Source organism: Oncorhynchus keta, chromosome 28 (genome assembly GCF_023373465.1).
Source record: "Oncorhynchus keta strain PuntledgeMale-10-30-2019 chromosome 28, Oket_V2, whole genome shotgun sequence".
Taxonomy (NCBI): Eukaryota; Metazoa; Chordata; class Actinopteri; order Salmoniformes; family Salmonidae; genus Oncorhynchus; species Oncorhynchus keta.
Window position 1 is genome coordinate 14,102,222 of NC_068448.1, and position 144,179 is coordinate 14,246,400.

The window sequence follows — 144,179 nt, forward strand, 5'->3', positions numbered from 1 at the left end:
CCATCATGACATTGTTTATTCATCGGAAACAGCTGCAAAGTTAGTCCTCTTCGCAACTGAGATGAGCTAAACAGCCTTGTGTCCACTTGGCCGTCTATGCCACGGAGCTAATAGCTCAATTATGGGTTTTTACACCTCCACTTTTTACATAATCCATTGGATTGTTTGTCAATTTTCACTTTTTTTTGTAGTTGGTCTGTTTAAAAAAATATATATGTATGACCATTTTAGAAACAGTATAATTATACATATGATAGCATTTTGGTAGACCTGCTTAGCTTTGATATTTGTTACCGACTATCAAGGTGCAATTATGAGATAGTTATTGAGAGATCTCTTAAGAACTAAAAAGATTCATGGTTGCTATCAAAGTCATTCAAAAGGGTAAGTTTATTAACATAGCCAATCAAAAGTTAGATTAAGTCAGTGGCACAAAATATCTCCCTCTAAAGTGGTTGCATTTGAACTTTGTTCTTGTAACGAGTTTCCTCCTCTTCTTCCGAAGAGGAGAGGCGACTCAGAGGACCAATACGCGAATTTTCCATGGTACTTTTTAATGCTATAAGGTACACATGAACAAAACTAACAAAACAAAAAATGTGAAACTCAAAACAGTCCTATCTGGTGCACACTGAGACAGGAAACAATCACCCACAAACACACAGTGAAACCCAGGCCACCTAAGTATGATTCTCAATCAGAGACAACTAATGACACCTGCCTCTGATTGAGAACCATACTAGGCCGAAAACATCGAAATAACCAAAACATAGAAAAACAAACATAGACTACCCACCCAACTCACGCCCTGACCATACTAACTAAACACAAAACACAGAAAATAAAGGTCAGAACGTGACAGTACCCCCCAAGGTGCGGACTCCGAAAACCTTGACCTGGGGAGGGTCTGGGTGGGCGTGCTGTCCGCGGTGGCGGTTCTGGCGCGGGACGCGGACCCCACTTCACGATTGTCTTTGTCCGCCTTATTAACAGAACCACATCCTCCATCTCCACTATCTTACTTCCCACCAGGAACATGATGCCGAACACGTACCACATGATCCAGGACACCAGCACCATGGTGGCTTCATTGAAAGCGTTGAAGAAGCGTATGAGCTCCTCCCCTCTTCTCCCAGCTTCCTCAGTGCCAACCGAACACCATGGCAAAGAGAACCAGGCCCAAGATGTTCATACCATCTGGTTCTGTGCCCACAGGAACCATGGCAACCCCTCTCAATGACCCCACTGGACAGAGGGGCAGCTCGGGACAGAGGGGCAGAAGCTCTGGACAGAGGGGCAGGGGCTCTGGACAGAGGGGCAGGGGCTCTGGACAGAGGGACAGGGCTCTGGACAGAGGGACAGGGGCTCTGGCGCCTCTGGGCTGAGGGGCTCTGGCGCCTCTGGGCTGAGGGGCTCTGGCGCCTCTGGGCTGAGGGGCTCTGGCGCCTCTGGGCTGAGGGGCTCCGGCAGCGAGACAGGCGGGACGCTCCGGCAGCGGCGCCGGACAGGCGGGAGGCTCCGGCAGCGGCGCCGGACAGGAGGGACGCTCCGGCAGCGGCGCCAGACAGGCGGGACGCTCCGGCAGCAGCGCCGGACAGGCGGGAGGCTCCGGCAACGCCGGACAGGCGGGAGGCTCCGGCAGCGGCGCCGGACAGGCGAGAGGCTCCGGCAGCGGCGCCGGACAGGCGGGAGGCTCCGGACAGGAGGGAAGGCTCCGGCAGCGGCGCCGGACAGGCGGGAGCACCTGCAGAGAGGAGACAGAGAGACAGCCTGGTGCGTGGAGCTGCTACAGGAGGCAGCGGCGCCGGACAGGCGGGACGCTCCAGCAGCGGCGCCGGACAGGAGGGACGCTCCGGCAGCGGCGCCAGACAGGCGGGACGCTCCGGCAGCGGCGCCAGACAGGCGGGACGCTCCAGCAGCGGCGCCGGACAGGCGGGAGGCTCCGGCAGCAGCGCCGGACAGGCGGGAGGCTCCGGCAGCAGCGCCGGACAGGCGGGAGGCTCCGGCAGCGGCGCCGGACAGGCGGGAGGCTCCGGCAGCGAGGCGGGAGGCTAGGCGGGAGGCTCCGGCAAGTTGGAATCTCGGGAGGCTCCGGCAGCGGCGCCGGACAGGCGGGAGGCTCCGGCAGCGGGCGCCCGGACAGGCGGGAGGCTCCGGCAGCAGCGCCGGACAGGCGGGAGCACCTGCAGGGAGGAGACTGAGAGACAGCCTGGTGCGTGGGGCTGCCACAGGAACTACCAGGCTGGGGAGACTTTCAGGAGGCTTGGTGTTAGGAGGAGCCTGAAAGACCGAGCTGTGGGGAGCACTGGAGCTCTGGTGCGCAACCTTGGCACCACTTCCCCAGGCTGGACAACTAAGCCCGGACCCTCAGAGTGCAGGCACAGGTTGAACCGGGCTGTGGGTAAGCACGGGAGATCTAGTGCTTACTACACGCACCTCTCCCCTCTCCACTCCCACAGTTGCCCGGTATCGGAGCGCAGGCAGAGGACGCACTGCACCCTCCCAGCGCCCCGGAGACACAGCACGCAGAGCCGGCGCAGGATAACCTGGACCAAGACTGTGTACCGGCGACCAGACCCGCTGAGCAGGCACCATACGCCCTGGCTCAATGCCCACACTCGCATGGCACTCTCGGGGGGCTGCCCTATAGCGCACCGGGCTATGGACACGCACTGGCGACACCGTGCGCTCAACCGCATAACACAGGTGCCTGACCAGTAATGCGCTGCTCATAATAAGCACGAGGAGTGAGCTCAGGTCTGCTACCTGGCTTAGTACCACCCCTCGTGTGCCCCCCAAAAAAAATTTGGGGCTGCCTCTCGTACCTGTCGCACTGCCGTGCTGGCTCCTCATATTGCCGCATCAGCTTTCGCTGCCTCCAGCTCTGCTTTGGGGCTGCAGCCCGTCCCAGGGTCCCTCTCCGTTCAGTATCTGCTCCCATGTCCAGGAGTCCTGTGATGGTGGCCTCTGTTGTTGATGCTGCTGCTGCTGTCGTCTGTCCTTTACCACGCCGCTTGGTCCGATTGTGGTGGGTGATTCTGTACGAGTTTCCTCCTCTTCTTCCGAAGAGGAGAGGCGAAACGGATCAGAGGACCAATACGCTGGTAATTTTCCATGGTACTTTTTAATGCTATAAGGTACACATGAACAAAACTAACAAAACAAAAAATGTGAAACTCAAAACAGTCCTATCTGGTGCACACACTGAGACAGGAAACAATCACCCACAAACACACAGTGAAACCCAGGCCACCTAAGTATGATTCTCAATCAGAGACAACTAATGACACCTGCCTCTGATTGAGAACCATACTCTAACCAAAACATAGAAAAACAAACATAGACTACCCACCCAACTCACGCCCTGACCATACTAACTAAACACAAAACACAGAAAATAAAGGTCAGAACGTGACAGTTCTGCTTTTAAAATGGTTGAAAGTGCAGTGATAACACATTTAGATGACAACTATACCAGAAATCAGACATGGTTTTTCCATTGGAATTTGATTGTGCGTTTAGATGGTTGAAGCATAACACACTGGGAATTCAACACACTTCTGTTTGTCTTTTTGAGTGGGTGAATAAAAGTTGGAATCTCAACCAGTGGGCCCAGTGGGTATGATGTTGTCAAATGTACTTTTAACAGATGGCAATGTTGCCATTAGGTAGAAAAGTCTGTTAAAGTTAGTCTCCCTCTAGTCTTCTACTCATCTAACTGCAAGCCCAGCTCCCCTCCTCTCATCCTTTCCTCTCCTCTGCATGTGTCCCTTCTCCCTCTAGTCTTCTACTCATCTAACTGCAAGCCCAGCTCCCCTCCTCTCATCCTTTCCTCTCCTCTGCAGGTGTCCCTTCTCCCTCTAGTCTTCTACTCATCTAACTGCAAGCCCAGCTCCCCTCCTCTCATCCTTTCCTCTCCTCTGCAGGTGTCCCTTCTCCCTCTAGTCTTCTACCCATCTACCTGCAGGCCATCCTATCTCTTCATTTTGTTTATCTTAGTGCTAGCTGGTCCATCAGGTGTTGTGAAATGTTAAATTACCCAACCAACGTGTCTAAGACCCCTGCGCCCTGGGCATAATGCCGTAACGACTCAGGAAGGCACGCACCTGAAGTCTGTGTCCACTTGAAATGCAGGAAATTGTGGCTGCTCTCGTTAATTGATGCTTCGCAGCTAATGGGACTGTGACAGGTTTTGAGACGTTCGCTGTTGTTTCGGGCTCTGGGTCTGTGACTGTGCTAGCTGTATTCTTTACTGCGGTAAGAGTTAAGAGCTGGTGATATAATATTACTCAGCTCAGCTCCCATGCATCAAGCAACCCTCTGTGTGTGTCTTGTGGACTGGTGCCCCACCCCAACCAGACCCCTCTTCCACATACTCATCACGAAGATGGGTTTTCAGTGGAAATTGATGGGCATGACAGGGATCATGGTGGTTCAGGCAATAACAGAGACAGAGATTGTAAAACACTAAACCCTTCCAGATTGCATTATGCACCTACTGATTGCATGGGAGCGGTCTGGAAGAAAACAAACAAATTCATGTTTTTGTGTAATTCCCATTTAATTGTGCATCTGGCCCTTTAATTGCGAGTCCAGCGAGTGAGGAAAGTGCCTTCTAATGTGCCGGTCAAGCGATGACTCTCTACTGCTGCTGCTCATTTCATGGCAAAGTTTGCAAATAACAAATAATAGATACAAATTATATACTTACTCATGATATACTTCTGACAGTTAAGCCTACTTTGCAGTTAACATTTAACTGAGAAGGTTTTGGGGAAAGTAGTTCTGTCAACCCACAAGATGGTTATCACATCAACTGGCTACTCACGGAGTGATAGACAAACAAGCTCACCACATAGACCGAAAGGGGCAATATTGGGGTGAGATAATGTCAATGTTGCGTTGGTTGGATAGTAGCAGGGAGCTTGTGGTGTGTAACACTTGTGAGATTTGTTAATGACAGTTTGCGATGGAACACATGAAAAATGTAATGTACTTTCGGAATTGTTTGGTGAGCTAGTCATAAGTGGGATGCAAGCTACTGATAGCTCCGATCAACTTGTTAGAGACCCCTGCTGTAGACTGTAGGCAGAGCAACACAGAGTTCAGTGGGCTCCTCTACCAGCTGGCTCCTCTACCAACTGTTGGCAGGGTACCTGGCAGAGCAACACAGAGCTCAGTGGGCTCCTCTACCAGCTGGCTCCTCTACCAACTGTAGGCAGGGTACCTGGCAGAGCAACACAGAGCTCAGTGTGCTCCTCTACCAGCTGGCTCCTCTACCAACTGTAGACAGGGTACCTGGCAGAGCAACACAGAGCTCAGTGGGCTCCTCTACCAGCTGGCTCCTCTACCAACTGTAGACAGGGTACCTGGCAGAGCAACACAGAGCTCAGTGGGCTCCTCTACCAGCTGGCTCCTCTACCAACTGTAGGCAGGGTACCTGGCAGAGCAACACAGAGCTCAGTGGGCTCCTCTACCAGCTGGCTCCTCTACCAACTGTAGGCAGGGTACCTGGCAGAGCAACACAGAGCTCAGTGTGCTCCTCTACCAGCTGGCTCCTCTACCAACTGTAGACAGGGTACCTGGCAGAGCAACACAGAGCTCAGTGGGCTCCTCTACCAGCTGGCTCCTCCTCCAGTTGTCTCCTCTACCAGCTGGCTCCTCTACTAGCTGGCTCCTCTAACAGTGTGTTTCTCATGGAGTGTAGGCCTAAAAAACTTCACTGGAGAGAGATGAGCAACACATGGAGAAGTCTCTGATCACACTCGTGCACTCATCATGTACGGCATGTCGACCATCACCTACTCACTGAAAGGTTGCCTGAAATGTGCCTTGACCCGGCGTCTTGCAAGTGGTTTGGGAGCTATCTGTCAAACAGGACACGTGTGCTTTCTGATGGTGTCAAGTCAAGTTACCACGCTATTACTAAAGGTGTCCTGCAAGGGTCGATTTTGGGACCTGTCCTCTGTACTATTTAGATAAATAATATTGGTCTATCTGCATAAACCTGGAACATTCATGCAGATGACACCGTTGTGTGAGATCTGTTGGATCTGCAATCTGATTTTGTTGCTTTGCAAATCAAGAAACCCAGCCTAAAACCCCAATCAGCCAGCAATGCAGGTGTAGAAGCACGGTGGCTAGGAAAAACTCCCTAGAAAGGCCAAAACTTGTGCCGGGTGGAGATAATAACAGAACATGGCCAAGATGTTCAAATGTCCATAAATGACCAGCATGGACAAATAATAGTAATCACAGTGAATATCCGCAGGCAGAACAGTTGAAACTGGAGCAGCAGCATGGCCAGGTGGACTGGGGACAACAAGGAGTCATCATGCCAGGTAGTCCTGGTCCTAGGGCTCAGGTCCACCGAGAGAGAGAGAGAAAGAAAGAGAGAATTAGAGAGAGCATACTTAAATTCACATAGGACACCGGATAAGACAGGAGAAATACTCCAGATATAACAGACTGACCCTAGCCCCTCGACACAAACTACTCCAGCATAAATACTGCACGCTGAGACAGGAGGGGTCAGGAGACACTGTGGCCCCATCCTATGATACCCCTGGACAGGGCCAAACAGGCAGGATATAACCCCACCCACTTTGCCAAAGCACAGCCCCCACACCACTAGAGGGATATCTTCAACCACCAACTTACCATCCTGAGACAAGGCCGAGTATAGCCCACAAAGATCTCTGCCACGGCACAACCCAAGGGGGGGTACCAACCCAGACAGGAAGACCACGTCAGTGACTCAACCCACTCATGTGACACACCCCTCCTAGGGACGGCATGGAAGAGCACCAGTAAGCCGGTGACTCAGCCAGTGCAATAGGGTTAGAGGCAGAGAATCCCAGTGGAGAGAGGGGAACCTTCCAGGCAGAGACAGCAAGGGCGGTTCGTTGCTCCAGTGACCTTTCCGTTCACCTTCACACTCCTGGGCCAGACTACACTCAATCATAGGACCTACTGAAGAGATTAGTCTTCAATAAAGACTTAAAGGTTGAGACAGAGTCTGCGTCTCTCACATGGGTAGGCAGACCATTCCATAAAAATGGGGCTCTATAGGAGAAAGCCCTGCCTCCAGCTGTTTGCTTAGAAATTCTAGGGACAATTAGGAGGCCTGCGTCTTGTGACCATAGCGTACGTGTAGGTATGTGTGGCAGGACTAAATCGGAAAGAAAGGTAGGAGCAAGCCCATGTAATGCTTTGTAGGTTAGCAGTAAAACCTTGAAATCAGCCCTTGCCTTAACATGAAGCCAGTGTAGGGAGCCTAGCACTGGAGTTATATGAGCAAATTTTTTGGTTCTTGTCAGGATTCTAGCAGACGTATTTAGCACTAACTGAAGTTTATTTAGTGCTTTATCTGGGTAGCCGGAAAGTAGAGCATTACAGTAGTCTAACCTAGTAGTAACAAAAGCATGGATTAATTTTTCTGCATCATTTTTGGACAGAACATTTCTGATTTTTAAGTGTTACGTAAATGGAAAAAAAACTGTCCTCGAAACCGTCTTGATATGTTCATCAAAAGAGAGGTCAGGGTCCAAAGTAATGCAGAGGTCCTTCATAGTTGAATTTGAGACGACTGTACAACCATCAAGATTAATTGTCCGATTCAACAGAAGATCTCTTTGTTTCTTGGGACCTAGAATAAGCATCTCTTTGCAGAAAGTCCTTGTTGATTTAAAATTGGTACTAAATATATGCTATTTTCTAATTCTCATTGTAATGGTTTTCTTCATCTGAACGAGAGGCGGACCAAAGCGCAGCGTGGTTGTTTTGATTCATGGCGGACCAAAGCGCAGCGTGGTTGTTTTGATTCATGCTTTAATAAATCACTTCACATGAACAAACTAACAAAAAACAAGAAATGTGAAAACTCAAAACAGTCCTGAAAGACAGAGACAGGAACAATTTAAATGATTCTCAATCAAAGACAACTAATGACACCTGCCTCTGATTGAGAACCATAAATAGAAATACCCAAAACATAGAAAAACAAACTATTTTCCATAAACTAAATACAAAACACAGGAAATAAAGGTCAGAACGTGACACTCATAGACATATTTCAGGTGGTTTACACATTTCTGCATTGGAGGGTTCTTTCATCAAGCAGGTTCTCGCTTATAAATATCTGGTTTTTGGATTGACAATAATTTGACGTTTAAAAATATGCAGATGAGCTAGTCAAGAAGCCGAGATTTAAATAAGGCTTATTTTTTAGAAATAGATTGTGCCTCTACCTAAACAGCAGGAAGCAGATTGTATAGTCAACTTTCTTGCCAGTTCTTGACTATGGTTACACATTTTTTATTGGTTGTATTGTTGTCCTAAGGCCACCATTGTTTTTTTTTGTTAAAAAATAATAATAATTTAACCTTTAAAAAAGGAAAGTCACCGGCCAATTGGGCGCCGCCCTATGGGACTCCCAATCACAGCCGGTTGTGTTACAGCCTGGATTGTAAATTAGATCCTGGTCTCAATGGGTTCCCCTGAATAAATAACATTTTAATAAATCAAAATTAAGACTGTCTACAACATTCCACTATCCCTCCCTGACTGACATTATCTTTTTTTTTATTGTGCTTATAAGTGCTGCACTTCAGCTGTCAACATCCCTCCTTGTCCTTCTTCCAGGGAGAGAGCTCATTCTCATCCACCAAACTGATGCCGTCTAAGTGGTGTGTCAGTCAGACAGCAACACATGCTAGGCAGTCACACAACAAAGCCATCCCCTGTGGTACTCAGACTGTTAAATAGACTAATTCAGTGGGAAGACACCTGAAACAGAAAAGCAAGACAGGGAAGAGAGTAACCACCAACCAAAGGTAACAGTATTGGCCAAAGACAGCAATGGGCTTCACATGATTCTGCTTCCACATTCTCAAGTAATGACATCCTGTATTGGTCTGCAGAAGTAGAACACACAGGTTGTCATGAGACGGAAAAGTCCGGACAGATGTCCACCAGCTTACACTTACGCACACACACATGCCTGCACACACGCACACACACCAGCAGACCAATACCTAAATATATCAACCACTACCTAAATATATGAAGACCACTACCTAAATATATCAAGACCACTACCTAAATATATCAAGACCACTACCTAAATATATCAAGACCACTACCTAAATATATCAAGACCACTACCGAAATATATCAAGACCACTACCTAAATATATCAAGAACACTACCTAAATATATCAAGACCACTACCTAAATATATCAAGACCACTACCTAAATACATCAAGACCACTACCTAAATATATCAAGACCACTACCTAAATATATCAAGAACACTACCTAAATATTTCAAGATCACTAAATTCATATATTAAGATCATTATCTAAATATATCAAGATCATTACCTAAATATATCAAGATCACGACATTCATATATTAAGACCATTACCTAAATATATCAAGACCACCACTTGAATAAGAATTCATAGAATAGCATGTCTAAAGTATGCTTTGAAGTCCATTCACATCTGCAATGAATCAAACTAAAGTTTCATCTGATTCATGATTCATGATTCACTTGTGAAAATGTAGTACTTTGAAAAGTTTGACGCATCATGTTCCTGTTGTTCTCTTTTGCTTAGAATGTCATTGAGATTTTTTCGGTACCAATTTCTATGGTTGAAAACCCATCTCAAGACTGTCAAGAGGGCAGATTGCTACAGATGTAGAGACAAGAATACAAACAAATAGAGACAGTGACAAATACTAATGTCTTCATCTTCGCTATCACTGAACTACTTTTCTTTCTCCTCCAACTGGATGGCGAGCAGTAAAGGGCATCAACGCTAACAGAAGCACCAGAGCTGTCCCCTGATGAGATGTTTGAGGCTAAACAACATTGAAGTGTCTTATTTTTCTCCAGTTTCTCTCGTAGTCACCTGTTGTCATAAAAGATAGTTTAGAAACAGATTTTTGAGCGGAATACAAAAACACTTTCAGGACCTAAACTAAAGAACTTTGAAACCAGACACACACACACACCACAATGGAAGTATTGTTTCAAATGAAATCCCATTACGTACAGTACGTACATATCCCAACCAGAACCCACGGATTACAGGCAACATCCGCACTGAGCTAAAGGCTAGAGCTGCCGCTTTCAAGGAGCGGGACACTAATCCGGACGCTTATAAGAAATCCTGCTATAGCCTCAAACGAGCTGTCAAGCAGGCAAAGCGTCAATACAGAACTAAGATTTAATCCTACTACACCGGCTCTGATGCTAGTCGGATGTGGCAGGGCTTGCAAACTATTACGGACTACAAAGGTAAACCCAGCTGCGAGCTGCCCAGTGACGTCAGCCTACCAGAAGAGTTAAATGTATTTTATGCTCGCATCGAGGCAAGGAACAGTGAAGCATGCATGAGAGGACCAGCTGTTCCAGAGCTGTTCCAGAAAACACTTTCAGGACCAAACTGGAGATTACTGAAACCAGACACACACGCACCACGGGAGGTTGGTGGCACCTTAATTGGGGAGGTCGTGCTTGTGGTCCATGTCTGAAGCATAATAGGTGGAATGATAACAAATATATCAAACATATGGTTTCCAGGTGTTTAATGCCATTCCATCTGTTCCATTACAGTTATTATTATGAGCTGTCCTCCTTTCAGCAGCCTCCCATGGCGCACACGACAATGGAAGTGTATTTCAGTGCAAATGGTATTTCACATCAAATCCCATTAACATCCCTGCCCGACAGTCTTATAGCCTTCGAGGAATATACCACCAGCCTAGCAATCAAATGATCATTTAGATGAAAGTGACATCTTGAGGTGTCAGAGTTCAGACAGAAACAATCATGTACCCTACAGAGTCCAGGGTCCATAGGAGCCTAGACACACAGGAAATATCCTCAGTTTCATTACAGACCAATAATTCAATTACTGACATGTGCCTCTCAACTCTTATCTTGTGGGGAGGAGCCGGGTGTCTGGGGAAGATCTCCACCAATACGCTCCTGGATTTCCTCTGAGGTTTTGAGAAGGAAGCCAGAAGAGAGGGAGCAACGAATTTTGAGCTCCACATCAGACATCCACTGATTGTATTTATTTCTGGCTTCCATGTGTCGCTGTTGGCTGAAGAGAACAGCGGGGGTACAGAGAGCGTGGGACTGTGTTTCCCTAAGTTTGGGTGGTGTGAGCTCACACGTAGTAGTCTGACACCTCCTTCAGACTAACACACACACAGGCATACAAAAAAATCTAATAAATTGTTATTTGTCACATGCTTCTATCATGACATTGCCCTCTTTGGGTACAGCAAGCACCATCCCCCTCTCCCTGCTCCTTTAACCATATTGTGTCCTCAGTAACGATAACGTGGCTATATATACAGAGTACCAGTACCGAGTTGATGTGCAGTGGTACGAGATAGTTGAGGTAGATACTTGTATGTACATATAACTATGAAGAGACTAGGCAACAGGATAGATAACAAACAGTACCAGCAGCATATGTGGTGTGTGTGTGTGTGTGTGTGTGTGTGTGTGTGTGTGTGTGTGTGTGTGTGTGTGTGTGTGTGTGTGTGTGTGTGTGTGTGTGTGTGTGTGTGTGTGTATATACACACATTATTTAGCAGTCTTGTTTAGCAGTCTTATGGCTTGTGGGTGAAAGACTTGGTGTACTGGTACTGCTTGCCATGCGGTAGCAGAGAGAACAGTCTATGGCTTGGGTGTTTTTTGGGACTTTCTCTGACACCTCCTGGTAAAGAGATCCTGGATGGCAGGGAGCTAGGCCCCAGTGTTGTACTTACGGTCTGCTGCCATGCTGTAACGATCGTCGTAGGTGGAAGAAGAGAGGACCAAGGTGCAGCGTGGTACGTGTTCATGATCTTTTAATTACACTGAACACTAGAACAAAAATAACAAAACGGAACAAACGAAACAGTCCTGTCTGGTACAGAGACAGAAAACAACTACCCACAACTCAAGGGCGAAACCGGGCTGCCTAAGTATGGTTCTCAATCAGAGACAACAATTGACAGCTGCCTCTGTTTGGGAACCATACCAGGCCAAACACATAGAAATACAAACATAGAACAAAACATAGAATACCCACTCACATCACACCGTGACCAAACTACAAATAGAAACATACAAAGCAATCTACGGTCAGGGCGTGACACATGCAGTTGCCGTACCAAGCAGTGATGAAGCCAGACATTGTAAATAAGAATTTGTTCTTAACTGACTAGTTAAATAAAGGCAAAATAAAAAAGGTATAAAAAAGTGAAGATCTTGACCCTCTCCACTACAGCCCCATTGATGTGGATGGGGGGACGCTCACACCTCCGTTTCCTGTAGTCCAAGATCAGCTCCTTTGACTTGCAAAAGCAGATATACTCACAACATCTGCCCCTGGGACTCATTGACAATGGATTATCAGCTGTCTCCTGTCCTAGCCTGTTTACAGACATATTTGTTTTTACACCCACAAGCTCTACTCAGCAACTTCATCCTCTCTCTCTCTCGCGCTCTCTTTATTTCTCTTTCCCTTCTCTTGTCCTTCCATACCTGCGAAATCATATTACAGCTCTCTAATGACGTCAACCCTCTATTCAACTCCTCTCAACTCTTTTGACGACATGAAAGTTAAAAGCCTGTCCAAATGGAAGATGAGAAAGGCAGGCTACCAGGGTATTATATCCTGTCCTTGTCTGTGGTTTCTTCACCATTCAAGGGTCATATTAATATGTTGCAGCTCCTCTGCTGTCTTTCATTGGTGTTCTACAGTACATCTACTCAACTTATTTCACCTACCGGGAGATGGACGTAATAGATTTCATTTCCTGAGTCACAGTAAACACTCTTCATGAACTAGCCTACTTGAGACATGTTCTTCTCCTACTGTATAACAAGAGTGTAAACTGCCAACTCCACGGTGAAATAGACTTCTTTTGACAAATGGGTAGTGGATCATCTGTCAGTAGAGTATGCGGTCATCCCAATAAACAAACAAAAATACATCTGTTACTTAGGGTAGAGGAGGTGAACAAAAGTGCAGACTCAGATGAGGAGACAGGGATAAGGTAACCAAGGTATTTACTGAAAAGCAGGGGAGATGGGGTGCAGGCCAGGGGGAGCTGGGGAATGTAGCAGGGAACCAGGAACTGAGGCTGGGGCAAGGGGAGTATGGGCAGGGTAAGCAGGTCCGGAGCAGAATCCAAGGAAGCAGTAGAGCAGGGGTCCAGGGCAAACGGCTTGAAATGCAGATGGACTGAGCAGAGGCTATGATCTGGCAGCATGGAAGTGGCAGGGCTGAGTACTTGTAGAGGTCTTGATTATGGAACAGATTGCAGCTGGTGGGGATCTGCTCTGACTCCAGCACACCTGTCTCCACTCACACAATCAGATACACCCACACAGAGAGAGGGAGAGAGCACTGGGGGAGTGGCGGTACGTTAGGGAGACACAGGAGGAGAAGTAGAGGGCGTGGCAGGGGCAGATGTAACACCCAGTTTAAACCACCCATTTTTAAACCACCCAGCTTTTTTTAAAGCTAAGGGCTGTATCCAGGCACTCTGTGTTGCGTCATGCATAAGAACAGCCCTTATCCATGGTATACTGGCCATATACCACACCCCCTTGGTCCTTATTGCTTAATAAATCAACTTGGTGGTTCGAGCCCTGATTGCTCCATGGCTGAAAGGTATATCAGACCGGGTTTGACAAAACATTTATTTTTACTGTTCTAATTACAGTTTATAATAACAAAAAGGCACCTTGGGGGTTTGTGGCTGTGTCCAGAGACTCTGCGTTGTGTCGTGCCTAAGAACAGCCCTTAGCAGTGGTATATCGGCCATATACCACACCCCCTTGGGCCTTACTGCTTAAATATACCATGCTTAAGGGCTGTTCCTATGCACGACACAAAGCGGAGCGCCTGGATACAGCCCTTGGAAGTGGTATGTTGGCCATATACTGTACCAAAGTCCTTAGTGCCTTACTGATATTTAAAACGGTTACCAACATAAATACAGTGCCTTCGGAAAGTAAAGACCCCTTGACTTTTTCCACATTTTGTTACGTTACAGCCTTATTCTAAAATGTTTTCAATTGTTTTTTCCCCTTATTAATCTACCAACAATACCCCATAATGAGAAAAACAGGTTTTTAGAAATATCACATTTACGTAAGTATTCAGACACTTAGTACTTTGTTGAAGCAGCTTTGGCAGCGATTACAGCATCAAGTATTCTTGGGTATGATGCTACAAGCTTGTCACATCTGTATTTGGGGTGTTTCTCCCATTATGCTCTGCAGATCCTCTCAAGCTCTGGCAGGTTGTATGGGGAATGTTGCTGCACAGCTATTTTCAGGTCTCGCCAGAGATGTTCAATTGAGTTCAAGTCTGGGCTCTGGCAGGGCCACTCAACAACATTCAAAGACCTGTCCCGAAGCCACTCCTGCATTGTCTTGGCTGTGTGCTTAGTGTCATTGTCCTGTTGGAGGTTAACCTTCATCCCAGTCTGATGTCCTGAGCGCTCTGTAGCAGGATTTCATCAAGGATCTCTCTGTACTTTGCTCCCCTTTATCCTTCCCTCGATCCTGACTAGTCTCCCAGTCCATGCCGCTGAAAAACATCCCCACTGCATGATGCTGCCACAACCATGCTTCACCGTAGGGGTGGTGCCAGGTTTCCTCCAGACGTGACAGTTGGCATTTTAGCCAAAGAGTTCAAGCTTGAATTCATCAGAGAGTCTTTAGGTGGGCTGTCATGTGCATTTTACTGAGGAGTGGCTTCTGTCTGGTCACTCTACCATAAACACCTGATTGGTGGAGTGCTGCAGAGATAGTTGTCCATCTGGAAGGTTCTCCCATCTCCACAGAGAAACTCTAGAGACCTGTCAGAGTCACCTCCCTAACCAAGGCCCATCTCCCCCGATTGCTCAGTTTGGCTGGGCGACCAGCTATAGGAAGAGTCTTGATGATTCCAAATTTCTTCCATTTAAGAATGATGGAGGCAAACTGTGTTCTTGGGGACCTTTAATGCTGCAGACATGTTTTGGTACCCTTCCCCAGATCTGTGCTTCGACACAATCCTGTCTCGGAGGTCTACGGACAATTCCTTCGACCTCATGGCTTGTTTTATTTTATTTTCTGACATCACTGTCAACTGTGGGACCTTATATAGACAGGTGTGTGCCTTTCCAAATCATATCCAATCAATTTAATTTACCACAGGTGGACTCCAATCAAGTTGTAGAAACATCTCAAGAATGATCAATTGGAAACAGGATGCATGCAACGGCCATTGGTGGAAGAAGGTGAGGACAAAGGTGCTGCGTGGTAGGTGTTCATATTATTTATTCCAAACTGAACACTAAAATAGCAAAACAATAACGAGAACAACCGAAACAGTTCTGTCTGGTGCAGACACAAAAACAGAAAGCAACTACCCACAAAACTCAGGTGAGAAAAGGCTACTTAAGTATGGTTCTCAATCAGAGGCAGCTGTCTATCGTTGTCTCTGATTGAGAACCATACTTAAGTAACCACACCCGGCCAAACAATAAAGAAATCCAAAACATAGAAAATTAACATAGAATACCCACCCTAGACACACCCTGGCCTAACCAAAATAGAGAATAAAAGCCTCTCTATGGCCAGGGCGTGACAATGCACTTGAGCTCAATTTCAGCCAATCAGCATTAAGGTCCTAAACTATCCGGTTTCTAAATAACAATAATTGTCAAGAGACTGGATGTGGTTGAGGATGGAACAAACTGAATCAGAGACTCTGATCCCCAGTGACACCTCATGACCAGACTCAAGGAAGTCCAACTTACTTTGATCTCAACTTCACAAAAAGACACACACAAAAAGACAAACAATACAATACAACGCCCACACAGATGCCAATACAACGCCCAGACAGACGCCAATACAACAAAAATGTGTCCATTTCAATCTCTGAATTGGCACGTTTTCACCAAGTCAATTTAAATGTATTGCCAAGAAGCACTTGCATGAGTTGCTTCCATCAACTTTGAAAATAATAAACTGTGAAACATTGTTCACGATTCACTATAACTGGACTATAATGACACAGGCTCACTTCATTGATGGAGATGTAGTGGTGCAGGTTGAGAGTCTCAAGTTCCTTGTTGTCCACATCACCAACAAACTATCATGGTCCAAACACACAAAGACAGTCGTGAAGAGGGCACGACAAAGCCTATTCCCCCTCATGAGACTGAAAATATTTGGCATGGTTAATAATGTTAATAATGACCAGAGAGATATACCTGCTGGAGCGCGTGCTACCGGTGGGTGCTGCTATGGTGACCAGCGAGCTGAGATAAGGGGGAACTTTACCTAGCAGGGTCTTGTAGATGACCTGGAGCCAGTAGGTTTGGCGACGAGTATGAAGCGAGGGCCAGCCAACGAGAGAGTACAGGTCGCAGTGGTGGGTAGTATATGGGGCTTTGGTGACAAAACGGATGGCACTGTGATAGACTACATCCAATTTATTGAGTAGGGTATTGGAGGCTATTTTGTAAATGACATCGCCAAAGTCGAGGATTGGTAGGATGGTCAGTTTTACAAGGGTATGTTTGGCAGCATGAGTGAAGGATGCTTTGTTGCGAAATAGGAAGCCAATTCTAGATTTAACTTTGGATTGGAGATGTTTGATGTGAGTCTGGAAGGAGAGTTTACAGTCTAACCAGACATCTAGGTATTTGTTGATGTCAACATATTCTAAGTCAGAGCCGTCCAGAGTAGTGATGTTGGACAGGCGGGCAGGTGCTGGCAGCGATCAGTTGAAGAGCATGCATTTAGTTTTACTTGTATTTAAGAGCAATTAGAGGCCATGGAAGGAGAGTATGGCATTGAAGCTCGCCTGGAGGGTTGTCAACACAGTGTCCATGTCACGTTCTGACCTTAGTTCCTTTGTTTTTGTCTTTGTTTTAGTATGGTCAGGGTGTGAGTTGGGGTGGGCAGTCTATGTTTGTTTTTCTATGTTGGTTTTTGAGTTCGGCCTAGTATGGTTCTCAATCAGAGGCAGCTGTCAATTGTTGTCCCTGATTGAGAATCATACTTAGGTAGCCTGGGTTTCACTTTTGGTTTGTGGGTGTTTGTTTCCGTGTGAGTGTTTGGGCCACACGGTACTGTTTCGGATTTCTAAATTCACGTTGTCATTTATTGTTTAGTGTTCTGAGTTTTAATTAAACATCATCATGAACACTTACCACGCTGCGCTTTGGTCCTCCTCTCTTTCTCCCGAAGACGATCGTTACAGTCCAAAGAAGGGCCAGAAGTATCCAGAATGGTGTTGTCTGTGTAGAGGTGGATCAGAGACTCACCAGCAGCCAGAGCGACATCATTGATGTATACAGAGAAGAGAGTAGGTCCAAGAATTGAACCCTGTGGCACCCCCATAGAGACTGCCAGAGGCCCAGACAACAGACCCTCCGATTTGACACACTGAACTCTATCAGAGAAGTAGTTAGTGAACCAGGCTAGGCAATCATTTGAGAAACCAAGACTGTCGAATCTGCCGATGAGGATGTGGTGATTGACCGAGTCGAAAGCCTTGGCCAGGTCAATGAATACGGCTGCACAGTATTGTTTCTTATCGATGATGGTTAAGATATCGTTTAGGACCTTGAGCGTGGCTGAGGTGCACCCATGACCAGCTTGGAAACCAGATTGCATAGCGGAGAAGGTATGGTGGGATTCGAAATGGTCTGTAATCTGTTTGTTGACTTGGCTTTCGAAGACCTTAGAAAGGCAGGGTAAAATAGATATAGGTCTGTAGCAGTTTGGGGCAAGAGTGTCCCCCCCTTTGAAGAGGGGGATGAATGCAGCTGCTTTCCAATCTTTGGGAATCTCAGACGACACGAAAGAGAGGTTGAACAGGCTAGTAATAGGGGTGGCAACAATTTCGGCAGATCATTTTAGAAAGAAAGCGTCAAGATTGTCTAGCCCAGGTGATTTGTAGGGGTCCAGATTTTGTAGCACTTTCAGAACATCAGCTGACTGGATTTGGGAGAAGGAGGAATGGGGAAGGCTTGGGCGAGTTGCGGTGGGGGGTGCAGTGCTGTTGACCGGGGTAGGGGAAGCCAGGTGGAAAGCATGGCCAGCCGTAGAAAAATGCTTATTGAAATTCTCAATTATAGTGGATTTATCGGTGGTGACAGTGTTTCCTATCTTCAGTGCAGTGGGAAGCTGGGAGGAGGTGTTATTATTCTCCATGGACTTTACAGTGTCCCAGAACTTTTTTGAGTTTGTGTTGCAGGAACCAAATTTCTGTTTGAAAAAGCTAACCTTGGCTTTTCTAACTGCCTGTGTATATTGGTTTCTAGCTTCCCTGAAAAGTTGCATGCCACGGGGCTGTTCGATGCTAATGCAGAACGCCACAGGTTGTGTTGGCTAAGGGCAGTCAGGTCTGGAGAGAACCAAGGGCTATATCTGTTCCTGGTTCTAAATTTCTTGAATGGGGCATGCTTATTTAAGATGGTGAGGAAGGCATTTAAAAAAATGGCTGGTTATTTAAAAAAAAAACAGGCATCCTCTACTGACGGGGTGAGATCAATATCCTTCCAGGATATCCCGGCCAGGTCGATTAGAAAGGCCTGCTCGCTGAAGTGTTTCAGGGAGCGTTTGACAGTGATGAGTGAAGGTGGTTTGACCGCTGATCCATTACGGATGCAGGCAATGAGGCAGTGATCGCTGAGATCTTGGTTGACAACAGCGGAGGTGTATTGAGGAGGGCAAGTTGGTTAGTTTGATATCTATGAGGGTGCCCATGTTTACGGCTTTGGGGTGGTACCTGGTAGGTTCATTGGTAATTTGTGTGAGATTGAGGGCATCAAGCTTAGACTGTAGGATGGCTGGGGTGTTAAGCATGTTCCAGTTTAAGTCGCCTAGCAGCACGAGCTCTGAAGATAGATGGGGGGCAATCAGTTCACATGTGGTGTCCAGAGCACAGCTGGGGGCAGAGGGTGGTCTATAGCAAGCGGCAATGGTGAGAGACTTGTTTTTAGAGAGGTGGATTTTTAAAAGTAGAAGTTCAAATTGTTTGGGTACAGACCTGGATAGTAGGACAGAACTCTGCAGGCTATCTTTGCAGTAGATTGCAACACCACCCCCTTTGGCCGTTCTATCTTGTCGGAAAATGTTGTAGTTAGGGATGAAAATGTCAGAATTTTTGGTGGTCTTCCTAAGCCAGGATTCAGACACGGCTAGAACATCCGAGTTGGCAGAGTGTGCTAAAGCAGTGAATAAAACAAACTTAGGGAGGAGGCTTCTAATGTTAACCTGCATGAAACCAAGGCTATTACGGTTACAGAAGTCATCATAAGAGAGCGCCTGGGGAATAGGAGTGGAGCTAGGCACTGCAGGGGCTGGATTCATCTCTACATCACCAGAGGAACAGAGGAGGAGTAGGATAAGGGTATGGCTAAAACCTATGAGAATTGGTCGTCTAGAACGTCTGGGACAGAGAGTAAAAGGAGGTTAATGGGGTCCATAAAATAGCTTCAAGGTATAATGTACAGACAAAGGTATGGTAGGATGGGAATACAGTGGAGGTAAACCTAGGTATTGAGTGATGATGAGAGAGATATTGTCTCTAGAAACATAATTTAAACCAGGTGATGTCATTGCATGTGTGGCTGGTGGAACTGAAAGGTTGGATAAGGTATAATGAGCAGGGCTAGAGGCTCTACAGTGAAATAAGCCAATAAACACTAAACAGAACAGCAATGGACAAGCCATATTGACATTAAGGAGAGGCATTCTTAGTCGAGTGATCCTAAGGGTCCAGTAAGTAGTGAGGTTGGTTGGGGTCACGGCGATTCAGACAGCTAGCCGGGCCATCGGCAGCAAGCTAGCATGGGATGGAGGTCTGTTTTTAGCCACCTCGTGCGTTTCAGTCGGTAGATTAGTGGGGTTCCGTGTGGTAGAGGGGATCAATCCAATTGGCAAAATAGATATAGTTATAGTGACCCAAGAAAAATTGTCCAATAGACCTATTCAGATAGCAGCCGATAAGACAGCTAACGATTACCACTCCTCCACCCTACCCCACAACCCCACACCCCCACCCTACCATACCTCACCCCCCGTCCCTGAGGAAGAGGGGAATGGGGAGAGGAAGAGGAGAGAGGAAAGAGGGGAGTGAGATGTGGAAGAGGGAGATGGGAGTGGGTTCAGGGCCATATACCAGCAGGTAAACATCCCATCTGGCACCATGCAGCGCCATGCAGCACCATGCAACACCATGCAGCCTGCTGCAGCACCATGCAACACCATGCAGCGCCATGCAACACCATGCAGCCTGCTGCAGCACCATGCAACACCATGTAGCCTGCTGCAGCACCATGCAACACCATGCAGCCTGCTGCAGCACCATGCAACACCATGCAGCCTGCTGCAGCACCATGCAACACCATGCAGCCTGCTGCAGCACCATGCAACACCATGCAACCCCATGCAGCCCGCTGCAACCCGCTGCAGCCCAATGCTGAACCATGCAACTCTATGCTGAACCATGCAACTCTATGCTGAACCATGCAACTCTATGCTGAACCATGCAACTCTATGCTGAACAATGCAACTCTATGCTGAACCATGCAACTCTATGCAGAACCATGCAACTCTATGCTGAACCATGCAACTCTATGCAGAACCATGCAACTCTATGCAGAACCATGCAACTCTATGCTGAACCATGCAACTCTATGCAGAACCATGCAACTCTATGCAGAACCATGCAACTCTATGCAGAACCATGCAGCCCCATGCAGCCCGCTGCAGCCCAATGCAGAACAATGCAACTCTGTGCTGAACCATGCAACTCTATGCAGAACCATGCAGCCCCATGCAGCCCGCTGCATTCCCTACTTCTGTCAGATCTCTCCACCCCCAACCTTACCCTCCAACACACCAGCCTGGTCAACTCATACACCAATAACCACATACACCAATAACCACACACCCTCCATCCCCAACCTCGACCCCTGCCCTCAAAACCCCCACTCTCTGCCTTATTTGTGGATCTACAAAACACAAGAACTAAGAAATATGGCCTGGAGTTCCTTATTAAAACCTGACACTTTTAACCATTTGTAATATGCAACATTTGAACATTTGGATCACTACTGGTCCTTTGTTGTTCCATGCATGTATTCCATCGTTTATCTAATCACAGTCCCCAGGGACTGAAGTCGTTGCATCTATTATATCCCCCACGGCCATAGTCCCTAGGCTGCTATGATCTGAAAGTGTATATAAATGAAAAATGCATGGCTCGTACAGATGCGTTATGTATGGTATGATTCATAAAACGTCCATTGAAGTTTAATCTGATTGCCAGAGTAGGATTTAATTGTGACACAAAAATAATTGTTGATTTATTTGCTTACTGCTGATAAAAACTGTTTTGAGTTGCTTTCAAGTTTTGGTTAATTAAATTGTATTTTCATTGTTTGATAATAATGTTTTATTTCAGAATAATAATTCAGTTGCATATGAAGTAAATAATAAACTACCAAAACTCAATGTATTATATCACCATTGTCCAGAAAACCAATGCTTCAACACAGTAGCAGATTTAGTTATGGGCAACATATGCAGCCGCCCAGGGCTGCATTTTGCTGGGGGCGGCACGGGGTGCCCACACAAAAAAATGAGAATGGTGACATTTTGCGCGATCGGTTTTCTATTGCTCATTTGCATGTCAAGTCAATGATATCATGTCACCGTGTGGGACTGTGGTTCAATTAACCTTGTCAGAGTGGGCGCCCTGATTCTAATTTGTGAGCTAGGCAGACTACTGCCTGGGAATGTCTCCCACTCAGAAGTATGAGATGGGGAGGGGGGCAGGTGTAGGTTGACCTCAGGTCTCCCCACTGGAAGCCCATGGTAGGGGAAGCGGTGGAATCTATCAACTAGCACACCTCTAACTTTGTACAGTACTAATGCAATTAATAAAATCAGTCACACAATGAAATGCTACCAAATAAACCAGAATTCCTTCATAATACTGTGAATATATAGTTTCACAGGCATATGTTGCAATTTTTTCTGGTTTGTGTGAAAACCAGTCTGCACACCACCAAGGTGAATTGGTTTAGTCTTGACTCTTGGTTGACAGTGTTGGGGGATGGGTAATGTATTGATGCTCGAGTGCCAAATCAACACAAATGGATAAGAAAAGGTCTAAGCCATCAGGTGCCCAGTTTAGGAAAAAGAGGAAAGAAGAAGAGGAGAAACGCACAAAAGATCAAGGTATGCAGTTATGTCATCTCTTTATGAGTATAATATTATGCATGTAATGAAATAGGTTAGTATAACACTTGCAAAAGTATTCACCCCCCTTGGCATTTCTCTTATTTTGTTGCATTACAGCCTGTAATTGAAATGGATTCTTATTTGGATTTCATGTAATGGACATACACAAAATAGTCCAAATTGGTGAAGTCAAATGAAAAAAATAACTTGTTTCAAAAGATTCTAAAAAATAAAAAAAACGGTAAAGTGGAGAGTGCATATGTATTCACCCCCTTTGTTATGAAGCCCTTAAATAAGGGGCCATCCATATGTATTCACCCCCTTTGTTATGAAGCCCTTAAATAAGGGGCCATCCATATGTATTCACCCCCTTTGTTATGAAGCCCTTAAATAAGGGGCCATCCATATGTATTCACCCCCTTTGTTATGAAGCCCCTAAATAAGGGGCCATCCATATGTATTCACCCCCTTTGTTATGAAGCCCCTAAATAAGGGGCCATCCATATGTATTCACCCCCTTTGTTATGAAGCCCCTAAATAAGGGGCCATCCATATGTATTCACCCCCTTTGTTATGAAGCCCCTAAATAAGGGGCCTTCCATATGTATTCACCCCCTTTGTTATGAAGACCCTAAATAAGGGGCCATCCATATGTATTCACCACCTTTGTTATGAAGACCCTAAATAAGGGGCCATCCATATGTATTCACCACCTTTGTTATGAAGACCCTAAATAAGGGGCCATCCATATGTATTCACCCCCTTTGTTATGAAGACCCTAAATAAGGGGCCATCCATATGTATTCACCACCTTTGTTATGAAGACCCTAAATAAGGGGCCTTCCATATGTATTCACCCCCTTTGTTATGAAGACCCTAAATAAGGGGCCATCCATATGTATTCACCACCTTTGTTATGAAGACCCTAAATAAGGGGCCATCCATATGTATTCACCACCTTTGTTATGAAGACCCTAAATAAGGGGCCATCCATATGTATTCACCCCCTTTGTTATGAAGACCCTAAATAAGGGGCCATCCATATGTATTCACCCCCTTTGTTATGAAGCCCCTAAATAAGGGGCCATCCATATGTATTCACCCCCTTTGTTATGAAGCCCCTAAATAAGGGGCCTTCCATATGTATTCACCCCCTTTGTTATGAAGACCCTAAATAAGGGGCCATCCATATGTATTCACCCCCTTTGTTATGAAGCCCCTAAATAAGGGGCCATCCATATGTATTCACCCCCTTTGTTATGAAGCCCTTAAATAAGGGGCCATCCATATGTATTCACCCCCTTTGTTATGAAGCCCTTAAATAAGGGGCCATCCATATGTATTCACCCCCTTTGTTATGAAGCCCCTAAATAAGGGGCCATCCATATGTATTCACCCCCTTTGTTATGAAGCCCCTAAATAAGGGGCCATCCATATGTATTCACCCCCTTTGTTATGAAGCCCTTAAATAAGGGGCCATCCATATGTATTCACCCCCTTTGTTATGAAGCCCCTAAATAAGGGGCCATCCATATGTATTCACCCCCTTTGTTATGAAGCCCTTAAATAAGGGGCCATCCATATGTATTCACCCCCTTTGTTATGAAGCCCCTAAATAAGGGGCCATCCATATGTATTCACCCCCTTTGTTATGAAGCCCCTAAATAAGGGGCCATCCATATGTATTCACCCCCTTTGTTATGAAGCCCTTAAATAAGGGGCCATCCATATGTATTCACCCCCTTTGTTATGAAGCCCCTAAATAAGGGGCCATCCATATGTATTCACCCCCTTTGTTATGAAGCCCTTAAATAAGGGGCCATCCATATGTATTCACCCCCTTTGTTATGAAGCCCCTAAATAAGGGGCCATCCATATGTATTCACCCCCTTTGTTATGAAGCCCTTAAATAAGGGGCCATCCATATGTATTCACCCCCTTTGTTATGAAGCCCCTAAATAAGGGGCCATCCATATGTATTCACCCCCTTTGTTATGAAGCCCTAAATAAGGGGCCATCCATATGTATTCACCCCTTTGTTATGAAGCCCTAAATAAGGGGCCATCCATATGTATTCACCCCTTTGTTATGAAGCCCCTAAATAAGGGGCCATCCATATGTATTCACCCCTTTGTTATGAAGCCCCTAAATAAGGGGCCATCCATATGTATTCACCCCCTTTGTTATGAAGCCCTTAAATAAGGGGCCATCCATATGTATTCACCCCCTTTGTTATGAAGCCCTTAAATAAGGGGCCATCCATATGTATTCACCCCCTTTGTTATGAAGCCCCTAAATAAGGGGCCATCCATATGTATTCACCCCCTTTGTTATGAAGCCCTTAAATAAGCGGCCATCCATATGTATTCACCCCCTTTGTTATGAAGCCCCTAAATAAGGGGCCATCCATATGTATTCACCCCCTTTGTTATGAAGCCCCTAAATAAGGGGCCTTCCATATGTATTCACCCCCTTTGTTATGAAGACCCTAAATAAGGGGCCATCCATATGTATTCACCCCCTTTGTTATGAAGCCCCTAAATAAGGGGCCATCCATATGTATTCACCCCCTTTGTTATGAAGCCCTTAAATAAGGGGCCATCCATATGTATTCACCCCCTTTGTTATGAAGCCCCTAAATAAGGGGCCATCCATATGTATTCACCCCCTTTGTTATGAAGCCCCTAAATAAGGGGCCTTCCATATGTATTCACCCCCTTTGTTATGAAGACCCTAAATAAGGGGCCTTCCATATGTATTCACCCCCTTTGTTATGAAGACCCTAAATAAGGGGCCATCCATATGTATTCACCCCCTTTGTTATGAAGCCCCTAAATAAGGGGCCATCCATATGTATTCACCCCCTTTGTTATGAAGCCCCTAAATAAGGGGCTATCCATATGTATTCACCCCCTTTGTTATGAAGCCCCTAAATAAGGGGCCATCCATATGTATTCACCCCCTTTGTTATGAAGCCCCTAAATAAGGGGCCATCCATATGTATTCACCCCCTTTGTAATGAAGCCCCTAAATAAGGGGCCATCCATATGTATTCACCCCCTTTGTTATGAAGCCCCTAAATAAGGGGCCATCCATATGTATTCACCCCCTTTGTTATGAAGCCCCTAAATAAGGGGCCATCCATATGTATTCACCCCCTTTGTTATGAAGCCCCTAAATAAGGGGCCATCCATATGTATTCACCCCCTTTGTTATGAAGCCCCTAAATAAGGGGCCATCCAAATGTATTCACCACCTTTGTTATGAAGACCCTAAATAAGGGGCCATCCATATGTATTCACCCCCTTTGTTATGAAGGCCCTAAATAAGGGGCCATCCATATGTATTCACCCCCTTTGTTATGAAGCCCCTAAATAAGGGGCTATCCATATGTATTCACCCCCTTTGTTATGAAGCCCCTAAATAAGGGGCCATCCATTTGTATTCACCACCTTTGTTATGAAGCCCCTAAATAAGGGGCTATCCATATGTATTCACCCCCTTTGTTATGAAGCCCCTAAATAAGGGGCTATCCATATGTATTCACCCCCTTTGTTATGAAGCCCCTAAATAAGGGGCCATCCATATGTATTCACCCCCTTTGTTATGAAGCCCCTACATAAGGGGCCATCCATATGTACTCACCCCTTTACTATGAAGCCCCTAAATAAGGAGCCATCCATATGTATTCACCCCTTTACTATGAAGCCCCTAAATAAGGGGCCATCCATATTTATTCAACCCCTTTACTAGGAAGCCCCTAAATAAGATCTGGTGCAACCTATTACCTTCAGAAGTCACATAATTAGTTAAATAAAGTCCACCTGTGTGCAATCTAAGTGTCACATGATCTCAGTATATATGCACCTGTTCTGAAAGGCCCCAGAGTCTGCAACACCACTAAGAAAGGGGCACCACCAAGCAAGCGGCACCATGAAGACCAAGGAGCTCTCCAAACAGGTCAGGGACAAAGTTGTGGAGAAGCACAGATCAGGGTTGGTTATAAAAAAATATCCGAAACTTTGAACATCCCACGGAGCACCATTAAAGAATATGGCACCACAACAAACTTGCCAAGAGAGGGCCGCCCACCAAAACTCACAGACCAGGTGAGAAGGGCATTAATCAGAGAGTCAACAATGTGACCAAAGATAACACTGAAGGAGCTGCAAAGCTCCACAGCGGAGATTGGAGTATTTGTCCATAGGACCACTTTAAGCCGTAGACTCCACAGAGCTGGGCGTTACGGAAGAGTGGCCAGAAAAAAGCCATTGCTTAAAGAAAAAATAAGCAAACAAGTTTGGTGTTCACCAAAAGGCATGTGAGAGACCCCCCAAACATATGGAAGAAGGTACTCTGGTCAGATGAGACTAAAATGTAGCTTTTGGCCAAGGAAAACGCTATGTCTGGCACAAACCCAACACCTCTCATCACCCCCCGAACAAGGAGAGACAATGACTTCGGCAGAAGTCGTGACAATAGCATGGTATTATTTCACTGTAATAGCTCCTGTAAATTGGACAGTGCAGTTAGATTAACAAGAATGTCAGCTTTCTGCCAATATCAGATATGTCTAAGTCCTGAGTAATGTTCTTCTTACTTACAACCTCATGCATTAGCCTACATTAGCTCAACCATCCCGCAGGGGAACCACAAATCCTGAAAAAGCTTTTAATCAATTTTCTTATTCCTTGTGAAGAAAGGAATCGTACTCTTTGGGTCAAATGTCATGCTTGGGATAAGTTGCAGAATCAATGTTTGTTCGCAACGGCTGTCAAAAGCGTTTAAGTATGAATTTAGCAGCAGAGGAAGCAATTTAAAAAGACCTTTGGAAACACACACACACACACACACACACACACACACACTGACTGACTGACTGACTGCCAATCACTTTGACATCTTTACAGGATCTCTTTCTGCTAATCAACCCGGCAAGCAGGCAGCAGCTCAATTAGCTGTCTCCAAGACGTCCATCCATCCATGTAGTCTCACGGTGCAGTGGCAGCTCCTATCTCTATAGTCTATAATGACTTCCTAGACGGATTGGGCTCTTGTCAATGACCACTACAATTAAGCGATCAAGAGCACAGGCCACCACGATGAGAGCAGCTATTTAGCAGTTAACTAAGGCAGAGCAAAAACCAAAATGAACCATAATCAACTTATCTTCAGTACCAATTAGATTTGTGTCATGTATCAAAGAATAGGACTATGGAACGTTTGAGGCCATTGAATGGATCATGGTGTTCGTTTTTCCGATGACAGCTAGGCGCCACGGGCTCCATTTGAACAGTATGGTCATCATCACGAGTAGTATGAATATGAGTGTACACGAGAATGTGCTATGACGTCGAGAACCCACCTACGTTTCTGCAGCCGATTGGACTCGCACAGATACCCAGCTATCATTTAATAAACAGAGGTGGACTGGACCTCTCACTTTCTTCGCGGATCTCGTCGCTGCACTGCAGGAGTTTATTCACGCCTTTCCTCACTCCAGAACGCACCTGGGCACACGCTTGGTGTAACAGAATATTACCACTTCGATCGGAAAACAGGTAAATAAGTATTTATTTTAGAGAAATATGCCCTGTATTATATGATATATTATATATCTAGATGTTTTTAAATGATTGCTATGCTTGTCAAATGGCGTGCATATTTCAGCGACATTTGGAGACGCGGATAACCCAACCTTGAACGCAGCGGGGGAAAAAACATAAATATTGGACATGTTGTTGTTGAAACATGATTTAATGTCCTTGAAAACATCCGAACAAAGCCAAAATAACTGCCATTGTTTATTAATACAGACTTTAAATTAAACATGCATGGCAACATTTCAGTGCACATTATGCGTATTTTCAAACAAGCCATTTCCTTTTGGGTCTTTTTTTTATTTTCATTTTTTTTAAGATTGTATTGTAGAGGCAGATCTGTCAGCTATATTATATTTATTGAGGGACAATATTAATTCGCGTAAAACCAGGCTCAAATGTGATGCGAGTTTGGTTTCCGCGGAGCTCTTATCCAAACTTTTCAAGTTGTTTGGCTATATTGTTGCTAATCCATCGTCACTCACCTTACAGGTGGTGGTAAAAAGATGAGAAGCGGCATTTTGCTGGTGGCTTTGTTTGTCGCCATGAAACTCCACTCAAGCCAGTCCAGCTGCGAGGAACCTGCGGCTGGGGCACACAGATCAATCGACTCCGAGGTATGGAAGTTTCTCAGCCTAACGTTTCAATTTAAATCTCAGGTTAGCGCGTACATTATCTGTTTTTCCTTCATACAATAAATATGATTTATGAATTCAAATTACTGATAAAATACACTATAGCCAATTAATAGGTTAAATCAAAGCCGGACTGTGGAGAGAACATTGTTTCATGACATGAAAACTTTAAATGAGTTAGAATGAATGAATTCCTTCATATTTCACCAGACCTTGCCCACTGGGAACAGACGTTAGTTCAAAGTCTAGTTTTGATTTACATTTGGTTGAGTTGTCGCCTAATTCAACGTGAAATCAACAAAACTATGTACCATGTAATTGGATGTAGGTTAAAAGTTGGGTGAAAAAGAGACGCAATGCCATTCATTGATTACTTTTTGAAAATCCAAATCTTTTTCCAAGCTGATTCAACGTCATCACATTGATATTTGGGGGGTGGAATGACCATGGGTGCTTACATTTTTTTTTCTCCAATCACTTTGGTGCAATTTTCACAAGTACAGTATGTGTTACATTTTCACAACTCTAAGCACACGAATCTAAACAGATCATCATTGGCTGGTGTTTCAAAACTCCCAAGTACATTTTCAATTGACTGAGTACAACAAGCTAATTCAAAGTCTGTTGTCCACTGCACCAAATCACTCTTCCAATTTGGATACATATTCAATCTAAGTATCTGCTTTTCAAAATGCAATATCCTCTTTACTTTTTTAAATGTCATTTGTTAACAATACAATTAACTATACAATGAACTATCACTTAATCAAACTGCTCAACACTAACTACTGAAACAAATGTATGTAGTGCCTAGTTAACATTATAGTTTGATTACTGCTGAACACTGTACATTTCTATATATTTACCTCATAAATGTGTCAATTTGACAAATTTATGCTGGAAGGTAAAACCGAATCATATATGGATGTGGCTGTAAATACTACATCATCATTCTCCATTAGCCAGTGTTCTTCAAAAGGACAAAGTAGAAATAGTTGTCACGCCTTGGTCATTGTATTTTGTGTTTCCGTTATATATTTGTGCAGGCCAGGGTGTGACATGGGTTTATTGTGTTGTCGTATTGGGTTTTTTGTAGGCATTGGGATTGTGGTTGATTAGGGGTGTGTCTAGTTTAGGCTTGGCTGCCTGAGGCGGTTCTCAATCAGAGTCAGGTGATTCTTGTTGTCTCTGATGGGGAACCGTATTTAGGTAGCCTGGGTTTCACTGTGTATTTCGTGGGTGATTGTTCCTATCTCTGTGTAGTGTTCACCAGATAGGCTGTATTAGGTTTTCACGTTCCGTTTGTTGTTTTTGTATTTATAAGTTATTTCATGTATCGTCATTTGTTTCATTAAAGACATGAGTAACCACCACGCTGCATTTCGGTCCGACTCTCTTTCGACAAACGAAGAACGTCGTTACAATAGTCACTATGTGCTACCATTTGGAATTATAGTGTAGTGTACAACGCACTGCTGAAATACCTAAATATATCATATTATTCTATTATATTCCACTCGTTATCTGAATTGCATTGATACTGTAAGCAGAGAAAAAAAAGTACAAAATGTGGGTAAAAAGGTAAAAAAAAAAAAAAATTTTAAGTGATCTTGAAAAATGTTGCATGAGTCACAAATGACACACAACACAGTGCTATGTTTTTACAGTGGCCAACTGCTTTACAATACCACTATTTTTGATGATTTGTCCTACATATGTCATTTATAAGGATAATTAAACTAAGCTTTCCATGTTTCTCAATATTCTCACAATCTGCCACTGGATACAAATATACTGTATGAGAAATTATACTTACCATCTACTATTCTTTCTATTCAACACTATAAAAACTAAAGTTGTTTTTTTGCTATTGGATTAAATGGTAGTTAAAATGATTAAATGGTTAGCCTATTGTTATCTGATTTATTGGTGACCAAACAACATGTTCTCATGGTATTTCACAGAAAAGATTTTGGCATGGATGAACCCAAATGTATGCAAGGTTTTGACTGTAAAATAGGGGGATTACAAGTGTTATCAGTTCAGAGTTTTGTACCCGGGAGTATACCACTTACATCTAAAAACTTGCACAAGTGATTGAACATAAAATAAAAAACACTGAATACAATCATGTGTCATCATTACAGGAGGGTCCAGGTTTGGGAAACATCCAGCGGACCGTTCTGAAGAGATATAACGGTCTGGATTATGACAGCTTCGTCGGGCTGATGGGGAGAAGGAGCGCTGGTAAGTGTCTGCTCCACATCCTAGATCAAACTAAAGTTTTTTAGAAATACCTTTTTGCATCAGCAGACAACAGTTGTCACAAAGAGCTTGCCCTGGCTTAAAGAGATGATGATGTGTTGACTCAGGCCTTTCATGATGGATAGAAGTGTTTATACCAATGATACATCTTTCATTTCATAACATGTTCAATGCTGATGCTGGTGTTCACTGCTGGTAAAGGACATTCTTCATAGGACTAATTCACTTTTTATTGGGATTTATGATTTTTTGACATTTGACTTGTTTTTCCCCAGATATAAATGATCTACCACCATCTCCCCATAAAAGTTAGTAATAACCATTAATTTGCTCTTTCTTTTACATATCAATAGAAATGTTATTATCTCTAATTGAAAATGATGCGGCATTTTGTGTCATATAATACTAATTCATAAAGTGCTTTTTTTCATACCCAAGGTCCTAAAAAATGTAAACATACTGTGAACACCTGCATTTGATAATGACCTAAGCCTTTTTTGTAACAGGGGAGATGGACGACGTCTTTGTTGGGCTTATGGGCAGAAGAAACTCTGAACTTGGTGAGTGTAGGTGGATGGGTATATGTTATTAGCCTCAGGATGGAGATCTGAGAGCAGTAAGGAGGTAACATGAAATGCGGTGTAAAAAAAGGAAGCACATGAGAATGTTTCAATTGTATCAAGTGACTTTGTTTTCATAATCAATCAAAAGTTAAATAAATGAATATTCATATCAAATAAGTTTACATAAAGATGAAATGATTCTTAGATTGAATTTCAAGAAATAACAAAAATAGAATTGACATTACCCAATGAAACAAAACACCATTCAGTATTTCAGTCTCCTCCATGAACACACTAACATTCAGTCTCCCAGTCTTGTATAGCAAACGGCTCCATTTTATGATGACTACATCAGCAAGAGACATGGAACCACGACAGAGTATTACTGTAATAACAGCCCAAATACGTTCTGCATCCCCCTGAACCATGAGATGACATTACTCTCCTGTTGAACAAATAAACCATCCAATACAATCACTGTAATATACATTAGAAAATAGTTACTTGGATATGGACACGCATCCCCCAGGGAACGAGCAGGCACCCTTTGAAGCTAGCTAGCAGCCCCTCTCGATAGCTAGCTGGCAGCCCCTCTCGATAGCTAGCTGGCAGCCCCTCTCGATAGCTAGCTGGCAGCCCCTCTCGATAGCTAGCTGGAAGCCCCTCTCGATAGCTAGCTGGCAGCCCATCTCGATAGCTAGCTGGCAGCCCATCTCGATAGCTAGCTGGCAGCCCATCTCGATAGCTAGCTGGCAGCCCATCTCGATAGCTAGCTAGCCTCGCTCACTAGCCTGTTTGCTACATTGAATTTTCATCAAAAATATAACCCCATGACCTATAAACATTACAAAGAATGTCAGACCATGTTGCTAAACACCCTGTATCTCATCAATAACAAAGTACAAATAAAGGAATATTTACATGAAATGAGGTGGAAAAAAGGAAGCACATGAGAATGTTTCAACTTTATCAAGTAACTCCGTTTTAATAATGAAGCCAGCCAAGGTTGCCAGGTCGAGCTAAAATGTATAAGCCAATCACCTCTGAAAACCCACCCACAAGGCCTGACAACTAGCCCATAAAAAATGTTGCAAGAGTTGCCACATTTATCCAATAACCCCTTTTCCATAAAGTTAGCAACCGAATTAAGAAGGAATATCAATGTCATTTTTAACGACTTAGACTAAGAAGCTAAATTTGTTTTTTCATCAAAATAATAATTCTTACGAGTTTAAGAATAAGTCGCAAGAGAAAAGATAAAACACCCTTATTAAACTCTCCAGATCATTGTCCATCAATGGATGTCGATTTAACTTGTTTTGACTGCTTTGATTATGCAGTAAGGCTGGAGGAGGTGTGGTAAGAACAGCTCTTAGCCGTGGTATATTGGCCATTTACCACAAATCCCTAAATTGCCTTACTGCTATTATAAACTGGTTAACAATGTAATTAGAATGGTAAAAAGTATGTTTTTGTCATTCCCTTGGTACACATCTAATATACCATGGCTTTCAACCAATCAGCATTCAGCACTAAATTATAATTATAAACTGGGTGGTTTGAGCCCTGAATGCTGATTGGCTGACATAAGTGGCATATCAGATCTTATACCACAGGTATGACACAACATTTATTTGTACTACTCTAACTAATTATGTTGGTGACCAGTTTATAATAGCAATAAGGCACCTCTGGTGTTTATGGTATATGACCAATATACCACGACTAAGGGCTGTGACCAGGCACTCCGCGATGCATCATGCATAAGATCAGCATGACACAACATTTATTTGTACTGCTCTAATTACGTTGGTGACCAGTTTATAATAGCAATAAGGCACCTCTGGTGTTTATGGTATATGACCAATATACCACGACTAAGGGCTGTGTCCAGGCACTCCGCGATGCATCATGCATAAGAACAGGCCTTAGCCGTAGTGTATTGGCCATATACCACACCCCCTCGTGCTTTATTGCTTAAATGAACCCTGTTTGTGCACGTGCATAACTATAGATACATCGACCTGAAAGTTTGAGTGATGAACGTTGGACAGAGGGTCTCGAAATCTCTGCAAGAATCACTTTTTAAAAAACGAATGTTAGTCTATTTTCTCGCAATTGTGCCGTCATTATCTGCCAAATGTTAAGACTACAAACATAAATCGTCTATTTGCGAGATTGACTTGTTATTTCAATAGGCAATATAATTCAATATAATTGCAATTCAACTGTGCCAGATGCAGGTGGCCTATAGGCCAACATCTCATTTCAGGAGAAAATCCACAATGGAGAATGATACATTTGTGATAGAGCTGTGAACATGATCACAATTGATAACTTCCAATTTAATTTAACTAAACATGTCCATTAATAATTGCATAATTACACAAGGATACAACAACAAACTGAATTATATTCTATTAAATCCGTTTGCCAGCTCCAGGTAGGCTACACAAGTGGCACAAATTGATTTGCATCGACTCCAGTGATATAATAATTTCAACATACTGTATTTACTGTATCAAATGGCAGGCTACAGTAGCCGAGAATGGCATATAAATGAATAGCTTACTTGATGGCCATCAGATACAAATGTCGCCTATCAGTCCCCAAATGTAATGTGATTTTCATTGTGGACATTTCCCCATAACACAAGCACGCGAGGGAGTTCCATAACTTCCATTTCAAATTTCCCTAGAACTGAGCATGAGTAAAACCCTTCGCCTGATACGGTTATCCATAAGAAAATTCACCTTCAAAAATGCAGTTCACTTTAAACCACCTCTGAGCGAATTTATCTAAAGTGCTCTAGTGCGCCTAGTGTCGATTTCAAATGCATTCTCGCCGTTATCAGTTCTAGCTTGTTAATGTTTTATGGAAAAAAGGGTGTCTCCATAATGACCCATCTAAATAGCCTACCTACAAACGGTAAAAAGTTATCACGATGTACGCACGTGCTGCTCTGTCTCCCTGACTCAGTGAAATATATATATATATATATATTAAGAAGAAATACGATTGCGGTGCAATTGAAAGTAGCCCAAATACCCGCGACCAATGCATTTTCACCCGCGACATCGTTTTCAAAGTAGCCCAATTTCGCTGGAAAACTGCGAATATGTCAACACTGAAGCCAGCTCAGTACTTACTCCTTTGATTCCTAGTCCAACACAAGTTAGAGCGCCCTCTTGTGTCCTGACTGTAATTGCATCTACTGCTGCATAATAAATACCTGACTGCATAGGAATGGATAGACTTAGTCCAGCAAAATAGAAAATGTATCCCTTGAATCCCATGTACTTTAAGTTCTAACTCAATTATTTGCAACCTGACACGCTCACCCTCTTTAAATAGTCCCTCCTGTTATTACTCAGCAAGTCTGTAACTGAGCAGTATGTCTGGTGTTCTGTATAGGTTTCGGCACTGGTATTGATATTGGTCACACTGCTGACATTGGTAAGTAGACATGCATATTGGTGGAGTGGGTGGTAGAGTTTGCTATAAGGCATGAATATTAGGTCTCCACACCTGGTATGTTGGCAGTCCAAGTGTGTCATAAGTTAGCTTGCTCCTTGGTTTTAGGCAGTGGTGTAAAGTACTTAAGTAAAAAATACTTTTTAAAGTACCTCAAGTTTTTTTTTGTGCTATCTGTAGTTTACTTTGCTATTTATATTTTTGACAACTGCTAGTTTTACTTCACTACATTCCTGGAGAAAATAATGTACTTTTCACTCTATACATTTTCCCTGACACCCAAAAGTACTCGTTTTGAATGGACAGGAAAATGGTCCAGTTCACGCACTTATCAAGAGAACATCCCTGTTCATCCCCACTGCCTCTGATCTGGCGGACTCACTAAACACAAATGTTTTGTTTGTAAATTAATGTCAGTGTTGTAGTGTGCCTCTGGCTATCCGTAAATATATATTTAAAAAAAAATGAAATGATGCTATCGGTTTGCATGATATAAGGAATTTGAAATGATTCATACTTTTCCTTTTGATACTTAAGTACATTTTAGCAATTCCATGTACTTTTGATACTTAAGTATATTTAAAACCAAATACTGGGTGACTTTCACATTTACTTGAGTCATATTCTATTAAGGTATCTTTATTTTTACTCAAGTATGACTTTTGAGTACTTTTTCCACCACGGGGTTTTGGATACATTGGGATCTTCTGATATCCATCCCTTCCTCTACGCACTGCTGATCTGAATCCATGACGTCATTCATACATGAACAACCATTGTCTGGATTGGACCCAACTACAGTTTCGGGAGTATCATCTCTCCTTTCAACATGGTCCTCTCTCCTTTCGGCATTGTCCCAATCCTCATTGTTTGGTTCTTCTAGGACCTCTGATTCCTGCTTCATGTTCTCATACTAACTACTTCCTGTATCCTGAATACAGGGATGAAACATATAGGCCTCTTCTGTCAGTGATTTTATCTGAGGTCTTGGGTGTTCTGCGCTCGCAACTGGGTGAACTCCATGAGAACAGAAGTCTTCCTCCTCATTAGATTCTTCTGAAGTTTCATCCCCATCTCCTCCATGTTTGATGTCCTTTTACTAGCATGCTGTTTCCTCTCTTCCAAGGTCTCATGTTTCACACAGGTATGTCGTTCACTAACAGCATGTTGCTATGGAGCACTCTGATGCCCTTAGCACCATTCTCCCTTTCCACCTTGTAGACTGGTCCTTCCCCAATCTTTATTACCACCCTGTGTATGGCAGTGTCCCAGTAGGCCTGCAACTTGCCTGGTTCTCCTCTCTCTAAAATCTTCTTCACCAAGACTCTATCTCCAGTTTGGAGGGCCTCTGCACCATGGTCGTAGTGTCTTTTGCCTTTAGCAGAGGACTCTCTACTGTTTTCAGATGCAACTTGGTAAGCTTCCTGCATTTTGGTGGCCTAGTTCTGAGTGTAGACTGGTTGTGACACCTGTTTATCACACTGATTGAGGCCAAGCAACTGGTCAATGAGCAGGTGGGGTAGTTGGCCAAAGAGAAGGAACTGTGGTGAGTAAGTGTTGCTCCGTGACGAGTAGAGTCTATGAATGTACAATATGAGCAAGCGTTTGGTTCTCACACGCAGTTGCCTTTTCTCTGTGTCTGTTGGTTGTCGCCCTTTTAACCTCTTCGGCAGCTTGGATGTCCCCAACGGTTAACGGTATCATGTCTTCCCAGACATTAGTGTTGTCAGGAACTGGAAGACTGATTGACAGAGCAGCTGCCCACATAGCCTCCTTTTCTTTGACAGCTTTACTTTCCTTCCAGATGGCAGTAATTACATCTTGAGTCATGTTGTTGGTGAACTCGCATTCACCCTTATTGGAGGTCAAGTGGGTTTCTGGATAGAGTGTCTGCGTCAATATTGACTTTCCCTGGGCGGTACTAAATGTAAAAACTTAAGTATGCTAGTTCACGCACCCATCTGTGCCCTACAGCGTTAAACCTGACAGTACTCATCACAAATATAAGGGGATTGTTATCTGTGTATATTGTAAAAGATGAGGCATAGTAGAGATTATCACGGAACTTGTCACAGTCCATTTTAGAGCCAGGAATTCGAGCTTTCCGGAGTGTAGGTGATAGTTATTTTCAGCTGGAGACAAGGTCTTCGACCTATAACCTATCATTCATATCTTTTCCTGCTGCCTTTGGTAGTTTACTGGTAGTTAACTGCATTCACAAATCTATCTACAATGGCCTGGTGGGCTGCTGTCCATTCTACTGGCATCTTTGATGGCAATTGACGTGAACATTTGGTTTTGAGCTTTCCTTTCGATGTTCTTTGGGACATTTTGCTCTCCACTGTATTTTCTCCGTCGGGCTGGAGCAGTTCATTCAACGGTTTTGCGAGTCTCAAGAAATCTTCTATAGGAACCTAGAAATCAGAGAATAGGCCTCACCTCTCCCACTGTTCTCACACAACAGGTAATGAGTAGGACCACTGACTTTCTTACCCCCCTTTCAAGCAGTGTGTGCACATGCTCCTTCACTTCCTTCTACAATGGTTTTGGAATGGAGTTGTAGGATTTCTGTACAGGTGTGTCATCACGTAGGTTCACACAACCTAGATCTCCCCGAATTCTCAGCAAACACATCTGATTCGTCGAACTACATTTGTCTCACTACTTATTCCTGCCTTGAATCTAGATCAGTGGCTCCCAAACATTTTATCGTCCCATACCCCTTCAAATATTCAACCTCCAGCTGTGTACCCTCTAGCACCAGGGTCAGCGCACTCTCAAATGTTGTTTTATGCCATCATTGTAAGCCTGCCACACGCACACACACTATACGATACATTTATTAAATATAAGAATGACTGTGAATTTGTCACAACCCGGCTCATGGGGAGTGACAAAGAGCTGTTATAGGACCAGGGCACAAATAATAATAATCAATATTTTTGCTCTTTATTTAGCCATCTTACATATAAAATGTGATTTGTTCATCGAAAATGGTGAATAACTCACCACAGGTTAAGGAGAAGGGTGTGTTTGAAAGGATGCACATAACTCTGCAATGTTGGGTTGTATTGGACAGAGTCTGTCTTGAATCATTTCCCACACACAGTCTGTGCCTGTATTTCGTTTTCATGCTAGTGTGGGTGAGGAATCCACTCTCACATAGGTGCGTGGCTGCAAAGGGCATCAGTGTCTTAACAATGAAATTTGCCAAGCCAGGATACTCTGAGCACAGCCAAATCCAGAAATCTAGTAGTGGCTTCTGAATCAATTATATAAGGGCACAGGGCGAGACCCAGATGCAGACACAGGAGGCAGATGGTTTGAGGCTCTGATATTTATTATAATCCAAGGGGCAGGCAAAAGATCAGAGTCCAGGAGTACAGGGTGGCAGGCAGGCTCGGGGTCAGGACAGGCAAGGGTCAAAATCGGGCAGACTAGCAAACAACAGGTGACTCCTGGAGGGGGTGGAGACAATCACAAAGACAGGTGAAACAGATCAGAGCGTGACAAAAATGTAATTTTCACAGAACCACTTCTTGCAATTTTGATGAGGCTCTCTTGTTCAGAAATCAGTAAGTGAACTGGAGGCAGGGGCATGAAAGGGATAACGAATCCAGTTGTTTGTGTCATCCGTTTCAGGAAAGTACCTGCGTAATTACGCACCCAACTCACTCAGGTTCTTCTCTATATCATATTTGACATTGTCCATAAGCTTGCGTTAATTATCACACAAAGTCATACAATGATGGAAAGACCTGTGTGTTGTCCTCGTTAATGCAGAAAGAGAAGAGCTCCAAGTTCTTAATCATTGCCTCAATTTTGTCCGGCACATTGAATATAGTTGCAGAGAGTCCCTGTATTCCTAGATTCAGATCATTCAGGTGAGAGAAAACATCAGACAGGCCAGTCGTGTGAGAAACTTGTCATCATGCAAGCGGTCAGACAAAATAAATGTGTGTTCGGTAAAGAACTTTAAGCTCGTCTATCAATTTTTAAAAAGCGTCTCAATTACTTTGCACCTTGATAACCAGCACACTTCTGTATGTTGTAAGAGCGTTACATGATCGCTGCCCGTATCATTGCATAGTGCAGAAAATGCATGAGGGTTCAGGGACCTTGCTTTAACAAAGTCAACCATTTTCACTCGTGGTGTCCAAAACGTCTTTCAAGCTGTCAGGCATTCCTTAGGAAGCAAGAGCCTGTCGGATGCTGCAGTGCACCCAAGTTGGGTCGGGAGCAACTGCTTGCATGAGCGTTACAACTCCACTATGTCTCCCTGTCATGGCTTTTGCGCCATCAGTACAGATACCAACACGTCTTGACCACCAAAGTCCATTTGATGTCACAAAGCTGTCCAGTACCTTAAATATCCTCTCCTGTTGTCCTGAAATACAGTGTAGACATTGAAAAGGATGTCTTCCGTAATTGACCCCCATTAACATAATGGACATATACCAGGAGCTGTGCCAGGCCCGCCACGTCTGTTGACTCATCCAGCTGTAACAGACATATACCAGGAACTGTGCCAGGCCCGCCACGTCTGTTGACTCATCCAGCTGTAACAGACATATACCAGGAGCTGTGCCAGGCCCACCACGTCTGTTGACTCACCCAGCTGTAACAGACATATACCAGGAGCTGTGCCAGGCCCGCCACATCTGTTGACTCATCCAGCTGTAACAGAAAAATATACCAGGAGCTGTGCCAGGCCCACCACGTCTGTTGACTCATCCAGCTGTAAAATACATATACCAGGAGCTGTGCCAGGCCCGCCACGTCTGTTGACTCATCCAGCTGTAACAGACATATACCAGGAGCTGTGCCAGGCCCACCACGTCTGTTGACTCACCCAGCTGTAACAGACATATACCAGGAGCTGTGCCAGTCCCGCCACGTCTGTTGACTCATCCAGCTGTAACAGACATATACCAGGAGCTGTGCCAGGCCCACCACGTCTGTTGACTCACCCAGCTGTAACAGACATATACCAGGAGCTGTGCCAGGCCCGCCACATCTGTTGACTCATCCAGCTGTAACAGAAAAATATACCAGGAGCTGTGCCAGGCCCACCACGTCTGTTGACTCATCCAGCTGTAACAGACATATACCAGGAGCTGTGCCAGGCCCGCCACATCTGTTGACTCATCCAGCTGTAACAGAAAAATATACCAGGAGCTGTGCCAGGCCCACCACGTCTGTTGACTCATCCAGCTGTAAAATACATATACCAGGAGCTGTGCCAGGCCCACCACGTCTGTTGACTCATCCAGCTGTAACAGACATATACCAGGAGCTGTGCCAGGCCCACCACGTCTGTTGACTCATCCAGCTGTAACAGACATATACCAGGAGCTGTGCCAGGCCCGTCACATCTGTTGACTCATCCAGCTGTAACAGACATACCAGGAGCTGTGCCAGGCCCACCACGTCTGTTGACTCATCCAGCTGTAACAGACATATACCAGGAGCTGTGCCAGGCCCACCACGTCTGTTGACTCATCCAGCTGTAACAGACATATACCAGGAGCTGTGCCAGGCCCACCACGTCTGTTGACTCATCCAGCTGTAACAGACATACCAGGAGCTGTGCCAGGCCCACCACGTCTGTTGACTCATCCAGCTGTAACAGACATATACCAGGAGCTGTGCCAGGCCCACCACGTCTGTTGACTCATCCAGCTGTAACAGACATATACCAGGAGCTGTGCCAGGCCCACCACGTCTGTTGACTCATCCAGCTGTAACAGACATATACCAGGAGCTGTGCCAGGCCCCCCACGTCTGTTGACTCATCCAGCTGTAACAGACATACCAGGAGCTGTGCCAGGCCCACCACGTCTGTTGACTCATCCAGCTGTAACAGACATATACCAGAGCTGTGCCAGGCCCTCCACGTCTGTTGACTCATCCAGCTGTAACAGACATATACCAGGAGCTGTGCCAGGCCCGCCACGTCTGTTGACTCATCCAGCTGTAACAGATATATACCAGGAGCTGTGCCAGGCCCACCACGTCTGTTGACTCATCCAGCTGTAACAGACATATACCAGGAGCTGTGCCAGGCCCTCCACGTCTGTTGACTCATCCAGCTGTAACAGACATATACCAGGAGCTGTGCCAGGCCCGCCACGTCTGTTGACTCATCCAGCTGTAACAGATATATACCAGGAGCTGTGCCAGGCCCGCCACGTCTGTTGACTCATCCAGCTGTAACAGACATATACCAGGAGCTGTGCCAGGCCCGCCACGTCTGTTGACTCATCCAGCTGTAACAGACATATACCAGGAGCTGTGCCAGGCCCTCCACGTCTGTTGACTCATCCAGCTGTAACAGACATATACCAGGAGCTGTGCCAGGCCCGCCACGTCTGTTGACTCATCCAGCTGTAACAGACATATACCAGGAGCTGTGCCAGGCCCGCCACGTCTGTTGACTCATCCAGCTGTAACAGACATATACCAGGAGCTGTGCCAGGCCCGCCACGTCTGTTGACTCATCCAGCTGTAACGCATAGAATTCACTGGCTTGTACGCAAAGCAGTAATTGTTTCAAAACATCTGCCATGTTACTGATGTGTCATGAAACAGGGTTGTTTGATGAAGACATTGTCTGTATAGTCTTTTGGTGTTTTCCCCAGCATTGTCCCAGCCATATGCACGGCAACAGGAAGAATGAAGTCCTCCACAATAGTATGGGACTTGCCTGTCCTAGCCACTCAGTAGGTCACCATATAAGACGCTTCTAGCCACTTCTTATTAATGGTATCTGTTGCTTTTATACATGTCTTACTACTTGAAGGTAGTCTTAATTCTTGCTCAAACTCCCCTTTTTTGTTTCTAAATGTCTGCGCAAGAGTGAAGGGTTCATTTAGTTCATTTAGTTGTGAGATAGTACTTTTGCACATATACTCAGCAAAAAAAGAAATGTCCTCTCTCTGTCAACTGCATTTATTTTCAGCAAACTTAACATGTATAATATTTGTATGAACATAACAAGATTCAACAACTGAGACATAAACTGAACAAGTTCCACAACATGTGACTAACATAAATTGAATAATGTGTCATTGAACGAAGGGGGTCAATGTAAAAAAAATAACAATCAGTATCTGGTGTGGCCACCAGCTGCATTAAGTATTGCAGTGCATCTCCTCCTCATGGACTGCACCAGATTTACCAGTTCTTGCTGTGAGATGTTACCCCACTCTTCCACCAAGGCACCTGCAAGTTTCCGGACATTTCTGGGGGAATGGCCCTAGCCCTCACTCTCCGTTCCAACAGGTTCCAGACGTGCTCAATGGGATTGAGTTCCGTGCTCTTTGCTGGCCATGGTAGAACACTGACATTCCTGTCTTGCTGGAAATCACGCACAGAACGAGCAGTATGGCTGGTGGCATTGTCATGCTGGAGGGTCATGTCAGAATGAGCCTGCAGGAAGGGTATCACATTAGGGAGGAGGATGTCTTCCTTGTAACGCACAGCATTGAGATTGCCTGCAATGACAACAACCTCAGTCCGATGATGCTGTGATACACCGCCCCAGACCATGACGGACCCTGCACCTCCAAAGCGATCCCGCTGCAGAGTACAGGCCTCGGTGTAACGCTCATTCGTTCGACGATAAACGCAAATCCGACCATCACCCCTGGTGAGACAAAACCGTGACTCATCAGTGAAGAGCACTTTTTGCCAGCCCTGTCTGGTCCAGCAACGGTGGGTTTGTGCCCATAGGTGACGTTGTCTGGTGAGGACCTGCCTTACAAAAGGCCTACAAGCCCTCAGTCCGGCCTCTCTCAGCCTATTGCGGACAGTCTGATCATTGATAGAGGGATTGTGCATTCCTGGTGTAACTCGGGCAGTTGCTGTTGCCATCCTGTACCTGTCCCGTAGTTGTGATGTACCGATCCTGTGCAGGTGTTTTTACGCATGGTCTGCCACTGCGAGGACGATCAGCTGTCCATCCTGTCTCCCTGTAGCGTTATCTCAGGCGTCTCGCAGTACGGACATTGCAATTTATTGCCCTGGCCACATCTGCAGTCCTCATGCCTCCTTGCAGCATGCCTAAGGCACATTCACACAGATGAGCAGGGACCCTGGGCATCTATCTTTTCGTGTTTTTCAGAGTCAGTAGAAAGGCCTCTTTAGTGTCCTAAGTTTTCATAACTGTGACCTTTAATTGTATACCGTCTGTAAGTGTCTTAACAACAGTTCCATAGGTGCATGCTCATTAATTGTTTATGGTTCATTGAACAAGCATGGGAAACAGTGTTTAAACCCTTTACAATGAAGATCTGTGAAGTTATTTGGATATCCACAAATTATCTTTGGACAGGGTCCTGAAAAGGGGATGTTTCTTTTTTTAATATCATATACACTATCGTTCAAAAGTTTGGGGTCACTAAGAAATGTCCTTGTTTTTGAAAGAAAAGCACATTTCATGTCCATTAACCTCTTCAACCTATGGGGGCGCTGTGTCATTATTGGATAAAAAGACGTGCCCGTTTTAAGCGCAATATTTTGTCACGAAAAGATGCTCGACTATGCATGGAATTGACAGCCTTGGAAAGACAACTCTGACTTCTCCAAAACTGCAAAGATATTATCTGTGAGTGCCCCATAACTAATGCAACAGGCGAAACCAAGATGAAGTTTCATACAGGAAATGCCCCAGATTCTGAAGGCGCTGTGTTCCAATGTCTCCTTATATGGCTGTGAATGCGCCAGGAATGAGCCTGCGCTTTCTGTCTATTCCCCGAGGTGTCTGCAGCATTGTGACGTGTTTGTAGGCATATCATTGGAAGATTGACCATAAGAGACTCCATTTACCTGGTGTCCCACCCGGTGTCCTGTGTGCGTAATCTGTAGGTCCATGCGCGTTCCATTTCTTCAGAAGAGAAAGTAAACTGCCACGATGGATTTTATCGTCGATAGATATGTGAAAAACACCTTGAGGATTGATCCTAAACATTGGTTTGCCATGTTTCTGTCGATATTATGGAGTTAATTTGGAAGAAAGTTTGCGTTTAATGACGTATTAATTTTTTTCCTTACCCAAACGTGATGAACAAAACGGAGTGATTAGTTGACACAAATAATATTTTTGTAAAAACGGAACATTTGCTATCTAACAGTCTCCTCATTGAAAACATCTGAAGTTCTTCAAAGGTAAATTATTTTATTTGAATTATTTTCTGGTTTTTGTGGAAAATGTTGCATGCTGAAATAGAGGCATAATCCTATGCTAGGCTAATACTAATACTAATACTGTTACACAAATGCTTGTTTAGCTATGGTTCAAAAGCTAATTTTGAAAATCTGAAACGACAGTGTTGTTAACAAAAGGCTAAGCTTGAGAGCAAATAGGTTAATTTCATTTAATTTGCGATTTTCATGAATAGTTAACGTTGCGTTATGGTAATAGCTTGAGGCTGTAGTCACGATACCGGATCCGGGATGGCTCAACGCAAGAAGTTAAAATAACATCAAATTGATCAGAAATACAGTTTAGACATTGTTAATGTTGTAAATTACTTTTGTAGCTGGAAACGGCAGATTTTTTTAATGGAATATCTACATAGGTGTACAGAGGCCCGTTATCAGCAACCATCACTCCTTTGTTCCAAAGGCACGTTGTGTTAGCAACAAAACAATAGCAATAAAAGCAAAAGAACTGGCCTTCTTCAGACTAGTTGAGTATCTGGAGCATCAGCATTTGTGGGTTCGATTACAGGCTGAAAATGGCCAGAAACAAAGACCTTTCTTCTGAAACTCATCAGTCTATTCTTGTTCTGAGAATTGAAGGCTATTCCATGTGAGAAATTGCCAAGAAACTGAAGACCTCGTACAACGCTGTGTACAGAACAGCGTAAACTGGCCCTAACCAGAATCGAAAGAGGAGTAGGAGGCCCCGGTGCACAACTGAGCAAGAGGACAAGTACATTAGTGTCTAGTTTGAGAAACAGACACCTCACAAGTCCTCAACTGGCAGCTTCATTAAATAGTACCAGCAAAACACCAGTCTCAACGTCAACAATGAAGAGGCGACTCCGGGATGCTGGCCTTGAAGCTGTTTCCTGCTTCAAAAGTCATTTACAACATTAACAATGTCTACACTGTATTTCTTATCAACTTGATGTTGTTTTAATGGCCAGAAAAAGTGATTTTCTTTCCAAAACAAGGACATTTCTAAGTGATGCCAAAATATTGAACGGTAGTGTATGTTATATTATATAAACTTATATAAGCTGGTGTGCCTTACTTTTTTAAAACCATTTATCAATTTTCGAGCAAACTGAATGAGCAGCAGCTACGTTTGGCTACATTCTGACCGTTAGTGGAATTCCCGCGAGAGAGTAATGGTTAATGTGATTGGATGTTAATTATTTCACTAGGCTACCTGTATTTGTGTGTGACAAATTGTATTTGTCACATACACATGGTTAGCATTGTGTTGTTATTTCGCTGAACACTAGATGGTTTAATTCGATTTTTAGCAGTGAAATGAGGCTACTCAGGTAAGAAAACCTTCACCCAAATGTATAGCCCTGTTGGAAAATATAAACAGACTGTTTGAAAATGTGAAGAAAAGAAACAAGAAAACAATTATATATATATTTATATAATATATATATAATATATATATATATATATGGATCACATTTTATTTGGCGTACCCCGACGGCATCGTGCGTCCACCCCAGGTTGGGAATACCTGATCTAGATGACTTAAGTTTACTGGGGGATACCATTTCTCACATTGCATTTGGAGTTTGTACGATTTGTCATTGGTGCCATCACCTGCTGCTGTGTCTGTCTGCATGGTAAAGAGTGCATCCTTCTTGTCTCCCTGAGGGGTAAGTTAAATGGGCACAGGAAAATAGCAACTACTGACTCTGTACTGCCTAGACATGTTCTAGGTGCAAGCCAGATATCGTGTGATTAATTTTGCACTTAGATTTTCACAAATGTTGACTTCCCTGCTGTGGTAGAGAGAAAGTCCTTCTGGTTCATGAGACATAATACATGGTTGAAACATTACACCCACCTTTTGCCAGCCTCTGACTCTATATTTCACATCCCTAGCTTGCCCGCCTGGTATTGTGAATCCTGATTTCCCTGACTTAACTGTGTAGCTAAAGTCTGTCTCGTCTGTGCAGTTGGTGGCCATAGAGTTCATTGTGTTAACCACTGTGTCAGCGGGGTTCTTTCTCACATTCATAGCTTCTCGAAGAAAACTAAAAAAAAAGATGGCGCCGGAGCAGAAGGCAGACGTTTTACGTGCCCCCAACAGATTGAGTTTTCTTCTTTGTTTTATCTGCGATGTTTGTAACTTATTTTTTGAAACTATTTTTGTACATAATATTGCCGCTAGTCTCTTATGACCAAAAATAACTTCTCGACATCAGGACTACGATTACTCACCACGGGCTAGGATAATCTTTTTTCTTCTTTCACGACTGTGCGAGCCCGAGGTGGAGGATATATGGCTCCCTCGGGAACAGGACCCGACCCCAGTGATCTGCGTGAAGAGGAAGCGGCGAAAAGAGAGGCCGGAGGGCGAGCTGCCTTCTGAGGAGTCGGAGGCGATCGAATAAAGAACCACGCCCTCAATTCTGCTAGCAAACATGCAGTCTTTGTACAATAAAATGGACGAGTTATTGGGAAGATTAAACTACCAACGAGACATTAAAAGCAGTAACATCTTATGCTTCACGGAGTCATGGCTGAATGACGACAACATCAACATACAGCTGGCTGGTTATACGATGTACTGGCAGGATAGAACAGCGGTGCCTGGTAAGACGAGGTACGGCGGTCTATGTATTTTTGTAAACAACAGCTGGTGCACGATATCTAAGGAAGTCTCGAGCTATTGCTCGCCTGAGGTAGAGTAGCTGTAAACCACACTATCTACCTAGAGAGTTTTCATCTATATTCTTTGTAGCTGTTTTACATACCACCACAGTCAGATAGCATTGAATGAGCTGTATTGCGTCATATGCAAACAAGAAAACGCTCACCCAGAGGCGGTGCTCCTAGTAGCCGGGGACTTTAATGCAGGGAAACTTAAATCAGTTTTACCACATTTCTATCAGCATGTTAAATGTGCAACCAGAGGGGAAAGACCTGGACCACCTATACTCTACACACAGATGAATACAAAGCTCTCCCTCGCCCTCCATTTGGCAAATCTGACCATAATTCCATTCTCCTGATTCCTGCTTATAAAAATTAAAGCAGGACGCACCAGTGACTAGATCAATAAAAAAAGTGGTCAGATGAAGCAGATGCTAAGCTACAGGACTGTTTTGCTATCACAGACTGGAATATGTTCCGGAATTCCTCAATTGGCATTGAGGAGTACACCACATCTGTCACTGGCTTCATCAATAAGTGCATCGATGACGTCGTCCCCACAGTGACCGTACGTACATATCCCAACCAGAAGCCATGGATTACAGGCAGCATCTGCACTGAGCAAAAGGCTAGAGCTGCTGATTTCAGGGATCGGGACTCTAACCGGGTAGCTTATAAGAAATCCTGTTTATGCCCTCCGACAAACCATCAAACAGGCAAAGCGTCAATACAAGGCTAAGATCGAATCGTACTACACCAGCTCTGACGCTCATCGGATGTGGCAGGGCCTGCAAACCATCAGACTACAAAGGGAAGCACAGCCGAGAGCTGCCCAGTAACACGAGCCTACCGGATGAGCTAAACCACTTCTATGCTCGCTTCGAGGCAAATAACACTGAAACATGCATGAGAGCACCAGCTGTACCAGAAGACTGTGTGATCACGCTCTCTCCAGCCGATGTGAGGAAGACCTTTAGACAGGTCAACATTCACAAGGCTGGATTACCAGAACATGTACTGCGAGCATGCGCTGACCAACTAGCAAGTGTCTTCACTGACATTTTCAACCTCTCCCTGTCCGAATCTGTAATACCAACATGTTTTAAGCAGACCACCATGCCTGTGCCCAAGAACACTAAGGTAACCTGCCTAAATGACAACCGACCCATAGCACACACATCTGCAGCCATGAAGTGCTTTGAAAGGCTGGTCATGGCTCACAACACCATCATCCCAGAAACCATAGACCCACTCCAATTTGCATATCGCCCCAACAGATCCACAGATGATGCAGTCTCTACTGCACTCCCTACTGCCCTTTCCCACCTGGACAAAAGGAACACCTATGTGAGAATGCTATTCATTGACTACAGCTCAGCGTTCAACACCATAGTGCCATGAAAGCTCATCAATAAGCTAAGGACCGTGGGACTAAACACCTCCCTCTGCAACTGGATCCTGGACTTGGACCTGACGGGCCGCCCGCAGGTGGTAAGGGTAGGTAACAACACATCTGCCACGCTTATCCTCAACACAGGGGCCCCTCAGGAGTGCGTACTCAGTCCCCTCCTGTACTCCCTGTTCACTCATGACTGCACGGCCAGGCACACTCCAACACCATCATTAAATTTGCTGATGACACAACTGTGGTAGGCCTGATCACCGACAACAACAAGACAGCCTATAGGGAGGAGGTCAGAGACAACAACCTCTCCTCAACGTGATCAAGACAAAGGAGATGATTCTGGACTACAGGAAAAGAGGACTGAGCACGCCCCCATCCTCATCAATGGGGCTGCAGTGGAGCAGGTTAAGAGCTTCAAGTTCCTTGGCCTCCACATCACCAACAAACTAACGTGGTCCAAGCACACCATGACAGTCGTGAAGAAGGCTCCACAAAACCTAATCTCCTCAGGAGACTAAAAAGATTTGGCATGGGTCCTCAGATCCTCAAAAGGTTCTACGGCTGCACCATCGAGAGCATCCTGATTGGATACATCACTGCCTGGTATGGCAACTGCTCGGCCTCCGACCGCAAGGCACTACAGAGGGTAGTGCGAACGGCCCAGTACATCACTGGGGCCAAGCTTCCTGCTGTACCAGAGCACCAAATCTAGGTCCAAGAGGTTTCTAAACAGCTTCTACCCCCAAGCCATAAAACTCCTGAACATTTTGTCAAATTGCTACCCAGACTATTCACATTGCCCCCCGCCACCACTGCCACGCTCTGTTGTCATCTATGCATAGTCACTTTAATTAACTCTACCTACATGTACTTACTACCTCAACTAACCGGTGCCCCGCACATTGACTCCGGCACCCACCCTGTATATATTGTTATTTTTTTACTGCTGCTCTCTAATGACTTGTTACCTTTATCTCTTATTCTTATCCATATTTTTAAAACTGTACTGTCGGTTAGGGGCTCATAAGTAAGCATTTCACTGTAAGGCCTGTTGTATTCAGCACATGTGACTAATAACATTTGATTTCAAGTCAAACCCATTTTGTTGTGGCTTAGACCTCCTTCCTTTATGAGCTCCTCAATAACATTAAAGCCCACAAGTGGGAAGTCAACAGAGCTCTGTCTCACTGGCATGGGAACCGTTATAGCCATATTTGGTACTTTGGATGTCCACCAGCACCTCAATCCACCCCTCAAAGGGTACTCTGGTTCCATTTGCTGCTTTCTTATTGCAGTGTTCTTTATCTCCAAGTAATGTGTCAATGGTGGGCAGTGTCTTCTCAAGCCACTTCTTTCCCACTATGCTAACCTGTGCGCCTGTGTGTAATAGTGCCTCACATGACACTCCATTCATGAGACATGAGAGCAGACACTTGCCCCCAATTAACTGTGCTATGTATTTTGTATTTTGCCTATTACTGTATTGTCCATCTTCTGAATAAAGTGAGAATAATTATGTCACTAGACCTTGCTGTAGTGTCGGTTTGGTCAGTAAATACCTCAGGAGGGGACTTTCCCATGTTTGAGGTCACTGGTCGTCCCCGCCCTGTGACCTCCTCCAGTTCCCAGTCTCTGTCCTTTCGGCAGACAACCCACTGCTCGGTGGCCAGCCTGTCCACAGAAGCAATAGATACATGTATCTTTAGCTTGTTTCACACTGGTGTTCAATTTCCCCTTATCCTCCTTCTAACACTGCTGTGTTTGCTACCAAAGTGTCAGCACACTGCCCACGCTCACTTTTTGGTCTGATCATTTTTTCTGGGTTCTTTGCGAGGACTGTGACTTGAGTAGTTAACTCTTGGATGGCTACTCTGTTTGCCTGTACATCACCTCGTATGTGACCTTGGTTTTATTCCGTCACACTTTCACCCCCTCACTTTGCTGTAATACGTTAGCAACTACTGAGCACAGTCTGTAAGACCCCATGGGATTTTGGATTTCTGCGGCATCCCTTGCTGACTCAGTGATTAGATCTACAAGGAAATCATCTTTAATCTTAAAATCAGATACATATGCTTTTAAATCACTTCCTATATTTGCATGTTTGACACTGAACCCTTGATGTAAAGTGTAAAGGAAAACATGCTGGACCAATGGTTTGTCATATGTTAGTGTGTCTGCACCCTCGTGGCCAGCACAATGCACTGTTTCAACCCAATAAGCCTATATGCAAATTCCTGTGGGGTCTCTTTATCTAGTCGTTTTGCAACGGCTCACTACTGGCTTTATCTTTCATGTGTGATTTGAGAAATGACTTTAATTCATCAACTGTAAGTCCTTCATAGTTAATGAACATCTCTAAGAATGTGCCCAATTCTGATAACCTTGAGGACAGCTCTAACTACCTCTGATTCAGAAATGTTTGCTCTGGTTTCCTCAATTTGCTTAAAAATGCTACTATAACTAATATCAGCACCTGAATCAGCTATTTGACCACCAACGACCTCCAATTCATGTTGTGGCAGAAGGGCTGCCACGTCTGACACTCACCAGAACACTAGGTCTCTGCATTTTTGGTGTCAGGAATGGCGACTTCCTCAGGAACCACCACATGGCCGCTGTACTTTGGTGTGTCTGTACGTTGTCTGTTGACTCTTGCTGTCCTTGTTCGTTGTCCTTTGATGGAGTCCAGTTCCATCTCTCTGGATGTTTTGTAGTCGTCGGTGTCCTCCAGCAGTTGGGTGACAAGATCCTGCAGAAATAGCAGCTGACCGACGACCATCTTCCAGCTCACTCAGCTGTTTACTGTTCATGTAACACAATGTAGTCATGCATTTCTGCATCATTAGCCCCTGTGACAGTGGGAGCCTCTACAAGCGTTTCCCCAATCAGGACAGCTGCCAGTTTGTATGACTGCATTTCGTTGAGCTGGATCAATCGTTTTTGAATGTCCTACACTAGCTTTTTACATGTGTTAACTCATGCCATTCCCCCTACCATCTATTGACTTTGTGTCTACGTCGAACACTTCTGAAAAGGGGGATACCTAGTAATTTGTTCAACTGAAATGTGTCTCCCGCATTTAACCCAACCCAGCTTGCTCTGGACTCCAAGCGTTTGTCGCCGTGGTTCTTTCACGATCCACAACTCTGGTCAGTGTTGTAGATCACAGACGAGCCCCCAAAATGGTACTACCCTCAGAATGGAGATCTGAGAGCAGTAAGGTAGAAATATGAAATGCGGTGTAAAAAAGGAAGCACATGAGAATGTTTCAACTTTAACAAGTGACTCCATTTTAATAATCAATCAAAAGTTGAATAAATGAATATTCATATCAAGTTGACCTAAATAGGAAATTAATCTCAGATTGAATTTCACAAAATAACAAAAATAGAATTGACATTACCCAATGAAACAAAACACCATTCAGTATTTCAGTCTCCATGAACACACTAACATTCAGTCTCCCAGTCTTGTATAGCAAACGGCTCCATTTTATGATGACCACATCAGCAAGAGACAAACAGTTCAAAAGTCTGATGATAGAACCACGACAGAGTATTACTGTAATAACAGCCCAAATACATTCTGCATCCCACTGAACCATGAGATGACATTACTCTCCTGTTGAACAAATAAACCATCCAATACATTCACTGTAATATACATTAGAAAATAGTTACTTGGATAATTCTGGCTCAGTTGGTAGAGCATGGCGCTTGTAACAGGGTTCCCCACCACCCATACGTAGAATGTATGCACACATGACTGTAAGTCATAAAAGCGCAAATGGCATATATATACATTGGACACTCATTCCCAGGGAACTTTGAGCTAGCTAGCAGACCTCTCGATAGCTAGCTGGCAGCCCTCTCGATAGCTAGCAGCCCATCTCGATAGCTAGCTAGCCTAGCTCACTAGCTTGTTTGCTACATTGAATTTTGTTAAAAATATAACCCTGTGACCGATAAACAGACATAAATAGACATAGTCCATCAAATCCGCTACACATACATGAATATAGTCTATATAATGATCCTCTGCAACTCAGCTTGTGTGGCTCAGTTGATAAGAGTGAGGTGCTAGTAACACCAAGGCCATGGATTCAATTCCTACAGGGATCATACTGTATTTAAGTCACTTTGGATATAAAATAAAACCGATCACATGTAGAGGTACACATACTGCTGTCAACACAGGGAGTACTTAAAACATTTAAAAACTAAATGTCACTGCCATGAGTACAAAAATATGGTCATAAGTGGCATACATGATCATATGAATTAGTCTATGGTATCTATACCTCTATAGTAATCCAATGTACGATGGAGAAAATGTACAGTATTTTTTCAGCTAAGTCACTCAGTGTGGGCTCTGTCTTACAGGTAACATGCGTCCTTTGAGGAAGGAGGTGTTCCCAGAAAGAAGAAAAGGAGGTATATTCTTTAACAAGTGCAGACTGAGGTGAGTGAGTGTGTAAGGCATCTTCTCTCCCATGTCACTCAGACTGCATGCATTATATACTGTTTTCCATTCACGTGTTAATTACATATGCATGATCTTAATTTGAGCCAGTTTGCTTGGCTTAAAAACAATCGTTAAGAAGCCAAGTCATTCCAGCCATATCAACCATTTTACAATCATCATGACATCAAAAGCATCTACAGATGTAGGATCTTAATTTGAGCCAGATTGCTACAGAAAGAAAATAATCCTGCAGCAACAAGAAATGTGAACTATGCGGATTAAAACTAATGGACATTTTTGTAGGGGTTGATACATTTTTAGTTAGCAAATCAAATCTGAAATTTCTAAAGTGTAAATTACAAACTTTTGAAGCCTTTTTTAAAACTCAAATATACTACAAGTTTGCATTTCCTGCTGTGCAGGACAATTCTCTGTAGGCCTCCACTCAAATGAACAGCTTTAGTTCAACTCTCTACGTACCAGAATACATTGAATAAGAAATCAAGTGCTTCATATTGAATTAAATAAACTATAATACTATTTTAAAAACACATTTATGAACCTTTATTGATTATACTGTACATCCACTGTTCGGTTTTGATCCAGGTTTCGTCGTGGGTTATAGACAAGACATTCATCTGGAGCCATCTCTACCATCCAGCTAAGGAAACACCCTTTTCAGAAGATTGGAGATATTATTATACAATACAGAAGAGCAACGATATATTTTACAAAAACAAAGTATTCTGAAAACTTCAATGGAATTTAAACTGACCAAACCAACATATTACTGTAACGTTCCAGATGGGTTTTCATAGTAACTAAACTAACAGTTTGTATATAACATGTATTGTCACAAAAAAAAAAGTCACATCTGATATGATCTATTTCCTTAACATAGTTGGTTCTTTTTCCCCAAAAGTTCAAGACAAAACACTTTTGTTGTTGTAAATTAAAATATTAATTTAACCTTTAATCTTTGTACTTCTTGTCATATCACAACTGTAATATCTTATCAAATGGAAAGAGAGACTATGGAAATACAGGATCCCACAGCTGCCACCGATTCTACTGGTAGAGTATATACAGTACAAAAGGTTATGATGTATACTAGGGCTGGGATTCAATACAATCACGGGTTATAGGCATTGCGGCTTTCAAAGGCAATGTTGCCGCTTTCGCAGAGATCCCATTCACGGTAAACAAAATGGCCTTTAAAAGCCGCAATGCCAATAACCGGCCATCGGATTGAATCCCACCCTAAATTGCTTGTTTCATTCCAGCTGAAAAACATACAGGTCAATGTTTAGTGTAGATATGAAATCTTCTCTTCGACCTCCCAAAAAGACAACGAAACCAGAGAACAAGGTAAATGGCTTAAACTACCGTTAAGAAAGAAGCCAAGTCATTCCAACCATTTTACAATCTTCATGACATTCAAAGCATCTACAGATGTAGGATTTAAATAAGCCAGTTTGCTACAGCAAGAAAATAAGTTTGTAGTAACAAGAAATGAGAATTATTATGTGGATTATAATTAATGGACTTTTTTGTAGGGGTTGATACATTTTTTCATAAGGGAAAATCAAGTCTGAACTTTCAAAGTGGAAATTAAAAACTTCAAAACCTCAAATACAATGCACGTTTTAAACCTAACAGATGCATTACGCATTCCAAAGGGCAGCACAGTCGTCTGTACCAAGTTATCAAGCGTAACGAAAGAGGCGTGCGTAACACCTAATAAGCTGTCAAGTACTGGATATAGATGAATGGTAAGTAACTGCATACTATTTAAATTCAAACAGAATATCATTAAATCGCAACAGATATCAAATAAAAACAGTTAAGACTTTCAAGTTAAATGATTTACAGTATATGTACTCACTTAAAAGATAAATATATATATATATTTATAAAATCCCCATAATCAATTAAACCTGCACTGTGGTGGAACTGGCCATAAGAGCACTATGTGGGTAATCATTTTTTCATTATTCATGTGTCAATTCAGGAAGTAAACTTAAATTGACTGAATTTAAGTGGAATTGCCCCATCCTGGCCCATACACTACACATTCCCGTTCCAAAAACACATGTAAACCCATACAGAGAGAATCACCCTTGTCTCTCCTGTGTGACTGCAGTCCTGTTGTTGTCAATGGGTATTTTACCCAATGTCTCCTTCCCACCTTTGTCTGACAAAGGCTTTGCCCCGGACTCTGCTTTGGACTGGTCTCCATCACCACCAACAGTAATAACAGCTGGGGTTCTCCCTCTCCCAGCTGTACCCACTGTAGGCCTCTCTGTCTGGGCCTGCCGCTCCACCAGGCCCTGGGGTAGTGGAGGTCTGTAGCGGTACCTGTAGCCGTAGGCACGGAGGTGGTAAGTCCAGTATTCCAGTGTGTACATCAGCTTTGCATCCACATAGTGAAAGGATACTGCCAGGTCTGAGCAGCACCGGGGACCCTGGTGAAGGAAAGCACACAGTATTCTAAAACATACTCCATGGCCTTTCACTGTATCTGTTGACAGAGCGGGATACAGGAACCAAGGCTCCGAATCGCACCCTTAAAAATAGCAGGGATTTTTGTATATTCAATTCAACAGCTTGAATTTATACCTGACTATTGTGGTGTTCACTGTCTTTCACATGACTTTCAGTATCTTGGGAACTATGGAAATCTCATTGCCCCTTTTTGACTGTCAGTCTGATAACCATTTGGAAATAGGCTACCTTGGTATCGAACAGCAGAGACACTGGCTGTGTTTCCACCACAAATACACTTGTTTAACCCTAATTGTATTGCCTGCCGTGTGTCTCGATGGTCTCTGTCTAACAGACTCATAATAGACTTCTCATTTGCATTGCAAAGCACAAAGAACTAGCGCTATTATCTGTAACAAATTGGCAAATGTTACTATTGTTGACAGAGTTTTGTCTCGACTGCAATCATCAACCTCAGCATCAATGTAATTGATGTATTTATTTTAAAGCTGTACTAACCAGGGCCAAAGACCCAGTGGGACAGAAAATCGGAAGTTACGAATTTAAGTATGGTTCCACAAATATTTGGAGACCGTCAGTACGGTCGCTACGAACATGCCCATCAGTTGTTGAACGTTCGTACCTTCACCAACACATTCAACAGGAATTGTTGCAGAAGAAGATGAATGCTGTCCACACACTGAGGTGTCACACGCCCTCATCGTGTGGAAGTTCAGAACCATGCAAATGAAAGGTGACCTTTTGGCTTGGTGTGCAGTTGCTATTTTCGTTGTTCACGGTAAGACCCAGTACGATGACGAGGGTCAGTGTCAGCGCTGTGCTCTCGGCTGCACACTCACAAGAGTTATTTATTTTATTTGACCCTGCTTTCACCAGCTAAGTTGACAGCAACAACCTGGGGAATAGTTACAAGGGACAGGAGGGGGGATGAATGAGCCAATTGTAAGCTGGGGATGATTAGGGGACTGTGATAGTATGAGGGCCAGAAAGGGAATTTAGCCAGGACACCAGGGTCACCTACCCCTACTCAGCCACCAATTGTGCAAGTTCTCCCACTTAAAAAGATGAGGCCTGTAATTTTCATCATAGGTACACTCCACTGATAATCTCCCTTGATCTAGGGCTCCATGCAAGATCTCACCCCGTGGGGTCAAAATGATCACAAGAACGGTGAACAAAAATCCCAGAACCGCACGGGGGGACCTAGTGAATGACCTGCAGAGAGCTGGCACCAAAGTAACAAAGCCTACCATCAGTAACACACTACGCCGCCAGGGACTCAAATCCTGCAGTGCCAGACGTGTTCCCCTGCTTAAGCCAGTACATGTCCAGGCCCGTCTGAAGTTTGCGAGAGAGCATTTGGATGATCCAGAAGAAGATTGGGAGAATGTCATATGGTCAGATGAAACCAAAATATCACTTTTTGGTAAAAACTCAACTCGTCGTGTTTGGAGGACAAAGAATGCTGAGTTGCATCCAAAGAACACCATACCTACTGTGAAGCATGGGAGTGGAAACATCATGCTTTGGGGCTGTTTTTCTGCAAAGGGACCAGGACGACTGATCCGTGTAAAGGAAAGAATGAATGGGGCAATGTATCGTGAGATTTTGAGTGAAAACCTCCTTCCATCAGCAAGGGCATTGAAGATGAAACGTGGCTGGGTCTTTCAGCATGACAATGATCCCAAACACACCACCCGGGCAACGAAGGAGTGGCTTCGTCAGAAGCATTTCAAGGTCCTGGAGTGGCCTAGCCAGTCTCCAGATCTCAACCCCATAGAAAATCTTTGGAGGGAGTTGAAAGTCTGTGTTGCCCAGCAACCGCCCCAAAACATCACTGCTCTAGAGGAGATCTGCATGGAGGAATGGGCCAAAATACCAGCAACAGTGTGTGAAAACCTTGTGAAGACTTACAGAAAACGTTTCACCTCTGTCATTGACAACAAAGGGTATATAACAAAGTATTGAGATAAACTTTTGTAATTGACCAAATACTTATTTTCCACCATACTTTGCAAATAAATTCATCAAAAATCCTACAATGTGATTTTCTGGATTTTTTTCTCATTGTCTGTCATAGTTGAAGTGTACCTATGATAACTACAGGCCTCTCATCTTTTTTAAGTGGGAGAACCTTCACAATTGGTGGCTGACTAAATACTTTTTTGCCCCACGGTAAGTGCCATGGGATCTTTAGTGACCACAGAGAGTCAGGACACCCGTTTAATGTCCCATCCAAAAGACGACACCCTACACAGGGCAATGACCCCAATCACTGCCCTGGAGCATTGGGAGAGGGGGCGCAGATGAGCCAGTCATCGAGATAAGGAAAGATCTTAATCCCCTGTAGGTGGAGGGAGCTCTGAGCTGCACTCACACATCTTGTGTAGACGCGAGGAGCCAGGGAGAGGCTGAACTGAATACAGTGAACTGGTATGCATGGTCTTGGAAGGCGAACCACAGAAAACGCCTGTGTTCTGGTAACACAGGAACGTGAAAGTAACCGTCCTCGGACGTGAACCATTGCCTTGCGGCTACAGCCCGGAGAACATTGACCGTCCGCAACAAGGGAAAGGGGAGCACCTTTAGGAAAACATTGAACTGCTTTAAATACAGAACTGGATGAAAGCCAGGAAATAGGTTGAATAAAAGCCATCTTGCTATTCTGATGCTTTTACTTTGTGATTGCGCCCTTCTACAGGAGAAATGTAATCTCCTGGTTGAGGATGCAAGCTTTCAGGGGGAATGTGACTGAAGTCATTCTGACCCCTGAGAATGGTGGGGGTCAGTGATGGAACTACAGCCTGTACCCTTGTGAGAGGGTCTTCACCACCCATGGGTCTGAGGAGTGGGATGCCCAGTATGTCAGGGTCTGCTGGGTAAAACGCCATTCAGTTTATGCCCCCAAGCCTGTTTGTGGGGTTGGGGCTTACCACGGCCCTGGCAGCTCTTGGTGCCTTGGGGGGTGGCTGCATGGCCGTCTGGGGCTGGTGAGCACCTGTGTTAGGCTGGTGGTATGGTCAAGGGCGTCTGAGAGCGGCGAGGTTCACACGTATCAGGCCTCCCTCTGCCATGACTCTCTGATGCCTGGTTTCTGGGCTGTGAGTTCCACAGTGGTGTAGCCTGACTCAGCTGTTTTCTACCTTCAATGGGCCCCTCAGCCACGGGGCTGAAGAACAGTACGTGGACCACTGGGAGATTTCTCAGCATCCAGACGGATGCAGGTCATTCAATTGGACATTGGACATTGGGGCTTGGGCGAGCCAGACCTGGCGACGAGTCATCACTAGGGTGGACATCAGTCTGCCTAGCTCTCTGGTCATGAACGCAAACACTTGAAGAGATGCGTCATTCAGTTTGCAGAGGTCCAGATCTGCATGCTCCGGCTGGAGCATCCTGTTCTGTGCTAGCATAAGCACTGAGAGAGAGAGAGTTCTCAATGTGGGCCATGCGGGCCGCTGTGTCGTAGGCTCGTGACAGTAGCTCCTTTGTGGCCCTGCACTGACGTCTGGGGCAGCAGGTGTCATCTGGGGAGAGAATAAGCTCTGCTATGCATTCATCCACTTTAGGCATATGGTCCAGCCCATGTTGTTTTGTGTCGCACCTGGCAGATAGCGTCATACTATCCTTGCCATGGTGGGCGAGAGCCCGCAGGTCAGCCCAGCATTCTTGAAGCTCCATAAGAAAAGCCGGTGAAGGTAGCACACTGAATGGTGTAGCTGCTGGGACCTTCTTAAAGAACAGGTTAGCTGCAAGGGCTGTGGCTTGAGGGTGCTCAAGCTCTAGCCTAGCTAAGAATGTACACAGGACAGGACAGCGCATAGTGAGGCAGAGCTTTCTTCTGACTCAGTGTGATCAGAGCCTCAGAATGACTCCTCTGACCCATCTTTAGCGTTGAGGCTGAATGGGTCCACAACTGGTTGGCACCCCCTTCGCCATGTTGGGCTTTTCATCATCCTGGTGAGTAAAGTGCCAGTTGGATGCCCGAGTGGAAAGCAGGTCATCATCAAGGCTATCTGAGTCCTCTGGAGGGAGTGCTTTAGGGCCCCTCTTTTGGTGGTCCTGGGTGGGTCCTGGCGAACAACACTGGTAAATTATTTGAAAACCAGGCCCTCAACTCTGGCTAGCCACACTTCCCTCACCTTCACAGGAAGGATGGTGCAGTTAATGCAGGGGTCAGTAAGGGATTGACGCAGGTGGCCAAAGCCTACTTGTAGTTCAGCTCCACAAGAGGAACAGCCATGCATGCCCAGCATCATGGTGATGCAGTGTTCTCTCAGCTCAGAATGTGGAGAGAAAAAAAACTATAAAATATTTCTAATGTAATATACTGATTCATGAAATTAGTGAGGTCAATATCCCTCCAGGATACCTGGGCCAGGGAGATTTGAAAGGCCTGCTCACTGAAGTGTTTTAGGGAGCGTTTGACAGTGATGAAGGGTGGTCGTTTGACCGCAGACCCATTACGGACGCAAGCAATGAGGCAGTAATCGCTGAGATCCTGGTTGAAGACAGCAGAGGTGTATTTGGAGGGCAGGTTGGTTAGGATGATATATATGAGGGTGCCTAGGTTTACAGATTTGGGGTTGTACCTGGTAGGTTCATTGATCATTTGTGTGAGATTGAGGGCATCAAGCTTAGATTGTAGGATGGCCGGAGTGTTAAGCATGCCCCAGTTTAGGTCACCTAACAGCACGAGCTCTGAAGATAGATGGGGGGCAATCAATTCACATATGGTGTCCAGGGCACAGCTGGGGGCAGAAGGTGGTCTACAGCAAGCAGCAACAGTGAGGGACTTGTTGGTGGATTTTAAAAAGGTGGATTTTTAAGTAGAAGCTCAAATTGTTTGGGCACAGACCTGAATAGTAAGACAGAACTCTGTAGGCTAACTCCGCCACTTTGGCAGTTCTATCCTGTTGGAAAATGTTAAGTTAGGGATGGAAATTTCAGGGTTTTTGGTGGCCTTCCTAAACCAGGATTCAGACATCTAGGACATCCGGGTTGGCAGAGTGTGCTAAAGCAATGGCTAAAACAAACTTAGGGAGGAGGCTTCTAATGAAATGAAACGAAGGCTTTTGCAGTTACAGAAGTCAACAAATGAGAGCACCTGGAGAATGGGAGTGAAGCTAGGCACTGCAGGACCTGGATTCACCTCTACATCACCAGAGGAGGAGTAGGATAAAGTTACGGCTAAAGGCTATAAGAACTGGTCGTCTAGTACGTTCAGGACAGAGAGTAAAAAGAGAAGGTTTCTGGGTGCGGTAGAATAGATTCAAGGCATAATGTACAGACAAAAGTATGGTAGGATGTGAATACAGTGGAGGTAAAATCTAGGCATTGAGTGACGATGAGAGAGTTATTGTCTCTAGAGACATCAATTAAACCAGAGGTTACTGCATTTTGGGAGGTGGGACAAGAGGGTTAGCTGAGGCATATTGAGCAGGGCTGGAGGCTCTACAGTGAAATAAGACAATAATCAATAACCAAAACAGCAATGGACAAGGCATATTGACATTAGGGAGAGGCATACGTAGCCGAGTGATCATAGGGTCCAATGAGTAGCTGGACCATCTGGCAGTCCTAAGGACAAATCCGGGTTTGGCTGATACCAGGAAAACGCTACCTGCCCCACCCAATGCACGGTGCCAACTGTACATTTAGGTGGAGGAGGAATAATGGTCTGGGGCTGTTTTTCATGGTTTAGTTCCAGTGAAGGGAAATTCTAGACAATTCTGGGCTTCCAACTTTTGGCAACAGTTTAGCGAAGGCCCTTCCCTATTTCAGCATGACAATGCCCCCCCCCCCCCCCCCACCCCTGAACTCCGCCTAGCAGAGACATCTTTGTATTAGCAACTATTAATTATGAGCTTATATGGTATTAAAGTTAAGGGGCATCACCCTGGTCGGGGTGATCCTCAGTAGGGGATAAAAAGGGAAAACACCATATTTTGTGCCGAGTGTGTTACTTGCAAATTACTGTTAGTGTAAACTCCGGGTTGAAATCCGGCTTGCAATCCTTATTAAACAAACTAACCTCTGATCAAAGAAGAGTCCTGTGGTCACTTCTGTGCACATAGGACAGAATTCCCTTACATCAACCAACATCAGTGCCCGACCTGAGTAATGCTCTTAAGGCTGGATGGAAGCAAGTCCCTGCAGCAATGTTCCAACATCTAGTGGAAAGCCTTCCCAGAAGAGTGGAGGCTGTTATAGCAGCATGGGGGGACTCCATATTAATGTCCATGATTTTGGAATGAGATATTTGATGACCAGGTGTCCACATACTCTTGGTAATATAGTGTACCAGGCGAGAGGGATGCCTAGGGGAGGCAATCCGAATCTCACGTCTTATAGCTGACTAGGCTAACAACCTTCCTGGACACGGTTATCTCGGGAAGTGACCAGTTTGAGTTTTAAATAGTTGTGTCCTCGATAATGAGCACAGCAGTGGAGGATATCTTGACATGGTTAGTATCGGAGTGCGGTGGCCAACACAGACACACCCTAGCAAGTGGGCTAAATCCGCACAAGACAAGGAAGCCCGATATCCTCAGATAAAAGGGATAGGTAGGGGAAACCTGTCACACAGCCTTGGAGGGCAAATTTCGTGCTCTGACACACAGGTCACAGGCTGTTGGTGACAGACCGACAGTACACACAACTCACACAGAGTTTAGCTTATCGTACCGCTACCTGGGAAGATGCAATCCCAAACAACGGGAGCAGTGGAGCAGTCAACTTGGGTGATGTGGCTCAGCTAACTTTGGAAGAAGAAATAAGAGATGTGGTCTGACGTCCGTTTTTTTAATGAAGCGTGGGGGCACGTCCTCCCACGCTGTCACGTCACCGGTGTGACTGTTGTTATTATTACTGGACCTGCACGGAGCACGAGGGATATAATCCATACTTCCAATGATACTGACGATCTGAAAGGTATGAAGTAGAACCAACATTCATTAATGTTGTCATTCACTGTGAGATAGCCTTTACATAATATGTCGTTTATATTCAGGCCGTTTGTTCATTGAAAATAAGTGTAAATATACCATATATATTACACCAAGAGGGTTTGTGTAAGACTGATGCCCTGGTCAAAAGATGCCATAGCCATTAATAGACCAAAAACACGGTGTCACAGGAGGTTGGTGGCACCTTAATTAGGGACTACCTCTTTCCCAACTGTATTTAATTTATTTATTTATTTTGCTCCTTTGCACCCCATTATTTTTATTTCTACTTTGCACATTCCATTGCAAAACTACCATTCCAGTGTTTTACTTGCTATATTGTATTTACTTTGCCACCATGGCCTTTTTTGCCTTTACCTCCCTTCTCACCTAATTTGCTCACATTGTATATAGATTTGTTTATACTGTATTATTGACTGTATGTTTGTTTTACTCCATGTGTAACTCTGTGTTGTCGTATCTGTCAAACTGCTTTGCTTTATCTTGGCCAGGTCGCAATTATAAATGAGAACTTGTTCTCAACTAGCCTACCTGGTTAAATAAAGGTGTTCTTCACATGCCTACCTGGTTACATAAAGGTGTTCTCAACTAGCCTACCTGGTTAAATAAAGGTGTTCTCCACATGCCTACCTGGATAAATAACTGTGTTCTCAACTAGCCTACCTGGTTAAATAAAGGTGTTCTCAACTAGCCTACCTGGATAAATAAATGTGTTCTCAACTAGCCTACCTGGTTAAATAAAGGTGTTCTCAACATGCCTACCTGGTTAAATAAAGGTGTTCTCAACTAGCCTACCTGGTTAAATAAAGGTGTTCTCAACTAGCCTACCTGGTTAAATAAAGGTGTTCTCAACTAGCCTACCTGGTTAAATAAAGGTGTTCTCAACTAGCCTACCTGGTTAAATAAAGGTGTTCTCAACTAGCCTACCTGGTTAAATAAAGGTGTTCTCAACTAGCCTACCTGGTTAAATAAAGGTGTTCTCAACTAGCCTACCTGGTTAAATAAAGGTGTTCTCAACTAGCCTACCTGGTTAAATAAAGGTGTTCTCAACTAGCCTACCTGGTTAAATAAAGGTGTTCTCAACTAGCCTACCTGGTTAAATAAAGGTGTTCTCAACTAGCCTACCTGGTTAAATAAAGGTGTTCTCAACTAGCCTACCTGGTTAAATAAAGGTGTTCTCAACTAGCCTACCTGGTTAAATAAAGGTGTTCTCAACTAGCCTACCTGGTTAAATAAAGGTGTTCTCAACTAGCCTACCTGGTTAAATAAAGGTGTTCTCAACTAGCCTACCTGGTTAAATAAAGGTGTTCTCAACTAGCCTACCTGGTTAAATAAAGGTGTTCTCAACTAGCCTACCTGGTTAAATAAAGGTGTTCTCAACTAGCCTACCTGGTTAAATAAAGGTGTTCTCAACTAGCCTACCTGGTTAAATAAAGGTGTTCTCAACTAGCCTACCTGGTTAAATAAAGGTGTTCTCAACTAGCCTACCTGGTTAAATAAAGGTGTTCTCAACTAGCCTACCTGGTTAAATAAAGGTGTTCTCAACTAGCCTACCTGGTTAAATAAAGGTGTTCTCAACTAGCCTACCTGGTTAAATAAAGGTGTTCTCAACATGCCTACCTGGTTAAATAAAGGTGTTCCTACCTACCTGGTTAAATAAAGGTGTTCTCAACTAGCCTACCTGGTTAAATAAAGGTGTTCTCAACTAGCCTACCTGGTTAAATAAAGGTGTTCTCAACTAGCCTACCTGGTTAAATAAAGGTGTTCTCAACTAGCCTACCTGGTTAAATAAAGGTGAAATAAATAAAAAGGGAGGACAGGCTCATGGTAATGGCTGGGGCGGAATAGGGGGGATAGGATGCTGCCAATATACTGACTCAACTCCAGCCACTTTAATAATGGAAATTGATTTTTAAAAAATGTATCACTAGCCACTTTAAACAATGCCACTTAATATAATGTTTACATACCCTACATTACTCATCTCATATGTATATACTGTACTCGATACCATCTACTACATCTTGCCTAAGCCGTTTTGTACCATGACTCATTCATATATCTTTATGTACATTTTATTTATCCCTTTACACTTGTGTGTATAAGGTAGTAGTTGTGGAATTGTTAGGTTAGATTACTCGTTACTGCATTGTCGGAACTAGAAGCACAAGCATTTCGCTACACTTGCATTAACATCTGCTAACCATGTGTATGTGACAAATTAAATTTGATTTGAAATACAGCAAACATAGTTTCAAATCTTTAAAAAAAACATGTATCGAACAAGCGATCATTTTCACGTTTTCATACATTTTTGGAATGTTTGGGAGTTACGTATACTAAGGCATTTGTGAAAATTCTATAGCAATATAGAGTGGGAAAACGGCAGTGCATTTGGACAATTAATAAACACTGCAGTAAATAAAACATCTGTCTCAACCAGTCTATGCAGACCAGTGCACCATACATAGCCAAGCAGAGCTACAATAGGCCTTTATGCAAACAAGCCATTGCCACACAGGCCTGTCATCATTCACGTTCATCATTGCAACTGCGCTAATTTAGATCATTAGAACACATTTGCCAAAAGCCACAAAATACACTTGAATGTATTTCTGCAAATATGTCAATATCACATGGGAGTCCTCTTAACATCTGGGAACTGTCCATTGATCAAACAACCATGAAACGGTAGACTCAGTTATGCACATCAACAAGCTCAACAACTAATGCTAGCTAGGTCAAGTTGGGCTAAAATTTAACAAAGGAACATTTGATAAACCCTCTCAAACTTTTTCAGGTAGTTGGCCATCAAAATTGCACTGATAAACAATAGGGAAATGTTATCTAGAGCGTTTGTGACTATTATTTTGCCTGTTTACTGACAACGGTCATATTCAGCGGGCGTTGCTAAATGTACCAGTTATTCTGCGCTCTGGCGCACTCAGATGAGAGTGCTCTGAAATTGGGGTAAATAGCCAGAGTGAATTTGCGAAAGCAAGAGATATGCTAACTGGAAAACAGTCATTCAAGTTCTTGCTAGCTAACCAAATGACACCTGCATCACTAGCTGTGTATAGCAACCGAATATGTGGGGAATAAACCAGTCACTCACCCACTCCTCCAATAACATGGCATCCTCCTAACAGATAGCTAACTAATGTTAGGCTCTGTGTTTTTAGCTAGGAATGTTGAGTCAAATAGACCCTATTCTTAAAACCTCTTATAAAGTTGCATGAACTGGGAATTTGATATTTTTGACTGATATTATGATTGTCTATTTGTTTCATATCTGCAAAGTAGTTAAAACACTGTCCGTTTCACTTGAATAATCTGTGAAACTGAAAGCCAACTAGTAACAACAACAAGACAGACCTCTACGATGGGGTAGTAGCAGTAGCTCCAGTACCAGAAGCTCTTGGAGAACTTCCCTGTCAGATGATGCTCGGGAACAAACGGATGAAACGTCTCCCGTTGAAGGGTATCCCTCGAGTCCATAGCCAGAACACCCATCTTCTCCAGACACTGTCCCAGAGCCAAGTCCTCCACAGAGGTGGTATGGGTACACACCTTGGTCTTGAACCCCTCCACAAACCTCCTGAGAGCTTCTTTACTCAACACATATCCTGCTCCGCCACTCATGTACCCCTGCTTTGTGTAGGGCTTGAAGCGCTTGCCAAAGTAGAGGGGCTCCTCGGGCGTGTGATTGGACAGGACCCAGCGCAGGTTGTCCACCACTACGAAGGTGTCGTCGTCCGCCTTGAGGAACCAGTCGGCATCATTCCCATGATGCTCCAGGGCATAGTGGAAGGCCCGGATGGTCTTCCAGTAAAGCTGGTCGCGGCCCTCCCCCGTGCCGAGCCCCACTGTGGGGAAGTCTGGAGAAGAAGAATGCTTTATTGCCCAATTTCATACATTTCACCAACACTGGATCGAGAGCATTTAGGGTTGAGTGCCTTGCTCAAGGGCACAACAGCAGGAGACAGCATCCAGATTTTTACCGTTGTTAATGGGATTCGAACCACCCACCCTCAAACCAGCCCGCCTCTCTGCCCTCTAGGCTACCTGGCTGGGTACCTACCTGGGTCGTCGATAGAGCTTACGAAGACTACAACGTTGCAGTGGCGGCTCCAAGTGGCCTTTACGTGGCGGGCCTTGGTCTGCAGGTTACTGGGACCAGTCATCACCCAGCACAGGATGCGCACCTTCCGGTACAGCTCATCTGCCACGCTACTGTCCTCACCTGAAAACCATAGCCAAATTAGAAACAACTTTAATTGATGGAAGAGAGAGTATAGTATTCATATTTCTATGGAAAGAGCATATTTCAATAATGAAGTGTCTTTGTGGCAGCAAAGATATCTATGTTCTATATTAAAATACACAACACACACCTTTCATACTTCCGCACAGATTTATGAGAAACATCAGAGGAAATGAATTTCCTTTAACCTGAAGAGGTCCTGTGTCTTATTGGGCCTGTGTACCTATGTGGTGTGGATGGTTGAGGTTGATGAGGGTTGCTCCTTCCATTCTCCAGTTATTACTGTCACTAGACTGTCTCTTCCTCGACAATGCTGCTACTGAGCTGTCCTGGCCCTCTCCCAGCACATCGGACTCCATGCTCATCTCGAACCACACCTGTTTTTACAAATAAAGATGACGTATTTCAAATTCAACTAAGTTTATTGACTGATAACATCATAATACCATAGCAGGTATACAAAATACAGTAATACTTATTTTCACCATAATTTGCAAATAAATTCATTAAAAATCCTACAATGTGATTTTCTGGATTTTTTTTCTCATTTTGTCTGTCATCGTTTAAGTGTACCTATGATGAAAATGACAGGCCTCTCTCATCTTTTTAAGTGGGAGAACTTGCACAATTGGTGGCTGACTAAATACTTTTTTGCCCCACTGTATAGCCACAATAAAACAAGTCCTATATCGACGTAATCTGAAAGGCCACTCAGCAAGGAAGAAGCCACTGCTCCAAAACCGCCATAAAAAAGCCAGACTATAGTTTGCAACTGCACATGGGGACAAAGATCGTACTTTTTGGAGAAATGTCCTCTGGTCTGATGAAACAAAAATAGAAGTGTTTGGCCGTAATGACCATCGCTATTTTTGGAGTAAAAAGGGGGAAGGCTTGTAAACCTAAGAACGCCATCCCAACCGTGAAGCACGGGGGTGGCAGCATCATGATGTGGGGGTGCTTTGCTGCAGGAGGGACTGGTGCACTTCACAAAATAGATGGCAACATAAGGATGGACAATTATATGGATATATTGAAGCAACACCTCAAGACATCAGTTAGGAAGTTAAAGCTTGGTCGCAAATGGTTCTTCCAAATGGACAATGACCACAAGCATATGTCCAAGGATGTGGCAAAATGGCTTAAGGACAAGTAAGTCAAGGTATTGGAGTGGCCATCACAATGCCCTGACCTCAAACCGATAGGAAATTTGTGGGCAAAACTGAAAAAGCTTGTGCGAGCAAGGAGGTCTACAAACCTGACTCAGTTACACCAGCTCTGTCAGGAGGAATGGGCTGAAATTCACCCAACTTATTGTGGGAAGCTTGTGGAAGGCTACCTGAATCATTTGACCCAAGTTAAACAATTTAAAGGCAATGCTACCAAATACTAATTGAGTGTATGTGAACTTTTGACCCACTGAAAATGTGATGAAAGAAATAAAAGCTGAAATAAATCATTCTCTCTGCTATTATTCTGATGTTTCACATTCTAAAAGATAAAGTGGTGATCCTAACTGACCTAAGACAGGGCATTTTTACTAGGATTAAATGTCAGGAATTGTGAAAAACTGAGTTTAAATATATTTGGATAAGGTGTATGTAAACCTCCGACTTTAACTGTAAGTAGGGCTACTTGAATAGTAATCACAGCTGTTTAGGGCTACATGAATACTAATTACAGGGCTATAGGGCCACTAGATATTGGAAACACTTCTGGAAGTGAAGCTAAACAAAGATATGTATTCAATCCACTAATACTAAATATGGGCTTGTAACACAAACATCTTTATTTTTTGTCTTCTGAACTTGGACAATGTTTCTTAGAGTTATGGGTTGTTGCTATGTTGAAGTGCCACCAGGAGGCGCCTTGCTTCTAGTGGACCTGAAAGGTTTCTCAACTTCAAATGCTCTGTCATTTAGATCAAGACAATTCAATTTAAGAAACTGTAAACAATTTGTTTTTATGTTGGTAATTACAATAGTTACATTTCCAATTTAAGTGTGAAATTAAATGTTGATAACAAGCCGAGTAGACAATCAGATAAAACCAGGCAAGGTAGCTAGCTAGCCTAATTGATTTAGCTTTTCTCTCATCTTGTCTTTTTGATGTAAATGTTTTCATTGATAACTGTACAAAATAAAATACTCATACTTGACATTTTGAAGAGCATTTTTCATTAGCTATGAGCTAGACCTAGATCAAATGAACTGGCTAGTAATTCAGTTAAGATATGAAGCTAGCTTGCTAGCTAGCCAGTCATACAGAAGAGAGGGCTACTGTGGATTGCTATTTTATCTGTAAAATGTATCATCCCTATATAGCCAGCTAGCTAACTACATAGCGGATATAGCAGAATTATGTTTTTATAATGTTTTACTAATTAAAAATGTAACACCTGAAATGTCTTGAGTCAATTATTTATTCAACCCCTTTTTTATGGCAAGCCTAAATATATTCAGGAGTTAAAATGTGCTTAACATGTCACATAATAAGTTGCATGTACAGTGCAATAATAGTGTAACAAGTCAGTGAAACGACTGTAACTCATTCAGAGTAAAAGCTATCACTATCATGATTTCAAATTATCAATATGCTTTTTTCTTTATATTCATTAGGAAGTTGTGTAAATGGCAGTTGTTTGGGGGGAAAGCATATAAGTTACGCATTTTCACAGGTGTTTTTTCTTGACTGATTACCTTTTGATTGATGTGGTGCTGATATGTAGGATCTTAGTTTGATCACTTTGGTTGATGAGAATTTTCCTGCAAACTTGTTGTGTATTCAAGGTTTAAAAGGGCTTCTAACGTGTGTAATTTCCACTTAAAACATTCAGACTTGATTTGCCCTAATGTAAAATGTGGCAATTAATTATAATCCACATAATTCAAATTTCCTGCTGTAGCAAACTAGATCAAATTAAGATCCTACATCTGTATTGCATGTTGTATCGTTTGAAAGGGCTGTTTCTCAGCTTTCAAAATATGTATTATGTCTTCATTTATGGTTTGACACCAGAAAATAATGCTCATTAATGTATGCAGAGGTCATGGTCTCAATAAATTCAGGAATTCCAAAACTCTCCTACAGATGATGCAACAATGCCAATATGGCGATTTACAGTTACAGTTAGCTGGTGTTCTGAGGCCTAGTGTTTCCATTTCACTTTAACCCACCTGGCGCAGGAAGTACAGGCTCAGGGTTCCCACTAAGAAACCTATGTAGAAGCAGCATCTGGAGCCACTCAAGCCTTTCATGGTGACCTCCTCCCTCACTCTCCTCGTCTCTAGTAGTTCCTCCTTGTCACTTTGATCACAGCATCTCTGTCTGAGATTGAAAGAGAACAGTAGGGATGAATAGGCAGACAAGATAGCCACCTAGAAGCAACAATAATTTCAAAAATAGTTTCTTTCAAGTAGCCAGAAACCAACTGATCGTTAATCATAAATGTCTGAATGATTTAAAGGACAACTCCACCACTTTTAAACCTAATTTTCAAACTCTTCAGCACAATGCCAGTATGCACATAAAGTATGTGAAATTTGTAAATTTCTACATTTTGTAGAAAAAAATTATAGTTAAAAAGTTTTACCCGATGACATCATCAAAAGTTTAACCTCACTAGGGTCTGTGGGACAGTCCCACCTGGCCAACATCCAGTGAAATTGCAGAGCGCCAAATTCAAAAACAGAAATACTCATTATAAACATTCATAAAACATACAAGTGTTATAAATTGGTTTAAAGATTAACTTCTTGTTAATCCAACCACGGTGTCAGATTTCAAAAAGGCTTTACGGCGAAAGCATACCATGCGATTATCTGAGAACGGCACCCAGCAGACAAATCATTACAAACAGTTACCAGCCAAGTAGAGGAGTTACACAAGTCAGAAATAGCGATAAAATGAATAACTTTTGATGATCTTCATATGGTTGCACTCACAAGACTCCCATTTACTCAATAAATGTTTGTTTTGTTCGATAAAGTCCCTCTTTATATCCAAAAACCTCTGTGTGATTTTCAGTGATTTTCTTACTTTTAACCCTGCCCTGTGATGTCTCAGGAAATAATTATTTTAGGATCTTTCTTCTTAACTTTTTAAAAACAGATCATAGAAATGCAAAATGTTCACATATGTATAAACTGGTATTGTGCTGAAGATAATGAATTATTGAAAAGTGGCGGAACTGCCCTTTAAGTAGTAAATGGCTTGTTTTGCATGAACCATGACAGCTCAGTCCAACTACCTGTGAAAGTACACACTGGAGGTGTGGCAGAAACCTTGCTCTTCTGTAGACTTTGTCTAGAGAAACCAGTTTGTCTAGAGAAACCAGCAATGCAATCTTATCACCCAGGTATATGTTCTTGTTGGATTAATTTATTTTAGATGAGAGTGAAACTACAAGAGTGAAAGCGCAAACAGGAGTGGCCAGTTTACTAGAATCCGGTCCATTGACTAGAAATTACATTTCAAAAGACATTTCAGGCATGCAACAGAACTACAGAGACCCTTGCCACCATAGTTTTCAGATAAACAAACTCACTTTAACACATATGGAGGTTAGAGACCTCTAATCATGGACCAGGAAGTTAATTATTTACACTAAATAGGCCAAGATTATATAACCCCTTAACAGACAGACTAGGTAACACTGTCTGTACCCCCTCTGCTGCCTGCTGTACTGCACTGAAAAACATGTCTAAACACAATGGTAACATTGTATTGTACAGTTTGCAAGCTACCCCATATATTCCCTAGCCTTAATCTCCTGGTGGGTGAGAATCTGGACTAGTCCTAATAACTGGAGAAGATAAATTGATACAATGTTACAGAGACCACCACGTCAACATAACAGTGATGCACGCGTGTTACCGCGATCATCTTTCCCCGTCAATACATACATTTTATCATCAGTTATTGTGTCCCAAAATATAATAATTACCTGTGTTTGTTGAAGACAATATGGAAAGCAACCTCCACATTGAGAGTGCAACCTAGCCTACAATGAATTGATGAATTTCGAGACTAAAGGACGACGTTACACCATCACACAGTGGGTCAGTCCAGTATTGAAGTTTGTAAAGCTCTCTATGTACAAAACCGCTCAGAAAATAAACGACAGCATGACTAACGTCACTGTAAAATTCCACGTTTTTAAGCATTACAGTGTAATATCCGAAACCGCGGCATTTGACGGATGGAAATATCGCGTTTGACCTAAGAGCCCGCCTCCTTCCCGAAACCATGCTCCTAGATTGAGTTGATCAAAATGTGTGAGACGCTGCGCAGAATTACAGCTTTTTGCAGCCTCGGTACAGATCGCGTAAAAAAAACTATTTACAGGTTAGTTATTTCGCAGTGGACAATCATATGCAGATCAGTGAATCTGCGCATCACCTTGTTCGCAATGCATGATCATTTGTAGATCAGTGAATCTGCGCGTCACATTGTTCAAACCAAAAACAGTACAAAAACAAATACTATTGAGTATATTGGGTGCGTTCCAGATCTGATAAAATAATATAGATACAGTGCAGTAATATCTAACTAAATGCTTGTGTTCCAAGCTCCAACAGTGCAGTAGTATCTAACAATTCAACACAGTAAAACGCTTCACACAAGTTTTCTAGTCATTTGAATGAATGAAATACCAACATTTATTTAGAAGAATATTACTTTTAAATACTTTAACGAGATTAATAGCCTACACTACGTATCTTTATAGGCCTATGTGACTACAGTTATAACTAATACTACCAGGCTGCAGTTATTTACCCAGAAGTTCTGAGTACGTTATAAAGGCCTAGTTATAACTGCAGTCACATAGGCCTATAAAGATATTTAGGCTACTAATCTCGTTAAAGTATTGTGATGACCCTCCCACTCTGTCTGCCGTATTATCTCTCTTTGCTCTGGTTTTCTTATTAGGATGCCGGTGGGCAGAGCCAGGAGGGTTGTCAGCTATATGGGAAACACCTGGGCCCGGGTGTGTCCCAGGATAAATACACCTCTCCCCCATTCATTGGGGAGACTCTCTCCATGCAGACACCTTAATAGATTTGGTTGTGGTATTTCTTTGTGGCATTTTGTTTGTTTGCTTTGGCACCTTTCAACACCCCGAATTATCACATTTATACATGTAAACACTCACTTACACTACTGATTACACACACCATTGTTAATTGCATTTATGTTACCTTAGTTAATAAATATATTTGGTTATTCCTTATCTCCACGTTGTCTCCCTTTTTGTTACTGGCTTCAAGCAGGTTCGTGATAGTATTACAATTCATATTCTTCTGAATAAATGTAGGTATTTCATTGATTAAAATGAATGGAAACCCTGTTCACTGTGCATGCCTTTATCAATAGTTTTTCCCCAGCATGTCCCTCTGTTCAAAAGCCTCCACTTTGCATATCTGATGTTGTTTTTAAGGTAATAGGCTTCGAGACTAATATAGTGTGAAGGGACAGCAAACAGGCCGTGGCTGGCTAGCCGATGTGGACCGAGATTAAGAAATCTTGTTCTATCAGACACTCGCGCACGTGTGCACGCACTCACACAATTGAGGCACAATCTCTGTTAAATATTAACCAATACATGCCATGTGAGGAGGTCAAGGTACAAAACCCTTTAAAATATGACTAAATAAATTACATATATGCTAATAACATTTATTGAAACCTTTTACAGTAAATGTGGGTGTATGTATGTCTTTTTTTTCAATGCAGAACATGCTTGTCGAGTCCATATCAATTTTGGCCACTCGATGCCCCCCTAGCAAAGTAAGGTTTCTTATTGTCTATGTAGATAACCTTAATGCCCCCAAATCCTTGTTTTCTGGAGTCTTGATAAGGCCACATTAAACCTATAAAGTTTCAAATCTTTTACTGATTGAAGGTCAAGTATTGACTGATAAGAGTAAAAGGAACAATACAAATGTGAATGAGCAGGTAATGAATTTGAGACCGGATTTAAAAAAAAATATGTATTCAATCAATTATTACCATGGAGGTAAATGCTCTCCCTCAAATTAAATATCTCAAAGCATGCCATTCTGAGTTGCCAGTTTTCAGATTATAAACATGTTTAGCAAATCCTTGCAAAAGGTAATGTACAATAATGCACTCTGGGTACTAGTCTGTTCAGCTACAGTGTCTTGCCACTCCTTGTCATGCTAAACATCTTTGGTGCATGGACTACAAGGAGCAAATGTTAGTTAAACATACTTGTACGCCCATGCTACATAATACACTATCATACAGTTAACGTAGGCGTAATATGAGTGCAAATACCAGAACTGAATAAATCATTAACAACATGTGCTATGGTGCTCTGTCTGCTCAGACGCTGAAGTCCAGGTACAGTTGAAGTCGGAAGTTTACATACACCTTAGCCAAATACATTTAAACTCAGTTTTTCACAATTCCTGACATTTAATCCTAGTAAAAATTCCCCATTTTAGGTCAGTTAGGATCACCACTTTATTTTAAGAATATGAAATGCCAGAATAATAGTAGAGAATGGTTTATTTCAGCTTTTGTTTCTTTCATCACATTCCCAGTGGGTCAGAAGTTTGCATACACTCAATTACTATTTGGTAGCATTGCCTTCAAATTGTTTAACTTGGGTCAAACGTTTCAGGTAGCCTTCTACAAGCTTCCCACAATAAGTTGGGTGCATTTTGGCCCATTCCTCCTGACAGAGCTGAGTCAACTCAAATCAAAATCACATTTATTTATAAAGCCATTCTTACATCAGCTGATATCTTAAAGTGCTGTACAGAAACCCAGCCTAAAGCCCCAAACAGCAAGCAATGCAGGTGTAGAAGCACTGTGGCTAGGAAAAATTCCCTAGAAAAACCAGAACCTAGAAAGAAACCTAGAGAGGAACCAGGCTATGAGGGATGGCCAGTCCTCGTCTGGCTGTGCCGGGTGGAGATTATAACAGAACATGGCCAAGATGTACCAATGTTCATAAATGACCAGCATGGTCGAATAATAATAATCACAGTGGTTGTAGAGGGTGCAACAGGTCAGCACCTCAGGAGTAAATGTCAGTTGGCTTTTCATAGCCGAGAGAGAAAGAATGAAAGAAAAAGAGAAAGAGAGAGAGAATTAGAGAGAGCATACTTAAATTAACCCAGGACACATGATAAGACAGGAGAAATACTCCAGAGATCACAGACTGACCCTAGCCTGCAGCATCAATACTGGATGCTAAGACAGGAGGGGTTGGGAGACACTGTGGCCCCATCCAACAATCCCCCGGACAGGGCCAAACAGGCAAGATATAACCCAAAGCACAGCCCCCACACCACTAGAGGGATATGTTTAACCACCAACTTACCATCCTGAGACAAGGTCGAGTATAGCCCACAAAGATCTCTGCCACAGCACAACCCAAGGGGGGGCGCCAACCCGGACGGGAGGATCACGTCAGTGATTCAACCCACCCAAGTGATGCACCCCTCCGAGGGATGACGTGGAAGAGCATCAGTAAGCCAGTGACTCAGCCCCTGCAATAGGGTTAGAGGCAGAGAATCCCAGTGGAAAGAGCGGAACCGGCCAGGCAGATACAGGAAGGGCGGTTAGTTGCTCCAGTGCCTTTCCGTTCACCTTCACACTCCTGGGCAAGACTACACTCAATTATAGTACCTACTGAAGAGATGAGTCTTCAATAAAGACTTAAAGGTTGAGACCGAGTCTGTGTCTCTCACATGGGTAAGCAGACCATTCCATAAAAATGGAGCTCTGAAAGCCCTGTCTCCAGCTGTTTGCTTAGAAATTCTAGGGACAGTTAGGAGGCCTGTGTCTTGTGACTGTAGCATACATGTAGGTATGTACGGCAGGACCAAATCGGAAAGAAAGGTAGGAGCAAGCCCATGTAATGCTTTGTAGGTTAGCAGTAAAACCTTGAAATCAGCCCTTGCCTTAACAGCTTCTTATGGCTTAGATTCCGCTACCGGGATCGATATGACAACAGCCAGTGAAAGTGCAGGGCGCCAAATTCAAACAACAGAAATCTCATAATTACAATTCCTCAAACATTTAAGTATTTTACACCATTTTACAGATAAACTTGTTGTTAATCCCACCACAGTGTCCGGTTTCAAAAAGGCTTTACGATGAAAGAACACGAAACGATTATGTTAGGTCAGTCCCTAGTCACAGAAAAACACAGCCATTTTTCCAGCCAAAAAGAGTAGTCGCAAAAAGCAGAAATAGAGATAAAATTAATCACTAACCTTTGATGATCTTCCCAAAAATCTCAGTTTACATTGGCGAGTTATGTTCAGTAGTTCCACAACATCTAGTGATGTACTCATATACTCATAATAAACACTGATAAAAGATACAACTGTTATGCAAATAATTTTAGATCCACTTCTCCTTAATGCAACCGCTGTGTCAGATTTCAAAAAAACTTGAAGGAAAAAGCACACCATGCAATAATCTGAGTACGGTGCTCAGACAACAAAACAAGCCATACAGATACCCTCCATGTTGTGGAGTCAACAGAAGTCAGAAATAGCATGATAAATATTCACTTACCGTTGATGATCTTCATCAGAATGCACTCCCAGGAATCTCAGTTCCACAATAAATGTTTGTTTTCGATAAAGTCCATAATTTATGTCCAAATATCTCCTTTTGTTAGCGCGATTAATAAACAAATTCAAACGCACGCGGCGCGGGCAAGTCCAGGGAACAGTTCAGACAAAAAGTTCAAAAAGTTATATTACAATTCGTGGAAACATGTCAAATGAAGTATAGAATAAATCTTTAGGATATTTTTTTTATTAATTTTTTTATTGTGGAACTGAGATTCTTGGGAGTGCATTCTGATTTCCTCCCTCATGATGCTTTCCATTTTGAAAGTGCACCAGTCCCTCCTGCAGCAAAGCACCCCCACAGCATGATGCTGCCAACCCCGTGCTTCACGGTTGGGATGGTGTTCTTCGGCTTGCAAGCCTCCCCCTTTTTCCTCCAAACATAACAACGGTCATTATGGCCAAACAGTCCGAGTTTTCCAAAAAAAAGTAGGCTCCTTTTATTTTGGTTTTGGAGCAGTGGGTTCTTCCTTGTTGAGCGGCCTTTCATGTTATGTCGATATAGGACTTATTTAAAATATATATATATATATATATATATATATATATATATATCACCTTTATTTAACCAGGTCGGCTAGTTGAGAACAAGTTCTCATTTGAAACTGCGACCTGGCCCGGATAAAGCATAGCAGTGTGAACAGACAACAACACAGAGTTACACATGGAGTAAACAATAAACAAGTCAATAACATAGTAGAGAAAAAAATAATCTATATACATTGTGTGCAAAAGGCATGAGGAGGTACGCAATAAATAGGCCATAGGAGTGAATAATTACAATTTAGCAGATTAACACTGGAGTGATAAATGACCAGATGAACATGTGCAGGTAGAGATACTGGTGTGCAAAATAGCAGAAGAGTAAATACAATAAAAACAGTATGGGGCTGAGGTAGGTAAATTGGGTGGGCTATATACCGATGGACAGCTGCAGCGATCGATTAGCTGCTCAGATAGCAGATGTTTAAAGTTGGTGAGGGAGATAAAAGTCTCCAACTGCAGAGATTTTTGCAATTCGTTCCAGTCGCAGGCAGCAGAGAACTGGAAGGAAAGGCGGCCAAATTAGGTTTTGGCTTTATGGATGATCAGTGAGATACACCTGCTGGAGCGCATGCTACGGGTGCGTGTTGCCATCGTGACCAGTGAACTGAGATAAGGCGGAGCTTTACCTAGCATAGACTTGTAGATGACCTGGAGCCAGTGGGTCTGGCAACGAACATGTAGCGAGGGCCAGCCGACTAGAGCATACAGGTCGCAGTGGTGGGTGGTATAAGGTGCTTTAGTAACAAAACGAATGGCACTGTGGTAGACTGCATCCAGTTTGCTGAGTAGAGTATTGGAAGCTATTTTGTAGATGACATCGCCAAAGTCGAGGATCGGTAGGATAGTCCGTTTTACTAGGGTAAGTTTTGCGGCGTGAGTGAAGGAGGCTTTGTTGCGAAATAGAAAGCTGACTCTAGATTTGATTTTGGATTGGAGATGTTTGATATGAGTCTGGAATGAGAGTTTGCAGTCTAGCCAGACACCTAGGTACTTATAGATGTCTACATCTCTGGATAAGAGCGTCTGCTAAATGACTTAAATGTTAAATGTTAAATGTTATTCTAGGTCAGAACCATCCAGGGTGGTGATGCTAGTCGGGCGTGCGGGTGCAGGCAGCGAATGGTTTAAAAGCATGCATTTGGTTTTACTAGCATTTAAGAGCAGTTGGAGGCCACGGAAGGAGTGTTGTATTGCATTGAAACTCGTTTGGAGGTTAGATAGCACAGTGTCCAAGGAAGGGCCAGAAGTATACAGAATGGTGTTGTCTGCGTAGAGGTGGATCAGGGAATTGCCCGCAGCAAGAGCAACATCATTGATATAAACAGAGAAAAGAGTTGCCCCGAGAATTGAGCCCTGTGGTACCCCCATAGAGACTGCCAGAGGACCGGACAACATGCCCTCCGATTTGACACACTGAACTCTGTCTGCAAAGTAGTTAGTGAACCAGGCAAGGCAGTCATTAGAAAAACCGAGGCTACTGAGTCTGCCAATAAGAATATGGTGATTGACAGAGTCGAAAGCCTTGGCCAGGTCGATGAAGACGGCTGCACAGTACTGTCTTTTATCGATGGCGGTTATGATATCGTTTAGTACCTTGAGCGTGGCTGAGGAAACCGGATTGCACAGCGGAGAAGGTAGTGATCTGTTTGTTGACTTGGCTTTCGAAGACCTTAGATAGGCAGGGCAGGATGGATATAGGTCTGTAACAGTTTGGGTCCAGGGTGTCTCCCCCTTTGAAGAGGGGGATGACCACGGCAGCTTTCCAATCCTTGGGGATCTCAGATGATACGAAGGAGAGGTTGAACAGGCTGGTAATAGGGGTTGCGACAATGGCGGCGGACAGTTTCAGAAATAGAGGGTCCAGATTGTCAAGCCCAGCTGATTTGTATGGGTCCAGGTTTTGCAGCTCTTTCAGAACATCTGCTATCTGGATTTAGGTAAATGAGAAGCTGGGGAGGCGTGGGCGAGTAGCTGCAGGGGGGTAGGGGGAGCTGTTGGCCGAGGTTGGAGTAGCCAGGAGGAAGGCATTGCCAGCCGTTGAGAAATGCTTGTTGAAGTTTTGGATTATCACAGATTTATCGGTGGTGACCGTGTTACCTAGCCTCAGTGCAGTGGGCAGCTGGGAGGAGGGGCTCTTGTTCTCCATGGACTTTACAGTGTCCCAGAACTGTTTGGAGTTAGAGCTACAGGATGCAAATGTCTGCTTGAAAAAGCTGGCCTTTGCTTTCCTGACTGACTGCGTGTATTGGTTCTTGACTTCCCTGAACAGTTGCATATCGCGGGGACTATTTGATGCTATTGCAGTCTGTCACAGGATGTTTTTGTGCTGGTCGAGGGCAGTCAGGTCTGGAGTGAACCAATCTGTTCTTAGTTCTGCATTTTTTGAACGGAGCATGCTTGTCTAAGATGGTGAGGAAGTTACTTTTAAAGAATGACCAGGCATCCTCAACTGAGGGGATGAGGTCAATATCCTTCCAGGATACCCGGGCCAGGTCGATTAGAAAGGCCTGCTCGAAGAAGTGTTTTAGGGAGTGTTTGACAGTGATGACCCGTTTGACCGCGGGCACGTAGCAGATACAGGCAATGAGGCAGTGATCGCTGAGATTCTGATTGAAGACAGCAGAGGTGTATTTGGAGGGCAAGTTGGTCAGGATAATGTCAAATAGGGTGCCCATGTTTACGGATTTAGGGTTGTACCTGGTGGGTTCCTTGATGATTTGTGTGAGATTGAGGGCACCTAGCTCAGATTGTAGGACTGTCGGCGTGTTAAGCATATCCCAGTTTAGGTCACCTAACAGAACAAACTCTGAAGCTAGATGGGGGCAATCAATACACAGATGGTGTCCAGGGCAAAGCTGAGAGCTGAGGGGGGTCGGTAGCAGGTGGCAAGAGTGGGAGACTTATTTCTGGAGAGATTAATTTTTTAAATTAGAAGTTCGCACTGTTTGGGCATAGACCTGGAAAGTATGACAGAACTTTGCAGGCTATCTCTGCAGTAGATTGCAACTCCTCCCCCTTTGGCAGTTCTATCTTGACGGAAAGTGTTATAGTTGGGTATGGAAATCTCAGAATTTTTGGTGGCCTTCCTAAGCCAGGATTCAGACACGGCAAGGACATCAGGGTTGGCAGAGTGTGCTAAAGCAGTGAGTAAAACAAACTTAGGGAGGAGGCTTCTGATGTTGACATGCATGAAACCAAGGCTTTTTTGATCACAGAAGTCAACAAATGAGGGTGCCTGGGGACATGCAGGGCCTGGGTTTACCTCCACATCACCCGAGGAACAGAGGAGTAGGATGAGGGTGCAGCTAAAGACTATCAAAACTGGTTGCCTAAAGCGTTGGGGAATAGGAATAAAAGGAGCAGATTTGTGGGCGTGGTAGAATATATTCAGGGCATAATGTGCAGACAGGGGTATGGTGGGGTGCGGGTACAGCGGAGGTAAGCCCAGGCACTGGGTGATGATAAGAGAGGTTGTATCTCTGGACATACTGGTTATAATGGGTGAGGTCACCACATGTGTGGGAGGTGGGACAAAGGAGGTATCAGAGGTGTGAGGAGTGGAACTAGGGGCTCCATTGTAAACTAAAACAATGATAACTAACCTGAACAACAGTATACAAGGCACATTGACATTTGAGAGAGACATACAGCGAGGCATAAAGTAATCGCAGGTCTTGATTGGGAGAGCTTGCTAAAACAACAGGTGAGACAACAACAGCTAGTCAGCTAACACAACAACAGCAGGTAAAATGGCGATGACCAGGCAGAGGGGGTCGGATTAACTACACACAGAGCCTGAGTTTGCGGCTGGGGCCGACAGATAAAAAATAAATAAACAGAATGGAGTACTGTGATTAATGGACAGTCCAGCAGGCATCAGCTATGTAGCCAAGTGATCATAGTGTCCAGGGGGCAGCAGTAGATGGAACAGGGAAGCCGCCACTACGCTAGCACGCGGGCGACAGTTTTACTGTGGATATACATACTTTTGTACCTGTTTCCTCTAGCATCTTCACAAGGTCCTTTGCTGTTGTTTTGGTTTTGTTTTGATTTGCACTTTCCGCACAAAAGTACATTCATGTCTAGGAGAGAGAACGTGTCTCCTCCCTGAGCGGTATGACGGCTGTGTGGTCCCATGGTGTTTATACTTGTGTGCTATTGTTTGTACAGATGATCGTGGTACCTTCAGGCATTTGGAAATTGCACCCAAGGATGAACCATACTTGTGGAGGTCTACAATTTTTTACCTGAGGTCTTGGCTGATTTCCTTTTATTTTCCCATCATGTCAAGCAGAGTTTGAAGGTAGGCCTTGAAATACATCCACAGGTACACCTCCAATTGACTCAAATTGTGTCAAATAGCCTATCAGAAGCTTCTAAAGCCTTGACATAATTTTCTGGAATTTTCCAAGCTGTTTAAAGTGTTACAGGAATTGTATTCCTATATGTTCATCAAGCAATTCAATTACAACACATTTCTAAGAATTTGTGAGATACTTATTTGCATAAAATGGACAGAGACCAGTCTCCAAATCAATCAATAGCGTTTATTCTCGAGAGTACTGATCATAATACAATGTACATTGGTTTATATCACATTTCCTCATAGCGCTTTGAATGCTGCTCCTCCTTCTCTCCGATACAATGGCAATATAGTTCACAAGCCTTCCCACATTGTCTGCCACTTGTTAAACAATCTACTACAAGCCCAAGGTCTCTCCCCTCTCTGGGTCGAGACAGGATGTCCTGAAAGGAACACAGCATTCCAGCCCGTCTGACAATAGCTCCATTAGTTTCTAACCAGGAACAGAAAGTCCTTCTAATTCTTGACGAAAACTACACACATTACATTCAGTATTATGATTATGATAAGATTCATACATCCATACAGTAACATAGTAGTATTCTGTTTAGTTATAGTTCTGATTGAAATGTATTCATAATTTAGTCATTATTCATAAAATCCCTTAACATAAAGGCACAGTCAACTTAGTGTATGTAAACTTCTGACCCACTGGAGTTGTGATACAATGAATTATAAATTAAATAATCTGTCTGTAAACATTTGTTGGAAAAATGACTTGTGTCATGCACAAAGTAGATGTCCTAACCGACTTGCCAACACGAAAGTTTGCTAACAAGAAATTTGAGGAGTGGTTGAAAAACGAGTTTTAATTACTCCAACCTAAGTGTATGTAAATTTCTGAGTACAACTGTGTCAATTTAGGTGTAGGAATGCAGCTCGTGCTTTCAGAGTTTATAGTGGATATCAAGGCGGATTTAGGCGGTCCATAGCAACCTACTGACCTGAGTTTTGCTGAGCGCATTATTTGACTGCAAATAGCCTAGGCTTACATGACATATTATGGAATTTCTACATTTTGAATATGACTAGGCCTATAGTTAACTTTATTTCACATTCATTAATTTGCAAGTATGTATTTATGGTAGGCTATTTAAAGCTCTGAGCACATCATGGACACCAATAGAAAGTGGCAGGAGATGACTTTCAGCAGAATGCCTACTACAACTATACTTGAAAGGGCACGCACCTCAAACTGTGAAAGCAGCGCGCTAAATGAAACTATTTTGACAGGTACGTTTCTACTACATCTGAATTATCGAAGTGTGCCTATTCGAGATTATTAGACTATGCTACTTTAAATATGTACATTCCTTTTTGCGACGTTCAGTGTGTTTGCATCACATTTTCAACTCTACGGATAGTTTTTTAAAATTAATTAATTAATTATTTCATTAATAAACTGCATGGTTTCCCAAGTAGAGGGAGGACCACACAATATATCATAGCGTGACCTCAATTTTACTTCGATATTCTGATTATTATATCAATACATGCTCATAAAGGCGTTTCCCCCGCCGTTGGTTGCATAATTCATTTTACCGATAGCAAAAGATCTCCGCATTTCGAACGAACAAACATAGTCGCAGCCGTCATGTTTTTTGTGTGTTTTTTTTTAACATATGGGATGACTTCACTCGCATAAAAACTGGATGGATAAGTGGTTATTGAGCCGATATTGGACAAAGAACTTTCTCTCCTGTCACACTGTAAGATAATACTTATTTATTTGATTTTATCTTGATTAACAATTGATCAACTAAATTTGACCAGTTGTTTAAACATTGACAACGACTATTATTACAATAAGATTAAATTGCATGTTTTGTTCCATTATGCCTATACGTGTGTGTTTGAGTGTAGATAGGCCAACATTCAAGTGTTATATTTGGGTGCATACTGACTCTCTTCTAGTCCACTATACAAACTACTACATGTGTTATCTGTAATAGCCTACGGCACAGCTCTCGTTTGAATCTTAATGTCACGTTGACACTGCCAATGTCATACTATATATCCAATTTCAAGTCCTATCATTCCCTGTAAAATATGATGACCCTTTCCCATTAGAAGTGACAACACCAGTGACATTTTATTTCTGATACAAATATTAGTGACCGTTAATGTCAGGTGTCATTATTTCTGAGAAGACAATGTCTGTGTAATCCACAGATCTTTATTCAGTCAAGCTCTAAGACAGAATATAATAAAATAGCAAATTAACTGAACAGAGTGGGCACATGCAGGTAAAACAGTATTTAGGCTAAGCTCTATTTAAGCATTTAAGTAAGTAGCGTTGAGCCGGAACGGCTCATAGGTATGGGTACCAGTCTGTTTAGCTATCATGCCACTCCTTGCTACCCCTGTCACGCTAAACATCTTTGGCATGTGACAAAGAGTAGAAGGAGTGGAATGTTAGCTATATCCTGTTTCTGTATGGTTGATTTTGCAAAGACGCGCACTTTTGGATGTTCAATGTTTTGTTCAATGTTCTATCTGAATATGTTATTTACTCTGTCCGGAAACAAGATCTAATAGTGGCTGAGACCATACTATTTAAGAATATCAAGATTTTTATCGGTTTCCTCAAATACCTGAGGGGAAATGTCATTACCACCAAGTCATAAAATTAGATTTTTTAGTTTTAAAGGAAATTACAGAAATGTAACATTATATAACATTTAACATATATATTTTTACTATTTCGAATTTTTCTTAATTATATGCATTCATCATTGTCATGTCTAAATGTCCATAAATGCCTTGATGATGCTCAGAAACATGTATTTACCACATCAAAATCGTAATATGTTACATTACTTTAGACATTATCTTAAGAACTAGCATATAAGGTTCACATGGGAAAAATCATCAATATCAATTGTAATTTAATACACCTTTGCCTCAAAAATAAACATTTTAATGTCATTGTTGTACATGTTGAATTTTTATTGAAGATATAGAACAGACCATTCCTTCCAATTCATGCCAAAGGTGTTCAATGGGGTTGAGGTCAGGGCTCTGTGCAGGCCAGTCAAGTTCTTCCACACCGATCTCAACAAACCATTTCTGTATGGATCTGGCTTTGTGCATGGGGGTATTGTTATGCTGAAACAGTAAAGGGCCTTCCCCAAAACTGTTGCTACAAAGTTGGAAGCACAGAATCATCTAGAATGTCATTGTAAGCTGTAGCGTTAAGATTTCCCTTCACTAGAACTAATGGGCCCGAAAACATAATTTAAAAAAATCTAATTATTATAGCCTATTTGGTATTGAAGTACAATAAATAAATAAATATTTGTTTTCTATCATTTCCTGACAAAATTGGAATTCCCCTCCATGTGCTCCACTGTCACTATTCATAGCCATAGTGACCAAGTACACTAACTTTTGAAAATGTTACTATTATGTAATTTGCTTGTCATGATGGTAAATACTTTGAGACGGCTGTATTTTGTGTACAAAAAGTATCAAATAGAAAATGGCTTATGCACATCTAATATGTATATAGTTTCCATTTATTTGACTCTTTTTGAAATACACTTAAAGTATTAGCATATATTTGAAAATACATATTGCCTGTTTTGCTATTTGAAATAATCTATTTGAACATATTTTCAAATAGAAGGCCATCATTGGAAGTTATTTGAAAATACTTTCAAATACTTTCAATAGAAGCAGTGGTTTTGTGTCACATTATTTGAAATGACTCAAATACATAGAAAATAAGTATTTCAAAAGCTAATAATAATAAAATAATAATAATAATAAATAATAATAATAAATAATAATAATAATAATAATAAAATAATAAAATACCCATGTATTTGAACACATGGCTGACTAGTGTCTTATTGGTCCGATCTGTCCTTTAGTGACATCGATCGGTGTCTGACTGTGTCCATGATGCGCTGCCTCGTTCAGAAGAAAACATACCTCGTCATTTTATCTCCACTGCTACTATTCGCCCTCCTCCGCTGTTGGACTCAAAGGGCCACCACCACTGTTGACGTGGGACCAGGCCAGAGCTACAAGGCACAGAAGGTTCTGAAGGAGAGGCTGCAAAATGTCCAGAATGGTTATGACAATATCTCATATGTCCTGAAGGAAAGTGTGGCAGGGTGAGTTCATATGTGCAAATGGTATAACACATGTATAACACATTCATAAATGGAAAAAATGATAGTCACAAAGTAACAAATACAAAACAATGTTTGGAAGTGTGTCTTAAATCTAGGAAATATAAGAGAACTCGGGAAATAAATACATAAATAAATATATATGCATTTACATTTTTTACACATATTTAACCAATTTTTGGGGGGTAGACAAAAAAAACTACATTCATACTTCCATTATTTGTTTTAAACGGGTACTGGTTTCCTTCAGAGTCGTGTGACACTTATGGGGGTCATAAAACGTTATAGATGTTTTCGCGAGAGGACTGATTTTCAAAAACCCTCTAGCGCTGCCACCTTTCATCGCAGTGTGACATTGGTGGATGTGGTAGATTGAGACGTATCCAATGCAAAGAATATAAAAAGAGATATCTCTAGATAAAATGGATGTATTTTTGTACATATTCCATTTCGCAATTCCATTTGAATTCGGCCAAACTGAAATTCAAGGTCCAATTACAATTTTCTTCATTGCGTTTCAAATTTCGAACTACTTCCTGATTCGACTCAATCAAATCAACCTGCATGGTTTTCATTGCACTAATAGTGACTTATTTTGTCCCATACTCTTACCAACCGTGCACAACGCTCTTCATTAATCTCATTCAGGCGTCTGGCAATGAACGTGTGTGTGTGTGAGGCAGATAAGAAGCCTGCCATCGACCTGCCTTTTGCCCAAGTGCTGTTCCCCCGTGTCTGGGCCCAGGATGACTTCCACACAGCCTTCCAGGAGGCAGAGCTGGCTCAGGTGAAAAGTCGCAGGCAGCAGGAGTACAACAGCTTCCAGCAGAGGTGACTGTACTGTACACTGAAGTGTTGTGTTGTGCTTTGCAGTGCATTGGAATTTAATGATTTGCTTTGCTGTGCACCTTGCAACTATATACTGTAACTCCCCACTGTTTTCAAGTTATGGGCCCACCCTTCTTTGCCTTCTCTCCTTCCATTGAAAATATGTGACGTACATGACGTGTTTACAATGCTGCTTTTAGTTTTAATGCAGCATGATGCTGGAACAAAATTCAAAACACATTTCAACTTGATGTTCTCTCTCTCTGTGTGTGTGTGTGTGTGTGTGTGTGTGTGTGTGTGTGTGTGTGTGTGTGTGTGTGTGTGTGTGTGTGTGTGTGTGTGTGTGTGTGTGTGTGTGTGTGTTGTGTATACAGGGTGCATTTGTAAAAGAGACCTAGGTCTCAATATGTCTTCCTGTTAAAAATAAAGATACAAAATAAAAAGTACATTACATCAACATACTTTAGCTTGAGCTTATTTCTAGTCTGGCTAACCTCTCCATGTTGGCTGCAGGTACCAGACTCCCGCAGACCTCCTTGTTATAGCAGAAGCCAACAGTCCCCTACAGTACCCTACCCAGGGGGTGGAGGTTCGCCCTCTCAAGACTATCATTATCCCTGGTAAGATCACTGAAAAGATTTACACTCTAGACAGAAGGGATTTTTGCAGCTTTGTTGTAAATATCGCCTTTGCCCCAACCATAACTGTAGAACAGTTAAAACAAAACTAACCTGACCTTATGACTGAAGATGGAATTCTCTTCTCTTTTTTAAGGGTTGGGGCTGAAAGAAAAGCATAGACAACTTCATACAGTAAGTTTATCTCCATTTATAATACTACATTGAACAAAAACATAAACGCAACATGCAAAAATTACAAAGATCTCACAGACTTACAGTTCATATAAGGAAATCAGTCAATTTGAATAAATACATTAGGCCCTAATCTATGGATCTCACATGACTGGGAATACAGATATGCAACAGTTAGTCACAGATACCTTGAAAAAAAGGTAGGGTGCGTGGAACAGAAAACCAGTCCGTATCTGATCAGACCACAATTGTGACCACAATTGTGTGGTCCTATATAGCAACATTTGAAATGTTTATTTTTATTTTTTACATTGGATTAAATTAGAGACTCAGAGCTGCAAAATGGTATATCATACACTCCATTTTTAAGGAACAATGGGAAAGTAATTCTGCTTTGAAAGTTGATGAACTTGTGAACAAGCATTTGTGTAAGTTTATCATGGCATAAGCATGATGAACAAACGGGAGCTATTTCGCCTACAAAAATAATATTTTTGGAAAAAAGCAACATTTGCTATCTAACTGGGAGTCTCCTAAGTGAAAACATCCGAAGTTCTTCAAAAGTAAATGATTTAATTTGGTTGCTTTTCTTATTTTCGTGAAAATGTTGCCTGCTGCCAGCAGAGCCTAGCATAGGCTGTTTTTAACATATATATTCGATAATATATCCGTCGAGGCAATTGTTTTCTCATAAGAAGCGATTGGAAAAATGGTTACCTCAGTATTTTACGCAAGCTTTTCTGCGGGAGACGCCATGTGACCACTTGCTAAATATGGTCCCTTACGGCTATTCTTCAATGGAAATGCGTAAAAAGACGTCACGATGCTGTAGACACCTTGGGGAATACGTGGAGAATGTAAGCTCATTCGTAGCTCATTCACAGCCATATAAGTCATTGGCATGAGGCGGTTTTAAAAAATGCGGCACTTCCTGGTTGGATTTTTATCTGGGTTTCGCCTGTAACATCAGTTCTGTGGCACTCACAGACAATATCTTTGCAGTTTTGGAAACGTCAGAGTGTTTCCTTTCCAAAGCTGTCAATTATATGCATAGTCGAGCATCTTTTCATGACAAAATATCTTGTTTAAAACGGGAACGTTTTTCATCCAAAAATTAAAATAGCGCCACCTAACATTTAACTGGTTAAGACATGGAGCTAGCTAGCTAGGTAAACAATGAACCTAGCTAGGTAAACAACATTTAAGATCATACACGTCACGTAATGTTAGCTAATGCGCCAGCCAGCTAATGGTAGCTAGTTAAACAACAAGGAACATAGTGCCAAATCATGTCGTTACTACCCTGCATGAATCTGCTGGGAGCTAACCAACCAGGTTCAATGTTAACTAGCTAACATTAGGCTCTAACTAGCCAAGAAAATGGTTATGGGATACGAATAATAATGTCATACACATAACGTTAGCTAGGGAGCCAGTTAGCTTGAAATGAAACAACTTTCTGCCACAATTAGAAATGTGTAATATCTGAAAATGTAGCTAGCTAGACTATCTTACCCGTATACATCATCATGCATGATGGACTCGTCTCCCTGTCACGGATGCCATGCCACTGATGCTTTTAGTTTGAAGATGTAATCCGGAGACAGGTGTTTTCTCCATCTCTTTAGCTATCAAACTCTAATTCCACTGATTTCGATCCTCCAGAAAGTGCAGAGCAACACGTATGCAGCTCCACTACACTATACATTTAAAAAAAGCTGTGTTCTACAGGATTACCAACACAGACTGACCAACTCAAATAGACAGAAGCCTTCTTTATGGCAGACCAATCTGAACTCCTCTCTCGGCATATCTAGCCCACTCATTATCTCAGCCAATCATGGCTAGCGGGAAGGTTGCTGGCTTTTTCTGTGACTTAACCAATAAGGCTTGTAATTGAACACTATTATTTGTATTTTCAGATGGCATACAAGTTTGTTATTAAGGCACATGAAACTTCACATGTTCCAGAAGGCATGGTTTGCTAACTATCTGTCTGATAGAACTCAGTGCACTCAATTTGATGGGCTTATGTCTGTTAAATTGTCTGTCTTGAATGGTGTGCCCCAAGGCACTGTACTTGGTCCTCTCTTATTCACTATTTATATAAATGATTTAGACAAAAAGGTCCAAAATGCACAACTTAATTTTTATGCTGATGATACTGTTATTTACTGTTGTGCCTCGTCTCTTACAAAACCTTTCCAGAACATGAAAACTGCTTTTTATACTGTTCAACATACCTTGTGTCAATTTAAGCTTATCCTCAATACTGACAAAACTAAACTAATGGTGTTTTCTAATGCAAGAAATATACCTCTGAACCTTTCACCTATTACTACCTGTCAGGGCAAGGAGATTGAGGTTGTAACCTCATATAAATATATTGGAATTTTAATTTATGACGGCCTCTCTTTTAAATTGCATATTCAACAACTTACAAAAAAATTTAAGCTGAAATTGGGATTTTATTTTAGGAATAAGGCCTGTTTTTCTTTTGAAGTCAGAAGGAGGCTAGTATCAGCTACATTTACGCCTTTACTAGACTATGGGGATATTTTAAATATGAATGCTTCATCTCAGTGTTTGAGATCAATTGACACTCTTTACCATGGCACTTTGAGATTTATTTTAAACTGCAAAACCCTTACGCACCACTGCACTTTGTATAGCAGGGTTGGCTGGTCTTCTCTAGTTACTCGTAGGCTCAGTCACTGGTATACTTTGATTTACATTTTGGGTTTACTACCTTTTTATCTGTGCGTTTTTATTGTTCAGAAATGTGGTGGGTCGTCTCCTCGTTCGCTGGTCTTTATCCTGCTAACTGTTCCAAATGTACAAACTGAATTTGGTAAAAGGGCTTTTATGTACTCTGCGCCATTGTCTTGGAAGAACTTGTCCCGATTGGTGTTTTTAAATCTCTGATGAAGGATTTTGAGGCTGATTCCCTGATCTGTCAATGTTTTTAATTTGCTGTTTTATACTCTTGTGAATTCAATGTTTTTTACTAGATTACTTGTAGTTTTTCATGTTTACTTTTGTAATGACTTGGTGCTGCCTATCTTGGCCAGGGTGCTCTTGAAAAAAGAGATTCTAATCTCAATGAGCCCTTCCTGGTTAAATAAAGGTTAATAAATAAAAATAAATACACATTTCTGCCAAAAAAATCTATTTTGATAAAAAATAAACGTTCAAATGGCTCTCCTGGAAAATCGGGGCTTGCGACATATGCCTAGTTTCATGAAATTGGAAACAATTTGCCTCTTGCACCACGACACTTCTCCTTTACATAGAGTTGATCAATCTGTTGATTGTGGCCTGCGGAATGTTGTCCCACTTCCCCTCAATGTCTGTGCGAAGTTGCCGAATATTGGCGGGAACTGGAACATGCTGTCGTACATGTTGACCCAGAGCATCCCAAACATGCTCAATAGGTACCATCATGTCTGGTGAGTATTCAGGCCAATGAAGAACTGGGACATTTTCAGCTTCCACGACTTGTATACAGATCTTTTCTACATGTGGCCGTGCATTACCATGCTGAAACATGAGGTGAGAATGGCACGACAATGTGCCTCAGGATATCGTCACGCTATCTCTGTGCATTCAAATTTACATCGATAAAATGAAACTTTGTCCACATGGAACATTTCTGGGATGTTTTATTTCAGCTCATGCAACACGGGACCAACACTTTACATGTTGAGTTTATGTGTTTGTTTCAGTATATGTTTGTTGTAGTGGCAGGTAATCTAGCGGTTAGAGCGTTTAGCCAGTAACCGAAAGGTTGTTTGCTCACCTTGTCGGCTCAGGGAGTTGAACCATTTGTCTATGTACCCTTGAGCAAGGCACTTAACCTATAAGTCGCTCGGAACAAGAGTGTCTGCTAAAATATAAAATGTTGATTCATGTTTAACATAAAGTGATCTACAGTCATTTTGTTACCATTGTAATTGCCCCAAGCAGGCTAGTTATTTGAATTAAACTGAATCCTCCCTATCATGTCCTTTAGGTGAATCTGACTGCTACCCTGGGGACATTTGATGTGTTAGCCACCGTAGACGGGGTCTCCATTAGAGGACAGGGAGTGATGCACATGACTTTGTCCAGTAGACTCCTCTCCACTCTGAACAGACAGCTACAGTTTGTCACCTACACCAACACCTTGTTCCACCCTAGGACGGCTGACACAGGTTGGTCAGACCCTCAGTGTGTGTCTAGTCCTGAGTTCTGATACTGCAATACAGGGGTTTGAAAACTAACTTATTAGTGCCTGCAGCTGTACAGGAGCTGTATGCCATACTATACAATACAACTTTATTGTCCATTTAGTAACAGCAAACAACAGAAATGTGTCTTTTGTTCCGTTCTCAACTCCCACCACCCAATACCCCATTATCATGCTACTCCCTGTCATTCCACTCCCTGTCATTCCACTCACTTTTTACTTCAGTACGACAACACAGAGATAGAAACACAACGCATCATTTCCTGCATGTCTCAAATTCTTTATAAACCTGTCTATTATTCCCTGGAAGGGGCACACAACTAGCCTCCACTATAATTACACAGTCCGTGTTTAGGGAAGAGATCATTGCGCAACTGGAGAAAAAGCAGTTGATGTGGTATTTGACATTCCATGTTGCAATGTAGGTGTGGTAGACTATAGATTACAGCTTGTTTGCTGAACGAGACTTTGAGTGTAGAGAGCGATTCTAAGTGAGCTGTTTGGGGAAAGAGATGTTAGAGACAGACTAGGGGAAGCAGTGTTTTGTGTACAACAATAACTGTGTTGTGTACAACAATAACTGTGTTGTGTACAACAATAACTGTGTTGTGTACAACAATAACTGTCTTGTGTACAACAATAACTGTGTTGTCACTAATCATTTCCATATGTTAATGTGGATGTTACAAAAATAACAAGTATCTGTAGACCTACTGTTAAACAAGCTTGATCTCTTATTGACCATTAGGTATTGAATGTGAAGTGAAGTACATTTTTTGTTTTGTTCAATTGATTATATTTAACTACTAACGAACTATACTGTAATGTGATACACTTGAGATATTAGAGTGATGAGATATGTTTCTCTGCTCTATTCCAGTGCAGTTTGAGACTGATGGACACCAGTCCGTTTTTACCATAAAGGTTGGACATGCTGTTATTCCCAAGCTCTATCACTCAGGTTACACTGGAGGTATGTACTGTATGGGTTGTTCATTTGGCATTTGACCACTGTATAGTTATTTGTATCTGTACAGTTATCGTAGGGATCCAAGGTCCTAAATTTTGCAATGTTGTTTAAGGCCCAGTGAAGTCAAAATTCAGTTTTTCCTGTGTTTTGTATCAAATTGTATAACAGCTGATGAAAGTGTTAACAAATTTGATCTTATTTCTTATTTCTTGATAGTTGCTGGTTGAAAATGCAATCTACACAGGGCCATCTAGGAGTTTTAGGCTTTCCAAGGTGACATCACCATGCTGTAAATTGGTTAAAAGAGTTCCAAATCTTTCTACCAATGACAGCTAGTGTTCAGTTTTGCTCTCCCCACTCAGACCACTCACAGACAGTCCTAGCAAAATTCTTGCTTGAGAATTTTTGTTGTTGTTGCTAAATAAGCTATTTTGGCCCATTTGATGGGGAATCTATTACATTAAAGTACTTCTAGGACAATTCCACCCCAAAACTATCTTTTGGTTTTTGTTTTATTAGTCCATTGTTGACATAGTCCCAAAATGTTTTGCTTGTCAGCAATCAAGTTTTCAAGACATGTAACTTTCAAAATATAGACGTCATCACGTAGGTATCCCGAGTGGTGCAGCGGTCTAAGGCACTGCATCTCAGTGCTAGAGGCGTCACTACAAACCTTGGTGCAAGGCTGTATCATAACCGGCCGTGATTGGGAGTTCCATAGGGCGGCGCACAATAGGCCCAGCATCGTCCAGGTTAGGGTTTGGTTGGGGTAGGCCGTCATTGTAAATAATCATTTGTTCTTAACTGACTTGCCTAGTTAAATAAAACAATTATGCATTTTGCATCATATGGGGGATGATTTCTGTATTATGAAAATAACTGAAGATAAATATAAGTACGAATATTCATAATTGGGTACAAACACACCTTTCCTTTTTCCTCAGAATACAACATAAGCTCACTTGTCACCATAGCTACCAAGACATTTCTGCGTTATGACAAACTGCAGGATCTGATTGACAGCATACGGGAGTTCTATCCCACTGTCGCCATAGTGATAGCAGATGACAACGAGCACCCCCAGCCAGTGATGGGTCCACACATTGAACATTACATTATGCCGTTTGGGAAGGTAAGCAAACTTTATTTTGGGAAGTGTAGCTCCTGTTTCATCACAGCAATCTCTCATTTCTGGTCTTGGGGGACCCACAAGTTGTCCTTTTGTTCCAGCCCAGTATTTAATTTACTTGTGATTCCCTCCTGGTACTCTGAGGGTCTCCATGTCCAGGATTTAAGAACAGCTTGGCTATCAAATGTTTGGCTATTGCCAAATTGGTAATTAAGTCTTTGTCCTGTCTGTCCACCTCTGTGCAGGGTTGGTTTGCAGGGAGAAATCTGGCTGTCTCTCAGGTGACCACCAAGTATGTGCTGTGGGTGGACGACGACTTCCTCTTCACCTCCAACACCAGACTGGAGAATATGGTGGAGATCCTGGAGAAGACCACCCTGGACATGGTGTGTGTTTGTGTGTGTTTGCGTGTGCGTGCTCATAGATCTGGACCTGGTGAGTAATGAGGGTGAGGCCTCTCTGAGAGGAATGATTAAAACCAGGGTAGAACCATAGTAGAACCTGGGGTGGAATTGGGGAAGGGGGCGCGCATGGGAACCGAGTTCTCAAAGTGAAAGTCATATTGGCATGTACGTATAATGTTTTTTGGGCTGGATTAAACTGTTTGTGGTGAGTTCCCAAAGGGGTTTCATACAGTAGCCTAGGCTACGGGGTGACTTTCTATCCACTCCAAACCTGGAGCAAAACCACACCCACAAGTAACCTAGCAACATTCAAAACTGCATGAGAGCTGAGAGCGGTGATTGGTTAGTCGAAGAGCCTCATCCTGGCAGGTGAAAATGTGATCGAAGTCCAAAGTTATTTATGATGTCTTAGCTTTGAATTTGGCCCAATATTACTGGATAAAGTACAAGCATAATTCATGTATGGTAACTGTTGTTTACTGACTTGCAAAACTTCCTTGCATAACTTGATTTTAGCAATACTAGTTTGAAAGGCTTGCATGCAAAACATGATTTTAGGAGATAAAATATCTACATTTTAAATTCAGGCTGTAACACAACAAAATAAGAAACAAATCTAAGGGTGTGAATGAATACTTTCTGAAGGTACTATTCTTTTAATAATTCTTCAAGTTCTGTCAAATTGGTTGTTGATCATTGCTAGACAACCATTTTCAGGTGTTGCCATAGAATTAGATTTTAAGTCAAAACTGTAACTCGGCCACTCAGGAACATTCAGTGTCTTCTTTGTAAGAAACTCCAGTGTCGATTTGGCCTTGTGATTTAGATTATTGCCCTGCTGAAAGGTGAATTCATGTCCCAGTGTCTGGTGGAAAGCAGACTGAACAAGGTTTTTCTCTAAGATTTTGCCGGTGCTTAGCTACATTCCGTTTATTTTGTATCCTGAAAAACTCCCAAGTCCTTAACGATTACTAGCATACCCATAACATGAGGCAGCCACCACTATGCTTGAAAATATTAAGAGTACTACTCAGTGATATGTTTGGGGCAAATCCAATAAAACAAACACTTTGTATTCAGAACAAAAAGTTGATTACTTTAGTTAATGGCTTGTTGCGAACAGGATGCATGTTTTAGAATATATTTTATTCTGTACAGATTTCTTCTTTTCACTCCGTCAATTACTTTTGTATTGTGGTGAAATCCCTGAGCAGTTTCCTTCCTCTCTGGCTATTGAGTTAGGAAGGACGCCTGTATCTTTGTAGTGACCTGGGTATATTGATACACCATACACAGTGTAATTAATAACTTCATCATGCTCAAAGGGACATTCAATGTCTGCTTTTTATTTTGTACCCATCTACCAATAGGTGCCCTTTGCGAGGCGTTGGAAAACCTCCCTGGGCTTTGTGGTTGAATCAATGTTTGTAATTCACTGCTCGACAGAGGGACCTTACAGATAAGTGTTTGTGTGGGATACAGAGATGATTGAATTGTTCAAAAAGCATGTTAAACAGTCCATGCAACTTATTATGTGACATGTTAAGCACATTTTTACTCCTGAACTATTTAGGCTGGCCATAACAAAGGGGTTGAATACTTATTGACTCAAGCTTTTCATTTTTTATTACATTTGTAAAAATGTTGCATAAAAACAAAACTCCACTTTGACATTATGGGGTATTGTGTGTTGGCCAGGGACAAAACAAAACTCCACTTTGACATTATGGTGTATTGTGTGTAGGCCAGGGACAAAACAAAACTCCACTTTGACATTATGGGGTATTGTGTGTAGGCCAGGGGCAAAACAAAACTCCACTTTGACATTATGGGGTATTGTGTGTAGGCCAGGGACAAAACAAAACTCCACTTTGACATTATGGGGTATTGTGTGTAGGCCAGGGACAAAACAAAACTCCACTTTGACATTATGGGGTATTGTGTGTAGGCCAGGGACAAAACAAAACTCCACTTTGACATTATGGGGTATTGTGTGTAGGCCAGGGACAAAACAAAACTCCACTTTGACATTATGGGGTATTGTGTGTAGGCCAGGGACAAAACAAAACTCCACTTTGACATTATGGGGTATTGTGTGTAGGCCAGGGACAAAACAAAACTCCACTTTGACATTATGGGGTATTGTGTGTAGGCCAGGGACAAAACAAAACTCCACTTTGACATTATGGGGTATTGTGTGTTGGCCAGGGACAGAACACAACTCCACTTTGACATTATGGGGTATTGTGTGTAGGCCAGGGACAAAACAAAACTCCACTTTGACATTATGGGGTATTGTGTGTAGGCCAGGGACAAAACAAAACTCCACTTTGACATTATGGGGTATTGTGTGTAGGCCAGGGACAAAACAAAACTCCACTTTGACATTATGGGGTATTGTGTGTAGGCCAGGGACAAAACAAAACTCCACTTTGACATTATGGGGTATTGTGTGTAAGCCAGGGACAGAACAAAACTCCACTTTGACATTATGGGGTATTGTGTGTAGGCCAGGGACAATATATTCAGGCTGTAACACAACAAAAGGAGTAAACAGTCTCACGGCTGTAACACAACAAAATGAGAAAACAGTCTAAGGTTGTGAAAACTTTCTGAAAGATCAGTTAGTCAGGAAATACTGCTTTTGAGCCGGAAGTGTTGTTATCTAGAGCTGTGATGAAATAGAGCTGTGCTAACCTGAGTGACTTGTTTTGTCTGTTTTTTGACAACTTGCCAGTTGTGGTTTAGTTTTCCACTGTGACATTAAAAGAGGGTTTGCTACCGACTCAGTTCCTGTACCTGTGGAATGTACATCCTCTGGTTTTGAAGTGGTTATACAAACTAAGAGTTCTGCTTGGTTATATCAGGTCAACGGTCTATGATGGGTGCACCGGCAGTGTGTGTGTGTGTGTGTGTGTGTGTGTGTGTGTGTGTGTGTGTGTGTGTGTGTGTGTGTGTGTGTGTGTGTGTGTGTGTGTGTGTGTGTGTGTGTGTGTGTGTGTGTGTGTGTGTGTGTGTGTGTGTGTGTGTGTGTGTGTGTGATCACAGGTGGCTGGTGCTGTGAGGGAAGCTTGTGGCAACTCATTTGTGGTCACTCGTATTATCTTTCCACTCATTTTGTTCTTTTTGTGTCTGTTACCCCAGGTGGGGGGTGCTGTGAGAGAAGCGACAGGCTACACTGCTACTTACCGCCACACCATCTCAGTGGAGGAAGGGGGTGAGGAGGGGGACTGTATACACATCAGAAATGGATACCATCATGTCATTGAGGGCTTTCCTAACTGTGTCCTCGCCGACGCTGTTATCAACTTCTTCATGGGGAGGACAGACAAGATGCAGCAAGTGGGATTCGATCCTCGTCTGAACCGTGTGGCTCATCTAGGTGAGTGTCTTTGTCTCATCACTAGAGCCCAGAGGTTTTCCTTATTTCTGATCAAAATATTGCCTTTATTTTAATTGTGTTAACACAAATCAAAGGAACAGCAAAAGACCAACATACTTTAGGTGTAATACCCCCAGGGGTGTGTGCTTAGTCCCCTCCTGTGCTCCCTGTTCACCTACAACATCCTGGCCACGCACAACTCCAACACCATCATTATGTTTGCTGAAAACAAAACGGCATTAGGCCTGATCACAGACGACGATGAAACCACCTATAGAGAGGAGGTCAGAGACAAGTCAGTGTGGTGCCAGGACAACAATCTCTCCCTCAATGTCAGCAAGACAATGGAGCTTTTTGTGGACTACAGGAAAAGGAGGGCCGAGCACTCCCCCATCCACATCAACAGGTCTGTAGTGGAACGGGTCGAAGAGCTTCATGTTCCTCAGTTTCCACATCACTAAAGAATTAACATGGTCCACACACAGACACACACCAACACTGTCGTGAAAGAAGGCACGACAACACCTCTGCCCCCTCAGAAATCTGAAAAGATTTGGAATGGGCCCTCTTATCATAAAAAAAGTTCTACAGCTGCACCATTGAGAACACCTTGACTGCCTGCATCACCACTAGGTATATATCAATGATGTCGCTCTTGCTGCTGGTAATTCTCTGATCCACCTCTACGCAGACGACACCATTCTGTTACATCTGGCCCTTCTTTGGACACTGTGTTAACAAACCTCCAAACAAGCTTCAATGCCATACAACTCTCCTTCTTCCGTGGCCTCCAACTGCTCTTAAATGTTAGTAAAACTAAATGCATGCTCTTCAACTGATTGCTGCCCGCACCCACCTGCACGACAAGCATCACTGCTCTGGACGGTTCAGACTTAGAATATGTGGACAACTACAAATACCTAGGTGTCTGGCTATACTGTAAACTCTCCTTCCAGACTCACATTAAGAATCTCCAATTCAAAATGAAATCTAGAATCGGCTTCCTATTTTACAACAAAGCCTCCTTCACTCATGCTGCCAAACATACCATTGTAAAACTGACTATCCTACCGATCCTTGACTTCGGCGATGTCATTTACAAAATAGCCTCCAACACTCTACTCAGCAAATTGGATGTAGTCTATCACAGTGCCATCTGTTTTGTCACTAAAGCACCAAATACAAAATGTCAGAATAATAGTAGAGAGAATAATTTATTTAATCTTTAATTTCTTTCCGCACATTCCCAGTGGGTCAGAAGTTTACATACACCCAATTAGTATTTGGTAGCATTGCCTTTAAATTGTTTAACTTGGGTCAAACGTTTCTGGTAGCCTTCCACAAGCTTCCCACAATAATTTGGGTGAATTTTGGTCCATTCCTCCTGACAGAGCTGGTGTAACTGAGTCAGGTTTGTTGGACTGCTTGCTCGAACACGCTTTTTCAGTTCTGCCCACAAATGTTCTATAGGGTTAGTTGTCATCAGCAAACTTGATGATGGTGTTGGAGTCGTGCGTGGCCGAGCAGTCGTGGGTGAACAGGGAGTACTGGGGCCGAGCTCCCTGCCATCCAGGACCTCTATACCAGGCGGTGTCAGAAGGCCCTAAAAATTGTCAAAGACTCCAGCCATAGACTGTTCTCTCTGCTACCGCACTGCAAGCGGTACCGATGGAAGCAATAGAACCCTGAACAGGTTCTATCCCCAAACCATAAATCTACTAAATAGATAACCAAATAACTACCCGGACTATCTACATTGACCCTCTTTGCACTAACTCTTTTCACTTATCCCATACAGTGCCTTCAAAAAGTGTTCACTCACACCCCTTCACTTTCCCACATTATATTGTGTTACAGCCAGAATTTAAAATGTATTAAATTTAGATTTTGTGTCACTGTCTACACACAATACCCCATAATGTCAAAGTGGCATTTGTTTTGAGAACATTTTCTAAATTAATAAAAAATTAAAAGCTCAAATTTGGTGGTGGAAAAAGTACCCAATTGTCATACTTGAGTAAAAGTATAGATACCTTAATAGAAAGTTGCTCAAGTGAAAGTCAGCCAGTAAAATACTGCTTGAGTAAATGTCTCAAAGTATTTGGTTTCATATATACTTAAGTATCAAAAGTAAATGTAATTACCTTTTTCAAACCTCGCCCTTTTCTTTTCCCAAAGTTTTTTTCAAACAACTTAATAGGAAGGTTTCTTCATTTCTGTGGAAAGGGAAACCCTCCAGAGTGAAACTCATAACTTTATGCAAACCATACTCAGGAGGACTTACTCTACCTGACTTCCTGTTGTATTACTGGCCATCTCAGTTAAAGGCTGTGTGGGTATGGCAAAATACAACAACAAGTTCACCCTCTTGGAGACAGATGGAGGAGTGTCTGACCGCTGTTACATTGGCATCTATACCTTATATTAGTCCACCTAAAGCTTTGCTAGGTCTCATAAACAACCCCTTCATTAAAAACACTTTAAATATATGGATGGAAGTCTGTAAACAAACAGAAGGGCTTAGATCTATATATGAACAAACACCTTTCTATAATAACCCCATCTTTCAACAACTGGCATCTCATTTTCAGTTACCTCAAACTCATTTCTTCAAGTACCTACAGGTTAGGCATTATATTGCCACTCAGCAGGGAGGCAGGATTAAGCCCATAAGTAAATCTATAACTGATAAACTGTGGCTGGAGAGGAAAGAGGTTAAATGGTTTCATTTCCTACATGTACTCTGGTCTTCAAGCTCTGTTGGGGAACGATGAACCTCTGAAAGCTTGCATGAAGTGGCATGATGACCTTGGTCTCATTGTTGAGGATGAGAAATGGGGAAAACTCTTTTTAGATGTTCAGCGTCTTTCATCTAACACAAGGCACAAGTTGATGCAATTCAATATTTTACATAGGGTCTACTTTATACCAGAGACTGTATAAGATCAATTGTAAATATTCAGCATTTTGCCCAAGGTGTGAAACGGGGGTGGGTATACTGATGCATATGTTTTTGAGCTGCCCTGAACTAAGCAATTATTGGAAAGACATTATTCAGATCTTATCACAGGTCACTAATACGACGGTACCACTAAATCCTTCCCTTATTCTTCTTGGAGATGACTCTGTTCTACCAGTTGATATTTGTAGCAAAACCAGATTCATTCAATTGTCAGTCATTGCAGCCAATAAATGCACAGCTATTATATGGAAGAGTGACACTCTGCCAATCAAGCAGATGTGGCTAAAAGATCTAACTTCCTATATTCCATCTGAAAAAAATAACATACAATTTACGAAATAAACCCTTTGAATTTCCTGATGTCTGGGGGGACTTTCAGCAGTTTCTATAGACGTCACCTTAGCTGCCTCATTACTACTTTCTTCATTAATCTATTATTATTATTAGTTGTTTTATGAATAGTTTATTTTCTAGCATGGAATGTGAAGGTCATTCTGTGTCTTTTTGTTGTTGTTAATCAGTGAAGCTAATACCAGGAGGGGGTAGTTTATGTGTTGGTGAGGGAAGCGTTTTTTGTCCCCATGTACCATGGTGTTTTGTGTAGGTGGAAGGAATAATGCGGCACAATCTGTGTCATATTTTGCTGGTTGTAAAATTGTAAAAAAAATTAAAATAAAAAGCCAATAAATATATTGTAAAAAAAAAAATGTAATTGCTAAAATATACACTACTGGTCAAAAGGTTTAGAACACTGACTCGTTCAAGGGTTTTTCTATATTTTTACTATTTTCTACATTGCAGAATAATAGTGAAGACATCAAAACTATGAGGTAACACCTATGGAATCATGTAGTAACCAAAAAAGTGTTAAACAATTCAAAATATATTTTAGATTTGTAAGGACAGACGCTGGAGACGAGAAGCAAGTACAGGGAGTGAACATTTGATGAAACAGCGGACGTATAACAAAACAAGAACAGCGTCTGGGCAGGGGGAACAAAGTAGACAGAACCATTTTCTTGTTTAAAAAAATGTATAGATAGCCAGGGGCACACTCCAACACTCAGACATTATTTACAAAAGATACATTTGTGTTTAGTGAGACCACCACAGCAGGACAGAGGCAGTAGGGATGACCACATGTTCTGTTGATAAGTGGGTGAATTTTACAATTTCCCTGTCCTGCTAAGCGTTCAAATGTAACGAGTACTTTGTATGGAGTAAAAAATACAATATTTTATTTAGGAATGTAGAGAGGTAAAATATGTCAAAAATATAAATAGTAAAGTAAATTACAGATACCCAAAAAAACGACTTAAGTAGTACTTTAATGTATTTTGACTTAAGTACTTTACACTACTGCTAAAATGTATTGAGTCAATAAGTGATGGACCCCTTTGTCATGGTAAGCCTAAATAAGTTCAGGAGTGTGCTTAACAAATCGTATTAGATGCATGGACTCATTCTATGTTTAATAATAGTGTTAAACTTGAATTTTCAATGACTACTTCATCTCTGTACCCCACTCATACTAGTATCTGTAAGGTCCCTCGATCTAGTAGTGAATTTCAAGCACAGGTTCAACCACAAAGACCAGGGAGGTTTGTCAATGCCTCGCAAAGGGCTCCGTTTGGTAGATGTGTTAAAAAATAGTGAAGTTATTCATTAGGCTTTGGATAGTGTGTCAATACACCCCATCTCTACAAAGATATAAGTATCCTTCCTAACTCAGTTGCTGAAGAGGAAGGAAACTTCTCTGGGATTTCACCATGATGTCAATGGGGATTTTTAAATGTTTACATTGTTTAATGGTTGTTGTGATATGAGAACTGAGGATGGATTAAAAAAAAGAATTGTAGTTACTCCACAATACTAACCTAATTGACAGAGTAAAAAGAAGGAAGCCTCTACAGAATACAAATATTCCAAAACATGTTTGCAACAAGGCACTAAAGTAATACTGCAAAATAAATGTGGCAAAGCAATTGAGTTTTTGTCCTGAATACAATGTTTTATGTTTGGGCAAATCCAATCCAATACATTACTGAGTACCACTCTCCATATTTTCAAGCATGGTGGTGGCTGCATCATGTTATTGTAATCATTAAGGGCTGGGGAGTTTTATTATAAAAATGAAATTGGATGGAGCTAAGCACAATCCTATTGGAAAACTAGGTTCAGTCTGCCTTCCAATAGACACTGGGAGATTAATTCACCTTGGACAATGACCTAAAACACAATCTAAGCATTTCACTTTTAGTCTACACCTGTTGTTTACGAACCATGTGACAAATACAATTTGATTTATTAAGTGAAACCTTCTAGACTGAGAACATAAACTGTGACTTGTAACTGAAAGTCTGCAACAAGAAAACAAGACATTCCTTTTGTGATCAAAATGTAAAAATCTTTTATTGCATCCTCAGAGTTCTTCATCGACGGGCTTGGGATCCTCCACATAGCTTCCTGTGATGACATCATCATAAACCATGCATCTAAGATCAAGTTGCCATGGGGCAAGTCGCACAGTGAGAAGGCCTACGCCAAGTTCCGCTACTCCTCATCGGATGCTGTCCAAATCAAAAATTCCCTTTTTTACTTCAAGAACAGACTCAAATGCATGTCTAGTAACTGAAACAGGTCTTAAAACTGAGGTTTTTATTTTTGTTACACTGAGCAGACATGTTTTGTCATCACCAACAGAGGTGTGTATGTAATTGTTGTTTCTCTGTAATACTACTAGCCACCAATGATTTTTATGAGGTTGGCTTTAGCTAATTCAGATTGGGAACCTCTCCCCCAACCTCATAACTAGCTAACAATGAGAAGCCATTTCAGGATATCAATCAAGCTAGAGTAGCTGGCATGCCTGCTGACAAGGTTCGTATACTTTAGAAAAGAACGCAATAACTAAATGCACTGAATAAGACTCATATTCCTTTCAATCTTTTACCCAGGTTTTAGCAGAGATTCAGAGAATAATATGTATCACCAGGATACAGAGGCTCAAGAGGGTTTGCTAAGTAACCAGTAAAATATACATCTTTTTTAGATATATGAAGCGTAATGATTATAGATGGCAGGAAAAAGCTGTTTCGGGTTTTAAGAACAAATGTAAAATCTCCAACTCCCGGAGGAGGGACATAAACCCTCCCCCAGCCATCCTCATGTACTTTGTGCCCCCTCTGATTTTTGGTCACCACCACAGCATTTGTTGTGGACACAGTGAATGTGAAGAACCAAGCCAATGAGCATCTCCTTTGTCTGTGCTCCTTTGTCAGGCTTTGGTCACGGTGTGTTTCCACCGTAGAGAATGATAGAGACGTGATCTTTCTATGTGTCCCATTATGACATCTGTGAGCACACGGGCAGCACCATTGAGGCAAAAACATTTATTTATATATTTTTTGGTCCTTATGAAACTGGTATGCTTTTTTACTAATTTTCTTTAACCAAATTTGGTCTTTAATGCAGTGACGACCGACAAGTTCCTTACTTTTTCCCCCTTCCACTTGCCTCTTCCATTTTTTTTGCAGTAATGCTGCAATTAGTTGGTTGTAATTTTGGGTTGAGCAGACATATTTTTGTTAGCTGCATGTGTGACAACTCCACCAGTCCTATTTATGATATAATTAACAAAGATTATACCGTTTTATTTTATCGATATATTTTTTAATATTTTTTTTAGCAATTAGTATATTTGAGTTTAACCAATATTGGTTGTATTATTTGTTCTGTCTTTTCTGGTGGACTAAACTGAAATTGCAACCAACTTTCTTCTTGTTTTAAAAATAACAATATTTTGAAGATTATACGATATTCAAATAACCGAAAGTGAGAGGTGGTAATCTGAATAAAGGGAAAAGGTCCATTCTTGAACATGGGGTGAGACATTCTTACTAATTTGCTAGCGAACCAGTTCGGATTTAAGTATAACTGACGCATTTAGTGAGAGGTCTAATGCTTTATAATATATGCCATTTAGCAGATGCTTTTATCCAAAGCGACTTACAGTCATGTGTGCATACATTCTACGTATGGGTGGTCCCGGGAATTGAACCCACTACCCTGGCGTTACAAGCACCATGCTCTACCAACTGTGCTACACACACTCTACCAACTGTGCTTTAAAATGAACCATTTCTGCCCTCCGAATTCATTTTCATTATATAAATAGGCTATTTTAATTGTGTCTGGCTTGCCATTCCAAATAAAATGTCATATCTTTTGCTTATATCATCTAAAAAAACAGGTCGCTAGGTGTAGACAAGACCATAAGCAAATAGGCAAACTGGGATATGTTTTTAAGTTTTACATTTTCTTATTTTACTACTTCTGTTGGCAAACAGAACAGAACTAACAGTGGTGTAAAGTACTTAAGTAAAAATACTTTAAAGTACTACTTAAGTTGTTTTTTGGTGTATCTGTACTTTACTAATTATATTTTTGACTACATTCGTTAAGAAAATATTGTACTTTTTACTCCATACATTTTCCTTGACATCCAAAAGTAGTCGTTACATGTTGAATGCTGAGCAGGACAGGAAAATGGTCCAATGCACTGCCTCTGATCTGGCGGATTCACTAAACACACATGCTTCGTTTGTAAATTATGTTTAAGTGTTGGAACGTGCCCCTGGCTATCCATAAATAAAATAAAAACTAGAACATTTGCTTTGCTTAATATAAGGAATTTGAAATTATTTATACTTTTTCTTTTACTTTATTTTAGCAATTACATTTACTTTTGATAACTAAGTATATTTTAAACCAAATACTTTGACTTTTACTCAAGTAGAATTTTACTGTGTGTCTTTTACTTGAGTCATTTTGTATCAAGCTATCATTACTTTTAGTAACGTATTGGGTACTTTTTCCACCACTGCAAACAGAAAGGGTGCATACTGCGAATCAATGTTTTGCTCACGAGTATAATTCATTGGCTCAGCCCTCCTGGTGACCTGGGTGTAATTATGAGAGCCTTCCTTAACCCTTTAGAAGTCCCACCTAGTTGACTGCTTTTAAAATGGCAGAAGCACTCAAGGGCAAAGTCCATGCCAAAACAGGTTTTATCAATCTAGAGTCCTCTAACTAACTATGGTATTAACAGACTGTGCCAAAGTGTGAGTCATGCCATAGTACTGAAGTGTAAGGTCTTCTCCCTCCTGATTACTTTAATTACCTGACTTAAACCCTCTTACTCTTTGAGGAGCATATGATATCCTCCCACTCTACTACTCTGGACAAAGTTATCACTGTTCAATGTTTACGTGGCAAACCTGTCTATCATGGGGTTTGCCAAATTAATGGGGCGGCAGGTAGCCTAGTGGTTAGAGTCTAGTGTTTAGAGCGTTGGACCAGTAACTGAAAGGTTGCTAGATTGAATCCCGAGGTGGCAAGGTAAAAAGAAAACTGTCGTTCTGACCCCGAACAAGGCAGTTAACCCACTGTTCCTAGGCCATCATTGTAAATAAGAATTTGTTCTTAACTGACTTCCCTAGTTTAATAAAACATCATGGTCTGTTTATGGCTCCCTATATAGTGCACTGCTTTTGTATAGGAAACACTGTGCTATTTGGGACACATCCATGGTCTGAGATCACAATATGAACTTTAATTTATGGAGACTGACATTCTGAATATTGTCCTGAATTCACGCCATCCAAACATCTTTTCATCTAGCTGCAGCTCTTCCAACCAATCAAAGACTTACTTCCTTTGAAATGAAATGTAGGTTTACCTATAATATGCTTTTCTATTTTTGCACTCTTCATGAAAAGCATTTTGATTGATGAATTTCATTAACTTGCTGTCTTTTTTTTATACAAAGAACTGTAATGATCTGTTTGTATTGCATAATCATGGACACCTACCAAAGCATGATGTCCTGCCAATGTAATAATGATAAAGCCAGGCAGGTCACCCATGATACAAGTATTCAACGTGATATAGATTAATGTATTCTCTTCATGATGAATTCAAGCAGTCATACTTTTTGTAATATTTTGCATGAATGTTAGTGAGACTGTGTGATATCTCGTTACATGCTGCCATTATACTATTTACTATTTACTATATATATATTTGCCGTTATACTATTTACTATATATACTATTTGACCACAAGGTGGAACCAGAGACCTGAATAATGATTGCCTATAGAAATCTAGTACTGTTTTGTCCCTAATGTCAAGTTCAGTTTTCTACAGTTAAATTATGAAAATGTATTGTTTTTATTATTAAAATGTAATGGTTAAGTTTATGGATCTGATTTTGAGGAATTGCATTTTCCGTTTCTCCTGTTATACTGTAGGCTGCAAACTGTATGAATTCTTCCCGACTAAGTAGAGTAATGACCAAGAGGTGCATGGTTTCTATTCACTTTTACAAAACCAAAAACCTCCATCAAAAACAACCAAACACACCATTGATCACACTCAATATTCTAGCTAAGTACTGGAATCATCTACTGCTGTGGGGAGTAGTTGTAGCCGTAGTAGGGTTATTTTGACCACGAGAGAATATGGCTAGTACGTAAATGCTGAAATCCGAGATTGATTTGAGTCTGTCTGTTATTATAAACTGGGTGGTTCCAGCCCTGAATGCTGATTGGCTGACAGCCGTGGTATATCAGACCGTATACCACAGGTATGACAAAGCCATTAATTGTTCTGCTCTAATTACGTTGGTAACTAGTATAAACTAGCAATAAGGCACCTTTGGTTTGTGGTATATGGCCGATATACCACGGCTAAGGGCTGTATCCAGGCACTCCGCTTTGTGTCGTACATAAGAACAGCCCTTATCTGTGGTATATTGGCCATATACCACACCCCCTCTGGCCTTGTTGTTTAATTGTATATCATGTCACAAGTCTATACGCTGTACCATTGGCAAAATGGTACAGCGACCAATCAGGCCTTTATGGTAGAGTGGCCAGACGGAAGCCACTCCTCAGTAAAAGGCACATGAAAGCCTGCTTGGAGTTTGCCAAAAGGCACTTAATGACTCTCAGACCATAAGAAACAAGATTCTCTGGTCTGATGAAACCAAGATGGAACTCTTTGGTCTGAATGCCAAGAGTCACATCTGGAGTAAACCTGGCACCATCCCTAAGGTTAACCATGAGGTGGCAGCATCATACTGTGGGGATCATCTCCTAGAGATGAACGTAATTTGGTGCAAAAAGTGCAAATCAATCCCAAAACTTTTTGTGAATAAATAAAACGAAAACAAAAAAACTAAGATGAGTAACTTTGGCTTTAGCTCAGGTGGCTAACACAGTCTTATGGGGCAGAGGTGTCAGGCATGTGTATAGGTGGCAGGGAAGTCAGGCGCAGGAGAGTCAAACGGAGTGTAAAATGGAGTCTTTTAATAATGTCCTAGTGACATGCTTCATAACACTAAACAGGAAAAGAACATAAACAAATATGGGTACGAAGACCCGACGCGCACCTATACAACAAAAAACACTACACTGACAATAAACAATCTCTGACAAAGACATGAGTGGAAACAGAGCGTTAAATACACAACAGGTAATGAATGGGATTGAAAACAGATGTGTGGGAAGACAAGACAAAACCAATGGAAAATGAAAAATGGATCAATGATGGCTAGAAGACCGGTGACATTGAACGCCGAGCACCGCCCGAACAAGGAGAGGCAACGACTTCGGTAGAAGTCGTGACAGGAGGAGACCCGGATTCAAAGCCAGTCTCACAAAGCCGCCCTGTGTGTTTTATCCATATACATTTTTCAGGCTCCAGTCCTGGATGAACCATATCAGTGTATATTACCAGTGGAGACATGTCTTCCTGTGCCAAACAGCATGTAGAGGACAACAGGAAGGTGTAGAGGACGTAGATAGGCACCATTGACATCAGTTAGGCAAAGGGGCTACAACAGGTTGACATCACATAGGCTTATACCTGCAGCTACATTTGTAATTGTTGACATTTTCAGATAAAATGGCTTTGATATTGTTGCAAGTAATTCTGCCAATTTTACTACTGGTTTACTACTACTGCTTTCAATGCTGCTATTTTCTTGACCCCATTATCTGAGAAGCCTGGGGGTGTTACATCCATCAAGATGAATTGTTTGCTGTCAAGCTCAGCTGAGAATACATTGTTCATTATGTGTGTGTGAATGGCATATTCACAGAGGGTAAAATATATATTCAAGCTCAAAAATTATCTGTAGTGGACAAAAAGTCCATATTTAAAGGTCATCAAAAAGAAAGGAGGACCAAGGCACTCTTCCTATAATTCATTAAAATGTCTTTATTTGGAACAAAGTTTAAAAACGCATGGCCTTCGTCAGGGTGTACAAAGAAATGATAGTACAATGTCCTCTTTTGAACAGGTTTTTCCAATCAGCCCTGATAAATGGGAGGCTATTCTCAACAAGTCTTCTTTTGACCTCATGATACTTTTAAATAGAGCACAAGTAGTCCAAACAGAAATGTAAGAATTCAAAAGGAAAATCACAGAACACAGAGATAATTCCAACTAAGTACAATGTGATGAGATCTTGAAAGAGAAAGTAGACACATTCACTCTGACATTGAAGCCAGACAAGCTAAGAGCATTTAGAAGAGATGAAGTAGACTATAGAGATGGCAAGGTCTTTGCCTTAAGAAAACCAACCTGCAAGAGTTCAGAATCACATCCGCAGAGGAGGAAGCCTAGATCTGTCTCTTTCAACTTTACAAGCAGTGACGATGAGGGTCACCCTAAAGCGTCAGAGGCCGGCTACTCCCAAGATTTTTTAGATCAGGATGAGGAGCCACGCAGGTTCCCCAACAAGAGAGGGAGATGATGCAGAAGAGACCAACGCGGAGGGGGAGGATGAAATCAAGACTATCCAACCACACGGAGCAGGATCAGAACAAGGCTGTGATCAACATTTCTGGAGAACCCTTTTCTGATGATTGTGTAAGGGTCTTGTCTAAAGGACTGTCCTTTGCCCCCACATACTCAACTAATGAGTTCAATAAGAAGATTGACCTATTTCGATTCTACAGGAATCTACATCTGAAGGCCTGGTACAAGCAAATCATTTCTCCAACTACAGACGCCAGTGTCTCAGGTCAGGCAGTTTCTGTGCCCTCAAAAACACCTTTTAAGCCCAAGTCCAACTTTTGTCCCATCGTCCAGAATGCCACACTAAATACATTTGCCAAGAAGGTGAATTTTGTAGTGGAGAATCTGTTTACGTGTAAATTGACCAAACACGACATAACCTTTCTAAGAAAGAGAAGGATGCAGTTGAATCATTGTACAAAGATGGCGGGATTGTGGTTAAAAACAAAGCAGACAGGTGGCGCTACAGTAGTGTGGAGTAAAGACATATGTGACAGAAGCCTACCGTCAGTAGACAATGAGGAACAGAATGGAAAGGGATCCTCACTGTAGCTTAAGGAGAATGGTTACATTTCAGACAATGATTTCAAATTTCAGTCTGGCTTCTTTTTATCTTCTTTCAAAAGTCCACAAGAATCTTGAAAATCCCCCAGACATACCAGTCATTAGTGGTAATGAAAGTCTGACAGAACACATCTCTAAGTACATTGATTACTTTATTAAGCCTTTTGTCACTTCCAGCCCATCTTCAAGATACCACAGATATGTTGAACAAAATTAAGGAATTGAACAATATACGTATAAGCTTCCGTTTTAGTCAGCATGGACGTGGAGTCTCTATACACCACCATCGAACATGAACAAGGAGCAGCTATGCACCATTTCTTGAGTACCCAACCTGCGCCATCGTGAATACATTTATTTTGCCCCACTACACCAAACGCAGGTTCAAATATGTGCAAGCTAACAAGCTAACTAGCTAAATTGCCATACATGTTTAATGCTTTTCGACCTGTCCCCAAATGAATGTCATTGGTTCAGGGTTTGTTTTGATATTTTAACCTGCGTGTTGTGATCGCGTTTGGTGTGTGTGTGTGTGGGGGGGGCTACTGTATGTGCCACGATGGCGCATGCTGGCGCACGATGGCGCACGATGGCGCACGATGGCGCACGCTCGCAGCCGGTTTGGGTTCCATGTTCTATTTTAGTCCTTGGCGTCGCAGACACTCGTTGCCGTGCGCGAGCAGTGTGGGTGCAATAATTGAATAACATGGATTTCTACATTTATTTTGCGACACTCGCGCACGCGATGTGTCCGGTCTGGTCAGCAAGACTGAGATGCCTCCCTGACTGAATGGACTCTTAATAATGACATCTTTGTCTTTCAGGACTACTATATTGATGACGTTTGCCTGTTCTGGTCTGGCTCAGAAGATGAACTTATTTCCTTCCACCAATACCTTAACAGCATTAACCCTAAATTCAAACTAACTATGGAGTACAGCAAGGATGAAAATATTTTTGGGGACCTTGACATCAGTAAAAATGACAAACGTATTTTGCACACATCAATCTTTAGGAAGCCTACAGATGGGAACACCATTCTGAGGGCAGACAGCTTTCACCCCAGAAGGCTAAAAGAGAATATTCAATATGGCCAATTCCAGTCCGCAGAATTTGCATTCAGGAAACAGACTACAGTGTCAAATCTGCTGAATTGGAGAATCGCTTCTTGAATAGGGGCTACAGCGTTCAGGTCCTGAAAGATGCAGCTATAAGCGCTGGATTACTTGACAGAGAGAACTTGTTGCGAAGGGGAGAGCCTCGTGATACATCAGAGAGTGTACTTTGTTACAAAATACAGCACTGAAGCAGAGAACATTAAAATAATAATTTAAAAGAATAGGGGAATCATCCAAAGCGATACGCTACTACGCCAAGTTGTCCCAGAGCCACCAGTCATAAGCTCAATTAGAAAAGGGGACTGTCTTAAACAGCTAAACCAAAGGGAAAGTTTGGGGATTTACAAAAAAACAGGCCACTAAGTAGCCAGGTTTAAATTAAGATATGGATTTACAAACTACAGGCCACTAAGTAGCCAGGTTTAAATGAAGATATGGATTTCTCACTCTTCCTGTAAGGTCGTGATAGGTCCATTTGTTGTCATCTAGTGGAGATTTTGCTCTATTGCCCTCAGCTATGTTTAGACTATTGTTGTTCATGTTTTGCTGTGTTCTAGTGTACTATGGAATATATTGCTCTCCTATTCTTGGCACTTTGCCCAGTCATATTTAAAGTTAGATCTACCTTTCTAGGTGTTCTGATGCTTCAAGCTTTGTGTTCAATTTCTTGATAACATATCTACAGTATTTCACTTTTTAATGTGTACAGTAGGTGTTGTCCAACGAATTATGTAACCACTCCCTCTTCAAATCAGGGCTGATTGGAAAAAGCTGTTCAAAAGAGAACATTGTATTATTATTTCTTTGTATACCCTGACGAAGGCCATGCAGCTGAAACGAGTCGGAGTTTTTAAACTTTGTTTCCATTGAACATGCCATACAAATAAAGGCATTTTAATTAATGATGACCCATTCACCCCTTTTACCAGAGAGCACCTTCTCTCTACCAAAATCTACTATTGTGAACCTTAGCAGCTTCTGTCAACCAAAATCTACTATTGTGAACCTTAGCAGCTTCCGTCAACCAACATCTACTATTGTGAACCTTAGCAGCTTCTGTCAACCAAAATCTACTATTGTGAACCTTAGCAGCTTCCGTCAACCAAAATCTACTATTGTGAACCTTAGCAGCTTCCGTCAACCAACATCTACTATTGTGAACCTTAGCAGCTTCTGTCAACCAAAATCTACTATTGTGAACCTTAGCAGCTTCTGTCAACCAAAATCTACTATTGTGAACCTTAGCAGCTTCTGTCAACCAAAATCTACTATTGTGAACCTTAGCAGCTTCTGTCAACCAACATCTACTATTGTGAACCTTAGCAGCTTCTGTCAACCAAAATCTACTATTGTGAACCTTAGCAGCTTCTTTCAACCAAAATCTACTACTGTGAACCTTAGCAGCTTCTGTCAACCAACATCTACTATTGTGAACCTTAGCAGCTTCTGTCAACCAACATCTACTATTGTGAACCTTAGCAGCTTCTGTCAACCAACATCTACTATTGTGAACCTTAGCAGCTTCTGTCAACCAAAATCTACTATTGTGAACCTTAGCAGCTTCTTTCAACCAACATCTACTATTGTGAACCTTAGCAGCTTCTGTCAACCAACATCTACTATTGTGAACCTTAGCAGCTTCTGTCAACCAACATCTACTATTGTGAACCTTAGCAGCTTCTGTCAACCAACATCTACTATTGTGTACCTTAGCAGCTTCTGTCAACCAACATCTACTATTGTGAACCTTAGCAGCTTCTGTCAACCAACATCTACTATTGTGAACCTTAGCAGCTTCTGTCAACCAACATCTACTATTGTGAACCTTAGCAGCTTCTGTCAACCAACATCTACTATTGTGAACCTTAGCAGCTTCTGTCAACCAACATCTACTATTGTGAACCTTAGCAGCTTCTGTCAACCAACATCTACTATTGTGAACCTTAGCAGCTTCTGTCAACCAACATCTACTATTGTGAACCTTAGCAGCTTCTGTCAACCAACATCTACTATTGTGTACCTTAGCAGCTTCTGTCAACCAACATCTACTATTGTGTACCTTAGAAGCGCTTCCCTTCCTCCTCTTTTCTTCCATCTTTAAAGGTCTTTATTTTGTTAACGTTACCAAAGCAATTTGACACTTATCTTCTTCAGCTCAATCAATTACATGATTGGTTAGTAGGCTACATGTGAGAAATAAAATGTCCTCACCATAGCCACGGGATGTAGGGGTACTGAAGGTGCTACAGCAACCCCTGAAAAAAATCCCACCATATTATAGGCTACTCTATTCAATACAGAGCGGGGCCTGTAAAATCCTACCATATTATAGGCTACTCTATTCAATACAGAGCGGGGGCCTGTAAAATCCTACCATATTATAGGCTACTCTATTCAATACAGAGCGGGGGCCTGTAAAATCCTACCATATTATAGGCTACTCTATTCAATACAGAGCGGGGGCCTGTAAAATCCTACCATATTATAGGCTACTCTATTCAATACAGAGCGGGGGCCTGTAAAATCCTACCATATTATAGGCTACTCTATTCAATACAGAGCGGGGGCCTGTAAAATCCTACCATATTATAGGCTACTCTATTCAATACAGAGCGGGGGCCTGTAAAATCCTACCATATTATAGGCTACTCTATTCAATACAGAGTGGGGGCCTGTAAAATCCCACCATATTATAGGCTACTCTATTCAATACAGAGCGGGGGCCCCGCCTTATCTCAGCTCACTGGTCACCTTAGCAACTCCCACCCGTAGCATGCGCTCCAGCAGGTATATTTCACTGGTCATCCCCAAAGCCAACACCTCTTTTGGCCGCCTTTCCTTCCAGTTCTCTGCTGCCAATGACTGGAACGAATTGCAAAAGTCAATGAAGCTGGAGACTAGATATCCCTCTAGTGGTGTGGGGGCTGTGCTTTGACAAAGTGGGTGGGCTTATGTCCTGCCTGATTGGCAGATGGGGCCACAGAGCCCTAGGACCATGCCTCAGGATTACCTGGCCTGATGACTCCTTGCTGTCCCCAGTCCACTTGGCCATGCTGCTGCTCCAGTTTCAACTGTTCTGCCTGCGGCTATGGAACCCTGACCTGTTCACAGGACGTGCTACCTGTCCCAGACCTGCTGTTTTCAAATCTCTAGAGACAGCAGGAGCTGTAGAGATACTCTTAACGATCGGCTATGAAAAGCCAACTGACATTTACTCCTGAGGTGCTGACTTGTTGCACCCTCAACAACTACTGTGATTATTATTGTTTGATCATGCTGGTCATTTATGAACATTTGAACATCTTGGCCATGTTCTGTTATAATCTCCACCCGGCACAGCCAGAAGAGGACGGGCCATCCTTCATAGCCTGGTTCCTCTCTAGGTTCATCTTCTGCACATCTATCACTCCAGTGTTAATGCTAAAATTGTATTATTTTGCCACTATGGCCTATTTATTGCCTTTACTTCCCTAATCTTACAACATTTACACACACTTTATATAGATTTTTCTATTGTGTTATTAACTGTACGTTTGTTTATCCCATGTGTGACTCTGTGTGGTTGTTTTTGTCGCACTGCTTTGCTTTATATTGGCCAGGTCGCAGTTGTAAATGAGAACTTATTCTCAACTGGCCTATCTATGGCTGCAATCCCGTTAACGGGTGTAATATGACAAAAACCAGTGAAAGTACAGGGCGCCATATAAAAAAAACTGAAATCTCATAACTAAAATTCCTCAAACATACATGTATCTTATATCATTTTCAAGGTAGTCTTGTTGTTAATCCCACCACATTGTCCGATTTCGAATAGGATTTACGGCGAAAGCACCACAAACGATTATGTTTGGTCACCAACAACTCACTAAAATACACAGCCAATTATACCAGCCATAGAGAGAGAGAAAAAAGCACAAATAGAGATAAAATTAATCACTAACCTTTGATAATCTTCATCACATGACACTCATAGGACTTCATGTTACACAATACATGCATGTTTTGTTTGATAAAGTTCAAATCTGAGTTTACATTGGCACTTTACATTCACTAGTTCCAAAAACATCCAATGATTTTGCATCGCCACATCGATTCAACAGAAATACTCATCATAAATGTAGATGATAATAGTTATACACATGGAATCATAGATATACCTCTCCTTAATGCAACCGCTGTGTCAGATTTCAAAAAAACTTTAGGGAAAAAGAAACCCATGCAATAATCTGACACGGCGCTCAGAAGTAAAAATCACCACAGCTTCAACATAAACAAGAAATTACATGATAAATATTCCCTTACCTTTGATGATCTACATCAGAAAGCAGTCCAGGAATCCCAGGTCCACAATAAATGTTTGTTTTGTTCGATAATATCCTTTATTTATGTCCAAATACCTTCTCTTGTTAGCGTGTTTGGTATGCATATCCAAACGCTCATTCTGGTCAGCGTTACATTGGACAAAAACTTCAAAAAGTTATATTACAAGTCGAAGAAACATTTCAAACTAAGTACAGAATCAATCATTAGGATGTTTTTAACATATAGCTTCAATAAAGTTCCAATCGGAGTATTCCTTCTGGTCTTCATGGGCAATGGAACGCAAGTGGGTACCATGATCAAAAAATGGCTGCTTGATGGACACCTGATACATTCTGCTCTCATTCACTCCCACAACACCATAGATGTCTCATTACAATTTATATTATTGGTTGACATCTAGTGGAATCCCTAGGCAGTGCAACATCATTAATATCTCAAGGGGATTTCATTGGTGACTCTGGTGAATACATACAAAGCTCAGATTTCTCACTTCCTGTTTTGATTTCAACTCAGGATTTTGCCTGCCATATGAGTTCTGTTATACTCACAGATATTATTCAAACAGATTTAAAAACTTTAGAGTGTTTTCTATCCAATACTAATAATAATATGCATATATTAACAACTGGGACTGAGGAGCAGGCCGTTTACTCTGGGAACCTTTCATCCAAACTACTCAATACTGCCCCTGCAGCCATAAGAAGTTAATGGGGAGAACCGGTTGAAAGTTTCTGTCGGTTGAATGAGCGACACTGGTTGATCATTCCTACAGCATTTCCTTCCAGAAGCCATGAGAAAGTTATCCGGCTGTGGGGACCGTGTGAGGGGATTTATACTACTTTCTGTACTTACTGGTGGCACAGACGCTGTTTCATCCTTTCCTACACTTAAATTACCCAGCACAGCTATCCTCGCCGTAAGGTGATCGTTCTCCTGTATATTATGAGTACAGCGACTGCTGTTAGAAGGCATCATGTTAATGTTACTACTTAGCTTCAGCTGGTGGAGGTCCTGACGATCCTCTTCCAGATAAAGTTCCATGTCCGTTCCTTATTAAATGTTTGACACCCCGTAACAGCTTCGTCTCTCCAGTGTCATTCCATGTGACAGAATGCAGAAGCCTTCACACGAAGCATCGGAGAGTACTGACGTTCCGGTTGGTATGGTGGCATCGGCTCTGGGTCGCTACCGATGGAACCTGGGGTGCCTAGCCAGCTCGTCGGGCTTCCACGCCCTAGCTGGTTTGAGAGGCTTCCTTGCCCCGGTTGGCTCGGATGGTGCCCATCCCACACCGGGCCTCAGCCGGATCGTCAGTTCTTGTTCACCCAGCTGGTCCAGGAGTTTGTTTTGTTGGTGACGTCGGGGTGGATTCCGCTGCCGAGGGAACCGGGGGTGCTATAAGCCAGCCGTTGGGCTTTCACACTGACTCGAGAGGTTTCCTTGCCTCGGTTGGCTCGGCGGCTTCCAATCCCACATCACACTCCATCGGATCTTGGGGCTCCCTCTCTGCAGCGGGATTGACAGGCGTCTTGCCTCAGCTGGATCGTTGGGCTTCCACGCCCCAACTGGCTTGCCCAGCGCCCATGTCTCGGCCGGTTCGCCCAGGTGGGACGCCGGGTGGCACCCCTATGGGGGGGGGGGGGTACTTTCACGTCTGCTCCCACTCCCCCTCATCATGCACTACTATTGTCCATTACGCACAGCTGCCTTCCCTCGTTACACACATCAGTGATATTGGACTCCTTCCTGTAGTATAGGAGCTGGCCGTGCAGGTGCCTCCTTCTATAGAATAGCAGCTGGCCGTGCAGGTGCCTCCTTGTATAGAATAGCAGCTGGTCGTGCAGGTGCCTCCTTCCTGTAGTATAGCTGCTGGCCGTGCAGGTGTCTCCTTCCTGTAGTATAGCAGCTGGCCGTGCAGGTGCCTCCTTCCTATAGAATAGCAGCTGGTCGTGCAGGTGTCTCCTTCTATAGAATAGCAGCTGGCCGTGCAGGTGCCTCCTTCTATAGAATAGCAGCTGGCCGTGCAGGTGCCTCCTTCTATAGAATAGCAGCTGGCCGTGCAGGTGCCTCCTTCTATAGAATAGCATCTGGCCGTGCAGGTGCCTCCTTCTTTAGAATAGCAGCTGGCCGTGCAGGTGCCTCCTTCCTATAGAATAGCAGCTGGCCGTGCAGGTGCCTCCTTCTATAAAATAGCAGCTGGCCATGCAGGTGTCTCCTTCCTATAGAATAGCAGCTGGTCGTGCAGCTGCATCCTTCCTAAAGAATAGAAGCTGGTCGTGCAGGTGCCTCCTTCTATAGAATAGCAGCTGGCCGTGCAGGTGTCTCTTTCTATAGAATAGCAGCTGGTCGTGCAGGTGCCTCCTTCTATAGAATAGCAGCTGGCCGTGCAGGTGCCTCCTTCTATAGAATAGCAGCTGGTCGTGCAGGTGCCTCCTTCTATAGAATAGCAGCTGGCCGTGCAGGTGTCTCCTTCTATTGAATAGCAGCTTGCCGTGCAGGTGCCTCCTTCCTATTGAATAGCAGCTGGTCATGCAGGTGCCTCCTTCTATAGAATAGCAGCTGGCCGTGCAGGTGCCTCCTTCTATAGAATAGCAGCTGGCCGTGCAGGTGCCTCCTTCCTATTGAATAGCAGCTGGTCATGCAGGTGCCTCCTTCTATAGAATAGCAGCTGGCCGTGCAGGTGCCTCCTTCCTATTGAATAGCAGCTGGTCATGCAGGTGCCTCCTTCTATAGAATAGCAGCTGGCCGTGCAGGTGCCTCCTTCCTATTGAATAGCAGCTGGTCATGCAGGTGCCTCCTTCCTATTGAATAGCAGCTGGCCGTGCAGGTGCCTCCTTCCTATTGAATAGCAGCTGGTCATGCAGGTGTCTCCTTCTGTAAAATAGCAGCTGGCCATGCAGGTGTCTCCTTCCTATAGAATAGCAGCTGGTCGTGCAGCTGCATCCTTCCTAAAGAATAGAAGCTGGTCGTGCAGGTGTCTGCTTCTATAGAATAGCAGCTGGTCGTGCAGGTGCCTCCTTCTATAGAATAGCAGCTGGCCGTGCAGGTGTCTCTTTCTATAGAATAGCAGCTGGCCGTGCAGGTGCCTCCTTCCTATAGCTTGTAACGCCAGGGTAGTGGGTTCGATTCCCGGGACCACCCATACGTAGAATGTATGCACACATGACTGTAAGTCGCTTTGGATTAAAGCGTCTGCTAAATGGCATATATTACTATTATTATTATAGAATAGCAGCTGGCCGTGCAGGTGTCTCCTTCTATAAAATAGCAGCTGGCCATGCAGGTGTCTCCTTCCTATAGAATAGCAGCTGGTCGTGCAGCTGCATCCTTCCTAAAGAATAGAAGCTGGTCGTGCAGGTGTCTCCTTCCTATAGAATAGCAGCTGGCCGTGCAGGTGCCTCCTTCTATAGAATAGCAGCTGGCCGTGCAGGTGTCTCCTTCTATTGAATAGCAGCTGGCCGTGCAGGTGCCTCCTTCCTATTGAATAGCAGCTGGTCATGCAGGTGCCTCCTTCTATAGAATAGCAGCTGGCCGTGCAGGTGTCTCCTTCTATAGAATAGCAGCTGGCCGTGCAGGTGCCTCCTTCCTATTGAATAGCAGCTGGTCATGCAGGTGCCTCCTTCTATAGAATAGCAGCTGGCCGTGCAGGTGCCTCCTTCCTATTGAATAGCAGCTGGTCATGCAGGTGCCTCCTTCCTATTGAATAGCAGCTGGTCATGCAGGTGCCTCCTTCTATAGAATAGCAGCTGGCCGTGCAGGTGTCTCCTTCTATAGAATAGCAGCTGGCCGTGCAGGTGCCTCCTTCCTATTGAATAGCAGCTGGTCATGCAGGTGCCTCCTTCTATAGAATAGCAGCTGGCCGTGCAGGTGCCTCCTTCCTATTGAATAGCAGCTGGTCATGCAGGTGCCTCCTTCCTATTGAATAGCAGCTGGTCGTGCAGGTGCCTCCTTCCTATTGAATAGCAGCTGGTCATGCAGGTGCCTCCTTCTATAGAATAGCAGCTGGCCGTGCAGGTGACTCCTTCCTATTGAATAGCAGTTGGTCATGCAGGTGCCTCCTTCTATAGAATAGCAGCTGGCCGTGCAGGTGCCTCCTTCCTATTGAATAGCAGCTGGTCATGCAGGTGCCTCATTCCTATTGAATAGCAGCTGGCCGTGCAGGTGCCTCCTTCCTATTGAATAGCAGCTGGCCATGCAGGTGTCTCCTTCTATAAAATAGCAGCTGGCCATGCAGGTGTCTCCTTCCTATAGAATAGCAGCTGGTCGTGCAGCTGCATCCTTCCTAAAGAATAGAATCTGGTCGTGCAGGTGTCTGCTTCTATAGAATAGCAGCTGGTCGTGCAGGTGCCTCCTTCTATAGAATAGCAGCTGGCCGTGCAGGTGTCTCTTTCTATAGAATAGCAGCTGGCCGTGCAGGTGCCTCCTTCCTATAGCATGTAACGCCAGGGTAGTGGGTTCGATTCCCGGGACCACCCATACGTAGAATGTATGCACACATGACTGTAAGTCGCTTTGGATTAAAGCGTCTGCTAAATGGCATATATTACTATTATTATTATAGAATAGCAGCTGGCCGTGCAGGTGTCTCCTTCTATAAAATAGCAGCTGGCCATGCAGGTGTCTCCTTCCTATAGAATAGCAGCTGGTCGTGCAGCTGCATCCTTCCTAAAGAATAGAAGCTGGTCGTGCAGGTGTCTCCTTCCTATAGAATAGCAGCTGGTCATTCAGGTGCGTGCTTCCTGTAGTATAGGAGCTGGTTGTGCAGGTGTCTCCTTCCTGTAGTATAGGAGCTGGTCGTGCAGGTGTCTCCTTCCTATAGAATAACAGCTGGTCTTGCAGGTGCCTCCTTCTATAGAATAGCAGCTGGTCGTGCAGGTGCCTCCTTCTATAGAATAGCAGCTGGCCGTGCAGGTGTCTCCTTCCTATAGAATAGCAGCTGGCCGTGCAGGTGTCTCCTTCCTATAGAATAGCAGCTGGTCTTGCAGGTGCCTCCTTCTATAGAATAGCAGCTGGTCGTGCAGGTGCCTCCTTCTATAGAATAGCAGCTGGCCGTGCAGGTGCCTCCTTCCTATAGAATAACAGCTGGTCGTGCAGGTGCCTCCTTCTATAGAATAGCAGCTGGCCGTGCAGGTGCCTCCTTCCTATTGAATAGCAGCTGGTCATGCAGGTGCCTCCTTCTATAGAATAGCAGCTGGCCGTGCAGGTGCCTCCTTCCTATTGAATAGCAGCTGGTCGTGCAGGTGTCTCCTTCTATTGAATAGCAGCTGGTCATGCAGGTGCCTCCTTCTATAGAATAGCAGCTGGCCGTGCAGGTGCCTCCTTCCTATTGAATAGCAGCTGGTCATGCAGGTGCCTCCTTCTATAGAATAGCAGCTGGCCGTGCAGGTGTCTCCTTCTATAGAATAGCAGCTGGCCGTGCAGGTGCCTCCTTCCTATTGAATAGCAGCTGGTCATGCAGGTGCCTCCTTCTATAGAATAGCAGCTGGCCGTGCAGGTGCCTCCTTCCTATTGAATAGCAGCTGGTCATGCAGGTGCCTCCTTCTATAGAATAGCAGCTGGCCGTGCAGGTGCCTCCTTCCTATTGAATAGCAGCTGGTCATGCAGGTGCCTCCTTCCTATTGAATAGCAGCTGGTCGTGCAGGTGCCTCCTTCCTATTGAATAGCAGTTGGTCATGCAGGTGCCTCCTTCTATAGAATAGCAGCTGGCCGTGCAGGTGCCTCCTTCCTATAGAATAGCAGCTGGTCGTGCAGGTGCCTCCTTCCTATTGAATAGCAGCTGGCCGTGCAGGTGCCTCCTTCCTATTGAATAGCAGCTGGCCGTGCAGGTGTCTCCTTCTGTAAAATAGCAGCTGGCCATGCAGGTGTCTCCTTCCTATAGAATAGCAGCTGGTCGTGCAGCTGCATCCTTCCTAAAGAATAGAAGCTGGTCGTGCAGGTGTCTGCTTCTATAGAATAGCAGCTGGTCGTGCAGGTGCCTCCTTCTATAGAATAGCAGCTGGCCGTGCAGGTGTCTCTTTCTATAGAATAGCAGCTGGCCGTGCAGGTGCCTCCTTCCTATAGCTTGTAACGCCAGGGTAGTGGGTTCGATTCCCGGGACCACCCATACGTAGAATGTATGCACACATGACTGTAAGTCGCTTTGGATTAAAGCGTCTGCTAAATGGCATATATTACTATTATTATTATAGAATAGCAGCTGGCCGTGCAGGTGTCTCCTTCTATAAAATAGCAGCTGGCCATGCAGGTGTCTCCTTCCTATAGAATAGCAGCTGGTCGTGCAGCTGCATCCTTCCTAAAGAATAGAAGCTGGTCGTGCAGGTGTCTCCTTCCTATAGAATAGCAGCTGGTCGTTCAGGTGCGTGCTTCCTGTAGTATAGGAGCTGGTTGTGCAGGTGTCTCCTTCCTGTAGTATAGGAGCTGGTCGTGCAGGTGTCTCCTTCCTATAGAATAACAGCTGGTCTTGCAGGTGCCTCCTTCTATAGAATAGCAGCTGGTCGTGCAGGTGCCTCCTTCTATAGAATAGCAGCTGGCCTTGCAGGTGTCTCCTTCCTATAGAATAGCAGCTGGCCGTGCAGGTGTCTCCTTCCTATAGAATAGCAGCTGGCCGTGCAGGTGTCTCCTTCCTATAGAATAGCAGCTGGTCGTGCAGGTGCCTCCTTCCTATTGAATAGCAGCTGGTCGTGCAGGTGCCTCCTTCTATAGAATAACAGCTGGTCGTGCAGGTGCCTCCTTCCTATTGAATAGCAGCTGGTCGTGCAGGTGCCTCCTTCCTATTGAATAGCAGCTGGTCGTGCAGGTGCCTCCTTCCTATTGAATAGCAGCTGGTCATGCAGGTGCCTCCTTCTATAGAATAGCAGCTGGCCGTGCAGGTGCCTCCTTCCTATTGAATAGCAGCTGGTCGTGCAGGTGTCTCCTTCTATTGAATAGCAGCTGGTCATGCAGGTGCCTCCTTCTATAGAATAGCAGCTGGCCGTGCAGGTGCCTCCTTCCTATTGAATAGCAGCTGGTCATGCAGGTGCCTCCTTCTATAGAATAGCAGCTGGCCGTGCAGGTGCCTCCTTCCTATTGAATAGCAGCTGGTCATGCAGGTGCCTCCTTCTATAGAATAGCAGCTGGCCGTGCAGGTGTCTCCTTCTATAGAATAGCAGCTGGCCGTGCAGGTGCCTCCTTCCTATTGAATAGCAGCTGGTCATGCAGGTGCCTCCTTCTATAGAATAGCAGCTGGCCGTGCAGGTGCCTCCTTCCTATTGAATAGCAGCTGGTCATGCAGGTGCCTCCTTCTATAGAATAGCAGCTGGCCGTGCAGGTGCCTCCTTCCTATTGAATAGCAGCTGGTCATGCAGGTGCCTCCTTCCTATTGAATAGCAGCTGGCCGTGCAGGTGCCTCCTTCCTATTGAATAGCAGCTGGTCATGCAGGTGCCTCCTTCCTATAGAATAGCAGCTGGCCGTGCAGGTGCCTCCTTCCTATTGAATAGCAGCTGGTCATGCAGGTGCCTCCTTCTATAGAATAGCAGCTGGCCGTGCAGGTGCCTCCTTCCTATTGAATAGCAGCTGGTCGTGCAGGTGCCTCCTTCCTATTGAATAGCAGCTGGTCATGCAGGTGCCTCCTTCTATAGAATAGCAGCTGGCCGTGCAGGTGCCTCCTTCCTATTGAATAGCAGCTGGTCGTGCAGGTGTCTCCTTCTATAGAATAGCAGCTGGCCGTGCAGGTGCCTCCTTCCTATTGAATAGCAGTTGGTCATGCAGGTGTCTCCTTCTATAGAATAGCAGCTGGCCGTGCAGGTGCCTCCTTCCTATAGAATAGCAGCTGGCCGTGCAGGTGTCTCCTTCTATTGAATAGCAGCTGGCCGTGCAGGTGCCTCCTTCCTATTGAATAGCAGCTGGTCATGCAGGTGCCCCCTTCCATAGAATAGCAGCTGGCCGTGCAGGTGTCTCCTTCTATTGAATAGCAGCTGGTCATGCAGGTGCCTCCTTCTATAGAATAGCAGCTGGCCGTGCAGGTGCCTCCTTCCTATTGAATAGCAGCTGGTCGTGCAGGTGTCTCCTTCTATTGAATAGCAGCTGGTCATGCAGGTGCCTCCTTCTATAGAATAGCAGCTGGCCGTGCAGGTGCCTCCTTCCTATTGAATAGCAGCTGGTCATGCAGGTGCCTCCTTCTATAGAATAGCAGCTGGCCGTGCAGGTGTCTCCTTCTATAGAATAGCAGCTGGCCGTGCAGGTGCCTCCTTCCTATTGAATAGCAGCTGGTCATGCAGGTGTCTCCTTCTATAGAATAGCATCTGGCCGTGCAGGTGCCTCCTTCCTATTGAATAGCATCTGGTCATGCAGGTGCCTCCTTCCTATAGAATAGCAGCTGGCCGTGCAGGTGCCTCCTTCCTATTGAATAGCAGCTGGTCATGCAGGTGCCTCCTTCTATAGAATAGCAGCTGGCCGTGCAGGTGCCTCCTTCCTATTGAATAGCAGCTGGTCGTGCAGGTGTCTCCTTCTATAGAATAGCAGCTGGCCGTGCAGGTGCCTCCTTCCTATTGAATAGCAGCTGGTCATGCAGGTGTCTCCTTCTATAGAATAGCAGCTGGCCGTGCAGGTGCCTCCTTCTATAGAATAGCAGCTGGCCGTGCAGGTGCCTCCTTCCTATTGAATAGCAGCTGGCCGTGCAGGTGTCTCCTTCTATAGAATAGCAGCTGGCCGTGCAGGTGCCTCCTTCCTATTGAATAGCAGCTGGTCATGCAGGTGCCTCCTTCTATAGAATAGCAGCTGGCCGTGCAGGTGCCTCCTTCCTATTGAATAGCAGCTGGCCGTGCAGGTGTCTCCTTCTATAGAATAGCAGCTCGCCGTGCAGGTGCCTCCTTCCAATTGAATAGCAGCTGGTCATGCAGGTGTCTCCTTCTATAGAATAGCAGCTGGCCGTGCAGGTGTCTCCTTCTATAGAATAGCAGCTGGCCGTGCAGGTGTCTCCTTCTATAGAATAGCAGCTGGCCGTGCAGGTGTCTCCTTCTATAGAATAGCAGCTGGCCGTGCAGGTGCCTCCTTCTATAGAATAGCAGCTGGCCGTGCAGGTGTCTCCTTCTATAGAATAGCAGCTGGCCGTGCAGGTGTCTCCTTCTATAGAATAGCAGCTGGCCGTGCAGGTGTCTCCTTCTATAGAATAGCAGCTGGCCGTGCAAGTGCCTCCTTCCTATTGAATAGCAGCTGGCCGTGCAGGTTGCCTCCTTCCTATAGAATAGCAGCTGGCCGTGCAGGTGCCTCCTTCCTATTGAATAGCAGCTGGCCGTGCAGGTGCCTCCTTCCTATAGAATAGCAGCTGGCCGTGCAGGTGCCTCCTTCTATAGAATAGCAGCTGGCCGTGCAGGTGTCTCCTTCTATAGAATAGCAGCTGGCCGTGCAGGTGCCTCCTTCCTATAGAATAGCAGCTGGCCGTGCAGGTGCCTCCTTCCTATTGAATAGCAGCTGGTCATGCAGGTGTCTCCTTCTATAGAATAGCAGCTGGCCGTGCAGGTGCCTCCTTCTATAGAATAGCAGCTGGCCGTGCAGGTGCCTCCTTCCTATAGAATAGCAGCTGGCCGTGCAGGTGTCTCCTTCTATAGAATAGCAGCTGGCCGTGCAGGTGTCTCCTTCTATAGAATAGCAGCTGGCCGTGTAGGTGTCTCCTTCTATAGAATAGCAGCTGGCCGTGCAGGTGTCTCCTTCTCTATAGAATAGCAGCTGGCCGTGCAGGTGCCTCCTTCCTATAGAATAGCAGCTGGCCGTGCAGGTGCCTCCTTCTATAGAATAGCAGCTGGCCGTGCAGGTGTCTCCTTCTATAGAATAGCAGCTGGCCGTGCAGGTGCCTCCTTCCTATAGAATAGCAGCTGGCCGTGCAGGTGCCTCCTTCCTATTGAATAGCAGCTGGTCATGCAGGTGTCTCCTTCTATAGAATAGCAGCTGGCCGTGCAGGTGCCTCCTTCCTATTGAATAGCAGCTGGCCGTGCAGGTGCCTCCTTCCTATTGAATAGCAGCTGGTCATGCAGGTGTCTCCTTCTATAGAATAGCAGCTGGCCGTGCAGGTGCCTCCTTCCTATTGAATAGCAGCTGGCCGTGCAGGTGCCTCCTTCCTATTGAATAGCAGCTGGCCGTGCAGGTGTCTCCTTCTATAGAATAGCAGCTGGCCGTGCAGGTGCCTCCTTCCTATTGAATAGCAGCTGGCCGTGCAGGTGCCTCCTTCCTATTGAATAGCAGCTGGTCATGCAGGTGCCTCCTTCTATAGAATAGCAGCTGGCCGTGCAGGTGCCTCCTTCCTATTGAATAGCAGCTGGTCGTGCAGGTGTCTCCTTCTATAGAATAGCAGCTGGCCGTGCAGGTGTCTCCTTCTATAGAATAGCAGCTGGCCGTGCAGGTGCCTCCTTCCTATAGAATAGCAGCTGGCCGTGCAGGTGCCTCCTTCCTATAGAATAGCAGCTGGTCTTGCAGGTGCCTCCTTCCTATAGAATAGCAGCTGGCCGTGCAGGTGCCTCCTTCTATAGAATAGCAGCTGGTCGTGCAGGTGTCTCCTTCTATAGAATAGCAGCTGGCCGTGCAGGTGCCTCCTTCCTATTGAATAGCAGCTGGCCGTGCAGGTGCCTCCTTCCTATAGAATAGCAGCTGGCCGTGCAGGTGCCTCCTTCTATAGAATAGCAGCTGGCCGTGCAGGTGCCTCCTTCCTATAGAATAGCAGCTGGCCGTGCAGGTGCCTCCTTCCTATTGAATAGCAGCTGGTCATGCAGGTGCCTCCTTCCTATTGAATAGCAGCTGGCCGTGCAGGTGTCTCCTTCTATAGAATAGCAGCTGGCCGTGCAGGTGCCTCCTTCCTATAGAATAGCAGCTGGCCGTGCAGGTGCCTCCATCCTATTGAATAGCAGCTGGTCATGCAGGTGCCTCCTTCCTATAGAATAGCAGCTGGTCGTGCAGGTGCCTCCTTCCTATTGAATAGCAGCTGGCCGTGCAGGTGCCTCCTTCCTATAGAATAGCAGCTGGCCGTGCAGGTGCCTCCTTCTATAGAATAGCAGCTGGCCGTGCAGGTGCCTCCTTCCTATAGAATAGCAGCTGGCCGTGCAGGTGCCTCCTTCTATAGAATAGCAGCTGGCCGTGCAGGTGCCTCCTTCCTATAGAATAGCAGCTGGCCGTGCAGGTGCCTCCTTCTATAGAATAGCAGCTGGTCATGCAGGTGCCTCCTTCCTATTGAATAGCAGCTGGCCGTGCAGGTGCCTCCTTCCTATTGAATAGCAGCTGGCCGTGCAGGTGTCTCCTTCTATAGAATAGCAGCTGGCCGTGCAGGTGCCTCCTTCCTATAGAATAGCAGCTGGCCGTGCAGGTGCCTCCTTCCTATAGAATAGCAGCTGGTCATGCAGGTGCCTCCTTCCTATAGAATAGCAGCTGGCCGTGCAGGTGCCTCCTTCTATAGAATAGCAGCTGGTCATGCAGGTGCCTCCTTCCTATTGAATAGCAGCTGGCCGTGCAGGTGCCTCCTTCCTATTGAATAGCAGCTGGTCATGCAGGTGTCTCCTTCTATAGAATAGCAGCTGGCCGTGCAGGTGTCTCCTTCTATAGAATAGCAGCTGGCCGTGCAGGTGTCTCCTTCTATAGAATAGCAGCTGGCCGTGCAGGTGTCTCCTTCTATAGAATAGCAGCTGGCCGTGCAGGTGCCTCCTTCTATAGAATAGCAGCTGGCCGTGCAGGTGTCTCCTTCTATAGAATAGCAGCTGGCCGTGCAGGTGTCTCCTTCTATAGAATAGCAGCTGGCCGTGCAGGTGTCTCCTTCTATAGAATAGCAGCTGGCCGTGCAAGTGCCTCCTTCCTATTGAATAGCAGCTGGCCGTGCAGGTTGCCTCCTTCCTATAGAATAGCAGCTGGCCGTGCAGGTGCCTCCTTCCTATTGAATAGCAGCTGGCCGTGCAGGTGCCTCCTTCCTATAGAATAGCAGCTGGCCGTGCAGGTGCCTCCTTCTATAGAATAGCAGCTGGCCGTGCAGGTGTCTCCTTCTATAGAATAGCAGCTGGCCGTGCAGGTGCCTCCTTCCTATAGAATAGCAGCTGGCCGTGCAGGTGCCTCCTTCCTATTGAATAGCAGCTGGTCATGCAGGTGTCTCCTTCTATAGAATAGCAGCTGGCCGTGCAGGTGCCTCCTTCTATAGAATAGCAGCTGGCCGTGCAGGTGCCTCCTTCCTATAGAATAGCAGCTGGCCGTGCAGGTGTCTCCTTCTATAGAATAGCAGCTGGCCGTGCAGGTGTCTCCTTCTATAGAATAGCAGCTGGCCATGTAGGTGTCTCCTTCCTATTGAATAGCAGCTGGTCATGCAGGTGTCTCCTTCTATAGAATAGCAGCTGGCCGTGCAGGTGCCTCCTTCCTATAGAATAGCAGCTGGCCGTGCAGGTGCCTCCTTCCTATTGAATAGCAGCTGGTCATGCAGGTGTCTCCTTCTATAGAATAGCAGCTGGCCGTGCAGGTGCCTCCTTCCTATTGAATAGCAGCTGGCCGTGCAGGTGCCTCCTTCCTATTGAATAGCAGCTGGCCGTGCAGGTGTCTCCTTCTATAGAATAGCAGCTGGCCGTGCAGGTGCCTCCTTCCTATAGAATAGCAGCTGGTCATGCAGGTGCCTCCTTCCTATAGAATAGCAGCTGGCCGTGCAGGTGCCTCCTTCTATAGAATAGCAGCTGGTCATGCAGGTGCCTCCTTCCTATTGAATAGCAGCTGGCCGTGCAGGTGCCTCCTTCCTATTGAATAGCAGCTGGTCATGCAGGTGCCTCCTTCCTATTGAATAGCAGCTGGTCATGCAGGTGCCTCCTTCCTATTGAATAGCAGCTGGTCATGCAGGTGCCTCATTCCTATTGAATAGCAGCTGGTCATGCAGGTGCCTCCTTCCTATTGAATAGCAGCTGGCCGTGCAGGTGCCTCCTTCCTATTGAATAGCAGCTGGCCGTGCAGGTGCCTCCTTCCTATTGAATAGCAGCTGGTCATGCAGGTGCCTCCTTCCTATTGAATAGCAGCTGGCCGTGCAGGTGCCTCCTTCCTATTGAATAGCAGCTGGTCGTGCAGGTGCCTCCTTCCTATTGAATAGCAGCTGGTCATGCAGGTGCCTCCTTCCTATTGAATAGCAGCTGGCCGTGCAGGTGCCTCCTTCCTATTGAATAGCAGCTGGTCATGCAGGTGCCTCCTTCCTATTGAATAGCAGCTGGTCATGCAGGTGCCTCCTTCCTATTGAATAGCAGCTGGTCATGCAGGTGCCTCCTTCCTATTGAATAGCAGCTGGTCATGCAGGTGCCTCCTTCCTATTGAATAGCAGCTGGCCGTGCAGGTGCCTCCTTCCTATTGAATAGCAGCTGGTCGTGCAGGTGCCTCCTTCCTATTGAATAGCAGCTGGTCATGCAGGTGCCTCCTTCCTATTGAATAGCAGCTGGCCGTGCAGGTGCCTCCTTCCTATTGAATAGCAGCTGGTCATGCAGGTGCCTCCTTCCTATTGAATAGCAGCTGGCCGTGCAGGTGCCTCCTTCCTATTGAATAGCAGCTGGTCGTGCAGGTGCCTCCTTCCTATTGAATAGCAGCTGGTCATGCAGGTGCCTCCTTCCTATTGAATAGCAGCTGGCCGTGCAGGTGCCTCCTTCCTATTGAATAGCAGCTGGTCATGCAGGTGCCTCCTTCCTATAGAATAGCAGCTGGCCGTGCAGGTGCCTCCTTCCTATAGAATAGCAGCTGGCCGTGCAGGTGCCTCCTTCCTATAGAATAGCAGCTGGTCATGCAGGTGCCTCCTTCCTATAGAATAGCAGCTGGCCGTGCAGGTGCCTCCTTCTATAGAATAGCAGCTGGTCGTGCAGGTGTCTCCTTCTATAGAATAGCAGCTGGCCGTGCAGGTGCCTCCTTCCTATTGAATAGCAGCTGGCCGTGCAGGTGCCTCCTTCCTATTGAATAGCAGCTGGCCGTGCAGGTGTCTCCTTCTATAGAATAGCAGCTGGCCGTGCAGGTGTCTCCTTCTATAGAATAGCAGCTGGCCATCCAGGTGCCTCCTTCCTATTGAATAGCAGCTGGCCGTGCAGGTGCCTCCTTCCTATTGAATAGCAGCTGGCCGTGCAGGTGTCTCCTTCTATAGAATAGCAGCTGGCCGTGCAGGTGCCTCCTTCCTATAGAATAGCAGCTGGCCGTGCAGGTGCCTCCTTCCTATTGAATAGCAGCTGGTCATGCAGGTGTCTCCTTCTATAGAATAGCAGCTGGCCGTGCAGGTGCCTCCTTCCTATTGAATAGCAGCTGGCCGTGCAGGTGCCTCCTTCCTATTGAATAGCAGCTGGCCGTGCAGGTGTCTCCTTCTATAGAATAGCAGCTGGCCGTGCAGGTGCCTCCTTCCTATAGAATAGCAGCTGGCCGTGCAGGTGCCTCCTTCCTATAGAATAGCAGCTGGTCATGCAGGTGCCTCCTTCCTATAGAATAGCAGCTGGCCGTGCAGGTGCCTCCTTCTATAGAATAGCAGCTGGTCATGCAGGTGCCTCCTTCCTATTGAATAGCAGCTGGCCGTGCAGGTGCCTCCTTCCTATTGAATAGCAGCTGGTCATGCAGGTGTCTCCTTCTATAGAATAGCAGCTGGCCGTGCAGGTGCCTCCTTCCTATTGAATAGCAGCTGGCCGTGCAGGTGCCTCCTTCCTATTGAATAGCAGCTGGCCGTGCAGGTGTCTCCTTCTATAGAATAGCAGCTGGTCATGCAGGTGCCTCCTTCCTATTGAATAGCAGCTGGCCGTGCAGGTGCCTCCTTCCTATAGAATAGCAGCTGGCCGTGCAGGTGCCTCCTTCCTATAGAATAGCAGCTGGCCGTGCAGGTGCCTCCTTCCTATAGAATAGCAGCTGGTCATGCAGGTGCCTCCTTCCTATAGAATAGCAGCTGGCCGTGCAGGTGCCTCCTTCTATAGAATAGCAGCTGGTCATGCAGGTGCCTCCTTCCTATAGAATAGCAGCTGGCCGTGCAGGTGCCTCCTTCCTATAGAATAGCAGCTGGCCGTGCAGGTGCCTCCTTCTATAGAATAGCAGCTGGTCATGCAGGTGCCTCCTTCCTATAGAATAGCAGCTGGCCGTGCAGGTGCCTCCTTCCTATAGAATAGCAGCTGGTCATGCAGGTGCCTCCTTCCTATAGAATAGCAGCTGGCCGTGCAGGTGTCTCCTTCTATAGAATAGCAGCTGGCCGTGCAGGTGCCTCCTTCCTATAGAATAGCAGCTGGCCGTGCAGGTGCCTCCATCCTATTGAATAGCAGCTGGTCATGCAGGTGCCTCCTTCCTATTGAATAGCAGCTGGTCGTGCAGGTGCCTCCTTCCTATAGAATAGCAGCTGGCCGTGCAGGTGCCTCCTTCCTATAGAATAGCAGCTGGCCGTGCAGGTGCCTCCTTCCTATAGAATAGCAGCTGGCCGTGCAGGTGCCTCCTTCCTATAGAATAGCAGCTGGTCGTGCAGGTGCCTCCTTCCTATTGAATAGCAGCTGGTCATGCAGGTGCCTCCTTCTATAGAATAGCAGCTGGTCATGCAGGTGCCTCCTTCCTATTGAATAGCAGCTGGTCATGCAGGTGCCTCCTTCCTATTGAATAGCAGCTGGTCATGCAGGTGCCTCCTTCCTATTGAATAGCAGCTGGTCATGCAGGTGCCTCCTTCCTATTGAATAGCAGCTGGTCATGCAGGTGCCTCCTTCCTATTGAATAGCAGCTGGTCATGCAGGTGCCTCCTTCCTATTGAATAGCAGCTGGTCGTGCAGGTGCCTCCTTCCTATTGAATAGCAGCTGGCCGTGCAGGTGCCTCCTTCCTATAGAATAGCAGCTGGCCGTGCAGGTGCCTCCTTCCTATTGAATAGCAGCTGGTCATGCAGGTGCCTCCTTCCTATTGAATAGCAGCTGGCCGTGCAGGTGCCTCCTTCCTATTGAATAGCAGCTGGTCGTGCAGGTGCCTCCTTCCTATTGAATAGCAGCTGGTCATGCAGGTGCCTCCTTCCTATTGAATAGCAGCTGGCCATGAAGGTGCCTCCTTCCTATTGAATAGCAGCTGGTCATGCAGGTGCCTCCTTCCTATTGAATAGCAGCTGGTCATGCAGGTGCCTCCTTCCTATTGAATAGCAGCTGGTCATGCAGGTGCCTCCTTCCTATTGAATAGCAGCTGGTCGTGCAGGTGCCTCCTTCCTATTGAATAGCAGCTGGTCATGCAGGTGCCTCCTTCCTATTGAATAGCAGCTGGTCATGCAGGTGCCTCCTTCCTATTGAATAGCAGCTGGTCGTGCAGGTGCCTCCTTCCTATTGAATAGCAGCTGGCCGTGCAGGTGCCTCCTTCCTATTGAATAGCAGCTGGTCATGCAGGTCTCCTCTGCTTCTGAGTTGGGGTTGTTCACAGGGCTTTCTGAGACTCTAGGACCATTTGAGCACCTGGATGTGTTCCAACATGAGTGTCAACTGAGCTGTAGCAGTTGGAATGAGGAAAGAGAGCTCTATGTGCTCTAGCCACTTGGAAAGTTAGAAATGGCTGTACTGGGTTAATAACTATATGGATTGTTTCTGTAAGAACGGCCCATGTTCTGGATTCTGTCGCTGTACATTTCAAAAGTGCTAAACAAACAGTTATATTGACTACGTCCGTCCTAGCTCGCTCAATAATGTCTTAATGCCTCCTATCCACTTGTCGTCCGCTTATGCCATTGTTTGTACATCTCAATTGTCATTAGAAACCACATTTGTTTAAGCAAGTCAGCCATATCAGCTGTGTATTTTTAAAAGGCAGTAAGTGAGGCTGAATGAACTTTTTCGTGCCAGACAAGGCTCTGTTTTGTGCCAGGTGTAACAGTGGTAAGATGTTGGGACTGCTGTTGGGACAGCTTTATGTAGGCCCTAACAGTTTGTGGGCACCGTTTGTCATCGTCATAGTGCAATTTATGTATGGTTTAGTGTTGTGTTGTGTAGTGGCTTTGCTGGCATGCATCCCACTTTTTGCCCAACCAAGATTCACATGCTTAATTGCCACTGAGTAGTCATCCGTTCAAACATGGACCTAACAATTCTGAATCAATTCTGAATCAATACGCCATAAGAATAGAAAGGGACCTTCATGAAACAACCAGAGAACCCTTTTAACTCAAACTGATTCATCCCCTACATTTTCCTCCTTCATTTTTCAATATCAAGCAATGGCAAAAAGTTTAATTATTTTGCTTCTTTGATCTACACACACAAGTGAGGGTTCATTTACATTTATTTTTCTCTCTCTCTCTCTTCCTCCTTTCTGTAAGACTGCCAACATCAAGATTTACCTTGGTGTGCAAATGTGCTGGAATAAGTTAAAAGGAAAGTGCGCCGCCTCTCTCAAAGGCAGCACAAGTGCAGATGTTATGAAGTTAATTAAAAATGTAGCTATTCGTTTCTCCCTGTCCCAATGTAGGTTGCATCAAATGGACGAAAACAGAAGGAAAATAACTTATGGGAGAAGTCCATAATAACACAGTCTTTTTATATATACAGTAGATCATTACAAGATGGGGGAAAATGCATCTGTAGTGTAAAGCTGGCATGAAATATAAGCTCCCCCACACTTCTATAGACAAATATAATTCATTTTCACTCTGCCTTAGCTTTGTTTGTGTTAGATTTCAAAACCTAATTCTTTTCAATGCAGAATTTACTTACAAATCTGTAGTATATTGATCCATTCTGAACCATTAAATTATCATACATTTTTCGCCTTTTTATCAATATTACAATACTTTTTTTCCTTAGCCAGGTGAGTCCCATTTGAGGTAGGAATCTATTTTACAAGGAAACAGATGTGCTGTTAAGTCTCAGCCACATTCTGTCAGAGATCCATAAGAGCATAAGAGTATGAAACTGATTGTGACAGTCCAGTTTGGGTCAGTTTGGGTCTGTAGGGGGTGGCAGATAGCCTAGTGGTTAACTGACAAGGTAAAAATCTGTCCTTCTGCCCCTGAATAAGGTAGTTAACCCACTGTTCCTAGGCCATCATTGTAAATAAGAATTTGTTCTTAACTGACTTGCCTAGTTAAATAATGGTAAAATAATAGTTAAATAAATACAAACTTATTATGGCACACCTTTAACACATTTAGGTGACTAATTTCGAAGACAACAAAGATAAACACATTTAACTAAGATCCCCTCTCCTCTTCCTCCTCCCACCAAGTAACCCTGCTTTATTTAATGCAGTAATATGTTTACTGAAATTGCATCAGTATGTTGATTGATGACACAAGCCTTGTGTTTCTCTTTACTGACTCTTCGATCTCCTCCCAAATAATGGTGCCTCCACAGATAGGGTGTCCAGTCTAAAGATGGTGCCCACCCCTTCTCCTATGCTCCTCCTCCACAACCCCTCCTATCAAGATGGTGCCCACCCCCTTCTCCTATGCTCCTCCTCCACAACCCCTCCTATCAAGCTAATGATTCAAGAGGGGGTTTATCATTTCTGCTGCACAGGTGTTGCAGTACTGCTGCTACCCTCGGCGGGGAACTCTGACGAGCAATATTGCAAGTGGCAGCCACGCGCCTCAGATCTGTATTCACCCGGCCTCTCACACGGTCCTGGATGAATAGCTCTTGACTTGTTACAATTTGTTTAGAAGCCTTGTAGAAGACACACATTTTTGGGTACCAGTACCGAGTCGATGTGCAGGGGTACGAGGTAATTGAGATAGATAATACACTACATAGCCAAAAGTATGTGGACACCTGCTCGTCGAACATCTCATTCCAAAATCATGGCATTAATTTGGAGTTGGTCTCCCCTTTGCTGCTAGAAAGCCTCCACTCTTCTGGGAAGGCTTTCCACTAGATGTTGGAACATTGCTGCAGGGACTTGCATCCATTCAGCCACAAGAGCGCAAGTGATGTCGGGCACTGATATTGGGTGATTAGGCCTGGCTCGCAGGCGGCATTCTAATTCATACAAAAGGTGTTCAATGGAGTTGAGGTCAGGGCTCTGTGCAGGCTAGTCAAGTTCTTCCACACTTATCTCGACAAACCATTTTTGTATGGACCTTGCTTTGTGCACAGGGGCATTGTCATGCTGAAAAAGGAAAGGGTCTTCCTAAAACTGTTGCCACAAGGTTGGAAGCACAGAATCATCTAGAATGTCATTATATACTGTAGCATTAAGATTTCCCTTCACTGGAACTAAGGGGCCTAGCCCGGACCATGAAATACAGCCCTAAACCATTATTCCTCCTCCACCAAACTTTACAGTTGGCACTTGCATTGGCGCAGGTAGCATTCTCCTGACATCCACCAAAATCAGATTAGCCCTTCGGACTGCCAGATGGTGAAGCTCGATTCATCACTCCAGTGAAGGCATTTCGACTGCTCCAGAGTCCAATTGCGGCAAGCTTTACACCACTTCAGCCGACGCTTGGCATTGTGCATGGTGATGTTAGACTTGTGTGCGGCAGCTCGGCCATGGAAACAAATTTTATGAAGCTCCCGACGAACTGTTCTTGTGCTGACGAAGCTGACACTAACATCAAATTAGAGTGGGTCCAGGGTGTCTGGGATGATGGTGTTGATGTGAGCCATGATCAGCCTTTCAATTGCATTTCATGGCTATAGATGTGAGTTATATGGGTCGATAGTCATTTAGACAGGTTACCTTGGCATTCTTGGGCACAGGGACTAAAGTGGTCTGCTTTAAACATGTACAGTAGGTATTACATTCAGGGTCAGGGAGAGGTTGAAAATGTCAGTGAAGACACTTGCCAGCTGATCAGTGCACGTTTTAAGTACACGTCCTGGTAGCCTATCTGGCCCACGGCCTTGTGAATGTTAACCTGTTTAAAGGTATTACTCACATGGAAAGCGAGGTCACACAGTTGTCCGGAACAGCTGGTGCTCTCATGCAGGGTTCAGTGTTGCTTGCCTCAAAGCGAGCATCGAAGTCACTTAGCTCTTCTGGTAGGCCCCTGTCACTGGGCAGCTCCCGGCTGGGTTTCCCTTTTGTAATCTGTGATAGTTTGTATTTGGGGAGTTGCCCCACATACGAGCGTCAGAGCCGGCATAGTAGGATTCGATCTTAGTCCTGTATTTACGCTTTGTCTGTTTGATGCCTTGTCAGAGGTTTCTTATTTCTTATATGATTCCAGATTAGTGTCCCGCTCCTTGAAAGCGGCAGCTCTAGCCTTTAGTTCAATGCGGATGTTGCCTGTAATCCATGGCTTCTGGTTGGGATATGTACAGTATGCACGGTCAATGTGGGGACGATGTCGTCAATGCACTTATTAAGGAAGATTGTAACTGTTGTGGAAAACTCCTCAATGTTATCGAATGAATCCGGGAAAATCTTCTAGCAAAACAGTCCTGTAGCTTAGCATCCGCTTCATCGAACCACTTCCGTTTTGGGCACATCACTGGTACTTGTTTTTTCTTGTAAGCAGGAATCAGTAGGATAGTGTAATGGTCAGATTTGCCAAAGGGAGCGTGAGGAAGAGCCTTGTATGCATTTCTGTGTGTGGAGTAAAGGTGATCAAGAGTTTTGTCGCCTCTAGTTGCGCAGGTGATACGCTGGTAAAACGTTTTTTAAATTGATTTAAGGTTTCCTGCATTAAAATCACTAGTCACGAGAAGCGTCACCTCTGGATGTGCATTTTATTGTGTGAGTATGGCCCTATAGAGCTCCTTGAGTGCGGTCTTAGTGCCATCATTGGTTTGGGGTGGTAAATAGACAGCTATGAAAAATACAGATGAAAACTCTCTTGGTAAATAGTATGGTCTGCAGCTTGAGGTATTCAAACTCAGGCGAGCAAAAACTCGAGACCTAGTTAACAGCAGCTGGTGCCCAGTCTCTAATGTTAACAAAGAGACATACCCCTCCCCTTGAGTTTACCCGAGACTGCAGTCTGTTATAGACAAGAATGGAGAAACCCGCAATATATATTATCTATGTTCTTGTTCAGCCAAGACTCAGAGAAACATTGAATGTTCCAGTTCTTCAGGTCTGAGATCAGAGAGGAGTTGTAAATTGGTTTACCCATGGTAACCTACTTAGGAAGGAGGAAGTGTCATGGTTATGAGGCATGTTTGTTACCAGGCCATGTTGATTATTCTTTCATCAGATCTGTTCATCTTTTTCTTTTGTTGGTTTGTTTTGCAAAGCACCAGCCTTCTGTTTATCTCAGTTCAGCTGTAGGAATGAGAGAACCAGGGAATGGAAGTTAGTTAATCGGATACACAGAGCAGTGTAACATTGACAGTGAAGAGAGAGACTGTCACTACCACTATCTATGAGTGACACTGAGGCTCAGGTTAGACCTCAGGGGGATGGAGTACATGATGCAACACAGGATAGGTGGGTATCTTACAGGTATTCCCCTCTCCTGTTTCATGAAATCACAAGTGCAATATAGCAAAACACAGCTTAGTTTGTTGGTAATCCACCTGGTGTCAGGTTTCAAAAAAGCTTTACAGTGAAAGCAAACCAAGCATTTATGTGAGGACATCTCTCTCAGCAGACAAAACATTACAAACAGCTAGCAGCAAAGTAGATTGGTCACGAAAGTCAGAAAAGCAATAAAATGAATCGCTTACCTTTGATGATCTTCGTATGTTTTCACTCACGATACTCCCAGTTACACAATAAATGTTCCTTTTGTTCGATAAAATTATTTTTATATCCAAAAACCTCCATTTGGTTGGCACGTTATGTTTAGTAATCCACAGGCTCGTGCAGGTCACGACGGGCAGACGAAAAATTCCAAATAGTATCCGTAAAGTTTGTAGAAACATGTCAAACCGTTTTATTATCAATCCTCAGGTTGTTTTTACAATAAATAATCGATAATATTTAAACCGGACTGTAGCTTTTTCAATAGGAGAGAGAGAGAAAATGTCTGCTCTAAGCTGTTGGCACATGCAAACCTCAGAGGGCACCCAGTCATCCACTGACGCGAAGTGATCGTTCTCGCAAATTTTTCAGAATAAAAGGCTGAAACTATGTCTAACGACTGTTCACACCATGTGGAAGCCATAGGGAAAGTAGTCTGGTTGATATATCTTTAAATGGAGGGAAGGCATGCAATGGAACAGGGAGATTTCCAAATAAGAGGCACTTCCTGGTTGGATTTTCCTCAGGTTTTCACCTGCAATATCAGTTCTGTTATACTCACAGACACTATTTTGACAGTTTTGGAAACTTTAGAGTGTTTTCTATCCTAATCTGACAATTATATGCATATTCTAGATTCTGGGTCTGAGAAATAGGCCATTTAATTTGGGCACGTTTTTCATCCAAACATCAAAATTCTGCCCCCTACACTCAACAGGTTAAAATTGAAAAAGTTTTTTTCACTCATTATTGGGACAGGACTATTAAATCCAATTTGGGATTTATTGAGGATTTATTAATCAGTTATAATCAGTTTTATCATAATAGACTTTGTCTACTACCACTCACATTGTCTACTATCACTCACATTGTCTAATATCACTCACATTGTCTAATACCACTCACATTGTCTAATACCACTCACATTGTCTAATACCACTCACATTGTCTAATACCACTCACATTGTCTAATATCACTCACGTTGTCTAATATCACTCACATTGTCTAATACCACTCACATTGTCTAATATCACTCACGTTGTCTACTATCACTCACATTGTCTAATACCACTCACATTGTCTAATACCACTCACATTGTCTAATATCACTCACGTTGTCTAATATCACTCACATTGTCTAATATCACTCACATTGTCTAATATCACTCACATTGTCTAATATCACTCACATTGTCTAATATCACTCACATAGTCTAATACCACTCACATTGTCTAATATCACTCACATTGTCTAATATCACTCACATTGTCTAATACCACTCACATTGTCTAATACCACTCACATTGTCTAATACCACTCACATTGTCTAATACCACTCACATTGTCTAATATCACTCACATTGTCTAATACCACTCACATTGTCTAATATCACTCACATTGTCTAATATCACTCACATTGTCTAATATCACTCACGTTGTCTACTATCACTCACATTGTCTAATACCACTCACATTGTCTAATACCACTCACATTGTCTAATATCACTCACGTTGTCTAATATCACTCACATTGTCTAATATCACTCACATTGTCTAATATCACTCACATTGTCTAATATCACTCACATTGTCTAATATCACTCACGTTGTCTAATATCACTCACATTGTCTAATATCACTCACATTTGGGTCATTTTCTGTTCTTGTCCTCTTACTTGTAAGATCAAAACCCTCCCAAACGGATCCATCATTATACTCAGACTCCACCACAGTCTTCAAACCCTCATCAGTAGTATTAATAATTCATTTTACGGAAAGAGAAAAATCCCCCAAAAGATGTTTATTTTCAAAGGTGTGCATTTGATCAGTAGTCATCAGTTAAACTTACTGAGGTGCAAATTACGGCGCACAGATTAGATGAAAGAGTCTCTCTGTCATTTCTCAACCTGCCTCCTCAAAGCTGTGCTCGGTTCACCGTACACAAACACACAGCGGGTTGATCCCTGGCATGGCGGTGACAGGGGTGACACTTCTCTCTACATTACTGGGGCTGAGCTGTAGACTGTGTCTGAGGGGGCTAACAGACAGTGGCATTAGAGGTGTAGTGTGTATAGGGCGTACGTTTACAAATACATCTACTGCTCTTCAAGGGAGATACCCTGCTGCAGGTGTAGGAGTTGGAGACTGTCTTTGTGTTTAGGCTACGATTGTTCTTTGAGAAACTGATTTACATTGGACACGTGCCACTGGCACCAATTCTCTACTCTTCAGTCCCCTGGCTGAACAATTTAACAAGATCCCAACAGACAACCCAGTCATAGGCAGTCCTGTGTAGAGTATTCCTCCATTCTCCCAATTCATCTTACTGTTCTTACTGTTTCATCTTCATTCATGTGGCCTCGTTGTAGACATGAGTATGCAGCAAGGATACTATCTGTAGACCAGATACAGTTTTGGTACCAAGATGGAGTAGCAGTAAGACGTCCTGTCGTGTCGTGTCCCTTGTATATGTCGCTTGTATATATCGTTTTTTTTCTTTAATTTTTACATATTTTTCTTCGCATATCTTTTAAAACATTTTGCTAAACCTCAGCTTCCAAATACTCTCCTGCAACCCGACTCACCCAATGTAGCTATTTTTCCTAAAGTATTCATATTTACTTCGGAACCGGAACCCCTTAACTGAAGCTAGCCAGCGAACTACCAGCTATGCTAGCGGTCTTCAGCTAACCGGTCATCAGCTAACCTTTAGCTCGGAAAGCTCTCGCCAGTTCGAACAACGTGACTCTAACCAGAGCATAACGGACCTATTTATTTTTTTATCCCCGGATTCCCACCGCAAACGGAACATTTTTCAGCTGGATCTTCACAACTAGCTATCTAGCGAAACCGCAACCCCGGATGATTACTCCTGGCTAGCGTTTCCACCCACTTAGCTTGAAGCTAGCCCGGCCAGAGCCCCTGTGCTACCACCGTAGCATACTCCTGGGCTACAATAACCGGACCCACGACCGGTCTATCGATGTCAGCGCATGAAGAGGAATAAACAGACTCACCCCATCGCGACGTCCCCCAAAGGCTAACTCTCTTGCCCTTGCTATCCCCTTGCTTGCTAATTCGGCCTGCTAACTGCAAGCTTGTTTAGCCCCGGTCCGCTAACTGCTACCTTGTTTAGCGCCGGCCTACTAACTGTTAGCTTGTCAGCACAGGTCACATCGCCGCGTCCCAAACACTCACTGGACCCATATTTACTTTCTATCTCTTTTCGATTTTTAATTTGTTTATACCTTCCGGTAACCTGCCTCACCCAATGTGATACGGAACCGCTATTATTTTTAATTTTTTAGAACACACTCAAGAACCTCCAGAAGCTAACCAGCTAACTAGCTACAAGCTATTTAGTCATTGTTAGTTTTTTTAACCTGGATAACACTCACCAGTCCAGCTCCCCTGCCCCATCCACCGCTGCCCCCTGGACACTGATCACTTGGCTACATAGCTGATGCACGCTGGACTGTCCATTAATCACGGTACTCCATTCTGCTTGTTTATGTTTTATCTGTCGGCCCCGTTGCCTAGTCAACACCATTTTACCTGCTGTTGTTGTGCTAGCTGATTAGCTGTTGTTGTCTCACCTACTGTTTTAGCTAGCTTTCCCAATTCAACACCTGTGATTACTGTATGCCTCGCTGTATGTCCCTCTCAAATGTCACTATGCCTTGTATACTGTTGTTCAGGTTAGTTATCATTGTTTTAGTTCACAATGGAGCCCCTATCCCATACACCTGATACCTCCTTTGTCCCACCTCCCACACATGCAGTGACCTCACCCATTACAACCAGCATGTCCAGAGATACAACCTCTCTCATCATCACCCAGTACCTGGGCTTACCTCCGCTGTACCCGCACCCCACCATGCCCCTGTCTGCGCATTATGCCCTGAATATATTCTACCATGCCCAGAAACCTGCTCCTCTTATTCTCTGTCCCCAACGCTCTAGGCGACCAGTTTTGATAGCCTTTAGCCGCACCCTCATACTACTCCTTCTCTGTTGCGTGGGTGATGTGGAGGTAAACCCAGGCCCTGCATGTCCCCAGGCACCCTCATTTGTTGACTTCTGTGATCGAAAAAGCCTTGGTTTCATGCATGTCAACATCAGAAGCCTCCTCCCTAAGTTTGTTTTACTCACTGCTTTAGCACACTCTGCTAACCCTGATGTCCTTGCCGTGTCTGAATCCTGGCTCAGGAAGGACACCAAAAATTCAGAGATTTCCATACCCAACTATAACATCTTCCGTCAAGATAGAACTGCCAAAGGGGAAGGAGTTGCAGTCTACTGCAGAGATAGCCTGCAAAGTAATGTCATACTTTCCAGGTCCATACCCAAACAGTTCGAACTACTAATTTTGAAAATTACTCTCTCCAGAAATAAGTCTCTCACTGTTGCCGCCTGCTACCGACCCCCCTCAGCTCCCAGCTGTGCCCTGGACACCATTTGTGAATTGATCGCCCCCCATCTAGCTTCAGAGTTTGTTCTGTTAGGTGACCTAAACTGGGATATGCTTAACACCCCGGCAGTCCTACAATCTAAGCTAGATGCCCTCAATCTCACACAAATCATCAAGGAACCCACCAGGTACAACCCTAACTCTGTAAACATGGGCACCCTCATAGACGTCATCCTGACCAACTGGCCCTCCAAATACAAATATAATCTTCAACCAGGATCTCAGCGATCACTGCCTCATTGCCTGTATCCGCTACGGAGCCGCAGTCAAACGACCACCCCTCATCACTGTCAAACGCTCCCTAAAACACTTCTGTGAGCAGGCCTTTCTAATCGACCTGGCCCGGGTATCCTGGAAGAACATTGACCTCATCCCGTCAGTTGAGGATGCCTGGTCATTCTTTAAAAGTAACTTCCTCACCATTTTAGATAAGCATGCTCCGTTCAGAAAAAGCAGAACTAAGAACAGATACAGCCCTTGGTTCACTCCAGACCTGACTGCCCTCGAACCAGCACAAAAACATCCTGTGGCGGACTGCAATAGCATCGAATAGTCCCCGCGATATGTAACTGTTCAGGGAAGTCAGGAACCAATACACGCAGTCAGTCAGGAAAGCTAAGGCCAGCTTCTTCAGGCAGAAGTTTGCATCCTGTAGCTCCAACTCCAAAAAGTTCTGGGACACTGAAGTCCATGGAGAACAAGAGCACCTCATCCCAGCTGCCCACTGCACTGAGGCTAGGTAACACGGTCACCACCGATAAATCCATGATTATCGAAAACTTCAACAAGCATTTCTCAACGGCTGGCCATGCCTTCCGCCTGGCTACTCCAACCTCGGCCAACAGCTCCGCCCCCCCGCAGCTCCTCGCCCAAGACTCTCCAGGTTCTCCTTTACCCAAATCCAGATTGCAGATGTTCTGAAAGAGCTGCAAAACCTGGACCCGTACAAATCAGCTGGGCTTGACAATCTGGACCCTCTATTTCTGGAACTCTCCGCCGCCATTGTCGCAACCCCTATTACCAGCCTGTTCAACCTCTCTTTCATATCGTCTGAGATCCCCAAGGATTGGAAAGCTGCAGCAGTCATCCCCCTCTTCAAAGGGGGAGACACCCTGGACCCAAACTGTTACAGACCTATATCCATCCTGCCCTGCCTATCTAAGGTCTTCGAAAGCCAAGTCAACAAACAGGTCGCTGACCATCTCGAATACCACCGTACCTTCTCCGCTGTGCAATCTGGTTTCCGAGCCGGTCACGGGTGCACCTCAGCCACGCTCAAGGTACTAAACGATATCATAACCGCCATCGATAAAAGACAGTACTGTGCAGCCATCTTCATCGACCTTGCCAAGGCTTTCGACTCTGTCAATCACCATATTCTTATCGGCAGACTCAGTAGCCTCGGTTTTTCGGATGACTGCCTTGCCTGGTTCACCAATTACTTTGCAGATAGAGTTCAGTGTGTCAAATCGGAGGGCATGCTGTCCGGTCCTCTGGCAGTCTCTATGGGGGTGCCACAGGGTTCAATTCTCGGGCCGACTCTTTTCTCTTTATATATCAATGATGTTGCTCTTGCTGCGGGCGATTCCCTGATCCACCTCTACGCAGACGACACCATTCTATATACTTCCGGCCCGTCCTTGGACACTGTGCTATCTAACCTCCAAACGAGCTTCAATGCCATACAACACTCCTTCCGTGGCCTCCAACTGCTCTTAAACGCTAGTAAAACCAAATGCATGCTTTTCAACCGATCGCTGCCTGCACCCGCATGCCCGACTAGCATCACCACCCTGGATGGTTCCGACCTTGAATATGTGGACATCTATAAGTACCTAGGTGTCTGGCTAGACTGTAAACTCTCCTTCCAGACTCATATCAAACATCTCCAATCGAAAATCAAATCAAGAGTCGGCTTTCTATTTCTATTCCGCAACAAAGCCTCCTTCACTCACGCCGCCAAACTTACCCTAGTAAAACTGACTATCCTACCGATCCTCGACTTCGGCGATGTCATCTACAAAATTGCTTCCAACACTCTACTCAGCAAACTGGATGCAGTTTATCACAGTGCCATCCGCTTTGTCACTAAAGCACCTTATACCACCCACCACTGCGACTTGTATCCTCTAGTCGGCTGGCCCTCGCTGCATATTCGTCGCCAGACCCACTGGCTCCAGGTCATCTACAAGTCCATGCTTGGTAAAGCTCTGCCTTATCTCAGTTCACTGGTCACAATGGCAACACCCATCCGTAGCACGCGCTCCAGCAGGTGTATCTCACTGATCATCCCTAAAGCCAACACCTCATTTGGCCGCCTTTCGTTCCAGTACTCTGCTGCCTGTGACTGTAACGAATTGCAAAATCGCTGAAGTTGGAGACTTTTATCTCCCTCACCAACTTCAAACATCTGCTATCTGAGCAGCTAACCGATCGCTGCAGCTGTACATAGTCTATTGGTAAATAGCCCACCCATTTTCACCTACCTCATCCCCATACTGTTTTTATTTATTTACTTTCCTGCTCTTTTGCACACCAATATCTCTACCTGTACATGACCATCTGATCATTTATCACTCCAGTGTTAATCTGCTAAATTGTAATTATTCGCCTACCTCCCCATGCCTTTTGCACACAATGTATATAGACTCCCCTTTTTTTCTACTGCGTTATTGACTTGTTAATTGTTTACTCCATGTGTAACTCTGTGTTGTCTGTTCACACTGCTATGCTTTATCTTGGCCAGGTCGCAGTTGCAAATGAGAACTTGTTCTCAACTAGCCTACCTGGTTAAATAAAGGTGAAATAAAATAAAATAAAAATGAGAGAACAGTCAATCCCATAAGAGTACATTAGCTAAGATCAGACGCCATTGTCAATGCGACACATGCTCACATCTTCTGCTGTCACTCTGACAACACTGTAAGATAAACTGCCAGGGGTCCAAGCTTCAGCACAATACAATGCCCGCATTAGCTTGATGCCTGTGAAAGCGCATTGTCAAGTGTTTGAACTAATTATTTACGTGTGTGTGTGTGTGTGTGTGTGTGTGTGTGTGTGTGTGTGTGTGTGTGTGTGTGTGTGTGTGTGTGTGTGTGTGTGTGTGTGTGTGTGTGTGTGTGTGTGTGTGTGTGTGTGTGTGTTTGTGTGTGAAAAGCTGCTTCTTGATTGATCAGTTCCATTGTTCCCTAGATGTTTCTATTATTCATATTATTATAGTATTCTGTGGTATAATGTGACAATAGACAGCTATTGCATTGTGGGGAATTAGTCATTTTAGGGAGTTTACACCGCAAATCCTATGAATAAACAGTTGAGTTATTTCACAGTAAATTAGTTATCATACATTTGAAATGTTCTATTGTTGAGATGACTTAACATAAAAGTTTGCCTACGGTTCACAGTAAGCCAATACTCCTAGGCCTTGTACAATAGCAGTAGGAATAATCAACATGTTCTTTGTAGCAATTTGAGTTGTCACACATTTTTTTCTTCCATACAAAGTGATCATATCTTCTCCCTGAGTGAGCTTGTAAATAATGAAATGATAGTGGCATGAAAGTGATATTTAGGCAGCTTGGACCTTAATCATATTTTCAATAGTTCCATGT

The 144,179-nt window shown here is 43.7% G+C and overlaps 3 protein-coding genes across 5 annotated transcripts; 2 read left to right on the forward strand and 1 right to left on the reverse strand.

Annotated features, from left to right (window-relative positions):
• The first annotated feature begins 27,517 nt into the window (after window positions 1-27,517).
• LOC118376211 (tachykinin-3-like) lies at window positions 27,518-53,525 on the forward strand. The gene is made up of 7 exons (XM_035762897.2): window positions 27,518-27,842; window positions 28,374-28,498; window positions 30,664-30,763; window positions 31,057-31,089; window positions 31,288-31,341; window positions 52,468-52,546; window positions 53,156-53,525. Exons 2-7 carry the CDS (start codon window positions 28,388-28,390, stop codon window positions 53,172-53,174), a joined length of 396 nt encoding a protein of 131 aa, XP_035618790.1. The 5' UTR covers window positions 27,518-27,842; window positions 28,374-28,387; the 3' UTR covers window positions 53,175-53,525.
• On the reverse strand, window positions 53,487-71,600 carry c1galt1la (core 1 synthase, glycoprotein-N-acetylgalactosamine 3-beta-galactosyltransferase 1, like a). Its single transcript, XM_035762896.2, has 6 exons — window positions 71,229-71,600; window positions 69,460-69,610; window positions 66,510-66,663; window positions 66,104-66,265; window positions 65,398-65,900; window positions 53,487-55,014 (listed from the first exon to the last, which is right to left on the reverse strand). Exons 2-6 carry the CDS (start codon window positions 69,538-69,540, stop codon window positions 54,664-54,666), a joined length of 1,251 nt encoding a protein of 416 aa, XP_035618789.1. The 5' UTR covers window positions 69,541-69,610; window positions 71,229-71,600; the 3' UTR covers window positions 53,487-54,663.
• Window positions 71,601-81,702: 10,102 nt separating this feature from the next.
• LOC118376214 (beta-1,4 N-acetylgalactosaminyltransferase 1-like) lies at window positions 81,703-105,924 on the forward strand. 3 transcript variants are annotated; one of them, XM_035762902.2, is made up of 11 exons: window positions 81,703-82,042; window positions 84,685-84,930; window positions 85,597-85,779; window positions 86,290-86,396; window positions 86,551-86,588; window positions 90,601-90,781; window positions 91,697-91,789; window positions 92,731-92,918; window positions 93,161-93,301; window positions 96,464-96,701; window positions 102,090-105,924. In XM_035762902.2, exons 2-11 carry the CDS (start codon window positions 84,713-84,715, stop codon window positions 102,296-102,298), a joined length of 1,596 nt encoding a protein of 531 aa, XP_035618795.1. In that variant the 5' UTR covers window positions 81,703-82,042; window positions 84,685-84,712; the 3' UTR covers window positions 102,299-105,924. The 3 variants fall into 3 exon arrangements, with proteins under 3 accessions (XP_035618795.1, XP_035618794.1, XP_052340897.1); XM_035762901.2 differs by lacking the exon at window positions 81,703-82,042 and adding an exon at window positions 82,074-82,518; XM_052484937.1 differs by lacking the exons at window positions 81,703-82,042; window positions 84,685-84,930; window positions 85,597-85,779; window positions 90,601-90,781 and having other exon boundaries at window positions 86,295-86,396.
• The last annotated feature ends 38,255 nt before the right edge of the window (window positions 105,925-144,179 follow it).

Coding starts and splice junctions, on each gene's coding strand:
- c1galt1la (XM_035762896.2), bottom strand. CDS start 69,540: ATGAAAGGCTTGAGTGGCTCCAGATGCTGCTTCTACATAGGTTTCTTA. Junction 65,901..66,103: donor AAGCTCTATCGACGACCCAG/GTAGGTACCCAG, acceptor CTTCTTCTCCAG/ACTTCCCCACAGTGGGGCTC. Junction 55,015..65,397: donor GCTACTACCCCATCGTAGAG/GTCTGTCTTGTT, acceptor TTCCTTCACCAG/GGTCCCCGGTGCTGCTCAGA.
- LOC118376211 (XM_035762897.2), top strand. CDS start 28,388: ATGAGAAGCGGCATTTTGCTGGTGGCTTTGTTTGTCGCCATGAAACTC. Junction 28,499..30,663: donor ACAGATCAATCGACTCCGAG/GTATGGAAGTTT, acceptor TCATCATTACAG/GAGGGTCCAGGTTTGGGAAA. Junction 30,764..31,056: donor GATGGGGAGAAGGAGCGCTG/GTAAGTGTCTGC, acceptor GTTTTTCCCCAG/ATATAAATGATCTACCACCA.
- LOC118376214 (XM_035762902.2), top strand. CDS start 84,713: ATGATGCGCTGCCTCGTTCAGAAGAAAACATACCTCGTCATTTTATCT. Junction 85,780..86,289: donor TACAACAGCTTCCAGCAGAG/GTGACTGTACTG, acceptor TGTTGGCTGCAG/GTACCAGACTCCCGCAGACC. Junction 92,919..93,160: donor ACATTATGCCGTTTGGGAAG/GTAAGCAAACTT, acceptor ACCTCTGTGCAG/GGTTGGTTTGCAGGGAGAAA.